Source organism: Patagioenas fasciata, chromosome 1, assembly GCF_037038585.1.
Source record: "Patagioenas fasciata isolate bPatFas1 chromosome 1, bPatFas1.hap1, whole genome shotgun sequence".
Taxonomy (NCBI): domain Eukaryota; kingdom Metazoa; phylum Chordata; class Aves; order Columbiformes; family Columbidae; genus Patagioenas; species Patagioenas fasciata.
This window is the reverse complement of record NC_092520.1, coordinates 118,989,670-119,109,959: the sequence shown is the minus strand read 5'-3', so window position 1 is coordinate 119,109,959 and position 120,290 is coordinate 118,989,670. Positions and strand designations below refer to the sequence as shown.

Here is a 120,290-nt window from a genome sequence, read left to right as displayed (position 1 = left end):
TCAGAGTATCGGAGCTCTGCCGGAGCCAGTGTAAGCAGCGCTTGGAACACCTCTCACAAAAAGCACCCTGAAAAATGCAGTGTTACGCCCACGGTGGTAGGAAGGCTGCTGTGGTGCAGACACAGGACCTTCTGCTAAACTTCAACTGATAAACTGCCTGTGGTCCCATGGAAGTTAAGAGAATTTGCTTTTTTGCACAAACGTGTGCAGTGTTGCACAGATGTCAGAAAACATAATTGCTCATACACACGGAATTTCACAGCAAGCAAAGAATAAAAATGCTGGTTTTCTAGTATCTTTTGTGTTCTTCCAAACTCTGTAAATGAAAATCTAATTCCCCCTTTGCCCAAGACATTACAGATGAACACACAGAAGGGTTTTGATAATTTGCAGTCTGTTTAAACACAACGTTAGTGTACTGCTTGTGGGTTGCTGGGGCCTTTAACACAAGTAAATCAGAAAGATTTGTTTGCATGGGAATTCAAGCAACTGCCAACCAGTCTTGATTTACTGTCAATATTAGCTTCTACAAAGCACCCAAATAAGATTAGGGACTTCAATTTTGCCCTTCTCCAGGGACTGAAGTCAGCAGACTCCTTGGCAACTTCAGATGAAAATTTTCAGCAATAAGCTGAAGATGTAGCAAGCAAAAAACTAGAAGGAAAAAAATACATCACTCAGTCCCACGTACAAGGACAGCCACGTAAGCCACAACATCCTATGCTAGTATAGCAATACTTTTTTCAGTGAAGACCTTAATCTTCCAGCTTATCTTTTCCAATTTGAAGAGTATATCAATATGTATCAACTGCTGTTCATTACAACCCTAAGCTGTGTTTTCTGCTTAAAACTCACACCAAGTTTATAAGAAGATACTCATCTGTGGGTATGGTTTGGTCAAGTTCTTGCCAGCTCAGGACCTTACTGGAAAGGAACTGAAAATATTAAACTATTATTTCAAAAGGATATACACAAGAAAATGGATCCGTTAGAGATTTGATGAAATATGCAGTATTTCAGGACAAGGAAGGTGTTTTTGTTTTGCCCACTTTTTCAGTAAAGGAGTCCTTTGGGAATTTGGTACAAGGATCAGTGTCCATAGTAAGAAAAGACTAGACGTTTTAGCTTACCTTTTGTTGGCAGTGAAGTCCAACTTTGGAAGAAGACTTAAAATGAAAAAAAAAAAGTAATAAATTAATTGTTGTAATATGTTTATAAAAATTAAACTTGTGTATATGGGCCTCTACTCACCATGTTGGATGAGTTCTTTAAGGATTTTTTTTATGTGTAGTTAAGACTGTTATACTCTTCTTCACCAATGATCTATTTTGGCTGCTGTTTCACAACCACATTGTGGGCTTACTGGTGAACTTCATTCAATTGTATATTTTTGCTATGGCAATTAAAAACACAGAGAAACATCTGCACTGGGATGGTTTATTCACATTTTCGAGAGATTCAGTCTTCCTGCAGAAGTTACTGAAACAGGATTTCTACTTGCAGAATCTGTACCTGATCCTTCTTCCAAAGAACAGATATCTCTCTGCATAAGGCTCTGGTTTTCAGCCAAAGCGATTTCACAAGCTTCAGCTTCAAGCTGCCTGTAAAAATTTACCTCACTGTATTAAGTCTGTTTATTTTTGAGTGTTTCACTGTATCAACCCAAAATTTGGTTCATATGACTCAGCTAATAACTCAAATTAATTGTAGTAGAAGTCTCAAGTCCTCACTCAGCATTGGCAGCATGGGTCCTAAAGACTTGACCAAAATTAATGCAATTGCTTTCGTAATTTAGGAGGAAACTACATTTTACTACTGCCAGTACTTCAAAAAACAAAGAAAACAAAAAAACAACCAAGCCATGTAAACAGTATAAATAACATGGATCATTGCTATCTGCCTTGTGTTCCTTGAAAGGAGAGGAGAACTGAAACGGAGTTGTTCCACTCAGAGATCTTCATAAGGGTTTGTTGCTCTTCACTATTTGAGAGCAGAGCTCAGACTCTTTTTCAGAGCTCTTCCAGTTTTTCCACAAAATAAATGCTTCTGGTTTCCTCATATCTCGTATCTTAATAACACCAGACAGTCATTACAGACCAATGACCTTTACAAATTTATCTTGGAGGGACAAAGAAAGAGGTAGGTCATTCATTAGAGGACACATTTGAAAGAAAGCAGACCAGACAATACACCTGCAAATTTTCTCTGGAGCAGTAAGTTCTCGTACCAAAGTTTGCCCGGTAAGTTTAATAGGTAAGGAAAAACAGAGTGGGTATTTACTCACACACAATTTTATGAGAAGAACAACTGAAATGGCGGCAAGAAAAACACACTTTTTAGACAAAACGATATTACATCACATTAGTGGGCCACAGAACTCTTTAAAAAAATAAACCTTTTGAGACACGAAAATGAAACCACATTTTAGCATGCTTTAGATAGCTGAACCACTCTTCAAAGCGTAAGTTTTCAGCTACTGGCAAAGACAATGATATCTCCTCATATGGAAATTAAAAAGCATTTAGCAATAAGTTAAAGCTAGCCTACGCGTAAGTGGGCTAAATACTAGGCAAAGATTTTTCCCTTTTCACATTTAAGATGATACTACAGTTTGCCACTTCCGTAGCTTATACATTATTGTGCAATGCCCCACTGAAGTTTCACATCTACTCTGCGAAAGAGAACAAGAGTAAACACCTTTCTTTCAGGATAGTCACAAATGGTAAAGCCAGCAGTGTTTGTTTGTCCATTTAATTAGATGTTTGCTGTTTATCACACACAAGAACTGTAAGCAGAGTACATGGATTCTTCTGAGCAATATGAAACCTTTTGGTTCCACAGAAGTTCAATACTGCCTCTCCCTCTCTCTCTTCCCCCACCTCTCCTCTTATCTGCTCTTTTTCCCAGCCCAAGGTACGTTTCCAACTGTCATCTTCTGATTTTAAGAACCTCGAAGGAGAGAAAGTTTTACCTCATGATTTGTACCCCAGAGAGCCTGGCTCCAGGCTTGTGTCAGGTCAGGTACGTCTCAGACCACAGGAAGCTGGATGTTTTTCTTTTGAGGCACTAGAAGTTAGGCTAATACTAATAGTCGGGCTGCCCAAAGCTAAAAGGACAAGTAGCTCTCCTTGCCTTCCTATTTAAACACATGGCCAGTGAAGAAATCGTCTTTTCCCTTTTTTCCCTGAAATACATTAAATACAACTTTCAGTAACAGATTCCTCACAGTCTTGCATTCGTGCACCTGTAGTCTTAAGGTATACTGTCCCTTCTTACCATATAGTTTCCTCAGCCCCATGAGAGGCATTAAAAATGGATCTCTCCACATTCAGATACACACACATCCTTTTTTACCTCATAATAATTACCACACTTACATTTCCTGTCCACATTCCCAAGCTATGCCAAGACAAGCTCAGTTCCGTGACAATGATTTCGTGTACCTCTCTTCAGAGAGAGCTGCTGCAGCTGAACGAGACAATTGCAGCATGCGAGTTATACTGCGATTCAATACGCGGTTGAAAAGAGGAGAATGACCAGTTTTCTTATTTGTCTATTTTCAGACATTTAGAAAACCTCACTGTCAGCGTCTTGAGTAAAAAAAGAGGTGATATCTTCAGACCCTAGTCAAACCACTGACACACGTTAACTTGTTTAAATAAACTTCCCCACCTCAAGTGACACAGTGGCCTGCAGTCTTCCTTGATCCATCCACAGAGCAAGAGTCATTTTTACTGAGTCAGTAATCATGCATTGTCTTCCAAAGGAAATACTAGCCGGGTACCCCTGCTCGTAACTTCATGATCTGTTCCTCCCAAATCACGTTCCAGTGCTTCCTCTGAACTACTTTTTGTTCTCCTGCCGTCAAGGCTAGTGGTAGCTGTATGGGGGCCGGAAGAACCATTTGCAGTTATTGTTGTGTCACCATATGTCACAGTAAGGTCACCATCATTCAGAATAAAATCAGAATCCTCTTCTCTAAGTTGTTCTTGATTCTGGAAGGAAAAAAAAAGACAATAAACACCTTTGTACAGTGCACATCTGGTCTCTGCCAAGAAGGTAACTGAATAGAAGAATTTAGCTACGTATCAATACAGAAGCAGTAAGTGGTAAAGTTCCACCTTAAGAAATGTTAAAAATAACCTTGAACCCAGCGTTTGCAAATCAGCTTACTGCTCCCTTACTGCTATTGTGGAGAGATGAGGGGAAGCTGAATCCAAGAACTAGGTTATGAAACAGATAACTAGAGATTTAATAGCACTGGAAGTGTACTAGAAGTACAGGAAGGATGAGCAGCCTACACTGGTTTTTGCCTGACAATTTAGAAGGCAGTACAGGAAAAAGACTGCAGACCAATCACAATTAAGTCACTCCAGATACAGAGTTGTATCTGTTGCTAATTAGTGGAGTTCTTTAGCAAAAGACTGGTGCAAACCAGTAAGAACTCATCAGGCCCAAATTACTTAGATTCAAGGTTTCCTCAACAATTTTTTGTTACAGATTGAAAACTAACCACGCTCTTTTAAACTACCTGCTTATTCCTACCTGGTACTAAATAGAGACCTAGCTCTTACGGAATACTCTTGAGCCAATAAAGTATGAAAGACTGATAGAAGAAAGTGCTTCCAAGTTTTGTAACTAGTTCTCAAATATTTTCTTTTAAAAAAATCATTTAAGAAAGTGGGTCACAAAACCCTGTGAATTTATTTTGGCAGAGATGGGATGAAATATATGGTCAGAGACTAGAAATTGCGGAAGTGCACCTAATTTTTCTACACAGCATAATAGAACAGCAAGCAATTTTCACCATGTTTCACTCCTGCTTAATGTGGTCTTGGTAAATGGCAAAACAGCTGAATTGGTCAGAAAATGGGGGTTCCTCATATATGAAGAAAATTCTCTCGGTACTCTAAGCTTCCTTTCTTGCAACTGAAAGCAAGAATTTCCTCATATGAATAGCTCCATAATGCTTAACAAGAGCTGAAATTTAAGTGTGTGTATTGCTGATCTCCTTGGTAGGCTGGACACCAATCAAGCTACATTCTCAAAATACATAATTTTCTTCCACTTCAGCAAAGGAAGGAGGGCACAGACTACATGAGATAGGATGCCTGTGATCAGCCTGACCAGAAAGCCCTACCTGTATTGCAGGACAGCTCAGGGTGAAAATGCTGATGAACCTGTCCGTGATAAAAAAAACACAGTGCCCAGCTAAATAAAACTTCCTGGGAAAGCATCCTGTCATTATTTCAGAATGATAATCAGCCAAAATAAAGCAACAGAAGCTTCTAGATGATGCAGAATATTTAACTAATGAGGACTAAAAGAGGTGTCAGGAGTTTACCAAAACCAGCGAAAGAAATGGTACAGCACAGTGCCGGGTGCAAGACAAGCCCTACTTAGAATGAATACTAATTTCTCAGAATCTTTGTGGGACCCAAATTTATCATTGCTTATTAGAGACAGAGTTACTGTGATAGCGAGCACTGTTCTCAAAGAGCAAATACAGTTCAGGATGCTTGATTTCTTTGATTGCAAAGAAAACACTGAACTACTGTCACTATCTCAAAAAGAAAAAAGGCAGAAATTAAAGGGTTCAGCTATAGCTGGCAGAAACAGCCTTTACAAGCTTTCCATTGCAAAGTAGTAAAAGTCAGAGGGATAAGACCAAAATGATTTTTTAAAAGTACATGAAATTATAGTCTGTTTAAGAAAAACTGATACTCCTAAATAATCTATTTTTGAGGAAGATAAATTCAAATAAAGACGAAAAGCAGAAAAACTGGCATGAGTCAGCAGTTGGCAGTTTGTGACTGTAGACTGCTTGTGTTTTGAGAAGTTGAAGAAGCTGAGAAGCTCTGTCAAGTTGCCTATTATGGTGTTGGCCTTTGAGAAGCCCCAAGGAGGAGAAGGCAGGGCTGCCAGCACACCACGAGGGATCACGAGACCAGAACCACATGTGGAGTGACTGCAACAAGCGCCAGGAGCTTCTCCTGGCTCCATGATGCCATTTCACAGCAGGTCCTTGCTGCAAGGACCTACGGTAAGAACACACGCTACACTTGAACTTCCCCAAAAGGCTGAAGAGCTCTTGGAAGCATGATACTGAGGAGACAGCCGCAGGCTTTATCTACATGGCAAATCCTAACTCAGTCTTTCCTGGTTTGTCCCAGGCTATATGTACATGCACATAAACATGATCAGTTCCAGATAAAACACTGAAATTTCTCTCAACACAGTGAACAAACATTGCCTTGTATGAGCCAAGCTCCTCTTATTTATTTCAGTTCTGAATAGCACTGCAAGCAGCAGGCAATTTATTTCACCTATTTTCCCAGAGAACATCCATGAACAACCCCATGTAGTATATGGATTTGCTGTTTGCAAGCAAAGAAGATGCATGAATAAACTTACTGTGCTTCATGTAGCATGAACAATTCTTTCAAGAAAGACAGGAAATGTATCCAAGTAGATCCCTAGAGACTTGAAATTCTTCCAAGAATAACCCTAGACTGGCCTCTGCAATCCCCCGCAGTTTTGTAGGAATAGCTTCAATTCACTCCAAAAACATAGGTCTGAACCTCACTACTTAAACGGACAAACTAGAGTGGTTAATTACCTAAATCCAAAACCCTACAAATGCCTGGGTTTTGCTTTGATGTGCTGACCATAACCCTGCGGAAGCCTCACAGCATTCTGTCCCATTTGTGGCAAAATCAGCTCATGCTCCTAAGAACACTCAGTGGAGACATTAAAAGAGCTAAAGCTTATTTAGGGTTCCTGCTTACAAAGCCAGTCTGTATCTCCTCCTAAGGCAGTGCAAAAAGCAGCACATGCAAAGTAAGCCACACATGAAAGTGCTGCTGGTCACCACGTACGTTGCTGAACACAATACAGGCGGCACGGATGACAAAACTTGCACCAGAACTTACTTGTCTTGTGGCTCCAAAACAAAAGTGACAAGTAGCATACATGGAAAATACGTTACAACTTCAATCTGATGCTCTGCTTAGAGTTTCTCTATTTCTTACCTGAGTTGAAATTCAAAGAAACTAAACAACTTTTGCTATGAAGCTTGTAGCATCAAGAAAGGGGAGGGAAGAGAAACAGTTGAACAGTTTTCTTACAAATTCTGAGAATTACCTCCTTATAGACTGCAAATTAAGCTTCTTTACTGGGTTGGCATATTTAGAAAAATTCAATTACTTCTGCTTTCATACTAAGTTGTCACACTGTATGGTGCAAGAACTAAACTCATTTTTTAAAAAAAAAAGGGTGGGAGTGTGCGTAGGATGGAAAACACACCCTTGGACAATCAAGAAAAAACAAACAAAAAACCCCTGTAGCCCTTCATCAGGAAGAGGAGGTGATAACACAGATGCTTCTCCCAAATGAGATAAATAGTTGAAGAAACAGAATTATTATACTAAAAGTTTCAAAGGACATGTCAAAAGGAAGAAAAAATTGACCTACATTAGTTTGGGATAAATTGGAAAGCCCTGCCAAACGGTCATGCACTGAAGAGAACACTAGGAGAGAACACTAGGAGTGAGTTTTTGAAAATTATAATTTTAAACACTAACTACAGCAATCTTCCATGCTTTTAAGTACCAACTTGGATTCTGTTTGGGTGGGAAGCACTTAACGGTGAGCCCAGTAGCACAGTCTTAAAGCAATGGGAGAACATCAGCAAGCAGCAGTAATGACAGTTCAGGAAAAAATCCACTGTATGTCACCCCTGCATGCTGACTTGGAACCCTACACGTACACCATGCAAATTCAAGCTTAGACACAATCTCTTACTTAGGAATAGGTTGCGGGTGGACTATGTAATAAGGTTATTTGGCTTTAAGACTTGAAAACCCCTCTTTGGCATCTAATTAAGAAGATGTACTCCCACTCACAGAAATAAAAAATTAATTCTAAGTAAGGTTGTAATAAAGCAAAGGGAGGAAAAAGAGAGGGAAACTGGGGAGGAAAAACCGGGAGGAAAACCACACAAAACCTAAACCAAACAACAAAAAAGCTGAAAACAATGCACAAATACACAGTCAGTACAGCCACATGCTTTTATGCTTCCTTTCTATGCAGATGTCATGACTGCTCAGATGTGCACCTGAATGAGATCTAGGATTTACTACTTCTTTTTGAAAGACATTTTCCAGCTCTGTTACATTCTGGTGAGTGGTTTTAGTTTGTTTAATTCAAAGTCTTCAGTCTTTCATTCTCTCAGATGTATCATCCAATTTTCCTGCAAATACCTCAGAAAAGCAGAACTATTCCAAGCAGTTTCTGTTTCCCAAAGACAGGGCTCTCTCAGTTGCTTCACCTGCACTTAATAGGAAGGCAAGAGGATTCCATACCTTTTTAGCCAGTAATAAAATAGTCAAATGCTGTAGGAAAGCCAGCCATGCAAAGAAACAAAAAGCAATAAGGCAACTCAAGAGTTCAGAAATCTTGCAAATACATTAGAAAAAAAAAAAAAGAAGTCAAAATTATATTATTTCCTAAGACTAATGCAGCAACGTACCAAAATAGGAGCCAGGGGAGCATATACAATGTCAAAGTCCCATATTATACACCTTAACAAAGTATGCAGCCTTACAGGTGTTTTTAATGATGAAGTTAACATCTCAAGTGTGTGCATGTGACAGAACCAATCCAATTAAAGAATGAATTTCTACACACAGTAAAGAGAAAAAAAGAGCCCAATTCCTAGAAAAAATGAAAACCAAAGTTTCCATGTTCATTCTGGTTAGATCCATGGTTACTGGATAACTAATTTTATAAGATCATACGTAGATAGACACATGGGCAACACACAAGTAGGGTAGCTGGTCCGATGGATGCCTTCCAGCCTAGATCTGTTTTGAGATCTCCAGTGGCATTGCTAAGATGGGAACAAGGCTGATTTCTTGCATTAGTAATAGCTCCAAACAGGCAGCAGACATTTCAAATTTCTTTGAAATGTTACTATCAGGTAAAAGTAAGATGCTAATGATACCAGAAGGAAATGCAGATAAGTATTTCAAAGTTGCAAGTTGAATTCATAACTCTCTAGGAAAAGATTAATAGAAATCTCATCCAAGACTACTATAACATAGAGATGTTACTATTTCAGAGAACATGCAAATTTGAGTGATCCCACATAGTACTATGGTTTTATTTACAAGTGGTTCATAAAAAGTTGTAGATTGCAGAAGCACTGTAAAGATACGAATGACATTTATCAGGATCCTGCAACAGTAACAGGAGAATGAAGCATTAATTATTGCAAGACATGGCTGTAAAGACAGAATAGTGACCTGCTAGACTGAGATAAGTAACTGATTAACAGTTTCTGAAATGTGATCTCACATTTCACAGTGGAAACAATGAAGGGAAGCTGTACCAGATTTCTTTCCGGCACGGATAAATGTGTCAGCGTCTTCTGTAAATGAGATCTCAACACGACCTTAGCAGTAACAGGAAAATAATCTTGCTCAAATGTGTTGAGAAGGGACTGAATATTTTGAAGTGATTCACTGAAGTGGTTTGTTGACTAGGCCTGCAATTTTCTGATATCCTTAAGTGTTATTTTTTTAATGTAGTATTTGAACAATAAGTTAACCTCTGATTTCTACTAACAGAAACTACTGCCTCAGGGGAGAGTACCTTAAACCTTTTTTACCCAGGACAAACCAGCACATTTTTGCATTTTATATACATATATATATATATATATATATATAAAAGTCATACCAACCTTTTGCCTAAAAAGAAAAAAACCTGCTTTGCTGAAGTTAAATAAATAAAAACCAAAACACAGAAGCGTTGAGATGTTCTACTTACATCATAAACCTGGGGACTTGTCAGGCAGCGGGCTATCAGGCCACACCAGCTGGGTAGAGTTGTGGTTAATGGAGGGCCACTGTGAGTGAGAATTGGCTTCAAATAACTTCAGTAGTTAAGGAAAACACATCAGTGCTCAGAAACCTCTAAAATAAAGACAATTGTATATAAATGTGGTTCTGCCTTTGATCTATGTGCTGCTCAATGATTGTATATAAAACATTCATTGAAAAAAATCTGTGTTTGTAAACAAATAAGTGAAAAACACCTCCCCCCAACATTGTTCCTTTGATTTTTGTTTTTTTTAAGGACAGTTTCTTTACCTACACATTTACTGCAAGAGGAACTAGCTACCTCTCTTCTTAAAGCTTCAAGCACTTAGAATATTTCCAGCTTCTGGGCTCACTGAAGCCAAAAGGATCAAGCAGAGGTACAAGTGCTTCAACATTAATAGGTCCAAGCATCTTTCTGCTCTGCAGATGGGGGCACAGTGTTGAGATGGCAAGCCAGAGGTAACATGGTGACACACCTGTGTGGCTCAACACAGAGAAATAAAGCAATATTGTCCATCCAAGGTCCTTCAAGCAATGCAGCCACCTGAACTGGTCCGCTGCTGGCTGATCACTGAGCCACAGAGATGCAGCCAGAGATCTTTACTCTGGTAGGCTCAAAGACATCCCTGCAGTGCACATACACCTCACAGAGCCTCAGAAAGGGGAGGGGAAAACTATATGGCAAGAACCACATAACGTGGCATGGACGGAAAGCATCTGCCCAGGCAATGCTACCTAGACCTCATTGAGGGGGCATGGGAGTAGGAAAGGAAAGTGTCTTCAACACCTGTCCTCAGAGCTCTGCCCCCAGGTAAATCCATATTTGTTCACACTAGTGGTCCAGACTGATGATATACCTGAGGTAATGCTCAGGAGTCAAAAAAGGTGTCCCTGCTACAGAGCAGCATGCTGATCTTGACTGGCTCAAGAACAGAGCTCAGGACGTACATGCCAAGACTTTTTTTTTTTTAAGTCAGTTTGATTATTTTAAATGTAAATAATATATTGGAGGTAGCTTAGTTACTTTCTTTGGCCTTTAAGCACAGAGAAAATCAAGTCCACTTGTGAAATACAATTCAGTTTCCCTGATGCTCTCAGCAGATCAGGTGCTTGGGGGGAAAAAGGGTGTTAAAAAACGGGCTGTTTTAGCAGTTACATCCCTCCGCTCTAGCAGAGCCTGGCATAGCACATTTGAGCACATAATGGTGTGATTACGCCACTGCAGGGTTACATTTCCTCCTTCTCCCCCCCAGTAATAGTGTGGCTACACCCAGTCCTGGAAAAAATATAAACTCTTTCCCTCACACCAACCTACCAGCCTCTACATTGCCTTGCAGCAGACAGGCACACAGAGACTTGGTTGAAATAAAACAAACCCAGTAAAAGACATCTGGTACTTCACCGAAGTTGCACTTTACTCTGTGTTAAACAATTGTGGGTGAACCCAGGGAACAGCCCATGACATTAAGTGAACTCTGCGTTCCACAGGAGTGAAGTTCCCAGTTATCCATCCACACGGAGCTCTGCACGCAATGGCCAGCACTGCAGCACACAGCCAAGCACATCTTACATCTTTTTCAAGCTAAGCTCCCTTGCAAAGCACGAATTTTGAGACAACGTGCCTTTCTACCTACAAACCAAGTGAATACATCAGCAAAAAATATTTTGACATTTAGCCATGAGTACAGAGTTGGCAATTCCAAAGTATTCCCTTCCATGCAATTTAAGCCCACCCAGCTGATGTTTATCTGAACGTCTCTGTGCAACAGCAGGAATAGAATTTTACCTCTAAGATACACTAAGACAGTTCTGCCTCTGGGTGAGTTTCCTTGGCACAAACTTCACAGAAACCTTCCCTAAAGATTGCTATTCACGGCTGAAAAAGCAAATGCACTATCAGCATCCTTCAAGTTTCTGTGAAATGGCTAATTAAGCTGTAATTTTCACCTAGCACTCCCCCGGCCTGTGCTGCAGCTGCTCGGGATGGCACTTGTGCCAGAGGCAGCCAGGGGAAGTCAGCATTGCCAACTCCTTTTTTCATCGGGCACATCCCTTTTGTAAGGCAGGGGAAGAGGACAGAGCTCTGCTTCCTTCTTAAAAAGACAAAAAAGAAGCAGTCAGCCACAGGCAGATCCTTCTGTGCTCTTGCCACAGAAGTCTTTAGGTTTTTAAATTTTTTTTCTAAAAACCAAAAATTGACCTCAATACACATTGGCACCACCCAGTACGGCTCAAAGCGTTAACTTGAAATTACTAACATTTATGAATATTTAAACTAGCATATACACTCCACTTCTGGGCTTTGGCCCAGTACTACTGCATCAGTCGCAAGCAGATTTTTATCTTGAAAAGGCAAGTGCGATTTCAACTAAAGGAGGGGAGATTCAGGAGAGACATGAGGAAGAAATTGTTTACACTGAGGGTGGTGAAACACTGGCCCAGGTTTCCCAGAGAGGTGGTAGATGCCCCATCCCTGGAGACATTCCAGGCCAGGCTGGACGGGGCTCTGAGCAACCTGATCTAGTTCAAGATGTCCCTGCTCATTGCAGGGGGTTGGACTGGATGGCCTTTGAAGGTCCCTTCCAAGCCAAACTATTCTGTGATTCTGTGATTAGGATCTGAATCCTTTCAACAGTACACCTGGGTTTCCCTGGTTGGAAAGTCTTGATGCACAAGGCATGGAAGGAAACTACTGTGCTCCAACCAGGCCAGCAATCTCTTGTCAACCAATGGGCAAGACCCCAGTGAAAAAACTCGCTTCTCATCTGCAAGCTGCAACAAGATTAATACCCTGTCACAGATATTTACATATATTTAACTGACTCAGAAATTACTAGGAATCAAGAACTGAAACTTCTTTGAATTTCTGGGTAAAAGTGACTTGCCACAGACACAAGATTATGTTTGCTATTTTCCACTAAGTAAGTGTACGCTGTTAAGGAGGGGCACTTGTATGGTTCACAAATTAAGAATATACTAAGTAGATTTTAAAAAACTCAAGCACAAAAGACAGGACAGCTACACAAAAATTGCTCATCAGCTTTAACACCTATAGGAGGTTCTGGATATAGTGAAGGGAATAAGCTGGATCACATGTAGATTTTTAATTCCAGAACTTCCCATATCAGCAACAGGTCTCCAAACAGGACTTAATCATGAAAGGAGATAGCTCTTCAGAGCAATGACTTGGGGCTTAGACATGTACAATGAACTGGAAAACCAGTTTGTGCTGTGAGCATCAGTGATGATGTAGAACAGATTAATGGAACAATTCAGAGGATCTGAAATAGGTAATTGGTTGTCTTATTGTTTAGGAAGGAACTTCAGCTCCTAGAACTGACTGGTTTGTGTCCTCCAGCAAGTGTGACATACCATGCATTAGAGAAAGGAAAGGTCCATCTTCTGCTACAGCAAGGTCAAGCTTCAGTTCTGTGCCTTGAACCTGTCAAATACTTGATATTTCTCCTGTTTGACTCTCTCAAGTGCTTAAGGCTACATATGGGTACATGGAAAGGAAACAGTGAACATTTCATGCCTTGAATCTAAGCTGTGTTTTCAAAAGGATACTTATGGTCAAAGCTATACCACAGCCGGAAGAGCCAAGCACTTTCCTGCTTTGTCCTGTTCCTACTTTCAGAATCTGGGCCATCCTGAAAATAAGATAAAAACACATTAAATTATTTCAGACAGAAAACAAAAAACCACCAACAAATCATGCATTCCAATCATTCATGTTAAAATACCCTGTCCAAAAAAGTCAAATTACTTCAATATCGTACTTGGACTGTAGAAAAAAGCTATTTAGATACACGTTTATACAGAGAAGGTTACTCTCCCTAGAAAGACCAGAAATTCTCCAGAGAAGGAGGTCCTCTTCATCACCCTCAAATTGCCTTAATGAGCCCCTTACTACCAAGTTCCCTTGAATCTAAAAGCTTATTGCACAGTTAATGCAGTAATGGATATAGAAATAAGTCCAAAACGCACACAAGACTCAATGAGGCCTTGTCCTCATCCCCCCTCCCCAGACAAATTAGCTGAAATAATCCAGACTGATCCCTATTCATTGCTTGGTTGGCTTCCTTAACTCTAGGTCTATTTCATGTTCTTTCTTTTAGCATATGGCTTCCTTAAAAGAACTAGGGGATTTACTATACCTGATAAATGCTCACAAACCCAATAAAATATATCACACTTAAAAGAAATATGCTTAACAGGGAGGCAACCCATATGAAATCACAACTGAAGAAGGTAATGCAAATTTCATAAATTCTACATCAACCTCTGAAGTGCTAACAGCCTTCAATATAATCCCTTTGCTAGCTGTGCTGCAAGTCACTGCACCAGCTGGTCTGCAGCTGCAGTTGTTTTTAGTCGTGTTATTGCTTTGTGTTTGTTTTTGTTTTTACTTTTGGCCAGAGGCCAAAGTTAAACACAGGAAAACAGATGAAGTGAGAATGCCTTGTATGAATAATTTTCCAAACTACTGGCAAAGAACAAGACAGGATTGCCCTGTGTGCTTCTGATATGTAAAAAAAAATAAAAAATCCATGAACCACCAAGAGTTAAAATTTAGTACATTTTCATTTCCTCTCCAACCCAAATGATATATTTTGTTTAACTGTGACATACTGTTAATCTTGGCTTGATGAGAGAAAGGAATCTAAAGGGAACTGACTAATGGCCTCCATTAGGAACGCAATGCACAGCTAAAGGGGGAAACAAATGGGTAAGTGCTTCATGTTTACATGGGAAAAAAAAAAAACCAAAACCCAAGATATTTCCACCCAGACACCAAATGAGAACAGAATCCCCATGCTCTGTTTCCTGTTAAAGCAATTCCTCAAATAGTGACAAGCTGAGTCTGAACTGGACAAACCCATTGTACCATGATTCCACTTCCTAACTTGGTTCTATACAACAACTGTGGCCTTCATTGTAAAATGTGTTTTGAGGCCCTTGCCTTCTGATTGCTTCCAGACAGCTACAAAACCAAAGTTCACGCTTTTTGGTACCCAAACCCACCATTTCAGAATCTATTTTGTATGCTGGACACATTTCTACGAAGAACAGAGAGATGCCTAATGCAGTTTCTGCAATGAAAGAGATGCCTCCTGAGCATGTGAATCTTCTCTATACAATCTGTGACAAAGAGCAAAAAAAAAGCAAGGCAGGAAAAACCACTAATAAGGAAGCTGATCCCAAATACAGTAAGTATGCCATGCGTGTATGTGTGACCAGCATCATACAACCTGAGGTTTACAAAGCAGAGTTCATGTACTTGCACCGTAAGCATCCTCTGGGTCCAAAGTCATCTGTCTTTACTGTCACTCAACTTCCTCTAGCAGGTTCCTACATAAGCAACTGGTTGTGCTACTGAACAATTAGTGTCAAGCAGTGCTCTGGGTGTAAACTAAGGTCTGGACAGAGGAACCTCCCAAGTTAAGTCTCAGGAAATGGTGCTTTTTAAAATGTCTTTTTTTTTTTTCCCCCCAGACCTTTCACTCCTCCTGTGAATTCTATCAGTTTATAGATGAGGAAAACCGATATTTCTGCTGTGAACAACATTCTTTCAATAGTCTTTTTTGACAATAGCAAATTGCAGGGGAAAAAAGTCAACTCTTGGGTTGTTACTGATGCATAGAAGGCTGCACTAAAGATTCACAGCAACAGTCTACTGAATGTAAATGACATTTTTCTGGTACTCCTTTTGCCTTATACAGGTGGTAGGTAGCACAGGCAAGACCCACCTGGCTTGTGGGACAGTATATAGGAGCTGAGATCAGATTAGAGAACTTAATCTCTGATTCCAAGCAAGTCTAAGGGCCAAAATTTTGGTATCAATTACTGAACAGATTCCTAGAGGATTATCTCTGGGTCAGTCTTGGGGAGGACTGTTTGTGCCATTGCATGTTAAAAGCAAGCATGTTGGGGGGATAGGGGAAGAGAAAAGCATGTTGTTAAACAGAGTGTATTAATAGATTTGGGAAGGTTTTTTTATGCCTTATATATACACATATATGCAAAAGTTTAAATGCTGCAGCATTACACCCAACACCACAGAACGTTTTTTCAGTGGGCATTACTTGAATATTATAAAATAAAATGCATTACTGACTTAACAGCTAGGAAATAAAGGTTTTATCCATGCACATAGCTTCTGCAGTTCTTTATCGTCTTAGTTATAAAATAAGATCAACCTAACAGAGAAGTTATATAATTACTTACTCCTTGTAAGACTTGAAAGCTGTCATTAGTAGGTGGAGGATCCTGATCTGGGTCAACCCCAACCCTACAGAAACATTAGGAAAACAAAGCAAGTTGTGTTACTGAGGGCTGCAAATGCTGCAAGTTTGGCAGAATGCATTTTAAAAGCGCCTTAAGCACCCAGCAAAGCTGCATTTAGAGATGTTATAAGAACAGTTTAAGGAAGAGCTGTCCATTATTCCCCTGCAGTTACACAGCTATAAACAAGATACTCTTTCACTTGAGCAGCAACTACCCATAGATAGCAGCTTTAACTCCATCTTGGCATCAACTTTAACTGCTTACCTTTGTTGCCAATTCTTTCAGGACACTGGCAAATACTATTTTTGGCAAAAAAGGTGAATGGCAGGTGACATCCTCTTCAGTGGAGAATAAACCTTACATCCAGCAGCAAGAAACCAGAGACTAAGGGATAAGCTCAGCCTGAATATTTGACACAGCAAATAGCTTAGCTGCTAGATAGGCCTCAGAATGGCTCAAATATACTAATTTAAAAAGCCACACACACACACCAAGTCTTAATGCACCACATGAAGCAACAAAAATACTTTTAAAAAGAGTGATAATATTAATTTGCTGCAAGTTTCATTCACCTAATAGAACACAGCCACAGTGAGTTAATAAGAGGTCTGTCTAGTCCAGCCTCCCACCTGAGTGACGGAGGCTCTGCATAGTGAAATGGTAGATGATTACAGAATAATATGTCAATAAGAAACTGTCTACTTGATTTTGCACAGTTAGTGAGCGTCTTACTAATGAACCATCCTTTCACATAGTGCTTCTATCCAAGATGAGTATTTAATCCTTGTAATTATGTTCAGGTTTTTCTGGTATGCTTTGGCAGAAGTTATTTGTTAAGACCAGACTTGTCTAGTTTTAAATCCTATTCATGCCTTAATCTCTGTGCTGTCTTGTAGAACCTAGACCTCCTCAAATGTTAGACAAGATTGTCAGCCTCAAATATGTTGTGTTTCTGTCCTACCATGTTGTATAATAAGTGTAGGAAAACGCATGCAATAACAAAAACACACTGTCTGTAATGGCTAACTTTTTCATCTCCCCTCTCTTGGAAGGGACTTAGCAGGTTTAGTGCAATTTCTTTGTTACCTAGACTTTGTGGCAGCTATTTTAGCCATGATGTTTATGCAACACCCCTGAAGATCACCAGAAACCAACAGAACCTTGCTGGTAAGACCACATCATTACTGTGTCCCAGGCACAAGTGCTTGCATAAGGTAGGCAGTGATCCAGACATGATTTACCTTCAGACACAGAAGATGGCATGGGTTAAACTAAAGGGAAACACCTTCAAATAACTTCCAGGCTAGCACTTCCCAACAGAGCAATAGAAGAAGAAACGTAGGCATTGAACTTAAGTTTTAAGGCATCCTTGCGGACTCACAGCTAATCCAAGGCCTCACATGACTTAGTGTAGTTCAGGGAAAAACCAGAAGGCCACTTTAAGACAAGCTGCAGCAGTCTCATACAGAGCTTGTGCTGACCCAGTCCTCTGCCTGGATTTTTCCCTGAGCCTCCTTTCTTCCCTCATCACTTCCTTTTTCCACATACAGGGTCATCATAACTCTTAGGCACATTTGTCCTGGAAATTCTTCTGTACTGACCAGCATCAAGACTAAAAAGCTCTACTAGTTTAAAGGATCACTGGACAGGCAGTTTGGGTACTGGATTGTAACACATGCTAAAATAAAAACATCACACACAAGAGCTCTGAAAGGTTATAGGGGCTTAGATGTTACTGCTCAGGCTATCACTAAGCAGCAAAGACATGCCACTCAACATGGCAATATATGTAAGATTGCACATTCCTCTACAAATACACAAACACAAAAGAAAAAGATTTGTGGCTTTCCAAACTCCAGCTGCACATTGGGGAGGTTCACTACACAATGCACAGTGACCATGCTCATGTTGGCTGTGCAGCTGGCAATGGGAACAGTGAGTTCAAGAAGTTCATTCCAGAAGACGAACATAGCTCGCATTCCCTAAATAGTTTTAACTCACTGGGCTACCTATTCACTTCACAGTACATAAGAGAAACCAAACAATTCAGAATGTCTCAGCTTTTACTTGACTTACAAGGCTGTGCATTTGTTTAGGGGATTTTAACTGTCCTGGGGCACAGGAAGGGGGCTTAGTGGTGGACCAAAGCAGGAAGACCATGTTGTTCAGTGAAAACTCACAGCGCATCAGAGGTCAGGTGTTTGGGTTCATTGTTGTACTGAAGAGGAAAAGGGAGCTTTTCCATATTAAAATGGTTTGACTTTTAGAAAAAAAATTCTTACTACATACATTTCTTTCAGTCTTGAAATTGAAATGGACAAGTCTCTGTCAGTGCACTAAAATTTTTTTTAAAAGTTATTCTTCAGGTGAATTTATATTTTGAGTATTTCTAACTAATTCTTTTCTATAAATCACTTTTTTAAAGTTAATGTTACAAAGTGTGTTCCTCAGTTCACAGACTGACACAAAACACATTATTATTTTAAATTCCCACAACTACTTTTTGCCCTTTCAACCAGTGTACTGTGTCTCTTATCCTCTCCTCCAGCATGAATCGTACAGGAAGCTTTATTTTTTTTGTAGCAGGTCTGCCTGTTTAAGTTTCAAGGTATGTCCACTCTGGTCTCATGACAAGCAACACATTTTGCAGGCCAGGCCCCCAAATTTCTAAGAAAGTCTCATCTTCATCACCTGAAACAAAACAATACCAAAAAGTCTCTCCCAACCTCCTTTACAATGAAAAGATGCACAGAAAACATGTAGTTACTTCATCCTTACTTAAGTACTTCCATAATTAAAAGTAGAAGTAAAGGTGATGCATGTATGTCTTGAACATAATTTTTTGCTAGTGGTTGAAAGAAAAATCCACCTCACATGCTTAAGTATATTTATAAAGATTCCTGTAATGTCAATGTACTGTAAAGGCCAATATCAGTTCTGACTTATTTAACCAGTTTTTAAATTCAGAAAAATTATTACTAGATTGATTTATGCAGATTCCCTCTCAGAGACTGGGGGCACAGGGAGGACACCATGCCAATGACCGTGGTGTTGGGCAGAAAGACAGGTGAGGAATCTCTGGTTGAAAAGTGTTTTGTTGAAGAAGCACAATCCATGTGAGGGGGACTGAGGGGCACGTCAGCTGTGAGATAGCCAAGGCCAGGGTAGTGCAGATGCCAGCAAGCATCTTCATTTTGCCCTCCATCCTTTCCAAAAGCCAGTTGCAGCAGTTGTGTGTGGATTCCTTGAGGGTGTACAGCAGCAATTCAAATAAGTAACTCTTAAAAAGCACCTGTCAGATGAAGAATATGAGCAGTCTTTCAGCTGTAACAATGCATATATATCCACAAACTGGTGAAAAATCCATATATTTCCTCCATCAGCACCAATTTGGTATTTGATAGATACCTTAATATTTCACTACAGGCAGTACATAGAGTTCAGCCACATTTATTTCTGCCTTGGGAAGTTCACTGGAATCCATAGATAAGACTATGCTACAGCAAAAACTAATCCAATTTAAGTATATTTCTTCACTCCTCCCTAATATTTTTTCATTTGTTTTTAAGGTCTGAGAGTTCTGTAGTAGCAAAGGGACTATCATTGAGCTCCTAATGCCCAATACCAAAGTTTCTACTCTTAACTGACTCCTGACCTTCTTGGTCCTTATTCTACAGCTACCACTTCAACATCACATGTAGGAGAGCAGTTACTCTGATTCGACCCCTCAAACACTAAGCCTGTGTATAATTCAGTAATTTAAACAGTGTGGTAGAAAGTGGTTGGCACCCAAAATGTGAAATGCAAAGTAGAAACTAAACGTATGGAAAGGAATGGTTAAAAAAAAGTAGACAGAACTACTTCAAGTTCTCCACTATGTAATTTTAAAATGGGTGGAACCGTTTCTTCTGATACTGCAAAGACCTTTCAGAGGTCTGGCAACACACAGATGACAAGTTACCAAAATACCAGGGTTTATTACATTCTAGCATATGTAATTACTGTGGCAACAGCCAAGAGTGACTGTAATAGATAATAGTTCTCAGATTCTCTGTACGAGCTAACATACTGAATCTCTGGCAAATTTAGTAGTTTACTGGGAACCTTCAAGTGTGACAGGATAAATGAAAAACTTACCATTGCCCCATCCCAAAGAGTTTTATTTCATAAATATTCTCTATATATTTTTATACATACACAAAGACACAAGTACATACAAATACACATTCCTCTACAGATGTCAGAGATTTGCTTTCTTTTTTCTTTCCTCTCTGTGTATCTGTTCTAGAAATCATCAGCTGGGGAAGACTAGGATTCTGTTTTATCGCCACTATTATTAGTATCTTCCTATAAAGCAATTGTGATAACCCTCTGTTTTTAAAATACATCCCCAAAGTGGCTGTGTTAAATAATCTATGAAGTCCCTTCCAACCCAAACATTTGTACAAAATAACTCCAGGGGACCCTTAAGAACACTTCTGTGATTGAGGACCTGAGGATCACCTCTATGATTTCTGAGCTTTCAAGATTTCCCAGGCCAGAGATGCTAGTTTTGCTTCATTAATTACCCATGCACAGCACTAAAGGACCGAGTATGTGGTGTGGTTTTTGTGTGTGTTTTGATTGGGCTTTTTTGTTTGTTTTCAGATAAAGACATGATGTGTGATCCATACTCTCCCACAGCTCAGAAGAGAACAGACTCAGACTCAAAACTGAGGAACATCTGTGGCACTCTGCAGAACAGGAGAAGCAGCAGCAGCATGCCATAGTACAGAAAAAGAGCACACAGTGTTATAAAGATGAAGAAAGCCAAGCATCAGGTTAATTTGGTATCAATGAATGCACAGCGTCACCTGAAATACAGCCAGCGGCTTTCATTCATCTCTTCCACCGATGGAACATGGTCACCAACTCTGGTACAGTACAAGAACGCAATGTGAGTAACAAAATGCTCATGAGATGGTAGCTTTACAGAGCTTCCTAGCAAGACAAAGCAAACCAACAAAAAATCCCCTACCCAATTAAAAAAGGCAAGGCAAGAATAAGAATGGCAGAACAATGACAAAGTGACAAAAATAACAAAAAGTAACAACAGCAGCACTTTATGATTGAGATATCCAGTCATGTTCTTAATTCTGTCAGATTCAGGCTGGCAAAAAACCCGCATTCATGACAGGCTACATCCCCCAGAAAATGAGATTCAATGGCTTTGAACTGCTACAAGAGACAATTCCTACCACTTCAGACCTGCACATGGTATAAAAGAGAACAAGTCATTAGAGAAAGTAACACCAGGAAGATACGCATGTGTGAGAGAGGCCATCAGTACTGCCTGCTTTCAGAGCAGTCCAAAATGACTAGTAATACATAATAAATCACTCAGTTGGTTTAACTAACAATTGACTAACAAACTTTCACATAATCAATCTCCAGTCATAACAGAGCATGTTTTTACTTCTTGCTTTTACTTTTTGAATTGTACTTAAAAAAAGAAAGACACAAGTGAAAGCATGCTTGGTTTCTAATGTTTTCCACGTGAATTCCTTAGCAGCTTGTGGGTTTTTTTTCCCCTCTGTTTTTTCCACAAAGGCATGCTACATGAACTACATACTGTTCATGCGAAAGAAAAGCCCAGATGATCAAAAATCCACAGAGGCCTCACTTTACAAAGAGCAGGTGTGCACACCCTGATTGAGGGCTGACATCTTGATGAACCAAATATTTAAGGCCCCAGCTTGTTCTATGAAGAGCATGCACTCTTCTAATCCTTGAAGGCTGAAGCAAATACCCGACTTTGGATAGATTTGTTTTGGATTCCTGATTCAACAGCCCTTCTCCCATACCAACATACACTCTGGGTCAGAGTGCTCTGCTCTGAAAGGCCAACACGAGATGGCTCTGCACATACAGCAAAGCCTAAAATTAATAACTGGCCAATAACTTCCCTTCTATGACTTTTTTTCTCATTGTTGTATCTTTGCCAAGTTAGTATATTGAAGTTTTCCCAGATGTCTATAATGAGTGCAGCATTTTTGGAAAATTTTAGCTATTTTGGAAGAGTTCAACTGTTTCTCAGAAGATGGCTGAGGAAGAAGAGAATTCCCACCACCTTGTAAGAAAAAATAAAAAGAAACAAAACCCAATCACTAAAGAAATTCTGGAATTATGATTATGAAAAGTAGTTCTAGGGTGTCTTTAGGTATTTCTTCACTTGACCTAACCAAGATAATGACTCCTGAAACTGCCTGCTAAGTCTTGGCAGTTAAACCCATATCATCCATATGTTTTAGATATATCTCAATATAATTCCTACAGGGTCTAGGCCTTTCCCACACTTCTTTCTCTCTGGTGTGAATTGCTGCGTTTCAGAGCACAGGAACAGAGATAAGGAGGCATCTCCCATGCTTACTTCTTGACATCCAAAAGAGGAGACAATTTCTTTGCTCCCAAGGGAAAGACCCAGAGGGGTGAGGCTGGAGGTTCATAGGCTGCACTCCACCTCTGTTGAGAGAGTGAGAAACTAGAGACTAGGAAAGGAGGAAGAGGAGGAAGACGGGAGAAATTAGATAGGGAAAGACAAGAGGAGAAAACAGTGCAGAGAAAGATATGGTGAAAGCAAAAGGCCCACAGAGGGCAAGGGGCAGCACCTGTGTCTGTGCATCTGCCCTTCAAGGGCAGCAGAGAAGAACTAGTAGGCAGGGAAGTTAAGGATCCAAGTTAAAGAATAATGCAAACAGGCTGCAAAACAGAAGGATGTAACCTCTTATCAGACTTCCCCCACTCCAGTCTGGAACATAATACAAGGCTGCATCCCAGCATCACCACTCGCCTCCTGCCATCACAACACACTGAGACATGGTGTTTAAGAAATGCATATTTTTTTTGTTGAACCACCCTGGGTAAGATAATGGAGTATAATCTGAGACTGACACCAAGCTGTCAGTTTTACCACCATGCCAGATAGCTTGTTCACATAGCAGCTATGTGAGAGTTAGTATTTCCAAATTTTTCAGTTTGGTCCTAAAGAGAAAAAAAAAAAAATAAAAAAAAATCACAGAATAGAAAGCTCTTTAAAAGAGTGTATCTGCAAAGTCAGACATAAGGCAATAAATATCCAAGTTGACATTGTCTGTGCGATCTTTTATGGTGGAAAGATACCTGAAATATTTTAAATTGAAAGATTTAATGCTTGAAGACTTAGAAAAAGGTTGCTAAGTATAACTGAAATTACTTCATTAAAATAAACACAAACTTCCTCATTTGAAACAGATTATGAAGGAGAAGAAGGCATTCATCTACATGTTGCTTCATTCAACATGAAAAGAAACAGGTCAATAACCTCTAATGAAAAATGGTACAAACATTATTTTGCAAAACAAATGCTAGAAGTTCCCATTTTCCCCTGTGACAGACAAATGAAATAAGTTAGACGCATTTTCAGGAAAGAGGAACTTTGCTAGTGGTTTTGATTTACAGGGCTTTTGACTTTGCTTAAATCATTAAACCTTCAGACAGGAAATTGTTTCTTTGTTTTAGTCTCAGAGCATGAGACTATTTTAATAGGGAAGTAATGCTTTAGTTTCTAAGAAAAAAAATAATTACTAGAAAAGTATAACTGTTTACCACTCACATGCCTAGATACATCTCACTGATAGCCAAGAAATCCAAACACATTACATCATGGATTTAACTCCAGTTTCTGGTGTTAATTTTTAACTTACTCAGCATGAAGTGGCAGAAACCAAAAGCACCTAAAGATCCCATTATTTTTTACTCTCATTTTTGCTGTTGTGACTTCACTTTCCCAACCAGTTAAGCAGTAAACCAAAGTTAAATGTCTGCTACAAACCATAGGTTCTCTGCTTAGCTGTACATTTAATCCGGGTCAGTGGAGCCTGGTACGCTGGTAACATATCCCATCTGGAAAGATATCCACTCTTTTGATTACTTGAGACATTCAGAACAGAGCAAGAGGAGACATTTTTCCCCATTTTCCTCCTTACACTGCTTTTTATTTTACCAAAACAATTTTCATGTCAGCCCCTCCATCCCTCACCTATTTTTAGTACATTTTACATCACGGGAGAAAAGGAACTGCCAGAAGCAAAGAGCAAAAGCATGCATCCCAATTGCTGTGCAATTAACAGTCTGGCCAGAGGCATGTGCCCCTGTGCCACAAAGCAACTCTGGATCCTCACGTGGCCATTGCACCCACACAGCTGCCTCCTCACAAACATAGCATTGGAACAGGCTCCCCAGGGAGCTGTCATGGCCCCAAGCCTGACAGTGTTCAAGAGAAGACTGGACAACACCCTCAGACACATGGTGTGAACTGTGGGGTTGTCATATGCAGGGACAGGAGCTGGACTTGATGATCCTTGTGGGTCCCTTCCAACTCAGGACATTCTAGGATTCTATGACTGCTGTCAAGATAAGCTGAAAGTCTTGGCTGGAGTCAGCTCCCTGGCACTGTTCTGCTTAAATCACCCAGGCATAACTTTAAATAAGAGCCTTTGGTGCGGCTGTCTGTCTGAGCTCCTCTGACTTGCCCAGTACAACAGACACAGGCCTGCAGTTCCCAGAGAAGCTCAGCCCATGGGAACTATTGAAGGGGCCCCCCAGCAACCCCACTGGTGGGCAGACCAGCACCCACAGGATTACAGTAACACAGCTTTGCCACACAACGACCAGGCAAGCTAAACCAGCCTCAAGGATCAGTCAGTTTGGTCTGCTCTTCATTGAAGCAGACCCTTTTCTCCTCACCTCCACACTGCAGCAAGGCCAGCTACTTCATGAAGACTTTGTAATGGTTGACTGGCTTTCCATCTTTCCTTCCACAAATGCCAAAGTCAACAGGAATACAACTGGTGTGAACTTAACACCAAAGACAGACTTTCAGGAGTCCACACAAATCCTGATTGTTAAGTCCAGACAGATGGCATTAGTTTCCTAGTTTCACTTAATCAAGGCAGAAAACCACCTTTTACCTGCTTTTAACCACCTTTTAACTGTTTCTGTTAAATAATCATGTATGGGAGCACTACTTTTTTCCAGCCTCTTACAAACCAATCCAACAGGCAAGCACCAAGGCTGGGAAAGCATCCCGGGCCACCCCAGGGACAAGTTACCCACTGCACAGCCCCAGGACTGCATCAGCACTATACTGCTGCGTGAGGCACTGGGACACCATCTCATCTTCATCTCCTCCTCTTCCACTGGGTAGAAAGCAATGAAAAAGAGAAAAGTAGCATATATCAAAAATTCAGCTGGAAACTAATTTGTCCCTTTCTCAAATCCGTCAGGTCAGACATGACGACTTGCTTTCCAGCAGAAAGAGCTCTGTCACAGAGGGCACTTTACCAGCACCGAGTTTTTAATTCTCGATTGGCTGCACACGACTGCCACCTCCTGGCACAAATCTGATTTCATGTGGTTTTAAAAAGTGCAGTCTCCATCATCAAAAGATCTGTGCCTATCGAGGCAGCTGTACACAGATCCATGCAGTTCTCTAAAATAGCTCCTGTGCAGAGTTCCCCTGTTTATGTGATACCCTTCCTTTATTAGGGATGTTAACCACTTATTTTCTGTCAACCATAGCAAACAAATGCCAGTTAAAATTACAGTTTGCAAAGCAAGAGTGTGTAAATCTCCCCAAAAAACCTACAGCTAAACACTCAACACTATGGTTCAGCCAACTGCCTTTTGGCAGCTCCTTCTCTAGGAATGGTATCATAGCCTTTCCAGCTGTTCTGACTTGTGGGCCACATTAATGATTTTTTGCACATAAAGCCTACCCAAAAGGCAAGCCTAGAATGGATATGGCATTAGCCCTTTCTTCTTTCAGGAGCAACTCATCAGCCAGGCTCATGGAGTCTGATGACTGAATCAGATTAGTCCTGCTAAAGGAGTAAGTGCATATGCTTGGATACTTCCACAAGCTGCTTCCTAGGCTCAATGGGAGAGGGAAAAAAAAAAGCCCAGACTGCTACCTCAGAACTAACTAACTTCCAGTTGGCCAGGATCTGGGCCATGTGCTAGAATTCAGTCCTGCCCTACGGCTGATGACTGAAGGAGCCCTGTGGCAGAGGCAATAGCTGACTGCACTCAGAAGCTGCTGGCTGATGCAGGCAGACTGAATACAATTCCTCCTTACTTATTTGTTCAGCAGTGTAACCTGTCCCTTGCTGGGTGACAAGGTTTGAAGGAAATACTCAGCTATACTCCCTCAACAAAAGAGGTGCAGGCAGCAGGGCAGAAGGCTCAGGATGCCAGCACCTACAATGAGCGCTTTTAGAGTGGGTTTGTTGACCTGATTGCAGTCACGCTTCAGAAGATGCTTTGGAATCCACTCAAGTGGAAGGCAGACAAGGGGTATCCTCACACTGGCCATCGCAGAGGCTGCAGGCACATCTTGGCAGACTTCACTCAACCACTGCAAGCAGACTGCAAGAAGCATTCTTACCTGCATGCTGCTGGCCAGGACTTGTGTCCTGATCCCTTGTGCCCATGGCCCAGGACAATCTGTGCACACTGCTGGTTATGCAGACACTGGACCTGCTCTGCTTACCCAAGTATATTGGTAAATTGTTCATTATATACCAGCATCAGACAGAAATCTGCTTTTATTGTCAGAGGTGCCTTATGGAAAGCTGCACATGACACCTATTCCAGGTATCTTGTTAAATGCATTGTACAACTCTCACATAGGAACAGGAACCAACCAGGCTGGGCTTCGAAATATCTTTATGATACCTCATGACCATTAATGACACAACTGTACTGAATTGTTTTTTGTTGTTGACTTCACACCAGGTGTTGCATTACCTGTTGTTAGTGACACAGCTTTCAGAAAGCCTGACTACATAGAAGCGATGCTTCTTTCTGGTATGCTAGACAAACATCTGGAACCTGCATTTAAAGACAGTTTTAAAGGGCAGAAATTGATTCATCTGGCACCAGAAAAAGGAAACTGACTTCCCACTGTTTGCTGTTAGTCAGAGCTGAGATCCTGTAAACCACTGCTGAAATGTCTGCCCCTGTCTAGAAATGTGCTGCCTTCACTGAGAGTGGGTCACAAGCATTTCTGGGACTCCTATCCATTTTTTTGCCAACCTAGAAAGTACCTACTACCTATTGCCACAGGCAGTTCACTTAAGTTTTCCAAAAGCAGCACTAGTCCCCAAGAATGATCAATTCTTCCAAAGAGTGAATCTGGTCTTACCTAAGATTGTTTTTTCCTATCCTATAACATGACAATGGGATATAAATCATGATTAGCACAATTAGAAAGCAAGACAAAATAAGCTTTCAAGTACCAAAGAGCACAAATAATACACACGAAAAAAGCACTGAAGAGTTTGTACAGTGTGCATTGTTTTAATTCCACTGTTTTTACCTTTTTCTCCCTCTCAACTGCCAGCACTTTCACAGAATGATAACATGTGATCTTCAACAATGATTGATTCACTATTTTCTAGCATGTCTGTTGTTAAGTATCCTCAAATACGAATGTGCTTGCAGCCCTAAAGTACCAAGTACTGGCCAAGATTTCCAAACAAAGAGCTGCTTACCCATTTTCATAGGTCATCTCAACACCGGAAGAAACACACCCATAAAACTAGCAGGATCCCATTTATCCCAGTTCTTTAGATAGTTAGGTTTGTTTGGATAGATGTTTGAAGTACATTCAGTTTAGCACCACCCACTAAAGACTCTCATTTCACTTGGAAAACAGAGCAGAGCCATTACCAAGAGCAAGATGACAGAGAAATGTCATAGTATAACAGGAATAAAAGTTTATACAAGCCTAGATAGGCTAACTATTTCTTTTCAGTATAGAGGTTGCTGTATCAGGCAACACTATTCCATATGCTACTGGGCTGACAAGGAGCTAGTGACCTATTATACTCGCAAGAGAGGTTCATGCTGAATCCCAGCAGCATCAGTACATTTTATTCACAAGCTCCACTAGCATCTTCCTCTATAAAACAAAGTTCTAAATACCCAGAACACCTCTAGCAAGCATCAGGTAAATTCTGCAGGGCTATTCCCAATCAGTACGGTTGTCATTTGAAAAGTGACATTTCCCCAGCATACAGTTGCTTACTGACCTGATGTTCAGCCATGACAGCATGGGAGTTGTGCCTCCACCAACAATCCACACGGTGAAAAACACTATGAGGAGAGTTGTTGAGAACATCATTTGATGCGAGTAGGTAGCAGTATCTCGTATAGCCAGAGCAAATGCCATGGCTCCCCTGAGACCTATGTGAAAGAATGAAATGGCAGAGCTTCAGAAGAAATACAGAAGCAAAGAAGTTGTGGACAACAGTAAAATATATTATGAAAAACCGGCAGCTCCCTGAATCCAAATCAATATGCTTTTTTCCAGTTGTTTCCATAACTGAAGTGTGAGTTCTTGGTAGAAACTTGTTATTAGCTGGAAAAATATTCTAGTTAATAACATGCTCACAGACAGAATACATTCCCCCCCTCCATTCCCTGCCTCCAGTTACAAACTCTACTAGCAAGACATAGCATTTGTCCATCTGCACACTTTAGTAGGGAAATCACAGAATCACAGTGTGGTTAAGGTTGGAAAGGAACTTTGGAGGTCACCTGGTCCAACTCCTCAGCTCAGGCAGGGCCACCTGAAGTCAGTTACCCAGTACATGCAGACAGCTTTTTAATGTCTCCAAGGATTCAGACAGAATAGCCTTTCTGGGCAGCCTGTGTCAGTGCTTGGACACAATAAAAAAAAGTGTTTCCTGATAGTCAGAGGGAAGCTCCTGTGCTGCATGTTGTGCCCATTGCCTCTGGTCCTGCCACTGGGCACCACTGAGCAAAGCCTGATTCATTCTTCTTCACACCCACGTGTGAAGAGTCACCCCTGGCACTTCTTGAGGATGCACATGTTATACATACAGAAACACACTCCACGATTTGCTTTAGATGACAAACACTTATCTATGTGACAGAAATAGTAAAGGAGTTTAAGTTAAACACCTTGCTTTCACTAACTAACTGGGACAAGACACCCGTAAATAAGCCTCAATTTTCTCAGCAGGTATTTGTTTCTGCACAACATGCACATCATCTCAGCTAGAAATAACCTCCTGGAAGAGATACATCCCAATTCCCCCATCCCCTTCACATGCACATCTATTTCCAACATGAGGTGACTGCTTGCTGCCAGCAGCTGGTGGTTCAAGATGTCACTCTTGTTGGACATAACATGCTTTTTGTAAAGGTTGAAAGATGTATGATGGCACACTGCAACAATCATGAAGTCTTCTGTTCAGGACGCATGCATGTGGATTATAAAAGCAGAAGGTAGTACTATAAATCGCTTATCAGTTAAAAATGAGATTCTTTGTTTCACCAAACATTTTTGCTTCTACCTGAAAACATCATCATGTGCTGAAAGTTCCAGCTGATCTTATGCCTTCTGCCCAGATTCAACAAGAAGGAGAGAGGGTAGATATGTGCAGCTCTGCCCAAAAAGATTGCAATCTGTTCACAGCTGAGGGTTAAGGTTTTTACTCTTCTGAGGTATGCACTAATGAGCACCTGGCTCTAACGTGAGGCTTCTGTTTTCAGTGAGAGGTTTACATCATTATATCCAGTGGTTTTGTTGTCTGTCTACATAAAACAGACTTTCACCAACATGTGCATACAGAACTCATTCCACAGAATACAAATTTTAACTAATATAACAAAAAAAATTTAACGTACAGTGAAATTATAAGTAGTATTTAAAATTACCCATCATACATATAAAGACTTTACTTTAAAAATTCACACTTGAAACAACTAACACCACCACCATTTGATTATGTGTTTTGGACCTACAGAAATGCAGTCCTATGTACAGAAGGAAAATCAACATAAGAACAGCAAGTGGCCACTCCATTATGTCTCTTGTAGAGGGAAAAATTTACTGGCTGGCAAGCATTTAGGAGCACAGAATTATGGAGATCATAAATCCAAACCCCACTTGTCAGCACCAGAATTAAGTTTAAAAAAGAGTAGTGAAAGAGTACTGCAGAAATTCATGACAGCAGGTGGTAAGCTCCTTCCCTCTTTTACTGTGGTGTAAAACATCCAGTGGTTCCAGTGAAGAAGCAGAAAGCTGAATACACCCTCCACCATCTAAGGAACACTTTAGGACAAACTAGAGTGATGTGCTGAAATCCTATAAAACACCCACACAACCAGAAGCCCTCCAAACACTTATTTGCTGCTGGGATAACATTAGAAGAATGAAACAGCTCTCCTGTGGAAAAGAAATAAAACCATTTAAGACATCTAGACACCACTGGGTTGTTGCCATGGCTAAGTTAATACAATATGATCTGCAGGAAATTATATGTCTAGGAAAAATAAGATTTTTATTATTACTTTGTACAAAAAGCTTTATGTAATTATTCTGAACAACTTTTATAGCAGTTCTTTTTGACGACTGCAGAAATCAGACATCAGAAGCCATCATGACCAATGTATGTGAGAATAATGGTTAGGATTTTCCTCACGGACACTGAGGCTTCAGCTCTGCCTTTGCAGTCCAACCTTTCTCTTTCAACAGCTAATGATGCCTCTAACATTTCACCCCCACAAGGTGTTAACAGTGACAGTAGCTCTTGAGGCAAAATGTGGGTGCTAGTACTAGCTGCCTTCTTCACAACAGTAGAAAAACACCTAAGAGGCACCAGAGGCTAAGTGCAGTGGTAGAAAAAGATGTAAAAAATTTAATAAAAGGCAGGTGGGAAGAGAATGGAACAAAATAAATATGGAAAATAAACCCAAGACAGAGTAACCTGAGAGAGAACAGAAGGCCACAGCAAGAGATGAAAAATCATCATGTTTAGTATACCACATGCAACTATTCTGTTCATGTCTTTATCCGATGGCTTCAGGGCTCCAGAGCATTTTTTTAAGTCAAAAGGACGGACATGAGGAGACACAGGATAAAATTTATTACTGCTTCAAAAAACAGTAAATGGCCAAAGGAAAATAAAGACAAATGTGATAAATCCCTAGAAACAGTGCAGAGATTAGAGACAGCAGTAGAAATAAGGAGAGATAAAAGTAGTATGTTCTGGATTAGACCACCTTCACCTGTACTTTCATTGGCTTTTATCTCCATTGCCAATAACCCTACTCCTGCAGCAGGCAGAGACAAATCAGGACTGGAAGACTAGTTCCCATTGCTTCATGCACACTTAATTGCCCTGAATTTTCAAGCAGCCGGGAATATAGTGAAGAAATAGGTATGTGAGCTATTTCAACAGGGGCGAGGTGTGGAGAAGAATCTAGCAACTCCCAGCTTACTTGAGTGTGACTCCTATAGAAGTGTTCAGTTCTTGGGAAATAGAGATGCAGGTACCAGTGGGTTGGGAACTGGATACCCACCTCCAACACCAGTACCTTCCCAGCAGTGTGTACCCCAGTCAGCACCACAGCTCAGCTCCTGCCTCTTCCCATCACCCGAGATCCTGACCTCTACTTCTTGGGCATTGTTCAAAGATAATCTGTTCATCCACAATCATCTTTATTTATTTGAAGTTTGTTTGCTTTCTTCAAGGGACCATTGGAAGTGAAGAGAAAAATTAAGTTTTCTAAGGCCCCAAATCTCAGATACACAAACACTGCTGGCTGTCAGTAGCTGAATCACAGAGTAAAGCACATTAATTTATCTGCTGAAATTATATGACATCTAGTACTTGCTCAGGTACAGATGCAACAACACAGATGCCTTATGGCTTTGATGTAAGGGGTAACCAAAGATTGTTCTCAAAATTCTTGTGCCTGCAAGACTTGGGGGAAATTCAGGTCAGCTGCCACGCTCTACTAGGTAAAGCAAACAGACACCACACGTTTTCAGGCACATAAGATAATAAAGATACCTCACACAAGGCAAAAAAGGATACAAAAGCTCCAATGATGAAAATCGGGCTGAATATGTGTTTCTGGAAGGTAAACAGTGCCAAACCCATATAAGAAAATATGAAATTCTCAGCCAGGAAATGCAATACCTCAAAGAGCTAGGGAGAAAAGAGTCACATGTTAGAGGTCAAGCAGTAAAGATGCTTTTCAAACACATGGACTACTACAGCAACACACTCTATAAAAGATGAAAGACAATCCTTGCCTGCTTAGTGCGACTTCTTGATTCAACTGACAGATTATTGTACGTATAATGTGCCTGGGTAATTCCACAGAAGAGGACAGCTACCACACCTGTGAACAGAATCACATGTAAAAACCAGCCTGTTTATCATGTGAGCTCAACACATTTTCCCTTCCCAAGTTCTATTAAATTTAGACATCATCCTTAACTTTGATATTTTATGGATCTTATCTTACAGGGAGTGAGAATCCAGACTGGGGAGGCAGAATTTGAATCAGACCACTGCTCTTAAAAGCCTTTTTTTTTCTTTTTTTTTTTTGACAGAGTGAGCTGCACCTTCCATGACATTGTACAGAATGTAAAAAAAAACTTAAGTGCCAACATCATGTTTCTCATGGAAAAGTTACAATGAAAGAAGTGGAAAAACAGCTGCTAAGATGGACAGGACTTCTGTCTCCATGTGCTTGAATCCCAACAACTCACCAGTAAATCCACAAGCTTCTGCAAGCAAGAAAGTGCTCCAGGACATCAAGAAGAAGAGAGCCGTTTCCAGCAGGGGGAAGCAGTGCAACTTGGTAAACTTGGTCACGTTAAGTCATTTGTTAAGGGATCAAAAAAAATAAACATCCTTTGGCTTCTCTGTACTCAGTATGTATGAAAAACACTTTTATGCGCTAACAACCAACGTTGGTTGGAAAACAAAACACTTTTAGTGCCGAAAAACATCAATTACATCACACCAAGGCAAATTTAAGAGTTCAGGTCTCCCCTTTCAACAGTCAGTTTTGGATACTCCTGCTGCATTTCCACAGCACAACTGTGGCTTTGCCTCCTTGAGGTAATATCTTACTCCATGCCACATTTCCCTGCAAAGTGCCAGCAGGGAAGCGATATATACCTGGTATTCTTTTCAGATTGTGTGCCTTAGTTTTTCAAGTTTGTTTGTTTGTATGTTTTGGGTTTGGTTCCCCACTCCCCCCCCCACACCCAAGTCTCCCCCAATCTTTAAATAAAGCATAAAATACATTCAGAAATACTTACTTAGGGCTGTAGTACCTGACTTCATCAACTCTAAGGAAAAGTATATTTACCAACATTTTCTGCTCAGACTTGCAGACAAGCATTTTTCAGCAAGCTTAGTTACTTCTGTACTTTTGAGGCAGAAATCCTGCCTACAACAAAATATATTTCCTATCCTTGTGTTGATGTGTTTTAGAGTAAAAGCCAACTCAATCAGAGCAGCTCAGTCTTTCAAAAGGAAGGAAAACCAAGTTTATCTTCCAGGGGAAAGTAAAACTTGAAGAGCGTCAAACACTTAGTGAATTAACAGTTCATACAGCAACTGAAGCAGCGGAACAGATTCCAGTAGTGTTAAATAGTTAGAGTGTTCATACAGTTATAGAATTGTTTGGTTGTGTTTGTTGTTGTTGTATTTTTTTCCCTCCTCATCACTGCTCCGGCAGCAGACAAACACTGAACTGTACCTGAGGCATAGGCAGTTGTGCACAACCGCCCTAGAAGATACAGAAAGAAACCATGTGCTAACAGGGGTGGTAGAGAGATCCCTGGTCCTTCCAAAAGCTGAGAGCCAGCACAATGTTCTCTGAAATCCAAGCGGGTGGGCAGCAGGAGCACAGCAAGGACACTTGAAACAGAAAGGTGGTAGCACTCTCCACTGCTCATATGTAGGCAATCGGTACCTCCATGGACATGTCAAGGCTGCACCATCATCCACCATTGTTCTCCATGCAAACACGGCTGCATCCTGGGCTCCCTGCAGCATTGCAGGGTCTAAAGCCAATGGCAGCACCACTGCCTAGGGACTTGAGGCTCAAGACAGGGCAGAGATGTTAAAAGTAATGAGCAGCAACAACTTTCTCAGGCAATTCCCAGCTCCTGGGAGGCCTGGGGCTCACCGCATTCTTGACCGCCTCCCGCAAGCGGCAGCCAGGTAGCCCAGAAGACTCAGTGGGAACAGTCTCCCATGGGCTTTATCACAGAATATGGTGTTTACAGCAAGCCACAAGTGATTAACACCAGAGGCAAACTGGGAGCCTGGTTAGGATGAAGCAATCCTGAGGGAATGACCCACTTCCCACCCACACCTATTGCTGGTTGATGTTCTCCCTTGACTTGGAGGACAAATGCACCAAAACACATACTCCAGCTGCACCTTCAGCTGCAACCCTGCTTTGTCGGAAGGTTGCCCTCAAAACAAAATCCCTAACCATGAAAAAAAAAAATCCAACAAAAACCAACCCTATTCTCCATGACAGTTGGCATTACACCAAATATAAAACTCAGCATTTTTTTTTTAAAACAGCTGTTAATTCACTCCACACAAACCATCTCTCTAAAACTCGTGAGGATGTACTGCTACACTCAGCCAAATTCTACCCCAAACAGATCTATTTCCTCAGATCATGCTTCTGAAGCAGCAACATCCACTGTAGCAACAATTAGAACCTGTCTTTCCACAGAGCGCTCAGATAATCCCAGTGCCTGACTCAAGAGGCATTGATGGGTGCTGAGGAAACCAGGCACCCACAGTCACTCCATAGGAGAGGAAGAAGCCGAATATTGTTCACCTGAAGTCAGGCAAGGGCCCTTGTCAGGGCCTCATTTTCAGTCTTTTCTGGCAGTTGTGTTAATCAAATTTTTGATTCCCCATTCTGTTGTTATAAGTAGCCATACAAAAACATTTCAGTAAATTTGAAATGAAAACGTGTGCTCAACATTGTGGAAGAAGGTGAAGATGAGAGCAATGCAAGAGAAAACAACTTTTCATTATTTCGTATAATTGACCAAATTGAAATGTGAATTCAAATTAAATTATTACTTCTGTTTTCTCAACTTTCTCTCTTTATTCCTTAAACATGACCTTCTGCTTCATTTCAACCAGACAGATTCTGCAATTTAGAAAGAACATACTAAGTGGTACAATACCTCAACTGTTGTAAAAATAACCACAGACAGCGGGGCTGAGACAGCTTGCTGAAAGTCGGAACGAGCCCATGCACATTATCTGTATCATATTTGGAAACTAAGTATTCTGTTTGTTTTCAAAGGACGATGCACAACTGCATGGACCCCCTCATTTGTAAAAAGGTAGTAATAGGTACTTCAGAGCTACAGGAGTAAAACCATGTTGACATTTAAGTTATGAGTTCTAACCATCTATGAAGAATAAAACACAAATTTACAGTTTGCTTCTATAGTATTGCATAACATGAAGTATTTTTTCTAAGAGAAAAGAATTTAAATTGTATTACTGTATAACAATTTAAGGATTTTGTTTGTTCTGTTGTTTTCTTCAAGAAAATAATGCCACTCCCAGCCTCGTGCACCCTCCTGAGCACAAGCACTAGCAACAGCAAGAACCAATTGCTCCTTCAGAAGCATAATTTCACAAAATGGATCTGAATGCATTTCAGCTGTAATTAGTAGCCCACCAGCAAGGTAACAAACCACAGCAGCAGCATGTGGTCAGCTAGAACTATGGATGGGCAGTAGCCTAAAAGCCAAATAAGGAATCATGGTTCTGGACCACATTGATTGTAGAATGGTAGAACTGGAAGACTGAATATTGAAGCATCACAGCACATCTTCCCCTTATACCTGAAGGGTTACCATTATGCAGACATATATCAGACAAATCTGTACAGTGTGTATATAACAAGACAGTTGAGATATTATCGCTTAAGATGAAGAATTATATGTTCATTATTATTATATCAAATATCCCATTCTACCCCTTATAAATCAGTTTTCAGAAACTGATTTTTTTTTCCTCAAGAAGCATCACAATTTCTGGAGTAGGTCAGGCTTAATAAGCTCTACTACCTGACCTTAAAACAAAACCCGCACAGACTGCTTGCTGAGCACATCAGAGCTCTAATCAAATAGCGTCAGTAAGCTTCATGAAAGCAGGACAGGTCATGCACATCACATTATGGTGTTAACTCTGGTAGAGATCTACTCTTATCCAAGGCCAATGACATCAGATTTCCAGCAGAAAGGTTAAAGGCAAAACTCTCAGAAAGAACTCTGTGGGGTCAGAAATAGCTGTTAATGATTTTGCTGACAACAAAATCAGACACCAGTTATCATATGAGATGTCTTTCAAGCCTAATAATAGCATTTTTTAAAATTTTCTTTTTTAATTTCCTAAAAAGAAACTGATCATTAGGACATGCCCATTTAGGACCTCCCATTGGCTTGCAGCATGCAGCAACACAACTGAAATTTCTAACATGGCCACAGTTACATTGCCAAAAGATGATTTCAGTGGGTATCTATATGCCTTTCTACAGACAAAGGTTAGAGGAATACTTTATCACATCTTCACACTCATTCTAAAACAACCTAGTGTCACCATTGCTATAGTTAGAAACAGGTGAGCCCTGTTAGTACTTGAATGTAGCATCTAGTCTGGAAGAGCTAAACATGAAAAAGGATATCAGAGCTGTCACAACCCCTGTCACTGCTCCCATCATGAAAGAACCACTGAAAATTCCCAGGAAAACACCAACAGACTTGAAAAATGCTGCTGCATCAAAAGCATGGGTATTTTCACCTGTTGGCTGGTAGGCAACTATAGATCTAGAAAAAGAGTAACAACAAGAAGTAAAGAGTGGCATCAGAAAAGCTTTATTCCATAACAACAATACTTGAGCAACAGAAGAGACAAGCCCATATTGAGAGCAAATTTGCCTTTTTGGTGCATGCACACATAAGGGAGGGATCTTGGCAAATGTTTGCAATGTTTATTTGAAATTCAGTTCAAGACAATCTATTTAAAATCAAAATAACATTTCTCAGAAAAAGCATTTATTTTAGACAAATACCAAAAGCAATTCAGTAATTTCAGAGTAGAAATTCAGGTAGTTACTTACGAAGATAATACAATGGCAACAGCATCATTCAACACGCTCTCTCCAAACAGAAGGGCATAGAGATCAACATCAGCGTGCAGCTCATTAAATATTGCTAGCACGGTAACTAGAGAAAGAAAAGAGAAAAACCACACTGTCTGACTTCAGGAATGACCATGTGAGCTGCTGAAGCAGACTTTCCAGTTTGCCTAAAGCAACAAAACCCAGGAACTGAAGTAGATCAAGATTAAACTGGGAAACAGCCTAAGAATATTTATCTATAGGTAAGCAATTCCACCCTCAGTTTTAGGGCAGCTCCATTAGCAGGTGGTTCTGTTGCCCTCCCATCCATATACTGTTTATAGTAAAGGGGCAACCAAGGGGCATGGGGCAGACAAAGCACTTCCACTAAAGCCCAGTTATTTTTTTGTAGAACACGTTCCATGAGATAATCAACTAAACACTGTGCAGCTCTTGCTGCCTTTAAAGTTTGTATCAATTGTTGACATAGCTTTATTATTTCAGCCATTGTAAAATAGTGCTAACAATCCAACGTGTTCCCCAAAGTATCCACTATGCCACAGGAGTGCGCATTTGCATAGAATTTGAAAAGGGCAAGACTGCTGAATATTTATAACCATCCTTTCAAGAAACTTCAGTCTGAGATGAAAGACCGTGATCTTGAAGATGTTCTCATATATAAGCTTCAAAAAAACCAGTGATTTTCTTTTCTTGCATAAATTGTGTGCAACCACCAGCTGTTCAGAGCTCAGCTCAATCACAGGAGTTACTTCCTATTTTTGCACAAATCACCACTGGGCACCTCAAATTAGCTGTTTTAAATGTCAAGTTTCATACTTCACCACTCCCTGCCCAGCCCCTGACACACACCAGCTCTCCAGTCTGACCTGTCAAGCATATACACATGTATGTGAACCTGCTGGACTTTGAAGGATGATTAGATTATTTTTTTTTGGCAAAAGCTCAAATTACTTTGCCAGAAGAGCATCCTTTTGCTTAAACTTATCAAACATTAAGTTCTTTTGAAGGAGGAAATAAAAGAGATCCTCACACCTAAAGAGCCTAAAAGCCTCAAGTACTGCTCTTAAGTTATCCAATGTCACAAGCAATATAGCTGAAGAAGTTGTCCTGCTATTAATGCAATATACTAATTTCATCTATTTACAGTCTTAAACTTTATATATACTGGAGGGGGTGGGATGGGGACTGTTTAAAGTATCTGAACAGGAAAGTTTAATTTTTCCCCAAACAAACCATCATGTCATATCAGTCCAGCACCAAACCATCAGAGAATAGCTTTCACAACACCCAGAATTTGCATGCATTTCAGAGAAAAGAATCAGAGGTACTAGCATAACAGAACTGCAAATAAAGTGCTGTTAATATCTTTGTGCTATGCAGCCAACAATCCTAGCAACAGGATTATTTTGGAAGGTTATTTAAAAATGTTCAGCAAGCTACCTGGATCAGTGGCAGATATTATTGCTCCAAAGAGGAGGCAGTCTGTATAATAGAATTTATCAGAGAGCTGACCCACCAGCTTCATTAGTTTCACAACCCCATACATGAGATTCCTGAAGAGAAAGAGGATAAAACAGTCCAAGTCAAACAAGTTGGTACATCTCAAACACGCAAAGGAAAAGCACAAGCAACAATATTTCAGGCAGACTTGGCTACGCCACAGCTCTGTGGAACACTGCCATGATTTAACAGTAAGCTCTCAAAATTAATTTTCCTATTTTCCCTATGAGCTGGGTCATGTGATATAGGATCCAGAAGATATCATTGAAAACTAGTAAGCAAAGCATGAAATCTGTTCACACAACTATTACACAGAATTTACAGGATGTTTCCTTTTTCTACCAAAGGGAACATTTTCCTGCCCAAAATTCCCCTCAGTATTGCTCCTCCCAACACAGCACATTGGCCAAAAGCTCTGAACCAAGAATAGCCTTTAAGTATTTCTCTAGTGAAATTCTTTGAGAGATAAACTAAGGTTACCTATACAATTCAGAATTTGTGTATTTCAGAATATCTATGCACCAGACACAGTAATATTAGCAACATAAGAGATTGTATGCAAGTAAACCAAAGAGACCAGCTATGTTAAACTAAATGTGAATGTACATACACATGAAATTATATATATACACACATATGCAGAGGGAGAAAGAAAGCAAATGTGTGGTCACTGAAAGGGACATCTCTAAAAGTTTGATTCTAAAATTTTGTTACAAGTAGTGTCCACAATTCAAGTCAATTCCAGTAAGAGTCTAACACAGTTTTGTTTTAGACTGGGCCTTGACATCAAAAACTCAAACTCTTTAGTACTGTGGACTTGTCAAATGATTTAAACTTGACAACATCATTTTAAGGGACAGTACTGTTAAGAAGTAGGATGAATCCCAGCAAAAGTTACATTTGCATTTTGTCTCGAGGATACATAAGTAAAATCCTCAAACAAGCAAATTACAAAATTGAGGCAGTCTGGAAGGCTCAGCATACACTTTATCAACTTAAACTTCAGCATAGAAAGGAACAGATATCACAGAGTTCACTTACCCAATAATAAAACAAGACACTGCTGTTCCTAAAAAGGCGTAAGCCAAAATGGACCCCAAATTCCTGAAAAAGTGTCTCTACACAGGAAAAAGAGGTTTATACACTTATTTAAAGCAACTTGTATCACCTGTTCGAAAACATACAGCACACTACTACACTTGGATTAATACACAGAAACACCCATCCATTCCAGAGAAATGCTTCAATTACTGCAAAGTAAATTCTGTCCAGATTCAGTAAACTGAATAAACCAAATCTTAACTATGTTATAAACCCTACATGGAGCTTGTTGACAGGAAGCTTGCCACACGGATGTTTTCAGAAGGGGTATCAGAGCTGCAAAACTAAAATCCAACACCAATTCATGGTATCTTCAAGCGAGACCAGAACCTGGGCCCTTTGGCCATTCAGTGTCTGGCACAACCCCACCAGGATTCAGGTTTGGATCCACTTCTCACCGTAATTTAATGTCTTTGGGATATTTGAGAAGCACCAAAGCAATTCATAGTAGGACATCTTTTACTTTAAATGAAACTGACATCAACCTCTGGCAATGTTTGAAGAAAAGTCATTAAGATTAAATTGAGTTTCATGTGTTTGTAGTAAAAAGCATGTGTATTTTCTCCTAAAACAATATGGCCTGACCACCTATGGAGGACATGAGATTTTTCTTACTGATATATAAGAAAATGCTTGAAACGGGGACTGTACTCCTGAACAAATCAGCAGTATCACATTAAGAAAAAAAAAGGTATTCTCAGAAAATTCTGACACTTACTTTCTTCAGGCTATATCCAGCATGAAAAATAATAGGAGGTAACAGAATGTTGAAAAAAACTTCCGGGTCAAATGTTACCTACAAAATAAAATACGAAACTTCAATTAGAAACAGACATACACAAATTGTTAGATCATCTTCCTCTTCCATTTGCTGAGAACTACTATTTTTGGTTGTTGCAATAGAAAACAACTGGTTAAGTTGCACTCCAAAATAATGGCCAGCTCTATACACATGCAGCAGCGAAAAGCAGCAGCTTTTTGTGGTAAACAGTATCTAGAAAAACAGACATTACATCCATCACCAATAACAGTTTTGCAGCAATCCCAAACAGAGTCTCTTTAAATTAAAACATTGTAATAGAAATGATGCTGGAGAAAATCTCTTATTGTGGTAAGTGATACTCATATAGTCACAGAAGAGATGCTATTTATGTTGCTTTGAAAAAAAAAAAAGAAAAAAAATCAGTTTAGCTCCTGCACAGCTGTTGTCAGCCAATCATTTAAAACCCAAACAGAAGCTCTGCACATGTGTGAGATTAACTAGGCTCTCTTCATCCCCACCTAAGCACAAGTTAGAAGACAAACAGGAGTGTGCAGTCCCAGAAGAGGATTCATTTTGGCTAACTTTATGTATCTATAGCAGACAGGTAGATACAAACAGCCACCTAAACTCTCTTCATAGTCATCAGAAAGAAGTATTTTTAGGTTATGAGCCTAAAGTCTCGATCCCATACTTTGAAGTCTAGCTTTGATACACACAAAAGGTGATTAATTCCTGACACTGAATAGAGTAAGAGGCCAAATAGCAGATCTGAGTACCAGTTAGTAGATTAATTTCACTTCCAATACCAGACTGTCTCATTTGGTGTTGTAGGGACACAAGCATATTGTTCCTGACAAAAAACATTAAAAAACCCTGGGGAAAAAAAAATACTAGGAAACAATAACTTTTCACTAAGAAAAAATAATTTTCCTCATGTTGTATTAAACAAGGCAGCATCAAGGGTTTTTTGTTCAGTTTTTTTGTTTGTCTTTGTGAATTCTACAGACCTGAGAAATGTACATTAAGCCTTCAGACAGCAACCAAGGGCTTTGGGAGAGCACTACATACATGCAACAGAGCAATGTTTCACCATCAGTGACACAATGCAGAATGTGCTTTTGAATTAAGCATTGAAGAGCTGTTACTATCAGGAATACAGACATTTGATACTCCCCAACATTCAAATAGGAAGGTGTGGAGAGGAGTGAGGGAAGCACAGATAAAGGAGAAACACTCAGCTGAGCATAAGAAATGGTCACCTTGCGCAACATGTCATTTTGCTCCACGTTGTGGATCTTCCCAGGGCTTATTTCCCCTTTGAGCGTGTACTCAAAGAACTTCCCGCTGACGTTGACCAGCAGGGTTGTGAACGGCCTGTCCTGAGAGCAGCCGAAGGGCTTGTCATGGCCGCTGGTGGAGGGAGTCCCGTATCTCAAGATCACCCCAACTATGAGTCCTGGAAGAGAGTTAAAAATGCATGAGGCTGATTTGCTACTCCAACTTTTGAGTTTCAAGTAACATCCAGGGTACAATGCATGACCCTCACAAGCCTACGTGCACCATCAATATTTTGCAGTGAATTGTTACTATCAATTGTTTGTAGAGAAAGAGAGGCCCTCAACATAAAGCTACCAAAGAATTTATAAAATTTTTCACTTCAGACAGATACCAGAATACTCTGTTCCATGTTTTGTCTTCCTCACCCTCATTCATGCCTCTGAAGTGTAAACCCTGAGTTGCACAAGATGTTAAACACTAGGACACAAACACATTTCACCTGCTTAAGGACAGAACTGAGCAGATAAGCCATTGCCAGCAAATAAAGGCTGCTGAGAACATGTGACCATAACCAAGCTGAAATAGTTGTCTTGGCCATAATATTTTACAGCTGAGCAAGGATACAGCTTTTTTGCCTGGCAATTCTAAGCAAGCAAACAATGCTTGTTGCACAATGTCCTGCACACTCTGCAAACTCTGCAACTAAAATTCAGATGGCGTGCACAAAGAAGCCAGCTACATGTCTTCTGCAAGCATTTTCCACACTTCAAAAAGACAAAAATAAAGGTAAAATAGAGCAATCATAAAGGCCTGGGATTGAGGAATACAAGAATTACTCAGGCAGCCTAGATTAAATCCAGCCAGAAAACACTATCAATAAAGGGATGCATCAAACATAATGACCAAAAAAAAAAATGGAAGGGTGATGCCAGGAGGCTGGAGAAGCACAAGGTTTTAACTGAGCACTGTTCCTTTTACAATATACTAAGAAAAGAATGAGACTCCAGTTCTGTGAAGACAACATATAAAAACAGTCAAAGTGGTTTTCATCTGGTAAGTAAACAAATGGATACACACTTAGTAAAAGGCTCCCCTGTTGCCTTAGAATGATCCTTGTTCCAAACAACTGTAAGATGAAAATGGATGTTTGATCCTTTTATTGACAAGTCAGCACTCAGTGCTTGTTTTGCCCCCTGTGACCCTCATTCTGCATCTACCCAGATGGTAGATGAAGTTGACAGGTAATAACCAGAGAATACATGAGGTAAAACAAAAAATCCTACCACACACCAAAACAAACAAACAAAAACAAACAAAAAAAACCACAACCAAAAAAAAATCAACCCACAAAAGCAGACAGACTTAACTTTATGGCATAATTGAAAGCATAACCAAACTGTACCCCAGAAAAGCCAAATGAACACATTAAAGAACACATATCATTCGCTTCAAGTTCAGAGAGGAAAATAATGTGATCACATCACGTAGCAGCTGTGACACTAGTGGTGGCTCACCTCTGCCCTTCTTTCTCTACAACCAAGAGAACATAGCAGCTACAAGATGACCAAAATGTAACTGGAAGGTTAAGATGTATTTTATTTAAAATTGAGAAGTATTACACATACTCAAAGAGAGCACAGGGGAAGAAACCCCCTCAGTAAGATAAATCTACTTACTGAAATATCAAGTGCTGACAGTTTAAATACAGAGGCTTATACAAGCATGCACTTAACAACCCTGCAGCATTTTACAGCTACACATGATGGATGCAGCAAAAATGCAGCTCTGCACGAAGTGACAGGTTAAGGTCAGGCCCCTCTAAGCCACTTGCACTGCCAGTTTTGGCTGGAGACATCTTCACAAGCTCACCCAGAGAAGCAGCCAAAGCTTTCTGCTGGTTGCACCCTGCTCAAGCCTGGGAAGAGCCAGGCTCACAGAACACATCAGGAAGCCTGTCTGTGTTCAAACCTGATCTAACCAGCACCATTCAGAAATCCTGTGGTAAATCAGAAGCCATAATGAAAACTGTACAGATGAGCTTATGCACAGCAGTGGCACAAAGCCAGATCTGTACTGCTACTAAGCTGAGAATAGAGAGGGGGACACCAATAGATGTAATAGCTTCTTAGGCTCAGTGACTGTCCTTCAGCAAATTCGCTGCAAAAGCAGATGGGAAACCCCCACTGCTGCTGCATTAGCAAGACACACTGGAGAGCAGGATGTGATCACATTATGCAACTGTTTATAATCCACTCATACGTTTTCCTCCCATAATAAATATAACAGTTATTTTAAACCAAGTTTTGAAGATATGTCATCTATATCAGTAATTGATATCCAATGTTTGAAGTGAAGCATCCTTTAATTCTCATTGTCCCACAGCCCAGCTAACACAGCTACAAGGAAATAACCTGTTTCCATACACCATTTACTAATTAAATACCAAACTAGATGATGTTTGCACAGACTACCACACGGTTTAGGAACACCCAATCCCTGCTGCCAGGCTGCTGTCTCGCAGCATAATGCAGCTGGGACCAGGGTGGCTGGTGTCAAAGTAGGAGGCCAAGAAGGAGCAGCTGGTCAAGGAAACACACAGACAACAGGTTAAAGCTACATGGGGCCCAGCTGTGAAAGGAAAGGGCAAAGGAAGCCACACAAATGCCATGGACAACTTCATTAGCAAAAAAAACCACAACAAACTAGGCACCTGGTAGTTCAAAAGATGAGTTGAGAGGGGAAAGTTCCCCAGTATTATAAAGGTATAGGCATACTGCTGTGTTTATCATACAGCCCCAAAATAACAGGTGAAGTGAAATGTGTCAGCTGGACATGTTTGACAGAGATGTGAGCTGCAGAAGTCCTGAAGTCATTAGTGCTTTTCCAAAAGACAGTAAAACTGTGCAGAAAATTTTCAGTTTTCCAAAGAACATCAAGTCCTTTACACACTAAAAAGTTACTGGACTTATCAGATGATTTCTGCATACTATGTCACCTGACAAAGCAACATTAACAAAGCTTATACACTTACTCAGCCCCCAATGCCTTTAAACTAAAAACCCAAGTGCTTCTTAAGCAGACAGAACAGCCTGATTTACAGCTTCAGAAAGGATGCCTTTCTAAGCTGCCTGCCATTAGGTGTTAAACGAAAAGCCAAAGCATCCTCTATAAATTCTCTCTGGATACTTGATTTCCACCACTTCCAGAAGGTCAGAGTTGCAGATGCAGAACAAAACCAGAAAAGAGAGCCTTGGAATTTCTCAATGGACAAAGCTCAGGGGATATTTTAGACTTCTAGGTTGTTAACACAGGCATAAATTCAGTATAGCTCTGTTGCTTATTTGGAAGCAAAGGAAGGGATGGGTTCTGGAGGCTAGGAACAGGCACAGAAGACTCAGTACACAAACTCTATGTTTACTTCTGCACCACAGGGCCTCACTGGCGAAAAGTTTATGATGAACCTGGATTAAGAGAGCAAATATTTATCTGGCTGCTTAAGAACACTTTACTACTCAAAAAAAGAAACCTCTGCGGCCACTAATCCAGCACTGTCTTTTGCTGCAAGACTGTCACAAAAGAAAAAAAAAAAAAGCTAGAAATGGGCTACAAATACTTCAAAATTTGAGAAGAGCCTTAATTTCAAAGATTCAGTTTGTGGCAACTGCTGCAAGGGCAAGTTTACATCACTACTCAAAGACTTTCAGGAAGGATAACCTCAAAAATTAACACTTAGAGCCCTGTACGCATGACTTGCATTCTCGCTTTTAACAGAGAAAGCATTTATGCCAGTATCTTGCCTATATAATGTCGATCACACAGCTGGTACACATTTTAGCATAACTGAAGCACTAAAAAGCTGGACTTTTTTTTCCCCCTTTTAAAACAAGTAATAAAAAACAGACTTCAGACATAGTCAACACCAATCTGACAATACACCATTTTAAATGGCATATTTACTTGTGTTTTTGTTCAAGCACAGAAGGCACTGAAGCGAGAGTCTGAATTCAGGTAGGTGAGTGCAACCGTGAGCACCGCCCCATCCCTGGTCAGAGCAGAGCTCTGCGGGGTTTGCAGCCCAATTCTCCACTGAAGAAGTAGCCCTGAGGTTTCAGGGAGCTTCAGTGGGCAGCATTCTGCAGGAACCCAAAGCATTCTCGCTCCACGACACACAGTTCAACCAGGGAATTCAAACTGAACCAGTGGACTGGATCAATCAGTGAACTCAAACCTGTTTAGATACAGTTTCTTTCACCGGCTCGTGGTGAAGACCCAGGCACCAAATACTGAGGGTCCTTCCCTGTGCAGTGCCGTTCGTATTAACCACATTTCAGCCTGAAAGAAAATCAGTGGAGATGTCTTTGCTGTTTGCAGCTATCGACAAGGAAGACAGTGGAGAGGGGCAAACTCTTCTGAAAAGTGCATGGTGACTAAGAGTAAAGGCAACAAACTTCTTGCAATTCAGAGGAAAAATACTTAAGGTTTTCTTTCGGTTTTTAAACAGTGAAGTGGCTAAGCACCAGAAGAGGCCATCCACAAAGGCTGTACAATCTCAGTCCTTGCACACAGACAAAACTCATGTGAGTATGGCCCTGAGCAACCCAAGCTGTGGGAACCTGCTGTGAGCAGAGGGCTGGACAAGACCACCTCCTGAGGTCCTCTTCAGCTGAAACTATTTGTACTCTTACCACAAAGATTTGGACCCCTCGGACAGGTACTTCATGCTGCAACATTATCTTCAAAACCAACTTCGTTGCTTCCTGGGTCAGTCTTGGGGATTTCTGTTGCTTTGGACTTGTTTTTTTGTTGTTGTTTAAATGACAGACTGCACTGCTGACTCAAGTCAGAGGAAGAGAAATGGAAACAGCAATATAAGAGTCCGCTCCTAAAAGCAGAAGTGATCCAGCAGACCAGAAAGGAGATGCTTTGACCTCCTCCATCAACCCTGATCTTCCCCCTGCCCTGGGCCACAACTCCCCTTACGGAAAGCAGGCAGACAGCGTGACCAGGAGACGTTCAACTACTGTTAATGCCACATCAATACAGAAAAGCAGGTACTGTGATGTAGCAGAGAAAGCACTTGCTATCAGTCTTTCCCTCTTTTTCTTTTTTTTTAATGTAAAAGTAATAAATTTTGAAAGTAACACTCCAGCTAACCATTAACTGGTTTGCCCAGTCTCCCCTTAGTGTGGCCTGCACAGAGGCAGAGCAGCATCCTCCAGGTCCTTGGCCACCAGCTTCCTCACCGTGGAAGGTGAGGGTGAGTTAAATACTCTTCGCTTTCAAAAAACCCACAAAGAATACGTAAAAATCTTTTCTTAGATATGAAAGTCTAGATTTTCTTCCTCCATATTCCCAAGCTAAACTTTTTATCAGCTTGAAGACAAAGCAACAAACGTGAAAAAAACAAACAAACAAACTTGGCAAGAAGGTTGAAAGCAAGCCCTGTAAGTATTTTCAAGGCAAAAGACTAATAATAATACACAGTATTTATCACACAGCTTGTTTTACTATAGGATGTGTGTGTGCATCAAGATATCAGTTGGAAAGTTTTACTTTAAATAGCCTGAAACACCAGAGAAAAGTATTTTCCCTAACACAGAGCCAATGTTTGAACTTTACAGTTCACACCTTCAAATTTTACAGTGATTTATGAAGAAGTTTTGACACTTCTTGCGAAGTAATGCAAGCACTGCTTCTGATCAAGAACTGAGCTGGTAATGCTGCACACTGGCAGAAAGAAGAAGAAAGAAAGAAAGAAGGGGTTAAGTAAGCAAGTGACTGCAAAGCTCCAGACTTGCCTGGGTGTCTTGCACTCAGCATCACTAATCTATCAGCTTCTTTCTTCATGGTGCAACACTGCCAGCGTGGCATTCATCAGCCTGTCACATCACTGCAGAAGATGTGAAACGTGAAAAACGGGAAGCCTGTTTTGAAATTAATCCTTGTCTTTGGCAGTTTATGTTCAGCAGTGTAAACACAAGACAAATCCTCATCACATTTCAGTTTAAAAAAAAAAAAAGGTATTTTTCAACAGGGAATGGAGGCAGGTGATGGTAATTCTTGAAGTCTGAAGGAAATTTTGGGGATATCCAAAACCTGAAGTGCTGAATAACAGATACAAGGTCATATTTTTGTCATTGCCTTGGGGTTATTTTAGATAAAGAAGTTAAGAGACAGTAAACAAGCTGGTAATGCTTCCTTGTAGGCAAACATAGCAGTGTGCTATCAAGGGCATCTTTGTAATAAGAATTTCATTCACTTTTAAAATAAGCCAACCTAAGCATAGTTTTGAATTTCAATAATTTTTTTTCTTTGAGTAATTTGTTTATCAGGACACTGTGCAGAACCAAATTAACTTGCTGGCTCTGTGTTGCCAGACACACATGCACCATGTGTTCCCTCACCTTCTCACAAGCCTTGGGTTCCAAAAAAAACCAACCAACCACAAGTGTGTCCATGATGGTCAAAAATGCCTTTTGACTAACTGTGCTCCATTTTTTCCTAGGGGAACTAATTATTTTCAGGTTGTGTCATGTTAGTGTGATATACATACTCACAAGTATGGTGAAATGGTCAATAAGTTTATGATCTACAGAAGCAGGCAGATATGCTTTATTCTGTAATGCACCTTTTTACTAAAGATAGGGTTAAAGAATGAGTTTAAGGTAGAAAAAAGTAATGTAAAAATACAGCTTGTGAGAGATTTAAACAGAAGACTACTCTAATTTCAATCATTAATTTCTGAAGGATTATTAAATTTCACATATGGCTTCACATTGTCACAGAAGAGCTCTAACTCCAGAAAAACTAGTTTGTTCCAAATAATTTGGAGGGATGAATAGACACTATTGGCAAGATAGCAACCACAGAAACATGATCATAAAGATGTGGCAAAATGATAGCCAGTACGGAAAATTACTCCCTGTATTCTCCCCTAGAATCTCAAATCCAAAAGAGAGGGGGAAAAAAAAATAGCAAAAACAAACAAAAAAAAGCACCACCACAGCAACACAGCAAACCACAGCCCCACACCATATCTTGAAGAGCATAAACTGAAGGCTGGAATAAACTACTGCTTACTGTGGTAAGAACATGTGGCCTCTGGTCCAAGCACAGGACTGTGAGTCAAGGTTCCTGACCCAAATCCCAGCTTCAGCAGTGACTCAGAAGAGCTCAGACAAGCCACAAAAGAGAATTTAAAGACACACTTCCCACTTGGAAATAAGGAATCACAGTTCTAAAAGGCAAAGGTATTTCTCAGAGATTAGAAAGAAGGTCAGAGTCTGCAAATAATCAACTCCCATGTTTTCAAGTTCATTCATATAAGCAGAATATTAAGCTACTGGAGAGAGCCCAGAAGAGGGCTACGAAGTTGGTGAAGGGTTTGGAGGGGAAGCCGTGTGTGGAGCGGCTAAAGTCACTTGGTTTGTTCAATCTGAAGAAGAGGAGACTGAGGGGAGACCTCAGGGAGGACGAGGGGCACGTGCTGAGCTCTTCTGTCTGGTGATCAATGACAGAACCCAAGGGAATGGTAGGAAGATGTGCCAGGGGAGGTTCAGATTGGACATGAGGAAAACATTCTTCCCCCAGAGGGTGGTGGAGCACTGGAACAGACTCCCCAGGGAGCTGTCACGGCCCCAAGCCTGACAGTGTTCAAGAAGAGACTGGACAACACCCTCAGACACATGGTGTGAACTGTGGGGTTGTCATATGCAGGGACAGGAGCTGGACTTGATGATCCTTGTGGGTCCCTTCCAACTCAGGACATTCTATGATTCTATAATTTACTGCATAGTCATCATTTCATGCAACACAGATTTAAGAAAGTATTTGCTGTTAAATATTTTATAAATAACATTTTAAAAGATTCTTTATACTTTCAAAAATATAAGTATTCCTCCTTAGGTATAGAGCCCAAATCACTGAAAGCCATACCCACACTAACACCACTCTGTTTCCTAGACACATGAACAGCAATGGGCAACCACAAAAAAACACAAAGCTCTGCCCCACTCTGGCTCCCTCTCTGCCCCATACAGCAGCGACTCCCTCACAGGGTGCCAGCTGCAACTGGTCCCAGTCCCCTGAGGCAGGGGCAGTGCTGGAGCATTTCTTTAACAGGCTTCTAAGCCAGATGAGGAAAAACCCCAAACACTGGGATTCTTTCCCCCAGGCCCATTGGTTACCACACTGGTAGGCACTTCAGAAGAACAAACAGCAGGAGCAGCAGCTCTGTGTTATAGAACAGAAAATGTCCTATGTGGCCATTGTGTTTTGTTACTGCTTTTCTCTCCTTTTTGCATATGCATGCTAGAAACACTTAGCATATCTCAAACAGGAGGCCACAAGCTCCTTGGATTCTGAAAAAGAAAAACATCAATCCATTTGTTACAAGAAGCTTTACAGTAATATCACCTGGCCCAGACACTAGCAAGAAATGAAGCATCCCAGTTTAAAGGAAAAAAGCCCAGACAATAATTATTCCCCCCCTAAAATGTGCTGTAAAGCTTCAGCAGAAGGAGCTATTAATCTGTCACTGCAAGGAGTCAGCCTTCAATCTGCAACCCAATTGAAACTCATTAAGCAGCAGCAATCTCTTTGCTGACACTGTCATTTAATTTTGAAGGTTTGACATAAAGAGAGGATGAAGGGGGAAGGGGCAGGAAACACATCCATCTCAGCATGGTTCTGGTTTCAAAGACCCCACAATAGCTACAAGGAGAGCTGTTAACTATAGATAAGCCTGTTTTCTTGCTATGAGGAGTTCTGCATCCCAGCCTCAGGCCTTGGCTCATTTGAAGGATATTTAAAGTGGTGCATGTGTGTGGAGGCCTTCATCCTATCAGCCATTTCTGTGAGCTTCTGATTAGGACAGGGACCCAAACAAAGCCTTAGAAAGAAAAGGACAGGAAGAAGTTTGAGCAAGGTGAATGAATTAAAAACTGGATCAGAAAGCTTTTCAGCTGTCTCAAGGAGAACTTTCCAGTAGTTCTCTCTCCTAAAGGTCTTACTGCCCCAAACCCCATACATTTATTAACAAGACCTATAGCACTGAGACAAAGATCTTGAGTTGACCAGATTTTCAGGCAAATTTTTTTTTGCTGAGACAAGCCCCACACTCTGTAGCTGTGGGCAGAAGACCAACCAACACTTGTAAACAAGATGGTTTGTCTTTTACAGGGAAATGCAGTGACTAAAAATATTGAAATAGCAGCAAAAAGACAACTCTGACTTTCTGTGATCCTTATGTCTGACCATAGAAATGTTGTTATCACAACAGCCAAAACACATGCAGTCTCAACAGAAGATCTATGCCATCTCATAGGGGCAACCTGCGATTTACAGGCATCTCCCAAAGCAGAGCTGAGAAGCTATATGTTTCTTCTGTTTCTCCTTTCTGGGAGACCTCTCTGAGCATGGGCACATTGGTGGCCGTAGCCTTCCCACAAACACACCACAATTCTCAATCCCACCTTACAGCTGTTTAAGCCTCTGACCTAGTTACTCTGACATCCATCCCACTTTACATGCTGGGAACAAAAAAAAAGCAGGCCAGGGAATACTCTTCTATGACCTTATGCACAGTTGATCAAAGAAAGCAGTCTATGGCAAGTAATAGTTGATTTATTTGATCCTGTGTTTTTCTGCTTTAATATATAGCATGAAATTTAAGCAGTTGTTCTCCAACTAAATTGCAGAAGGGAGGCAAACGACTGCTGCTGCAGCCTGTGGTACACGAGCAGTTTTGTGACACTTCTGTCTTCCTAACTGATTCCCATGAGCTAGAGAGGAAGAAGAAAAACTGCACTTCAAGCTGCAACAAGACAGCCAAAAGCTCAGCCTGCTCACAAGCAGCACATTGTGTGGAGGTCCCACAGCTGCAATTCCCAGCCTCCTACACAGCCTCTTACCACCCTCCTTCTTCTCTTCTAAACTGGCATGAGCTTTACCTTAGTCCAGCCAAACTCACCCTACAGTTCCCAGTCACAACTTTCTTGCTCTACCCCCACTACAGACTGACACCTTCTCACCTGCTCCTGACAGATTTTGCTCTGGTCTGGCATTTTTGCCATCCCTTCCAGACATTTTAGCATCAGTGGTGCCAGCACAGCGCCTGAGCAGTCAGTCATACCCACTTCAGCTCTCCTCTGCATCCCACCTCAACTCTAACCCCAGCACGTCTCACTGGCAGCACAGATGTAGTTGGGAAGCTATGATTTCACGTCTGCTCTTAGTCCAAAGGTGCCAGTTGGGCACTAGTGTAAGGAACGTTTAACAAAAGAATGTTGTTTTTACAGAACTGAGGACCTGGCACCCGATCCCAGTCGGGGGGAAGGACTGAGACACAGAATATGAATCCTTAACGTAAAAGTCTCTTCAAACTAATCCTGGAATGCAAATTGACTACAGCATTTTAAAAGTTAATCTAGGGGGAAGAGTAACCAAAGAGACAGGAATCCATATTTAAAATAGATCAGTAAGGGGAGGGGTTTGTTAGAATTAGATGAATGAGACAGGTAAACTGAGACAGGCATTGGTAGCCTGTAAACCCTGAAGTACCGAACCAATAGGGACCAGGGGAGGGAATCTGCGGCTGGGATTCGGTGGGGATATAAGCAAGGGCTTTTTGCCCTGTTCTGTGTACCTGCCTTTAGGTAAAACACCTGGTCTTGCAAAATCATTAATAAAATATGTTTTGCTGAGAGATCCTTCCTGGGCCTATAATTGGCAAGATGATTGCTTCCTACACTAGTAAGATCAGATTTACTAGAGATAAAGAGCAGCCAGTTCCTGTTAATTGGAATAATCTGACCCACTGACATCCACAACAGCTACTGACACCAAAGGGGCTTGGTGCAAAACCCCTTCCTGGAACAGAAAAGGTAAGGAGTAAAACATCCAAAGGCTGATCACACTCACATGAGCTAAGCCACTGGGCACCTCATGAGCTTACTCTTATCTTAGCCATTAAGTGCATAAAGCTATTTATTTACACTCTATTGGACGTTCATTCCTATCTTCTGCATATTCTCTCAAACAGAGAACAAACTTAAGAGATTCTCAGATTGAACCAGCAGGTTTTCCCCACACAAACTGTTTCAACACAACTCCCACCCCCATGCTAACATTTTAGGTTTGGACATACACAAGACAATCACTATGAAAAAATTATTGTGTCTCAAGGTGGATGGATACCCTTTTGGGAAGATAACAATTGAAAAGAAGGATATTTCTATTTAACTCACTTCACACTGCTGCACTTTAATGGCTGCTTCAGATAAGCATCCCCAAAATATCCTCCAAACTTCCTTAAATTGTTTCTAATAACATGACTTTTATTAACACAAGCAGTTAACTATGTCTAGCCAGTTCAGTTCGGGAATTGCTTAAGTGAACAAGCTTTTAAAATAATTAACTGCACACTGTATGTATAAAAACCTGGGAACTTACACATTTGCCGTGAGAAATGTGAACTCAAACTTCCCATCAAGCCAGAGGACAGGGGACAGAGTCACACCCACACGTGCAGTGTAGCACAGAGTAAGCAAGCCACAAAACAAAGCACTGCCACTCATCATGCACGTTGTTTACTATTTTTGCACACAAAGGCTTAAGTGATCATCCACCCTACTGCTGAGATGCAACCGTTATGACCTTTTTACTTTTCCATTCAGTTTTTTTCAAGTGAAATACAGCATCAGCTAATTTTGGCTTCACTTCATTTTCACTTCTCCAAAGACACTATTTTCTTAGACTAAGCAAATGCTTGACAGAATAATGCAAGTATCCGAGATTACAACAACATGCAATATGATATAATTTATTTTATCTAGCATACGGTTGCCATTCCAAACCACAAGAAAATACCTCACTTAACAGCAGTGTGGCTCTTAGGGCTGTGGTATCAAATAAATAGTTTAAACTTACAAAAAGAGTTGTTTTATGCAGATAACAGGTTATACCATCCTACACTTCAGTGCTGAGACAATCTGTCAACACTGCTCATCAAGAGGGCGCTACACTCAAAGAACATGCAAGCCTTTACAACAAGCTTTTTATTCTTAAAAGTGACATGCTAGTATTATTGCTTTTGGACAATGTGGTTAAGAGATGAATTATTATCTAGACCTCTTGAAACTTTAAGAGGTACTACAATATTTGTTACCACATGAATTTGCTGGTTAAACAGCAGCATATGTGCTCCAGGGAGACCTTATTGCAGCCATTCAGTACTTAGAAGGCAACTACAAGAAAGATGGGGACAGTCTTTTTAATAGGGCCTGTTGCAACAGGACAAGAAGAAATGGTTTTAAACTAAAGGAGGGGAGATTCGGACTAGATATAAGGAAGAAATTTTTTTACATTGAGGGTGGCAAAACACTGGCCCAGGTTTCCCAGAGAGGTGGTCGATGCCCCATCCCTGGAGACATTCCAGGCCAGGCTGGACAGGGCTCTGAGCAACCTGATCTAGTTGAAGATGTCCCTGCTCATTGCAGGGGGTTGGACTCTGAAGGTCCCTTCCAGCCCGAAATATTCCATGATTCTGTGATTAACCCTAACAGTACACAAGCTGGATCAGTAGCTAATACGTGAAGACTACAGATTTCCTTTGGTGGAGGTAAAGTCTCTAAGGCGACCCACCACAAGCTTCTATTTTGCCTCCACCCAGCTTAGTTTTGGTACCACCACGCTGCATAACTTGACATTTAGGGAAGCCACTGGGATAAATGAATGGCTCTTGCCCAGAGCCAGGAGGAAACACAGGTATCACCTTCTCCCCTTCTAAGCAGCCAAGCTTACAAGCTAAGAAGAGAAACCAGTCAGAGCCTGAGCTTGCCTCTTCTTCCCAGTACTGTTTCAAGCTCCAAGTCAGACGATAAATAACTTTTCCTTTCATCCCACTGCTCGAGGCTTCCAGTCCAACAGCGCATTTTCAGCCCAACATGATACATCCCAGAAGCTACGTTTTTATGTTTCAAAGCGTTAGAGTTGAGTTCATTTACACCTACAGGCAAACACTGGATCTCCTTTGTGCAATGCATGTTCAAAAATCCACAGAAGTGCTATAAATGAAGTTCATTTTTTGTGGACACTGAAAGTCCCTGATGCACTTGAAGAGAGTTTGCTTTTTAAAAGCCATTAGCAATTTCCCACACATTTGTCTTTCAGGTTGTTCTTCAAGATGGGTGGGGAAAGAAAGAATAGTAATCAACTGCAAAGGAAACAAGTTACAGTGTTGAAGTACAAACATCGACTTAAGCCTGACAAAAAAAGTCTAATACTAAAGTTGAAGCTCAAGTTCAAAAATCTAAAGACTTATTAGGACAAAAATAAGAACTTATAAAACATTTGCAACTTACATACATAACTGAAGAGAAAAAAGTTTGACTCAAGTCTGCAGGGGAGGAAAAAAACCAGGAACAAGTTGTTTTTGTTTTTTTTTTTTTTCCTTTTGATGTCAGCTGAAAGTTACTTGCTAAAACCACTTTTGAGACCTAAAAAAAGCCACTTCTGTGGGTTTAAAAACTGAAAAGTTTTATGGAAGAGTTCTAGAAAAGTCCCAAACCACATAACTTAGAGCAGTGCTTTTCAATTTCAGCTAAACAGCTTCTTACACAAAAATAATTCAAAGTTTTATCACTTTCACCATGGATTTCTTTGGTGAAATATGCCAGTGTAATGACAAATACTTTAAATAATTTGTTGATAACTTTCTACTGGGTGTTTGCAGAAAGAAGGAAGTCAGATTCTTTGTTTCAGCTGCCTGAAAAGCAGAAAAGGCAGCTGTTTCAAGAGCAGCCCCCAAGTCAAGCTAGCAAATTTAGGATACAAGGTACAGAGGATGAACACATCACCACAAATAAGTCCAGCTGGTGGGAATAGGTAGATGTTAGTAATCCAGAAAACTGACTCCTGGGTATCCAAAGACAAAACCAGAGCTCAAATCACAAGTTTGGAGATTAAAGAACTCTTATGTAAACAGATGCTGCTTAAACTAGTTTACTTAGACTGTATTTCCCTGGGATTCCCCATGGTTTTTGGCAAGAGACAAAAGTTTGTCCTCATGGAACAGGCCCAGCTGCTCCTTTCTAGCACATTAGACCTTTATCTGCAGCTTCAACTGTTGCCATTTCACTGACAGGTGCAGGTTGCATTTCTCATGCATCTCCTGCGCATTCAACAATCAGCTCCCTCTGGAAAAATCTTGGTCCCAGTGAGCCCCTCAGCATCAAGCAGACAACCAGAACACATAGCTTATAGCACTGCCTGGACAAGCAGCTTCTGCGAAGTCCTCACCTCCATCAGGACGAGGGAAGCTATTATGCCTGTGGACCCAGCGTTGGTGAGGTGGCACCTCGAATCCTGTGTTCAGTTTTGGGTCCCTCACTACAGGAAAGACATTGAGGTGCTGGAGAGAGTGCAGAGAAGGGCAACAAAGCTAGTGAAGGGTCTGGAGCACAAGTCTGGTGAGGAGCGGCTGAGGGAACTGGGGCTGTTCAGCCTGGAGAAAAGGAGGCTGAGGGGAGACCGTACCACTCTCTGCAGCCACCTGAAAGGAGGCTGTAGCATGGAGGGGGTTGGTCTATGTGGAGCAGGCTGCCCAGGGAAGTAGTGGAGTCACCTTCTCTGGAGATGTTTAAAAGACATGTAGATGAGCTTCTCAGGGATATGGCTTAGAGGTGGACTTGTCATGCTAGGTTAACAGATGGGCTCGATTTTAAAGGTCTTTACCAACTTAAACAATTCTATGATTCTATAATACTCACCATCCTGAAAAGGCAATTTGAGACTTGTAGTAGTTCCCACTAATGAGGAGCAAAAACAAGTCCTGCTGTGCTATATAAAGTATTATTTCTGCAAACTCCTTAAAAGTTTAATACAACAAGGGTATGGAGCCATACAATTGATGATTATTGCTTTACCCTCCAGACACAGTGTTGCAAGCACACCTCTGCATTTAAAAAGCCTGTTGAGAACTCTAGCAAAGGCACAAGGCACTTTAAAACAACTGCTCTCACTCTGGAGATTGCAGAGTATCAGGCTTATTAAATATTAAGGCCAGACAAATTGCAGAGATGTCAACAAGACTCAAGACTTTGCAACCCAACATTGACAGATTGAGTAGTCTCTGTGGTATCCTCACCTAACGTAACTGCAGACTTTGCAAAAAGCATGCTTTCATGAAAGTAACTTGATTTTTTGCAGAGAAGGAGCAGAAAATATTTCTGCCAGAACAATGACATTTCACAGTTCCAGTTTCTGAGGAAATGTCTCATAAAAGCAAGGCAAGTTCAGTCAAATAAAATCTGTATGAGTTATTTTGCTGGACTTAGGTCCTATCATTTTTAATGCCTGTGCTTTAAAATAAATTTGCTGTAAAAGATTAACTGACGACCTCCATAAATTTTTTAAAAGGGAACTCAAAAATGAAAACCAAGAATTCTGAAATAAAAGAGGAACAATAGTGAAAAAAGACTCTGTAGTGTAGCTGTTAAGCCAATCACTTACTATATTAGTAAGAAAAATCCATATTAGCTTATGAATATCTCCAAAGAAGCTTCCATCACAGTTCTGCCTTTGATCATAAAAAAACCCCACCAAACACAACGACAACAAAAATCCCAAACAGTTATATCTAGGCTTCCACATTTCCCCTGATCAAAACTACAGCACAAACTCCTGGGTCACCAGAAAACCCACAGACACTGGAGCAGGAGGACACAATGACATGGCTCAGAGAGGGAGAAAGAGGGCTGGGTGACAAAAGGCTGCAGAAACAAAGACAAAAACACCAAGAACCAGAGTGCAAAGAAGCTGTAACCAAAACTGCATGGAGCTGCATCCCCTGACTTGTTTCTTCCCTTCATTACTGCTACCATTACTTGATTTTAACTCAAATAGCATGTTGTTTTTTTTTCCAGAACACAATTTTCTAAAGCAAACTGAAGTGTCCTACTCTGCACATGGAGCACAACAAGCTTCACTTCGCTTTAGAAAATTGCTATCTGCTCACAGAAATTAGCAGGCAGCACATGAGAACATTGCCCTGGGTTAGACAGCTCAAACATAAAATCCAGTTGCATTCCACCACACGTCTTAGATTTACTTTAAGATTGGACTTCTTACAACTTACAGGAGGCTGCTGTGCACTAGGACCATGTCCTATTTGTTAAAATTTGGAAAGGGTAACAGCAAGGTGGGTCTCTTCCAAGAGTGATAAAGCCTGAAAGCAAAGCCATGCCGTCTGCAGAGCTGGATTCCAGGTTTGACTCTATAAGAGCTTCTACATGATGCAAACAACCGCAAGCCACTTTTCACAAGGGGGCATGACTTGGCATTCTTGAACAAGTAAGCATTTAGAAGTGTGGTTTGCAAGAGCAGTGGGCTTTCCAGGATTCACTGATACATAAGAACATATCTGGGAGCATAAAGATAAGAAAATCCCAATTGCAGGCATGAAAAAGGGACAATTTAAAGAGATTCAGGGAATGCCTTTTATCTTGTTCCTTGCCGCAACTCCTTACCTGCAAGATGGAATAATAGCAGTCCCCTGCAAACACATCACAGAATTTAATGGTCATGTGAACTGACAGAGAACAGCAATCAAATTCACAAAGAATAGAAGGAAGGCAGAAAACTTTACAGAGATGTTACATGATAACAGCTGCATGTACCACATACAAGCTCTATTCTAAAAGCTAAGAGACAAAATTGAATAAAGCAGACCTTTCAAGTCAGCTGTACAAGGACATTTGCTGTTTTGCACACCCTCTGTCTCCAACAATATCTAGGAATTGACCTTCATTGCTGCTAGAAACACAGTATCCTTGATCCCAAGGTAAAGCAGAAGTTGGGCTGGTGTAGCTAAAGCTGAAGCACGGGTTAGGTACGCCGGCACAAAGATGAGGATGCCTTTTCTTAGAGTGGACACAAACAGAGAACAGGTCGGTCTAGTACACTCTTAGAGTATGACAGTAATTGCTTTTGCTGTTTCCAGAGTACCTAGTGAAATATCTTAAGAGTCCATATGATCATGGAATATAGTAATATTGGACACTTATTTGATTTTCTGTGTCAGAAGTAGCATGGAAGCTGGTTCATACAAATATACTATACAGGCCAGTTCCTTCAGTGTGACCTATCAAAATAGAAACATAAAAAAATTGTGACATGCCTGTAGCAATGCAAATCCAGTCTGACAGGTAAGAGCTGGAAAACTGATGCCTACAGAAGTGCAAATATTCAATTAACAGCTTCTATCAGCAATAATCACAGGTGTCTTGATGTCAGGAAATGCAGTCACCAATTCCCATCAAACCAGGGAACACACATACAGCAGAGATCCACAAAAAAAAGCACAACACTGTGTGCTCAAGTCTACTACTAGGAAAGATCCTAAAGATGGCAACTGCATGCAAAATAACTTCACTGAAAATCTGAATAAAACAATATTCAAAATATGCACCTAGATGGCTTCTATAGCACTATGTCTTCACCAAGGCAAAATCTCTTCCCCCTTGCTTTGCTCTCTGAAAACACACGGTTATCTCAAATAACTACAGCATTCAAGCTCCTTGTTTGCTATTCAAAGGCTCTTTATGCAAGACTTGTCATTAGTAATGAACTGTCACTAGCAAAATGCTGTTCAGGAAAGGTTCTCTCTTTATCTATAGATACCTTCAATAAGCACCACTAACATTTGCCACTTCAGTAGGTGTATCGAAGTCCCCAGGTTTGCTTGTTGACTTAACCAAAACAGATTGCATAGTGAAAAGTCAAAGGCAAGAAAACCTTCTTCAGACCAGAATATTAATACTGTGTGCAAAAAATAACACTCGCATAAGAATTATATTTTTTTAATATAGTACGAACAGGTGCTACATTTAGGTTGTGCAGTTGCTACGCCAGCTAGTACCAATGGATTCAGGAGTACCAGTCAGTCACAAGAGGCATGTCTGTTCTGATCTGCACTCAGTACCAGGTACAATAGGTACCCATACCCTGCAAAACACTTCAAACAATTTAATTCCAATTCTTTATTTTAAATTAAAGAGTTGGTCGTAGTTCAACCAGACTGTTCTATCAAGAGAAATGGGTAACATGAGGTGTTATTTACTTGCTCTGGTACTGGAGCATTGCAAAGTGCTGCATGCTATGTAAGGGCACAGCAACTGGCCAGTGATCAATTACTCCTGATTATCACTGTATTTAGAAGAGACGAGTATCGCTTAGGATAGAACTGCTGAAATGCTTTATCAGAACACCATCGAAAATGTTCGTATTTACTACTACCTGTCACGACAGGGGCAAAGTGGAATCTGAAGGCATGCAGCTTTTGGTCAGAGTACTATTTATATTTGCAAACACAGGGAACATTTCAGACTCTGAAATCAATGCTCATGTCCAGCCAGTGGAGCAAGGTCTTCCTTCTTCAGTGCTCCTGGCATAATACAACACAGCATCTCCCTCAGAACTGCAAGTACCTTTTTGATAAGACTTGTCTGACAAGACAAGCGCAGCTAGTGATGGAAAGTAGAATTAAGGTCTAAAGTTACAAGCTTTTAGTGAGAAATAAATAGATCAATCACACTTAAGAAGAGAGATACACTAGTACATCACATTCTGTCTTGGAATACATTCTCTCCAAGTACTCTACTGTGCTTTTAATAAAACGAGTACGTTACCTAAAGCTAACATTTTTTGCCAGCCCAAATACTTCACAATATACTGACAACTGCACAAATGCCTGGGACAATTCATCCATTCATGACCACTGGAGTTCATCATTCCAACTTATTCTTCATCCTTCGCAGATGCAGTAATCCTTATGAATACAGGCTTTCTTCAGATTGTAAAGAATGGCAATAGGGCTATAATAAAAATCCATCCAAAGAAAACCCAGTCTTTCAGAGCACACGCTGAAGATTTGCTTATCTGTACAGCAGTCAGCTAGAAAACGTACAAATTCTTCAAAACAAAACAGGAAAATCATGGGAATTGAGTCAAAAAGGGTTTATGAACCACTATATAATTCAGATGCTGTATTTCAAAAGCTGCAAAGCACTTCTGTATAAATAAAGTGGTTTCGCAGCACCCTCCCTCCCAAATACACATAAAGACTACCTTTCCCCACTCCTTTGCATCTAGGGATAAATAGCTCTCAAAAAGAAGGAATGACAAAAATAAAACAAGGTTACAGATATGCTGAAATGCTGTTGTCAGCACTAGAGAGCATTCTGCTGCTTCCATACAATAAGTATGTTCATGTCTGCTCCTGACAATAGGGCATTCTGAAGCTGTAGTAATTAAAGTAGTTCTTGAGAAAAGAAAAACTACTGCTACGATGCCTATTCATGCCAAGGACCTCAAGAGAATTACTGCTTCAGCACGCCTTCCCTCAGTAGCAGGCAAACCAGCTGTACAGTGATTTTGCTATAACCCCATGTGAATAAAAGATAGCCTCCTGAATGCTAAAAATAGATTACACAATAGATAATGCAACCCAGTAAATACACATCCATTGCTTTTTTTTTTGTGCAAAGCTTTAACAAGCTGTATCAATTTAAGCAAGAGGACTTGTGAAATGAGAGAAGGCTGAGCAACAATAAATGGAAGATCAAATTGGATAACTGCTCCTTACAGTAAAGTGTTACCTAGCTATTAGACCCACAGGTATACAGGGATCAGAGCTAATTATCATAAGGAATCAAGTAGACTGTTTAGCCTATCATTGTCTTCTGGCATAAACAACATTTTGGAAGGAACAGTAGAACTTTGAGGACCAGGACAGCATTATCCTTGTTACCATAATGTTTCAGGTTATGAGATCCAGGTGGGTGCAGGAGAAAGCATCACCTTCTGGATTGCTAGAACAGCAAAACATAGACAAAAGGTATACCCAGTTATTCATGCTAAAAGCTGACAGGCTGAACTGCCAGATCATTGGGAAAACACTCATCAGGCTGCACTCAGTCAAGTCTCAGACCACAAACATAATAATAGAAAACTGGCAGATGTCATCATTAAACATATGAAGTCTACCCACTCAGAAACCAGTGTAATGACTGGACACTACTAAAAGATTTGCTTCAAGCACAGGATTCAACTTTGGCTACTCTCTGAGCAAAAGATCATCTTCTCCAGCAGTCTAAGTGGAAGATTTATCATTAAATTCCACTGAAAGTTAACAAGGTGGGCCACAATTCTCCTGTCGCAACAGTAACTAAAAATCTTGCACTGAATCAAGCAGAAATAAAGGACTAAGCATATTTTAAGACATGAGTAACACAGAGTTCCCAATATTAAGACACTCATGACCAATACCAAAATATACACAAAAGGCCAGGAAACCTTCCTGTTAACTATTTTACCAATACTCAGACATTCATTTAAAAATATATATATGTGTATATATGTATGTATAAAAATCAGCTCTCCTTATAACTATTGGCTATAAAAAAAGACTGAGGAAGTCACTCACACACCCTGTGCCAGACTTGGAATGGGGAAGGGACATTCCGGCAGCCAGATGCCCTCCAGCACTCACACCTCTCCCATACAGGAGGGGGCAGGCTGCCTGCCTTGCTCAGCTGCTATAAAGCAAAAATCAGTCATGTTACAGGCACAGATGAGGCATGCAAAGTCAGATTGTGTTTAATTGAGGCCCTGCATGATCACTACAGGACCAAAGAGTACACATGTACCAACTGCATCAGAGTGGAGGGTTCTGCTTTTCCCTGAACAGAAGTGATAATGCTGGTGGAAATTGCTGAGTAAAGACAGCAGCACAACTTGGGATCCAAGTTCAGCAGCCAGTTTCCTGAGCAGCCTTGAGCAAACATTTCCTGTTGCTTACTTTAGATTCAGTACTATTTTCCATCTTTAAGAGGCAAAATTTTTAAGGCTTTACAATCCTTGGACACTAATATGGTATTTCATGGAGCTGTAAATAGATACACACACTTTTTTTCTTTCTTCATCCCACATAAACAGGTGTAAAGTGTAGTGAGGAGAATTGGATCCTAACTTCAGCTGATGAGCAGCAGTGGCCCAACCACTCCCCTTCTCCCTGCTCTCATACCATCCCTTCAGGTGTGCCAAGCAAGTAGGAGTATGAAAGAAAGAAGCAGCAGTGTAAACAGGTGACTAAAAACATTTTTACAGGCTGAGTAAGATTGTTGTGGTGGTTCAAAAATTGTGCAACTGACATTGACTTCTGAGAAGGTTTGCCACATAGCTCAACAGCCTAACCCCAGCCATAGCCAGAAGTCCCCTCCCTAGTCATGTTCCTGAGGGAAAGTATTCTTTTTTCAAGATTCTCTATTTACCACCTCAAAGACTTGAGGTTACTGGATTGTGACCCACATACTATGTAGAAAGGTCTGCCAAATACCACAGAAATACAGCAATGAAAAGCCTAGACCAGTAATCAGAATGTTTTTCTTACTTGAAGAAAGGCTTCTACTTTTTCCAGCCAATTATTTGTTATTCCTAAAAAATATACATATATATATATATATCTCTTAAGAATACTTCTGTCTTCTCATAGCCAGTCTCTCAGCCCATTTCAGTAAACCTAACTTAATCTGATGCCTTCTCCTTGACTAAATTTCACTCTGCAGATAAAGTTCAGCCAAGCATTTCTCCTTGGGGTGCCTGTTGCCCCAGCAATTTGTTCTGCAACTTCTTCCAGACAGAGTAGGTGATTTCTTCAGTACTGGCTGATCTCCTGCTCACTGAAGCTGATGACAAAACCGCTTGATCCTCAAGCACGTCACACTGGAGTCAAACTGGGAAGTCATAGATAAATTTTCCTCATCAATACAGCCATTTGTCTAGTAGAATGTGTCCTGCAAATGTGACATCCCAGTAGTAACCCAAGTCCATGAAACCTGGTTAGTACAAGTTACAGTATGAAAGTGCACATTTTTCCAAGACATTTTAAAAATAGGATTTTGTTGAGTTTCATCTTGCTTAACATTGAAGCCTAGCATTACGGAACAGACCTCTGGCAAACAGCTGTTAAAAAGTATTGGGAAGACCTTACTGATTCTTGTTAACAGTCCCAGAACACCCTCCTGGTTGCACCACTCCTGAACTACGCAAAACCCCCACCTGCTCAGGAACTTCCCGTAATCTTGTATTTGTCAACAACATGCTGTTCCAAGTTTCTCAAACAGTGATGCAAATACAGTAAAACAGGTACATCATCTATAGTAAGAATTGTCAAATTTACAATTTGATTACTTAAGGTGCCTCAGACTGCCATTGATCACGTTTATTTCAATGTATGATTCATAGATCTTTTATGTTCTTCATGCAATATCCATTCAATTTATGTTTTAGGACAACAGAAAGAGGGCACCTAAGTTTCTTCAGTTGACAAGTTTTTCTGGTGTCATTGGAAAACAAAAAATACCATTCTCAAATGTAAAATGGTATATTCTCTATACCAAATAAAGTACAAGTAAATACTGTTTCCAATCAAGTGAAGCATCAGAAAACTGTCTCCATGTTCCCATAGAGAGTATTACACAAGAACAGGCTATTCCGGAAAGCGAGTGCTTCAATTCCGAGGCAGCACGTTGTGTGTGGGTGCACACATGTTGGGCAGAAATGTGACCAGTTCAAGGATCTCAGTGTCCAGCAAACACCGTGAAGATATTGCATCACTTAGATTCTGGCACTTTGCCGTCATTGCAAAAGCTGCCAACTTTTGTTCTAAAGCATGGCCCTTTTCTGCAATTAAGGAATCTGAAGATCTCAGAAGATTACATTCACTTAAAGACTATTTTTTACAAATTTGTTATAATCTAGTGGTACAAATTGAGTTAATTTCCTTACTTGCCATTCCAAGAAAATTCTATAACATAACCCTGACAGTAAATAGTTGTCAGTGGTCCAAGTACTTCGCCCATGAGTCGAACTTCAAGCCTTATTTGAAAGCCCAAGGACTGAAAAGTAGGCCTTGCTTTTAACACAGGCTATTAGCAAGTTAAATAATGTTAGCTTAATTCTTGTTACAATTAACGTATTCCTAGAGAGACTAGCATCTTTATCTTTCACTTAACAAAAGCATTGATTCATATAGCATTAATTAAAAAAAAACTAAATCAATACCCACAGACCCAGGAGGACAACTGAGAACACAGCAATAAAGCAAGAGAGGGTCAAGGAAAAAAGTTACTTACAAACAGAAAGAGTTTAATCTGAACACAATTATTCTGTGCCTTGAGAGGCATTAGGATAAGCTATTGGATACAACTTGGGGAGAAGCAGAGAAGCATCAACGAATGTTTTAGGCCATTCCCACAAAAAAAGCTGGCAAGCAGAGTAAGTACAATATTTCTTTCAGGACAGCTAAAAGACAAGATCAGAAAAGAATAGTCAAATACACAGGAACCATTAGAGGGCAAGATTTATCTGTATCTATCTCAGCACCTCACGTATGAAGAAAGAAAAAGGAGGCTACCAAAATCCATACAGACATCATTCCCCAAGTTATTTTGAAGTCCCTAGTCTACCTTGGAGCTATGGTAAAGGTAGCAGCTAATACAGAAAAACAGCTTGTTGTCTGGTAACAGACAACCTATGACTTTGGCCAGTGAACATAGCAAGCCAAATCCTTCAGAGTGGGTTTTGGTTTTGCTGGTCTGTTTCTGTTTTTAAAAACAAAACTAAGTTTAAGCAGTACCTAAAAGACTGAGGACCTGATGGGGGGGCCTTAGCATCTGCAAGCTAAGAAGAAAGTGTTCATAAACATGAACTAAATTGTGCTTACAGTTCCTGCCCTGACCTTCCAGTCTTTAGGAAAGGGGCTAAACCATATGTAATACAACACGTAATGCAGTTTACCATATCCCGAACTCAGCTTGACAAAACACATACATACCTGATATCATAAGTGCCTGATGCAATGGGAAGATTAGGTATTTGTGTCTGAAGTACAGAGAACAAGAAATAATTGTCCTATGTTTTACATTTTGGAAGAGATCCCAAACCCATTAGGGTAAAAACCTGAAAATTTTGAAATAAATACACTCAAGCATTTGCCAGTAAAAGCAATAAACTCTTTTTATGGTTCCCCAAGGCTAATTTATGGGGAAGAGGGACATGAAGTACTAGGCACTGCCAGGATATCTATGTTGACATGTGTCTGTTTCATGCAGGCACATGTGAAAACTGAGTATGTTCCAACTATATTTAGTTACTGCAGCTTAACAAGCAGGTCACCATTAGGAAATCACTCACTTGCTCTTCAGTCATGCAGTGCTGAGGAAAAGATTAATTTTATGTCCATGAATCTCTGTAAAAGATCATTAGGAAGATGGTTACCCACTGGATTTTTTGGAAGCCCAAGAAGTTTGTGTGTGTTCTAAGGAGGCACCCTCTGTCTGAGAGAGAGATTTGGGAGCAAAGTCCCTAAGAACTTGGTAAGTCGGAAATTCAGAGAAAAATTAAACCTGGTACAGAAACACTACCTTTCCATTCAACCTCCTAAAGCCTGAAAAACATGTTTGAGGCTCAGCAGATAAACACATTGCTCTAACACATGCGAACATGGTTGAAGAAATGTTAAAGGTTTCTAGAGACAAAACACAACTTCGTAAACAAAATATTTGCCAAGTTAGATATACTATTTTGAGGAGATGAAAAGCAATAATGGTAAGGCTGAAACGTTGCACTGGCACTCAGTTGCCCACGTGAAAATCTTTTCCAGACTTAAGACTATGTCCCGGTTTTACCTGGCATAGAGTTAATTTTATTCCTAGCAGCAGCTGATAACATACTGATGTTTTAGTTATATCGAGGGTTAACATTGCGGGGTGACAATCAAACCCTGGCAGATGTATTGTTAACTTCCTCTCCCCCCCCACTTCCCCCTTTCGCCCCTCCCTCTCCCCCCTTCCCACTCAGGACAGGCGATCGGGAGGGAAAGAAGGACAGAGAGAAGAGAGTTGGAAAAGTTAAAGATGTTTTACTAATGCTACTAATAAGAATAGAGAAAATAATACAAAATATACAAAACCAATCTTGTAAGTCTCAGCAACTGCAGAGCCAGCACCCAAAGTCCTGGATTAGACTCTGTAGCCAACCGGAGCTGGATTCAGTCTCTCACTAGGCCTCAGTTTGCAGGGACGACCAGCAAGGTCCTCTCCTAATGTTGGCCATAAGCAGAAGGGAAGGAAAAGGCAAGAAGGGCAAAGGGACGAGATCCTCATGATCTCCCACTTTTATATGAAGTATTCACGTGAATGGAATGTTATACACAATTGGTCAGTCTCTTGGTCACTGGTTTCTCATTGCCCGCCTCGCGAGATGTCCATCCGCACTTATCAATAAGTTTGCATTCCATTGCTAGGTTTACCAAAACATGTATCTGGTTCTCCAGGAAAATGCAGCTAATATGAAGGCTTTAGCTGACAAGCAAATTCACTAAAAGAGAAACTTGTTTTTTTAACAAAACCAGGACATGTTGTTGCTGAATGGTCAAGGACTTTTCAGTTTCTCATACTGGGCTGCCAACAAGAATGCAGGGAGTGCACAAAAGGTTGGGAGGGGACACATCTGGGACAGGTGACCCCAGCTGACCAAAGGAATATTCCACACCATATGACATCATGCTCAGCATATAAAGCTGGGGGAAGGAAGGGGACGTTTAGAGTGATAGCATTTTTCTTCCCAAGTAGCCATTATGCGTGATGGAGCACGGCTTTCCTGCCTGCCCATGGGAACTGGTGAATGAATCCCTTTCCCTGGCTTTGCTTGTGTGCATGGTTTTTGCTTTACTCATTACATTGTTTTCATCTCAACCCAGGAGTTTTCTCACTTTTTACCCTTCTGATTCTCTCTCCCATCCCACTGTGGGGCAGGGAGAGTGAGTGGTTGCGTGGGGCTTGGTTGCCAGCTGAGGTTAAACTATGACAGATTACTTTACTCACACCATGTCTTCAAAATGCTCACCTACTTCCAGGAAGAACTCACTGTAAACAGTGTCTGATGTGAATATGTTCCCTGCAAGACTCTAGTACTGTACATAGGTATGACAAAACCGCACCTTTTACGCTGCACAGCAGTCACAACTGCCAACATATAAAGCTTCAAGACAACTAAACAAGTACAAGTGCTCACCTCAATCCTGTGAGCCAGGAAACGGCACTACAGTCAACCTTGCCAGACATGTCTATGGAAAGTCACACACAGTCACCCTCCTGTGCTCTTAATATACAAGATCACATAATATTTAACTATAATATCAAAGATAACACAGGAGGAATGATCAGGTGACACTCCCACAGTGGGAATGGGCCTTTACACAAGTTTTCTTCCTCAGTGCTTATGCCTATATTTTCCAGGTGTTGCAGAACTGCAGCATAGCCCATGATGCCAATTCCATGCCCTGCTTCACATCTCCTGTGAATGCCTCTTCCACCTCAGGTGGCATATCCCTCCCAACTAGCAAAGGGGATCCCTATATGCGTCAGTTCAAACTCCTCTATTGAGTCCAACTTCTAAATTTTACTGAAGTTACAGTCGCATAGCAAAGCTAAAAGCCAGCTGGAATAAGTTGGTGTATCAGGCCAAGAATAACGAGTTTAAATGTGGTATCTAGTAGCAAACACAAAGCATGGATTGTATTCTCTCTCTCTACCACTTTAGGTTATCAACTTCATGCTCATACACAGACAAGCAAATACAGTGCCAATTAGGTGGAACCAAGCAAGGTCTTTGATAGTTGCCATTATATGAAAAAGCAAACCCAGGTCCCTTTCAAAGATGCCCAGATGAAGTCTCTACTGCCTTTTTTTTTTTTTAATACTTCATAGTGTGAAAAAATAGAGTTTGTAATTCACCCACAAAAACATCCAGATCCTAAGACTGCAAGTAACAGTGCTGGGTATACAGGGAGCATAAATACACGCTCTCCAGCCTCAGAGTTTTGGATGGGGGAAGTATCCAGCTCCATAGTAGGTAACTTGTATGTTCAGCAAAGGCTATAAAGCAAGTTCTCTAGCTGCAGGAGAGAGTGGATTCTGGAGTTAAACATTAGCAGTTTGCTCAGAAAGAAGACAGTCTAAGGAAAAACCGTCAAGCTTTCTCATGGTTAAGTAAATTATTCCCAGGAGAAATGCCACTACACAATCGGTAAGCACAATGAAGACTGACATGAAGGAAAGAGCAAACAGGAAGGATTGCGCAGCAGTAAAACAGCAGCGTGGATGTATATAGCACTTTAAATGCAGGTCCTTTTCACTGCTGAATAGCTTGATATTAAGTGCTAAGTAGGGGGAAAAAAATTCTCAGAATTAGTGTAGAAACAGATAGCATCCATTCTAATGGATTCAAAGAGTATAAATCAAAAGCTAGTCATATATCAGTGTCCCATAATTACTTTTAAACTATCATCAGTTATAACATCTTCCTGTTAGTATCTCATACTCAAAGCCATAGCAAAGATTAACAGCAGTTTTCATATTTAATCAAATTCTTGAAATAATGGGATAGTATCCAACCCTCAGAAGCAATGACTACATACCCAGTGGGTTGGCACTGAGCATGGCCAGAGCGTGACCTGTTGCAGAGCTGACACAGGAAAGAACCTCACACATGGGGGACACCAAGCCACACCAGCAGCTTTCTCTTCAATTAGCTGCTGATGATAAGAGTCACAGATGCATCCACACACACCCAGCACATTGAAGACTGTAATCTTATGCACAGACAAGTTAATTGCATTTTAGAATACATTTATACCATACTCCTGTTTCCATCTTTTTTTTTGTTGTTAAGAATAGTCCCCCAGCTTTGTAATGAAAGAACAGGAGAACAAGTCAAATAGCACCCACTTTAAAAAAAAGTCTCCTCAGTACTAATTAACTTTTTTTAAACATAAGTAAGAAGTGAAGACAACGATGGAGAGGGATGGCGTTCAGAATAAGCATGTCACTTTATTTAAACTTCTCCACAAAGCCAGCACACCAAGGTGTCCGTCAGACCCACAGCTCTGCTGTTCAAACTGCCCCTTCCAAGGGGCTGATGAAGTTACAGAGGAGGAACTAGCAGTACACTTACTATGTGCACTTAAAGTTTGCACCAGGTATTTCAGCAGCCTCCAGCTGCCTTTAAAACCATTTGCTACAGATGTATTTCAACAGGGCAGGGGCATTTTGAAAAACAAACAAAAAATCCAACAAAACGCTACAAGCAGAGAAAATGACAGCTATGGAAAAGCAGTCCAGACTACAGGAGATCTATGAGCACACAGCCCCACCCCACCTCCCCTCCCCCAGCACAGCTCTATGGGCAGAGCTACCCCATTGCTGGGCCAGCTGTGTAGCTGCACAGCCAAATGCACAGACACCTCCTAGCAGCAGCGCTGCACCTACAGCAGTTGTGCCAGGACAGACCTACCAGGCAGGTGTGCCTTCTTTCTCCATGCATCACTTGCCCTTGTACCAAGAGAAATGCAAGAGCTTAAACCCAGCCTTTGAAATGAACACAAAATACCGAAGCCAGGAAGAAAGCAGAGAAACTACATGCCTCCCCTGACTAAGACCACAGTTAATCTCCTGTAATTGAGGGGGAGCATTCGACTATTTCTCCCTGATTTAAAATTAAAAAAAAAACAACCAACCCACCCACCCCCACAACCAACCAACCACATACACAAAAAAAACCACTAAACAAACAAAATACCAAACAACCACACCAGCTTCTTCCACCATAGCTTTCAAGGGCCTTTAGGTACTTCTAAAAGTAAGTGAATTGTCTAATTTCAGGGCATTAAAAAAAAAAGAGAAAGAAAGAAAAGAAAAAGCAGTTTTATACCATTTCTCTTTTCTTCCTTCACACTCAGTTAATTGCAGGCTGAAATGCTTTTTAATAGGGAGGGGAAAAAAAGTGCATTTGAGCTAAATTACCCATCTCTCTTAGATACAGAAAAGATCTGATCTGCTAAGAACAACCGTGTGTTTTTTTACAACACTAATAAAATCCCTTCAAGATAAATACCCTTCTAAAAAAAATAATTGCTTGTATCACATCCTTTCAATATAGACACCACTTAGACTACAGCAGGGGGAGAAAGTCTATATTCAGTATTAAATGAGGATAAAGCATTAATCCTGAGTCAAAAATAAGGATTCTATTAAAAAAAAAAGTCTACAAGCTGGTATTTCTGGCTGTCAGAGTGGAAACAGCAGTCTTGAGTTAAATACTGATGCTGTCTTCCTGAACACTGCAGCAGTTCAGCAGCTCAGTGCCAGCCTCAGCACATGAAGAAGGCAAGAGCATCCATGGTACACAGCACCTGTTAAAGGGCTTGATAGAAACTGCAAAGTATTTTTTACTCAGGCCCCTAGCAGACCAACTGCAGGAGATGTCCTATAACACTGATAAGTTCCAAAGCTTTTTTTTTTCTTTACAATAGCTGACCTGTGGTTCCTGCCTCAGATTTCTGGTTTCTAGATCAGTATGAGGGTGGATACTACCATCTCTACCTAATGGAGTGAACAGTTATTCAGACAGCAGGGGATGGGGTTGGAAATATCCCCCTACCAGAAGCAAGGATAAGAAATACAGCACATGCAAAGGAACACCTTCCCCTTGAGTCCCCAGTTGGTCACTACAGCTGTGTGGTGCTGTTGGGCAGCACCAACTTCAACAGCCACTTATGTCACCAAAGGCTTCCTGACATAGAGGAAATCCAGGGTTGCCATTTCTCTCTTCTTTGGCTCATGCCAGTTATCAGAAAGGTATTCTGGTGCTGATTTGATAGAACATCTCATGAAAGCAAAATTAACAAACAAAAATGAACTAATTTGTCTTAAATGCTATTAAAACCACTGCCTTCCTCACACCACACCACCCCCCAAAAAAACACAACCAAACAAAAAAACCCACAAAAAACCCAACCACACACTACAATTTCCCCCTCAAAAAAAAACCTCCCAAAACTACATCCTCCTCCCCGCAAAATCACTGCTATGATGACTACAGCTGCATTGTATTCCAAAGATACTTCAGAAACATTAGCAATATATAAGCTATCCAATTACCCCACCTGAGGAGCAAATCTGAAGTACAAATAGGTTAATAATAACCGACATATAGCATTTCTTCAAAAAAATCTATCGCAAAATAAACTAACTTCCATCCATCACAGGCCACAAAACAAGCTTACAGGCAAGATCTGCAACACAACTGAAATGTCCTGAGCAGTCAACAAATTAACCAAGACCCACTTTCAAAATCTCTAATCAAGAGACTGAAAATAACATCCAAGACAACAAGCAGGTTGCCAGAGAAAAGATAATGTTCTCAAAATTGGGTGCTCGGTTATGATTCTAAATCTAGTATTAGAGGCTTATATGAAAATAGCTTATTAAATACCAACACTACCATTAGTTTATGGCAGTGGAGATGCATTAGGTCATCTCTAGCATGTGTAGAGGCTGGAGTTGCAACAGAGAGCACTGCAGCCAGGTGAGCTAAAAATATCTACTCTGTGGATACAGAAACGTAGTCTGATACAGAGTATCTCAGAACAAATTTGATAATTTTATCCTGAACATTTACTTCTTATCTCTCCTTTCTGATCCACAAAAGGAAAAGAAGTTTAATATGCCTCTTCATGTATTGTTTTTATTTCTCCATGCCCAAGTCCAGTTTTGCTTTTATCTGCAGTGCTGGCACATGCCACTCCCAGGCAGTTCCAGAAAAATCCTGCAGTCCAAAAGGTACCTGGTAGGACTGACACTTGTGCTGATGTGCAAGTTGCCAGTTAGCTAACTTATCACTTATGAAAAGGGACAAATTTCCTAATGGGAGCAAAACCACCAGATCTGCTGAGACACACCTACATATCCAGATTTCTGCTTCCTAAAGAACAGAGTGCTGCGGAGCCACCGTCACTTCCCATCCTTAAGCTCTTCCTCGAGCTCTCAAGGCACATGGTCCATGTGATGTGGTTCCCTACCACATGGGGATGCTCCTCAGCAAAGAGTGAAGAAGCCTGCCCAACACAGAGCTGCTGTACACAGGTCAACCTCTTCAGAAAAAAAAAACACAGCTCAGAACACTTTACCCTTGGGATTCAGACAACCCCAAAGAAAAGTGAGCATCATGGTCACAAATTGGAATGTGTGTGTCAGCAAAGTCTCAATCCCTTAACTGCTTTGTTGTGGGCTGGTTTGTTTTTGTTTTGTTTTTTTAATTGCTCCATAATGACTTGCATTAGTAATACTGTTGCTGGAGCAGCTGCAGAACACTTGACCCATGCAAGTATTTAGCTTTCGCAGAGCAACACTCTTGTTACAGTTTAAAGACCAGAATTCAATTGTATTTAGCACTTAGTAAGCCAAACACCTTGTGGAATGACCTGTGCATAATGACAGTGTGATGATGCAGTGCGTAATCAATTCAAATCAACATGCAGCTTTAGGAACAAAGTATTTTAAGACATTCAAAAGTTAAGTCCCTTCCTCTTTCACATACACAATTGTCATATCTAGCATGTACAGCTGAGGTCTGTAACTTTCACATCACCTAGTCAAAAAGAAGATTCTAAGATACACATCACAAAAAAAGAAGTGGCACTGAAAGTCATTAAACACTCATGTAAAGATGTGAAATAACATGAAGTTAACAGATGTTTCCAGAGAAAGATATTTAACACATCAGAATAATACAGACAGACAAGCAGTGACTGTCTGTTGAAGAGACAGTAGCTACACAGGAAATAAGAAACATGGAAAGACTACATAATTATTTTAATGACTTTTTCATCTTCATTCAAAGCAGTTAGCATGATGAAGTTACACAAAACACAGCAAATCTGGACAGAGCAGTAGCCTTTGTTCTGTTGAGAACGGGGTAATTAGACCACCACACTGAAACTGTCAGGCATGACAGATGCCTCCCACTCAACAGGCAGCAAAAAAAAATGCTACTCCAAGCCTGGAAGAATTGCAGACTTGGGCAGCACCAGCAGTACTTGGGCCACGGATGTTTTTAGCTAGGTAAAACACACGCCGTCTTTAACAGAACGGTGATTGAATCAGCAGAAGAAACATCATGAAAATAGAAGAAGATGTGCTCATATATGGATTCTCAGAAAAGTGAGAAGTGCTGGTTGAAGCTCTGGCTGGAAGCAGCTGCTCTGCTCACTGTTTCAAGCCAGTAGTGCCATCCGATTCCTCCTGCACGCAGTGAAAGAGGTCTCATTGCACATGACTGCCAATTAACATCCTAGATAAGGAAAAAAATAAATCCAGCTCCATTACCTCTTCTTAAAGAACAAAAGAAGCAAGCATCCATCAAGGCCTGCAGTTCTAACTAGCTTAGGTCAAATGTGTATTTGATCCAATACAATCATCCAAAGAGTCAATAATTTGAAAACAACAATTTTGGACGCGTTTTAGACGCAACTAGACAGTGTTTTCCAGGTCATTGTTTCCATGATAAAAATTAATCAGCACTGAAGTGCCAGCTTACTTCTCCTGTAAATGAAAGCCACTTACTCAGGTAGCATTGAAAACTGCTGTGATAGAAACACACTGACTTTTCTGTTAGAAAAATTCAACACAAATGGGACAAATGCTGTAGAGTTGACCATAAAAACACGTAAAAGTTACTTAATGTGCAGAGTTTGAAGCCTACACCAATGTCATATTATGAAATAGATCCTTTTGAGAACAACTAGACACTCAGAACTGTTTCATGCCAGATACTTCTCGTTTTAGGACTACAAACTCTGGTTGAAATCTTGCCATATAATTTTGTGTTCAAGACAGATCAAATATATGCATTTTAAATACACATACAGTGGGGGGGGGGGGGGGGGCAGGAAGCAATGTGCATCTCTGAGATATCAAGTTTTCAGCAAAATAGAGACCCATCTCTCAGTTTAACCACTATCCTTTAAGTGATAAAGAAGGAAGAGGATAAACTCCTATTTGAAGAATAAAGACTGGTTATCAGAAGTATAACAGACAGTAACTAGGATGCTTGCTGTGTTTTTTTATTTGTTTCCAAGGAAGTCTGAAAAATGTTTAAGTGAAGATGGGCCTCAGCAAAGTCTTGTTGGCATGAAGGCTACAGTGTCAAAAAGGAACTGAAGTCACTAAACGTGTTTTCTTGGATGATTGGCACAACATGGCAATAGTCAGTTTGCTTGGGAGGAAGAAGAGCATGTGTTTTGGGATACTAAAGGAGTTTATCTAGAAGGTGCATATATTGAGGAAGGATCTATGAAAATGAAATTATTTAAACAACAGCACAACAAAAACATGCAATGGTTTGAGCCAACTGTTCTGTCAGCAGTGCTGCCTGTGGTGCAGAAAGGGCTACAGCACAGTGCCTTTCCCAACACAGAATACCAGCACTCGAACATCAAATTGGGAATCTAGCATCCATTTCACGGATCAGGAGCTAGATGTTACAGCAAATTAACTTGAGTTTAATGAGAAGCAGAAGTTCTCCAGTTGAACAATTTCTTATTTCCCACACAGCTCATCAAAATGCATACCCAAATGGCCTTGCTGCCCTGGTACTTGTATTGCATACATTACCCTTCTCACATACTCCAGATTTCCACCATAAAATAAAAAACCTAAATCACTGAAATGATCTTAAAACATAAAAAGGAACTTGCTGAAGGTGACAATAGCAGGGTAATATCTAAACAACATCTACAATACAACCTTTCTCTGTCTCTTCCAATTAGCACATGGAGCTTATCGACTATATCCTGAGCACTATTCAGCTACTAAGCATTATTACGCTAGTGCACAGCTAACTTATATGCCAAATCATTAATTTATCAGTTTTCAGCAACAAGCATACGTGAAACAGACAGCAGTGCAGCAGAGAGATCAGTGACTAAGAGCAAATTGGGATGGTTTAAGAGAAGCATCAGCAGAGGAAAATTCCACTGCTTTGCAAGCAATCACGTAGCTCTCAAGAGCAGTAGTACTCATAGGGGAGGAAACGGTTCACTTTCCCCCTCCCCTTGAGTGCTGAATCTCTCATCTGTGGTTACCCTCAACATGCTCACCTCAACCAACATCAGGCAGGTGTTTCTCACTATTCAGCAGGAACTGATTCAGCTCACCAAGGAGAAGAAGTGCCCCTGGTGCTACATCAGTAGCCAATCATCATCAGACAAATCATTTTTTTAAACGGATGGCTGCTCCTCATCGGAACAGTTTAAGCTCTGCGTAGCAAAATGCACAGGAAATACAATTGCCCAAGTTTGCAGAGCAGCAAGTACTCCACGCTACAGATTCAGGTTCACCTGCAGACCTCTGTGCCAGCCATTATTAGTACCAGGAAAGAGCCCAGCTCCTCCTAATCATATCTGCCCCACAAATGCAAGGGAGAAAACAGGTTCTGCTGAGGGGTTTACTTTCCCTTTACTCACACCCAGCGGGGGAGAAGGGGTCTGGAGAGGACCAACTCAACCCACTACAGTTTTTCTCCCACCAGGTGGGCTCAGGAGGAGCAGCAGGCATCATCTGTCGTGGCCAGGGTCACCGCAGTCAGTGGGTAACAAGAAAACTCGGGCCACCCGTGACAGCAGCATGTCACCAGTCGGTGAGCAAACCCCAGAGCATCAAAGTTTAAACGCGCTCCTTTTCGCACAGTGTGGGCCACAGCACGGGGTTGAGGGGGAGGTATTCGGGAATCAGCACCGCGATGCACTGCACTGCTCAGCGCTTCAGAGCGCCAGCGGTACCCCCGGCAAGCTGGGGGAGAGTCCCCGAGCCAGCACGGCCACCCCAACGCCAGGGACCAGTGGCAGAGAGCACCTCTGGGCAGGACACCGCAGCGGGCCGCACCCCCGCCCCGCTCTCCGGGTACCCGAGGAAGAGCGCCGGCGAGGGGCGGGGATCCAGGAGCACCCCCACGGACGGGCTGTGCCGCGCCGGTGCTCCCTCTCCCCCCAACAGGGTGCGGCCTACCCCTGCACGCCCGCCCGCCGGGAGGGAAGGAGGGGGGCGCGGGGCCGCAGCGCCTCATCTCGCCTCGGGCGGCGGGGGCGCGGCCGAGCAGCAGGACCCGCCGCCACCTCCGGGCCGCCCCCCTCGGCACCTGCCAGGGGTGACACCAGCCCTCAGAGAGCCGCCGTCCCCCGGAGAAGCGGCGTGGGGGAAGCGGAGCTGAGGCGCGGTGCCGCGGCGGGACTCACCGTAGATCATGGCCAGGCCGGTTTCGTGGAGGAAACGGACGCGGCGGTGCTTGAAGAGCCAGATTGTGAGGATGGTGAGGGTGAGGAGCAGGATGAAGGTGAGGAGGCTCACGCTGTCCTGCCGATGGCTCTCCTCCGCCTCCTTCTCGGTGGCGAGCTCCTCCATGGCGCTGCTGCTGCTGCCGCCGCCGCTCCGCTCCGCCGCCCGCAGCCCGTCGGCTACTAGCAGGAGAAGCAGCAGCACGGGCAGAGCCATGGCTGCGAGCAGGCGGGCTGCCACGGCTCCCCGTCCCACACCCGCGGAGGCAGCCCGCGGGCACTGCCCACCGCCCGAGCGGCGGGGGAGAGGGAGGAACAGACAGACGGCGGGAGGGAGCAGCCCCGGCACACAAGAGCCCGCCCGCCGCCGCCTCCCCCGGCCCCTTAAAGGCGCAGCCCTGGCAGCGGCAGTCTCGGCCGGGGAGCGCAGGCTCGCCCGCCGTGAGGACGCGGTGTCCTCCGTGCCCGGCGGAGGTGAAGCGGCGGGAGGCACCGGGTATGGGGTACTGGACAAGGGGTAATGGTTTTAAACTAAAAGAAGGGAGATTCAGGCTACATATGAGGAAGAAATTTTTTACAATGAGGGTGGTGAAACACTGGCCCAGGTTGCCCAGAGACGTGTGAGATGCCCCATCCCTGGAAATATTCCAGGCCAGGCTGGACAGGGCTCTGAGCAACCTGATTTGGTTCAAAATGTCCCTGCTCGTTGCAGACGGTTGGACTAGATGGCCTTTGAAGGTCCCTCCTAATCCAAACCATTCTGTGATTCTACAGGTCAGAACGACCCCGCCGCGGGGCCGGTTTTGCCTCGGGAGTCCCAGGTACCACCTCGGCGGCGCGGGCAGCGCTGTGGGGTCGGTCCCGGTCCCGCTGTCCCCGTGTCGCACAGCAAGGCGACGAGCAGCTGCCACACGGGTGCGGTGTTGAAAATCACCCCGAAGCCCTCTCTGCCCTCTCTCGGGACCGAGCGGGGTCGGGAGTCCCGGTGGTCTCCGTGGGACCTGCAAGGGAATAGGCGCAGGCGCTGGTCGGTCTGGGTCTCTACGAATGTGCACAAATTCTCCCGAAAGAGTGCGAATATAGTCACTCGAGCGTTTTCTTGCTTGGGTTTCTCCCCCTCTTTTTTTTTTTTTTTTTTTTTTTCCTTCTTTCCAGATACAGGAAAACTTACCAGACCTAAATTGTCACCTTGGGGGTTTCCAGCCAAATACATCCTACTGGAGATTTGCCTCTAGAAAGCAAGACAATTACAGGAAATTAATAGAGCTAGTCAGTATTTTTCATTTGGGATTTATTCGTTTTAAAATCATCTCGAGTTGAGGGAGAGAAAGAAAAGTCTCTTTTCGCAAACGAGCCAAAATCAGAACTTTCTCCTTGAGCTTTTTTCTTCAATGAATCACAAACCTAAAAAAAAAAAAAAAGGGGGGGGAGGGAGGATTCCGAGTAAATTAAAATGTTTGGTTTTAAAGAAATATGGAACACTGTAAAGCTCGAGTTTGTAGGGGTTGGTTGGTTGTTTTTATCAGCTTCAGCAGGATTGTGCTTTGCCTTTGGCAACCAGAGGAGTTCCCTCCCAGTTTCCAGTGACAGTGTAGGCAGCGCTGACATTTCTGCTCCTTTAACATTTCCCCCAGCATGGTTATTTTCAATCACAACTTCTAACAGATGTATTCTAACCATTATTCTGCATAAAAAGAAAGCAGAATACCTTTGGTCACGTTTGTTTAGTTACGTGTCAGATAGTGCTGTCCTTAGCACTGCTGCCTGGACGCTTCTGTGGGCATTTCTTGGGGTGTTCCAGTTAAGAGTCTCTCTTCCAAACTTTCCTCCTGCTAGTGAATCTGGAATTGTCTCTTATCACATATACTTTTGTTTAGGAGGGTCCTTTTTGGAAATATTTTAAGATGACAGCTATGAAAATCTACATTTTTATTTATATGTAGTCCTTTTAATGATGGTATTTATGCAAACTCCTCAACAACCTTCAAAACACAGTATAATTATGTACAATTACCTTTAAATATTTGGTTGTGCAGGGCTGAAAGTTTACACTTACAGTGCTGTCATTTGTAAACCTTTTAGAGATGAAAAGCATTAATTTGCCCTGAAGACCTTGCTCCTGAACCTAAACGAACCATTAAAAATTACTGCCTCCAGCCTGCCTTATGTTAAATCTCACATTCAAAATTAACATTTCTGGTAAAATGAGAGCATTATACCACTAAATCTTTATTGTATATCTTTAGTGTATACAACCTACATACAATACAATGTGTATCTTTAGGATAGAACAACCTACAGGCCTCACAGCAGACTACAGGTATGCCACACAGAGCTAAGTATGTGTAATGCTGATGAAGTTGTAAAATAAAAAGCTGACCTGCAACAATTGACTCTGGGGTTTTTCTATCATGTGCTGCATAGTGCTGGGTGAAGTCTGTTGCTAAGTATGTGCTGTCTCTTTTTAAGAAGACAATTTACATGTATATTGTAATTTCATCTACCTCTCAGCTGAGTTGCAGTCAGGGTCTTAAGTTATTATACTTTCTGTAAAATCTTCCACCAGTAACTTGTGTTTTATCCTTCAACATTTGTGCAGGTCACTGTGCACTACACCTCATGCTCTCCAGGCAACAGTGAGAAATATCCAGGCACTTTCCAGGCATTTTTTTAAAGTTGAGCATAGTAGCCCAGATTTAGCTTTTTGTTTGTTTGGTTGGTTGGTTGGTTGGGGTTTTTTGGCTATGTTGTTTGTGGAGCAAAACATTCATCCATAGTTTGGTGTGTCAGTGTTACCATCAGCACAAGCTTTAAACTTTCACATTTGCATTTATGAGTGTTTTTACTGCTACATTGCTTTTGTAGCCTCTGCACAGGTATCACCTTATTCTAAGAACTCCTCCACTGAAATCAGCATGCCAGTAGGCACTGTCCCATAATACTTTTATTGAATTTTAAAAAAATATGTTCACCACTGTTTCACACAAAATTGGGCACAACTCATCCTTACTCTGGACTATGTGCGTGTAACTAAACCCATACACAAATGGGTGATGGGAGTATGATTGGTTCTGTCTGTTTTAGGCATCTAAGTTTAATAGTGATGTAATTAAGTTCTCCTCAACTCAGTGTTCTGTCTACTATGTTGTTGCCTGGGAATTTGATATGCACAGTATATCTGGTTCATGCAGGACAAAGTTTGCTGTCTCTTTACAGTCATGGATTGGTATCATGGTGAATGAATAATGTAACTGATTTACACAGGATTGTCTGGAGAGTATGATATCAAATAAGAAAAAAGGTATCAAGTTGAGCTTGTCAGCTGTAAACCAGGCTGCATCCTTTTAATAGAGCTGTGTTCGCGCAGCTCAGTTCATTACAGGGGTATAGCTGGCATATTTCTGTGGTGTTTCAGTCATTAGGAACACCAGTAATTTCACCTCAAGCTGTAGCTTCGTCACGTTAATAACCCTGTGGTTACAGTTTGTGCTCCAACCTTTTTCTGGCAGGTCTCCACCTGCCTTCCTATGCTGTTCTGCACTAAACCTTCCTCGTGTCTTCTATAGGTGGAACCTGGATGCTCCCTCTGTCTGGAGGCCACCACATATGTCGCAGAAGTCAGCCTGTCTATTTACCAAAAGTATCATTTTGCTCTATTCTTGGTTTCTTCGCATTTATTATTATTATCTGGTCCCAGGCAGAGGTCTTGCAATAGAATCATAGAATCATAGAATAGTTTGGGTTGGAAGGGACCTTTGAAGGTCGTCTAGTCCAACCCTAGTTTTAGATCTGCTTGTTGTTTGAGAGGCCACACTTGAGGCAGAAACAATGATGTGTGCTTAGAGAGGTGGAGAACAATGGCCAAGTGGTATCACAGCACAGATACGGAAGGTTTAAAACTAAAGCCATGAGATGGCACTGAAATACAGCAGAGGACCAAATCTAGCCATTCAACAGAGTTTAGCCATACCTGGAGGGATGCAGGAGGATTTTGGTTTTAAATGCCCATAAATATGTGCATTTGCATGTAGTTAATGATTGACTCACTGGATTGATTCACATGAGCCTGACCAAAACACTATAGAGATATGAATCAGCCCAGCCCATTGCTTTTGCCTGCCAGTCTTCTCTTACTAAAAAGTTCATTCTGCCAGAAGCACCATGAAATAGTTCACTCATCATTTTTACAATTTCTTTTGTTATGAAAGTCATTGTTATCACATGAACTAACACATACTTTAGGTTTATTCTTATTCCCAGAGCTGAATAATGTCATGTGAGGCAAATGTGAGGTCCTATTTTCAGGCCCTGCTCTATCTCTGACCTATTGGTGGCAACGTTGTCCACTCCTTGTCACTAACACTGAAGAGCTCACACTCTCATTTTCTGTACTACACAAGTCTGTTGAGGCCAGCCCTTTGTGCTGACGACAGCAGTAGTTTTGAGAATTTTCACAGATCTAACGTGACGTTGTGGGACTGGTTCTGATGAAGGCCTCGCAGTTTATTGTGCTTATAACAAACTGGAAAATCAAACAAATCCTTATCGTAATATGTGGCGTGTTTATGCAACTGCCCTTGCACACTCAAATTTTCTAGCACATTAATCCAGAATGCAGTAGCAGGCAGCTCAACCTTGCAGAGCAGCTGGCATGCCAGCCACTTTTCTTGCTGCCTCCTTTTCTTTCTTTCTCCTTTCATCCCCTTTAAGCCAAAACCTCCTTGCCACTGTGCTTTAATATGGCAACTCATTTTGAACCTGTAGCTGGTTTCTGGAGTGGGATTGCCCTGTGGGCTACCCTTCTATGTCTGTGTAAGATATCCCCACACCTCGGGATGCCATAAAACATGCCCTACTGCAGATGTGAGTTTAAAGACATTTAAGTATTCTGCAATCAAATTGTGAAGAATATGTCATGTTTTTACCAAAAACCAAATCTCTGCTTTGTTGGAAGCACTAACAATTGTGACATTTCTGTGTTAGCACCGGTTTTGCAGAGGTGTCGTATATCTGAGAAAATGTCAGAACTGCCATTTTTCATCAGTGCAAAACCAGAAATCAACATTAGTCTTTCCAGCAGACAAAAGCCTAGCTGGAGTAAAAGCTGTTCTGTGCTATTTGCAAGGTGCAAAAGTCATTCACTGTGCAGCTTTTATGTCACGGCGAACTTTCAAAGTGTCTGAGAGGGGCATGACTAGAAATTTTATCTACAGAAGAGTGCTCTGCCATCTCCCTCATAGCCAAACAGATTGTTTTCCCCTTCTAGCTGTATGTGATATCAGGAAGTGTCATTCTTTTAGTGACAAAGCACATTTTCTCTTATTCCTCAGAAGAACGCAGTTCATTACCCTTTTGTGTGCCCAAGCGCAGGAACATTGCAAGAAGAGCCAGAGGCCACAAATACATTTGCAAAGAGCAGGTTGTATTTTAGTTACGTCTCTACTGGGGGATATCTGAAGCAGCACCTAAGCTCCCTGCTCTTTCTCACAACAAAGCAGGAATCTCATAGTGATAAGGTGTTCTAGAGTTTCTCACAAGCCTATGTTATCTAACACAGAGGTTCTACTCATCAAGCACACAAGGTCAGTAAAACAATTAGTGCGACGTATGTGCTTTTTCTACAGACAGCTGCAAGTCACTTGAGCGTATTTACATTTAACCAACCTCCTCGCCATTCTTTCACTATATTCCCATACACCTTTGCAGGTACAAATAATGGTTATGACTTTCTATGTTACAATTGCTCAAAGAAGCAGCTATGTGGTTCTCATCACTCATCACTCCCCACTGCATTCCCCATAAATATTTGAACAAGTGAATATCCTGGTTACATGGCTCAACTTGTGCCAGAAACACCTGAAAAAGTTCTAGAAAAGAGCAAGTGAGCCTCTTTTGAGGCACGCAAATTACAATTTGACCTCCTGCACAAAATTAATCTTGTCTAGTACTATGAGAAGTTGTGCAAACATCATTTGAAACTGCAAGCATGTACATAGATGCTCTGTCACCATCAGCTGTCAGTTGGCCACTACCAGAAATAATACGTATGGAAGGTTTCCTTGAACACAGTTCTAAAACACAAAGGAGGAAAGAGTGGGAAAAATGTAGATACAGTGTTACAGCATTCAAATTTATTATAAACCATTTATATTCTATGTTTGTATAATTATACCAAATCTTCGGACAAAGCTCTCCCAGAAAAGCCCACTGTTCTGTTCTTGATAGAGAAACAGAAAGTCAAAATTATATTTGATTAAATCTTGATTACACTCAATATGCTATGCCTGAAGGCATTGCATAGGCTAGAAAGCAAATATTTGTAAGTAAAATTATGCTAAGTATCTTGGCTTCATCTGAATTAGGCCATCCAAAGCCATGGCTAGACACATGAAAGAAAATGATTATATCTATCTTAAGAAGCTATGTCTGAATGAACTTATTTTTCCTCTTGTTATGGAACAAATCGGGAAGCTTTAAGTTTCTTCTACATGAAAACAAGCTCTCCTAAAAATATTAGATCCTAAAACATCCACAGAGAAGTGGTCTTGAGTGATAAATGGCTCCCATCGTGCTGGACACTGCATTCTGCAGTTTTGGAAGAAGCCTTGTAGTCTGGTAAGGAGATGTAATTTGCCTGTCATATTTCCATAGGCTGAAGAGGATGAATTCTTAACAATATACTATTACAGTCAATTTGTATAATCTGACCAGTCTCCAATATAGATAATAAATAGCCCACTAAGAGAATGAGTGAAGGTCAGCTGGACAGTAATCACAGGATGGTTGAAGCTGGAAGGTACCTCTGGAGCTCATCTGGTCCAACCCCCTTGCTCAAGCAAGGCTACTCAGAGCTGCCCAGCTGCTTTTAAACATCTCTGAGGAGACTCCACCACCTCCCTGGTCAACCTGTGCCAGCGCTCAGTCACCCTCACAGTGAAAAAGTGTTTCCTGGTGTTCAGAGGGAACCTCCTGTGTTCCCATTTATGCCCATTACCTCTGATCCTGCTACTGGGCACCACTGAAAAAAGCCTGGCTCCATCCTCTTTAGACCCTCCCTTCAGGTATTTATATATATTGATGAGATTATCAACACATGATGAAATTAGATGAGACTACCAATTATGAGATTATAAATGTTATCTCTACTTTAGTAACAATACTTATCACCAGACTTTCCCAGACTACAAAAGTGTAAGAGAATGGCACCTCAAAAGGATAAGAACACTTTAATTGTAAATTTTTGTTATTGTGGCAACTTAACAACTGACTGACTGTTACCAATCTCATTTTACAGCACCTGCCAAATAGTGCAGGAAGTTTGGAGACATGTATTTCAAAAGGCTATGCAGGCAGCCAGTTCCCTATAACTTGGGAGAACCCTGAGTCAGGGAGGCTGCCTAGCCAAAAGGCAAGGGTAAGATGTAAGTGCAGAGTCAGATCAGGCGATGGGAGATGGTTGTTCTTTTCCAAGAATAAGCAAAGTCATGTTGGTGAGGGCAGTGCCACTGGGGAAGTTTTAGCTCCTGATGGACTCTGTCTAACACCAATGACAAGCTCTAGGGGAAAACATGCCATCTCCAAGAGCTGACCGCTCTTACACCAGCTCTGCATCTACCAGAAAAACTATGATAGTGGGTCTGGGCCAAGTTGTGACAAGAGGTGAAGTCTGACAGCTCCCTAAAATCATGTCTATACTACATGGAGCTGGATGTGGGTGATGCAGATAGGGGTTTTTGTTACTTGTTTGACTGCTAGGCTTCTGGCCAAAGGCAAAGAGGAGAAAGACACCAAAAGGCTTGAAATCAGAAGATAGAGAGAAATTATCAGCTGCTTCAAGATGCAAGCAATATTATCTCAAGTTGTACCCCCAAGATATGGAAAGTGCAAGGCAGATACATTAGTGGAATCAGTGACACAGTAGTCAGATCAGACACAAGCCACCTTCCTGTGCTGTTGTAATGAAGGATCTGGTGTTACACCTCAGTGTCTTTCCCTGTTTATTTCTTATTTTAGTAGATAGGATATTTCATTCTATAAAGAATGCTTTTCATGCTAATATTATTTTCAGATTCTCATGTCCTGTGTTATTCAAGATAAATTCCAAGTTTGGGTTACAAAATAGATGGGGTGATTTATTGTGGCGTGGTTATTACATGCATATACAAAGCAGGGAGATCTAGAGGCCAAAGCAGTGTCTGCAAACACAGTCAGTACAAATACCCCTACTAGATGTGGAGTATTAGAGCATTTTTCAAAAGCAGCTTAGATAACAAGTACATTGCATGACCTCTAGTGGTATTAAGCCCCAGGCGCTGTCAAAGTGTGCTATAGCAGTCTGATATGGTCGGGGAAAAGCCAAGGTTACAAAGGTGCTATCACATACGTGCTAGTTCTAGCCTGCTGTACCCCACCTTTCTGCCAGATTTATGCCGGACCAAATTTTGTCCTACTGCCAGAATAAGATTGAGAGAAGTTTTCAATTCACCAGAAATTCCAAACACTCAGCACAGCAAATATCTTGCAACAATGCTTTCATTGTCTACTAATTACGCATGGTCATTAATCTTCCCTGATATTGTCTTCTTGTGGAGGAATAAGGAACGTGGTGACACCTGTGCAAGAAGGAATGGCAATGAGGATTGTGAGGCAGAATCAGGAGAGTCTTCCCTGCAGTGAAACTTAAAGAGTATCCTTTTCTTTTAGCATCAGCAGAAGAATAACCTTCTGTTTCACTGATTTCGTGGGTTCTATCAGGGACCTATCCCCTCAAAGACATGAAGCTGTCATTGCTGACATCCCTTTAGAGGGTCCAGAGTCCCCACAGCAAGAGAAGGATGCTAAGAGCAACCCGCTGCCTGGGCTACAGACTTCGGCAGCAGGGAGAGGTATGACCAGGGTTGACAGAAAAAAGCTACTTGGGCAAAGATGAAGTGCAAATGGCAACAAACGTGGCAACAGAAAACACTGAACATGATGGTGTGATTAGGAAAGTAGGCTTTCTCACAGGACTGGTAGGAGGAGACCAGCATTGTCACAGGGAGCTGCTAGCACAGCCTCTTGGCAGGACAGCCAGCAGGTTGCCAGACACCCCCAGACAGACAAGTTACATTTTTTGGAGTTACGGGGCCTATTTCCATGGTTTCCATTCCCGTCCATAGTATTCTGTGGTCTCTGAGACACACTGGGTGTGCAATGAGTCAGTCCCCAGCAGCCCGTCAGTGGAAAGTATTTTGGTGCTCCGCCACAGCTGAGAGAGATGTATGGACATCTTGACGAAGTGCACTTACTCGTTATGGAAGACATGTATTGTTTTATTTGCACCTAAGTTTGGCTTCAGTCACACTCTGGGGTTTGGGGCCTTTTTCTAGTGCACTTTGTTTACATTCATGGCAGTTGGCTGTATTTTTGATGTTTTCTAATTATTTGCTGGTTGTTTTCTGTTATTTGCTGTTTAGTCCTTTGGTGTGTAAATAGCTGCAAAACAGAGACAGGAGCTTCAAAGAAAATTATTTTAAAAGGAAATAATTTTAAATAAACAATATACTATATTGACCACAAACCAGTTTTATCCAGAAAATCAACATTGTGTTTGCTTTGTCTTACAATACTATTTAGAGTGGAACCTCTTTTCGTATGCCTCAATTAGACTTTTAATGGATTTGTTTCAAGGTATAATACAGGGTTATTCAGTCAGTGTGTTTATCTAAATAGAAACATCACCTTCATAATTAACGAGTATAATTCAGCCAGTTGTTTGAAGTCGAGTTGTTATAGCAAGTGCCTCTTTAATGTGTATGTGAGCTGATCTGGTGTAGTTGCCTTCCAGACGTAAGGCCTTTCTGGCATGGACTATGGTTTCACTTACATATAGCACCTATAACAAAGAGAGAACTGCTAGAAATAATCAGTGAAAAACTGTTCTACATAAAAAGTGTGACTTACCTGAAATAACTGTGGAAGGTCACCTTTAGACAGCTAAAGTTTCAATGTCTAAGCTTGTGTCCATCACTCTTCGTTGACTTTTTGATTCACAAAGAAATCCAGTTGAGATAGGTTGGGTTAGCTACCCTCCAAAAGTGCTTATCTGAGATCAGTTGCTTACAAAGAGATTGCTTTGGGTGACAAATTCAGAGTTACTTATCTAAACTAGCAAAACTCCTACGCTAGGGCTAAGGAAAGCCACCTACAAACCTAGTTTGTTTGGCAGCAGTGGATCCCAGTGAGTGCTGTAATCTCTAAAAGAAAGTTGCTTTTTGATAGTTTGTCTGTGCTGAAGATGTGCAGTCACTTGCAGGAGGAGAGCAGAGACAGATTTTTCCTCATATGATCAAATGAGGCTGTTTTGTTGGGGGCACAGATCTTGCTGAATAGGTCTGAAATAGAGTAAAATAGGAGTCCCAAAGCATGCCATCCTTATTGGACTTTGATTCTTCTTTTTTTATATATGTATTTGGCCTTGTCCTGATGCCTCTCACGCTGAAAAAATTTTTGAGAGGTTACTGCAGTTGTAATAACTCCTAAGCTCCTGGAAAGAGAGGGCCTGAAATCAATCAAAACAGCACAGGATTGAATGAGAGGAGACTTCATTTGCCTTAACTCAAAGACATTTTCCATTCTCCCATTGCTCATCAGCCAGCCCTGTACCGGATTCTCATGGTGTGGCTGTGCTTCCCTTCTTTTGACTTCAAAGTGAAGATCAATTCACCTGAACTATACATAGGTTACAGGGAGTGTACTTACTCCTGTATAGGATCACAGGATTCCTTTAGGATTTCATTTTACAGTGTTAAAATCTGTATTTCTATCTGTCTGGACTGAGAGGAAGGTCTTTCCACATGACAGCTTTCTCCAATTGGTACCTCCCTCCAGTGAATGAGTCTATTTTGCAAGAGAACTAATATTCCGTTCCACATCAGTTCCTCTCCATCTGACCCTTTACATTTATTGATTTCTGTACTGAACATTTTTGCTACTCCAGTTAAAATTACACTATTTGAAACCCAGTCTTGGTGTCATGAGTCTTCCTAACATGCAAGCAAGCTTTAGAGCTTAAACTCTTCCAAATAATAATTACTTTAGTATTTTCTTTCCATCTGCTGTCTCTGCAGAATCCCTTGCTATTTTGTGTTATCAACAGTTTAACTAATTTATTCCTCAGAGTCTCACAGTGACACAGCAGTATTTCCAAAAACAGTGTCTAGAATGTTTATTGCACATTCTGCTGAAAGACAGCAAGGGAGTAAAAGGCAAAACAAATGGAATCTTGTGTTTGTTTGCTTTAACAGCAGGACTGTTTTACAGTTAACACTGAATATTTAAAAGTGTAGTTTAGATCTGATTCGCTGGCTTATTATGATGCTGATGAAGTTTGAAAAAAATCTTGACCCGTGGGGTGACTGTTCAGGGTTACAGATTCCTGTGTAATTCCCTAAAGTTAATGTAGGCAGAGGCCAGCACTGCTGCAGCCCTTAAGTATATTTTGCCAGGATTCCACCAAGGTCCAGATAGGTTCTGTCTCCTACATTTTTGTTGGAGATGCCACTGTTCTCACTTTTTGCCAGTGTCACTGGAAGCATCAGGCAGCCATCATTCTCTACTCACAAGGACAATGTGCATGGTAGGTTGACACCATAGACAAAGCCACTCCACAAAATGTGTGTGTGAAGAGCTTGACATTGGAAAAGCACAAAAAGACTGTGCAACAACGTAAAATAAGACTGCAGAAAGACAAATTGGAGACATTCAAAACCTGCCTGGATGCCTTCCTGTGTAACCTCATCTAGGTGCTCCTGCTCCGGCAGGGGGATTGGACTGGATGATCTTTTGAGGGGTCCTTTCCAATCCCTAACATTCTGTGATTCTGTGAAATTCTGATGAATTGTGCAACAGCAAATTTACATGTTGCTACCTCCAACCATCTGTCTTTGGTGGTCTGCTGCATCAGAATGAGGAAGACAGTGTCTATCCCTGGCCTTAGCAATCCTTCTCCTGTGCCACAGCAACAGTACAACCCAATAGTGAAGGGGGGTTGATACCACGCCAGAGGCTAAGCAAGAAAAAAACCCAAACAGAACCTGTCTTTCTACAGTCAAAAAGTTATCAAGGCCACTAAAATGTCAAGGTATTAAGTTATAAGAGCAAGCAACCTTTATTGAATGGATTCTTGGCTTTTCTTCTCCACATTAGGACTGTGACAGAGCAAAACTTTCTAAGAGCCCACCTTTGGAACAGTGCTCCACTGAGCACCCCAACATTAAGTGCTAGAGACCTGGAAAAAGGATAAAGAGACATAACTACAGGCAGATGCTGACAGATGATCTTGTCAATATTAACTAGGATACGAAGGGAACTGGAGTGCCTCTTTAGAACAAAAAAAGTACTGGAAGCTTAGGGAAGAAATTCAGGGCTGCTGCACTATGACACAGCAAACCGTTAAAGCTCATCTTAATTTTAACTATGTTAAGTCTTCCTGCTTAAATCCCACAGAAATCTGTAGGTTTTCGCATGTACATACATGCCTTGCTGAATCAGCACTGTAGCTTGTTATCTGAATTGCTACCCTATTAGACACAAACCACAAAAGATTCACTCCATAAACTTTACTGTCATTGTTTTGCATTTTCATTTAACAATAAACTGAAGAGTCTGTCTGCCTCAGCTTGAGGCTCAGGGTGGAACACAAGATTTTCTGGCTAAGTGAATGTTGGGCAACATCCTGGTTGTGGCAGCTCTCTTTGTATTTCTTCATATCATCGGGATCTAGACTCTTCTGTAAGATCTATGAACTTGTAATTGCTAAACAGGAATATGCTTTATAGTTGAAAAATTAATTGTGCTCTATTGCTCGGTTTGAGTAAGTGCACTCAGTACCTTAGCAGCCCTTAAGCAGATTATGACCCTCTCAGCTACAGAATTTCTGCCACAGAGATGGCTTGCAGCAAAGTTCAGAATTAATGTGGGTATTGTATCATACATTATGCTGTCCATTATGCTAATATTAGGATATATACTTCAACTATACCACGTAAAATACATTATGGTCCACTTTCAAATGATCCTTTCATTCATTTGGGTGACAATATTTAATTTATGCCTTTTAAAAATTATTGACTATTTAATCTTCAGTAAAAAACTTCTGAAATTGCTTGGAGTTCCATGTAGTGCCTTTTGAGAATGATTTTAAATAGTGTGCTCTGTGTCTGCATCTCATGTACTGCAGAGAACTCTGCTCATCTTTGTCCCAAACACCAGCAACAGAAAAAGATGTGTGGGCATGATATAATTTCTTAGAGGGAAGTTAATTTACATTGGGAATATGTGGAAGGTCATTTCTGAACAAACAAGTTAGCAAATCTGAACTATTCAGTTTCGCTGTTTGTGCTTTTCCTTGTTACAGCATGTAAGTTCACCTGGGACACAGACACACCTGTCTGTTGTTCCCACTTAACTCCAGCATTACAGCTGTATATCACAGTTAACAGACTCTATCCTGGGGACACCAAAAAAAAAAAAAAACCAACAAAAAGACAACAAAAAACCCCATATTCCCTTATTGACCAGCAGTGTTGTGGTTCAGCAAAGTTACTGATGACCAGGGCTAAGTTCTATATGCAAAGAGATGTTGGAAAGCCATACATTGCTTGAAAACCAGGAGGACATCAGTCCAAAATCACCAATAGCAATGCAAAATAGATTCTAGCAGATTTTATCAAAAAATTAGCCATGTTATTTAGTTTGCCTGGTCTCAAGTTCCAGATTAGCTTCTGTTGGTGTTCAGTTTGTCAAGAGTTTCTGGCAGCAGATAATCTGTTAGAGCAGGGGTGTCAGACTCACTTTCACCGGGGCCCACATCAGCCTGGCGGTTGCCTTCAAAGGGCCGAATGTAATGTCAGGACTGTATAGATGTAGAAGTAGTTACATTTATACCGTCCTAAAATTACATTCAGCCCTTTGAAGGCAACCGCCAGGCTGATGTGGGCCCCGGTGAAAGTGAGTCTGACACCAATGTGCCAGAGAGACCAAGGAAAGGCCAATGTGATCTCAGAGTATGCAATGACTGCTGTGCGAAAATATTATTCAGTATATGTCATCTGCTTTTGGAAAAAAAAAAAAAAAGTGTCTGTATGAGAGTCCAATGCACAGATGTCTAATTGAAATTATTGTTTTTCGCATTCATCATCTGTCCAACACAGTTTACCACATGTCTGTACAAACATTTGTGCTGTCTCACTGCATAGGTGGTTGGGGATTTAAATAAGCAGCTGGAGGCAAGGGATGTTTTCTGTAACAGTTCTATCTTAAATGTATATCAGAACACAGCCTCAAAGAGTGAACTCAACAGTATTCTTCACTTCATTCCTGTTGAATACTATGTAAGGAATTGCCACTGTCAGGTGTAATTTTCTCAACTGTAATTCACAATTCCATATGAGTATAGGTGAATCTAATTCTAACTAGGAATCCTTTTCGAAGCTTTATACCAATCTTCGATGAGTTGTCAGGATCTCAAGTACAGGATTTATAACCTTTCCTGATAGAAAACATGAAATGAGCTTTCAGAAAGTAGTAGTATTTAAGTTCTTTTGGTTTGTTTTCTTGATTTTCCCGTCTTAGAGGTGGTATTTTCAAGGTCTTCTCTTTAACCAACAGAATTAAGAACCTGCTTTAAGGAAGATACCCTTCAGATTTTGTCACAAAGATAGGATTTCAAGAGTTTTAAGAGACACAGACACAGAGAATACAATGAATCTCATTGAGAAGATTGTGAAAGTCTGGTTTTGTGCATTTTGGCAAGCTTCCAACAGCAGTGAGCAAACCTGATTCTGCCCAGCACTGGGAGAAGCACAGATGTGCACACAGGGAGGTCTCCTTTCCTTACACTCCCTGTGCTAGACCTGGGCAGGTTTCCAGGTCCTGATGTTTCCTGAGAACAGCTGCCTCCCTGCGCCTTTGCGGGGATGCTCAAGGGTGTCAAAGGAGAGAACGAAAGGGAGTTAGGATCCTCTTATCTGCGGGTAAGCAGGCACTGCAAAGCTACATGAGGATAAAAGCCAACCCATACAGCCCATGCACACGCTTTGCCCATCTGTCCAAAAGTGACTTCTCTCCTGTTGAAAAAGAATCACTGGCCTCCTGAGAAGGGCACTGGAGGTCTGAAAAGTTCCTTGTGAGCTATAAGTGCCCAGCAGGTATGGATATGGCAAATCTCTTTCACCAAATCCCTTAGAATTTAAACTTGACAATGAAAATGTTTTATTTTTCAGTTACCTAGAAACTATTGTTTGGGGATCACAAAGCTCCGTATTAGATGGTAATTAGGTATATTTCACAACATCGCCTCAAGGGAAGTCACTAATTACAGCAGTTTGTTGAAATTAAAGTAAGTATAATAATGTTTCGTTGTGACTATGATATTATTGCAATCTTGTATTACTACACTTCAGGCTATGATTGTATCAAATCTCAGAAGCCAAGAGGATGGGTCTAGCTGGCATATGAATAGAGAATGAAGAACTGATGTAGGCATTTGCAATTTCTTAAGAAGTCACGTGCTTACAAGTCACAAGTCATACTAATTTAGTCTGAAATAAATATTCTAGAGCTTTGGTGTCAGGAAACACCCTGGAGCTTGAGAGGTTGTGTTGTGACAGATAAAACCTACAGACTGTCCTGATCAACTGTAGCCATAAAAAAATCCTGTATTTTTATGGGAGCAATGATTTTGCAAGTAAATTGGTCATGGCAGCATGGAAAAATCTCAACTCAGAAACTTACATTTGCCTTGCATCTGTTCATTGGAAACAAGAAAGTTACTTTCTTCTTCTGCATTTAAACACCTTTGGTAATTCAGCTTTTAACAAAAATGTATCAAATGTCATTTTTATTCCTCCTAATAACATTGTTAATGGATATACAGAAAGAGGAGCCTGATTGCCAAAAGACTGCGGACCTTTGCTAAATTACAGTGATCTGGGAGGACTGCTAGACTCCAAGAGAATGAGCTAGAAGAGATTAGGAGCACCAGACTCCCTGCAGCTGCAAATTGTCTCCAGCTGGCCTACACGGACACACCGTGGAAAGAGCTGGTGTACAGAGGACTCGGTGAAAGACCAGGATCCAGCCAGCAGTGCCCAAGAAACCCAGATGAGTGGCTCATAGAGTGCTGTAGCCGAAATGTAAAACTGTACTTTGTGTTTTCACTGCCAGCGCTGGCTGAGCTGTTGATTTGGGCTGTAGCATCAAAAGCCCAGAGCAGCCTCCACACCTGGCCAGGCATGGTACAGCTGATGCTAAAAATGGTGTCAGTCACCCCCCTTCCTTAGCAACCATCTCTGGCCAACTGGTCTTGCTTCCTCCTTTCTGCTGCCCTTGGGGCCCTAAGCCAGACAAGCCCTTCAGCCTGCTCAGCTGGCAGAGCAGTTCTTGGTACTTTTGCAGGGCTTTTCTTCTCCTCTTCCTCTTCTGCTCCAACTTCAGGAATGCCATCCTTCAGTTTACAAAAAAAGCCCTAAGGTTCTGTAAGTGGATCTGTATTGGGTGTACATGGCCAGGTTTTGGTAGTGATGGGCTGCAGGCATGGCCTCTGTGAGGAGAGGACAGGAGCTGCCCTGTGCGGGACACAGCCACTTCCAGATGGCTCCAAGGGACCCACTGCAGGGCATGGCTTAGCCCCTTAGTGATGCTTGTGGCACCTCTGGGAAAACATATTTAACAAAGGGCAAACCCACTGTGGAGCAGTGTGAGAGGAGCGAGGGAAAAAGTGGGAGACAGCGGTGTGAACACCAAGGTCAGAGAAGAAGGAGGGGATGGAGGTGCTACAGGTGCTGGAGCAAGGACTGCCCCGCAGCGCATGGAGAGGACCACAGTGGAGCAGATATGCATACTGCAGCCCGCGCTGGAGAAGGTGGGCATGCCCTGAAAGGACTGTGGGCCATGGAGAGCCCATGGGGGAGCAGTTCTTGACAAACTGCTGCCCATGGAAGGAGTCAGACTGGAGAAAGGTAAGAGGAGAAAGCAGTGGTGAGGAGGAACTGTTGTGGACTGACTGCAACCCCCATGCGCTAACTACAACTCCTCTGCACTGCTTGGGGGGTGGTGGGGAGGTAGAGGAGTTGGGAATGGAGGCGTGAAGTTATCCAGGGAAAGTGGTGGGGTGGGAGGAACACATTATTTTCATTTTGTCTCTTTTTCTCACCATCCAACTCTATTTTTAATTGGCAAAAAAAATAAATTAATTGTCCCCGCGTTGCAACTGTTTTGCCTGTAACAGTAAATGGTAAGTGACGTTCTTGTCTTTACCTCAACTCACAAGCTTTTCCAACTTTTCACCCCCTGTCCAGGGGCAGTGAGAGAGCAGCTGGGTGGGCAGCTGGCCAAGGTCAACCCATCACTGGATAACGAGGTGTCAGAGACAATTCTGAAGTTTTCCCCCTCTGCCCCCAGGAATAAAATCTGCAAAATCCTGGAAACAATGTCTTTGAACGGCTGGATAGTCTGATAAAAATTGTAATTTTTTTTTCCTCTGGCGAAAGAGGAAAACACAATCAACAAACCCCAGTCTATACATTTGGCCCGACTATTTGGCAAGGAAGGCATGGAGCAGCAGTGCGCTGTGGGTTCTTAGGCTGCCGCGTGCTGCTGGTGCTCTGAAACACTTGCAAGAAGCCAAGGAAGCCAGCTGGGTCTTCTGGCGCAGTCCTCTCAGAAGAGTGCGCAGGGCAGTGGTACCTGCCGTGTCACACATCCAGAGGGTGACGTCCTTGCCTACAAGACAGGTTGCATCTATAGAAAAATCATAGAATTACAGAATCATTTCACTTGGAAGGGAGCCTCGAGATCATGGAGTCCAACCATAACCTAACTCTAGCACTAAACCATGTCCCTAAGAACCTCATCACTGCATCTTTTAAACCCCTCCAGGGATGGTGACTCCATCACTGCCGTGGGCAGCCTGTTCCAATGATTTACAACCCTTTCCGTGAAAGGTATTTTTCCTGATATCCAATCTGAATCTCCCCTGACACAACTCGAGGCCGTTCCCTCTCCTCCTACCCGGTGCAGGACCAGCCGCTGTACATTGACACTCCGCACCTGACATTGTGCCCCCGAGCTCAGCAGCTGAACGCGCCTGCGGCCGAGGGTGGGACAGGGCTCCCCGCAGCCCCTTCTCCCCGTGAGGGCTGTTGGTTCACGAGCAGTCACCATGTCCGCAGCGGGGCAGCCCGGGGCCCGCTCCTGCGGGGTTGTGGGGGAGCTAGCAGTCACCGAAAAAACGCGTATTCCCGCTCCCCGCAGCCTTGGGGCTCCGCCCCGCCTCCTGCTGGGCCTCTGCCAGGCCGGGCCCCGCCCCGGGGACGCTGGGAGTGGGACGGGGAAGTGTCGCTGGTCGCTAGGGGAGACGGGGGGAAAGCGGAAGCGGGCGGGGTGGTGGTGAGGCGCTGCGCTGGCGCCCGCTCCCGGGCTCGCAGCCTCTCCCCGCGGGTCGGCCGGGCGGCGGCGGAGCCGGAGCTATGGGCTGCTTCTTCTCCCGCCGCAGGAAGCCGGCCCAGGGCGGCCAGCAGCAGCAGGCGGGAGGCGGCCAAGACGCGGCGGCCGTTGAGGAGAAGGCACCGCAGTACAGCTGGGACCAGCGAGCCAAGGTAACGCCCCGGCCGCTGTTCCGCGCCGGCCGCGGGCAGCCGCCGCCGGGACTGGCTGGGGGGTGTGTAGGGGGGTACGGGGTGACTTAGGGGGCAGCCCCTCGCCCTCTCCTGCCGCCGGGGCTTTGTGGGGCCGTTGCCGCGGCGGGGCCCCTGTGCCGGGCGTTGGCCGGGGCACCGGGGCCGGGCGGGGAGAGCCTCGGCCGGGAGCTCGCTTCCGCTAGTGCCGCTGTTACGGCTCGGTCCGAGCTCTTCAGTGCGTTTATTTTGAGGAAAAAAAATAAAAAGAAAGCGTGAAGCCTCAGATTTTACCAGGCAGTCTCGAATTTTGCATGGGGAGAGAGCGGCCCAGGCGGTGTCGGTGGGGTGGCGGGGCCGGGACAGCCCCCGGGGGTGGCGGGTTCGTGTCTGTCTCCCCCTCAGGATTTCGGGCGTAGCTCGGAGTCCCGTGGGTGCGTGTTTCAGCGGAGAGAACCCCTGTCACGGCAACTAGCGGGCGGCGGGGAAGCTGTATGTGCTGGGGGAGCCCGAGTACCCGCGCCTGGGTGCTCAGGGGCGGCACAAACTTGTGCTTTGTGTCCCGGCTGTCTGTAATTTGGATTAACCGTCGGTTATGCTTCCTGCTTGGCTGTTTGGGTTGTTGTATTTGTTTGGTTAGGTTCTGTTTTTTGGGTGTGTGTTTATTTAAAACAAACAAACTAGAGGAACTAGAACCCATCTGATCAGTCCCTGAATGACAGATGAAGACAAATCCTTCCCAGTGCTGTTTCCTCACACATTGAAGGCAATCGCGAAGTCCCAAGCAGGAAGGCACTTAAGTGCTGGATTAAATACATTCCCACCCTCGTTTCGAGTTTCACTTCCTAAATACATAATGACGTCATAGCCCTGCTAGGTCTTCTCTCCAGCTGCCTTTGGGTGGAGGAAGGAGAAAATGGGGCAGGCCGTGAACTTAATTGATGTGGTTTTAACAGACAGAATCCCTAAACCTTTAGGCCATATTTTGCAAGTATAGAAAAGAAAATGCGTGAACTTATTTGAGTACTTAGCTTGCTTGTTTTTTAAACTTGGCTAGGTGCTCCAAGGGTGTCAAACTCATTTTCACCAAGGGCCACACCAGCCTCATAGTTGCCCTGTATAAATAGTCCTAAAATTACATTCAGCCCTTTGAAGGCGACTGCAAGGCTGATGTGGCCCCCGGTGAAAATGTGTGCACCGCTACTCTAGGGTGTCCCTTAAGTCTTCTGAGTAGATTGACAGAAGCTCAGATGGAGATGAGCTAGAGAGCATGCGCATGGCCTGGAGGAATCAGTTCCTTGAGGATAAAGACGGTTGATCTGTGTTGGGCTTGTTCCTTGACTTGCTAGTGGATATTTGTGGTGTAGACTTGGAGAGAGAAGGGCAGCCTGTTACTTGTATGGAGACTATTCTCGCAGGGAGGAGGCTGTAGCAAAACATATTTTAGAGCAGCAGAACAAATTTTACCTCTGTGCAAAAGTAAATTACTAAATGAGCATTTGAAATCACATTTTAATTTTACAGCAAATTTCATCAGTTAAAGCTCAACTGATATGAGACTTTTTACCTAATCTGCTGATACAGCACTAACTTCTAAAACTAAAAGGAGGAAAGTCAGGACATAGGAGCATTTGATTCAGAGAACAGCCAGCCCTGTTGCTACGGAGATGACTGTTAACATGCTGGAAGTAGGTTCAAGCTAACAGATGAGGCTATTACAGCACCAACAATCCATCTCTCTGGAGAGAAAAAAGAAACATGTAATGTATTGCATGTACAGTAACTTCCTCCTTTTCTATAGAAGACTCTTAGAAACCAGAAGAATCATTGAATTTGAGCTGTGCTGCTGAACTGCAGAAGCCATCAAATTAGCTGCTTGATTCTGTACTGTGCAGTTCAAGAATGGCTTTTTGATGTTTGATCCCATTTCTCTTGCTCTTTCATTGGGCTTTTGGGCATGTGCTTAGTACATTAAACCAAGAAAGCAGTACTGAGACACCTGGTATTAGGTAAAGGAATACTGAGCACTTAGAGCACTAAACTTGTTGATGCTAGTTTGTATTAAATGATACTAAGTCAGTGTTAATGTAGTAGCTTTAAGTATGGTCTGTGATACTTTATTCTGTTGTCTGTTGCTTTCTCATTTCTGATGCATCACATATACTTGTTCATTTAACAGTTTGTGTTTGTACACAAAGTTAGATTGAAGTCAGTCAGAAAACTTGCAGCGTCAAGGCTCCTTTTTGTTAATCAAGTGCATCGAATTGTATTCTGAACCCAGAATACCTCAACTCTATAAACAGATGTGCTAGTGGTCTATTGATGCTTACTTCTTGTTACTTTTAATAATGCGTCAATGCACCATTTGGGTTGGAGTGTGTTTCTCATTGTAGGCTCTCCTACTCAGTGATGCAGTTCTGGTTATATCATGGAGTCCTGCAAGCACGTTTGGCAACCGTCTGCAGCTCTTGTAAGCTGTCCTCTGTATGTTCTTACAGGTGGATAAGCCTTGCTGCTCAGACACTCCAGCTCTCTTCCTGTAAACTAGTGCCATGCTGACACTCTCACTGTAGGCAGAGAAATGTAGGCATACTCGTGTGCACGCTTGTCTGACTGGGGATGTGAAGAAAGCTGACTGCTAACTGACAGCTGTGCTGGAAGAAGCTCTGAACCTGAGGAGTTCCTCCAGTGAAACTATTTCTTCTGCTTCTGAAGGACAGCAGTGCTAGTATAGTCTATTTTAGTTACGTTTCTGTGGCAAAAGATGAGTAATTGGTACTGTCTGCCAGTGTAGACCTAGCCAAAGGGTAACATGATGATATTCTAGTGATCATATAGTAGTTCCAAAAATGGCCCATGTGGTAGAAAACTCTAAATATAAAATATTATAAGATGCAGATAGTTGAATTGATATTAAGGAAAATATATTAATTTGATGGGCCTTTTTAGATTCCTATGTAACCTCATTTAAGTGAGGACAGAAGTCTGTGGTTTTAAGGTACACAAAAAATCAAATTCAGGTTGCATTATAAGTTGTCTGGGATCTCTGTAATGCTTTCTGACCCTTGGGTTCAGAGAACTGTATGAACATGACTTGCAGTGCAGCAGAAAAATCAAAGGATCAGCTTATCTTGAAAACAGAAGGAAAAAGGCAGAGTATTCAGTTTCTTGCTGCTCTGAGGCTCTTAGCCCACCTTGAGAGAGTCCAGTGCAGAGCCACACAGATGATTAAGGGAGTGAAGCATCTCCCTTACAAGGAAAGGCTGAGGGAGCTGGGTCTCTTCAGTTTGGAGGAGACTGAGGGGTGACCTCATTTATATTTACAAATGTGTAAAGGATGAGTGTCATGAGGATGGAGCTAGACTCTTCTCAGTGACAACCAATGATAAGACAAGGGTAATGGGTACAAACTGGAACACAGGAGGTTCCACTTAAATATGAGAAGAAACTTCTCAGTGAGGATGACAGAGCACAGGAACAGGCTGCCCAGGGGGGTTGTGGAGTCTCCTTCTCTGGAGGCATTCAAAACCCACCTGGATGCGTTCCTGTGTAACCTCATCTAGGTGTTCTTGCTCCGGCAGGGGGATTGAACTAGATGATCTTCTGAGGTCCCTTCCAATCCCTAACGTTTTGTGATTCTGTGAATAAGTAGAGCACAGTTTTTTACAGAGTCTGTTCTTATTGCACCACATCCTGGGGACTTGTTATGTGTTGATGTTGTTGGGCTGTCATGGTAGTCCCCTTCTGACCAAGAGTGGGAGAGGAACTTGGTGGTGCTCAGCCCTCCTCAGCCACATTCAGCGAGGTTTCCACCTGGAATGTAAGGCGTTATTTTTGCTCCTTTTTCCTTTTTCCTTTTTCCTTTTTCCTTTTTCCTTTTTCCTTTTTCCTTTTTCCTTTTTCCTTTTTCCTTTTTCCTTTTTCCTTTTTCCTTTTTCCTTTTTCCTTTTTCCTTTTTCCTTTTTCCTTTTTCCTTTTTCCTTTTTCCTTTTTCCTTTTTCCTTTTTCCTTTTTCCTTTTTCCTTTTTCCTTTTTCCTTTTTCCTTTTTCCTTTTTCCTTTTTCCTTTTTCCTTTCCATCGCTTACATGCATGACCAGAGTGATAGCTACAGCACTAACTGAAGATAGGCATGCATAGACAGGAGCTGGGGTTTGGTGTCTTGTGATGGCAAATATACCCACATGCTGTCACCTTCTCTGCAGAAGAAACACAAAAAGCTGCATAGTCTGTCTTGCTGTTGTCTCATCTTCAAAGTAGAAGAATTAGAGTAGTTACTATCACAGTGGCATTTATAGCTTAGAGGGACTTTCCTTCCCAGATGATTTTTCCTTTTAGAAGGAACAAGTAAGGTTTTGTTTTATGTCAGTTGCCTTGCAACTTAACTGCTTTGTTTGGTATGAAACACACAGCTATTGTTGCTGTATTGGGCTGTGATGGCCATATTCAAACAGTTTAAAAAACCTCAGAGGTTTAACTTTCTACATAAATCATAGATAGTCTTTTGTTAGTTACCTTACATTTGAGGATTCTGCTAGAATGGTCTGAGTTGATGTGGGCATTTTGAACTATGTAGATCTCATTTAGATAGCAACTTCATATTTGATTTTGGAATATAAATAAAATCACTTTTTTCTCTCTAACTAAACAATGAAATATTTTCTATTTAGATTCAGTGCACGTCCCTTATGCTTCTCAGTGCACGAGAAGAGCTATCGCTGTATTTCTAAAAACTAGTCTATCAACTGAGAAACACTCAGGAGGTTCATATTAAACAATATTTCCGGTTAAGTCAGATGTAGGCATGTAGTAGCTTCCTTCCTTCTTCTTTTTTTCCTTTCTGCAGTATTTGGCAATGGTTTGTCAATCAGAAAAGTATGAGAATGACCGTTTTATGCTATTATGGCTACTTCGGAAGAGAAGGAAGATTAGAAAGAATAGAATGAAATGTGCTTTCAGACTGTTCTATTTGCCATATTTAAAGACAAGGTGCGCACGAAATACTCCAGGATGAAAAACTGCATGCTAGTGACTGGAACTTGCATGTACTGGCCCTCTTTGCACCTTTTCTTCTTGCCTAGGAATCTACGAATCTGCCAAAGGTAACTTCAACAGTCTCTAGAGGATGTTGCAACTCAGTAATTAAGGGCACCAAACCCATGCAAGTATGAATATGCAGAAGTGTGTAGGCTTGGGAATGCACTTTTCTTGCATATTTCCTTCTGTTAATTCCCCTACTGACAAAAATAGCATGTAAAGCCTCTTAAGTTTGTGTGCCTACCCTATAGTTGCAGCTTTTAATGTCACTGGGTCAGCAGCCAGCTCGTGTGTTATCAACTGTAAGTCCATAGTTGAACCGCAATCTGTTGTGATTTGAAGAGGTGGGAAATGATTTTTTGAGAATATTTAAAGATGTTAGTGTGTTTTAAAGACTTTACAAATAGTTATTTGCTCAGCAGACTGCGCCGAGGTAACTAGGGGAGAACTGTAATCCATTAAGAACAGCAATACCTTCTCATATTTGTGGTGGCATATCATTGCTGAGTAAAATTCCATTCCTGATGGACTCAATGAAACAGTCTTTTTAACACATGAACTCATATCAGAAAGAGTTCAACAAGCTGTTGGGATTCTAGGTGATTCTAGGTACAGTTACTACTAAAAGCTGTGATTGTTAGTACTTCTAAGTCTTCTTCCAAATGAGAGGTGCTTAGTTTTGGTGCCAGTAAACTGGATAATTGTGGCTGAAGAGACGTACGTCATCTGCAGCCTTCACGTCTGATATCTGACCTTCTTGCAAGATAAGTGTTTGTGGGAAGGAAAGCTGCTTGATACATTTTGCACTTATTGCAGCAGAACTTCCTAGAGTTCAAAGCAACTATGGAAAACTTTTGATTGCCTTCACTTCTCTCCTTTGTCCTTTAAAGTTCCTGCTCCTTGCAATTTGTTCTCTAGTCCTTTGTAACAGACTTATCGCCGATGTCATCGCTGATAACCAAAGATGAAACTTCTGTACCTCTGAGGGGGAGAATATTGTGTAAGCGGGGATTACTTTTTCATCATCATATCTGGTTTAGGTTGCTCTATGGAGTAATTCCTGAATTTGCACAAAGCACTTCTGTTAGAAGGTTTCAACTTTTGAGCTGTGCCCATATCAATTAATGCAAAACTCTTATCTACTCCAAAACCTCTTTAAATTCAGATTAAAGCATTAAGAGTTGCCATTATAAATACTATCATCATTTGGGCTTATACCAGCCTGGCTACATTTAAAAGTGTATTAAGGGATGTAGAGTAGAGCATCTGTCTGGGTGCGATGGGTGGATTTGGACAAAGTTCTCTGAAGTTTTATCAAAATGTGAAGGATAAATAGATGAGTTATCAAACAGTTGATTTTTTTACTGATTTGCCAGATACTTAAGACTTCACAGCAAAAGTTGCACTAGATGAATGGGCAGAGAACTCTACACAGATTTCCATAACCATAGATAGGTTATGGTTGTGTGATGCTGCAGATGTTATAATACCTTCTTCTGTGTGTTTTTGGTCCTCCTAGCCTGCTTTTTTGCTATATTCCCAAGACAATGCTTAATCAGCAGTTAGTGCTGTCAGGGGCAGGAAGGTGGCTGCTGAGCATGAAGCTCTGTGATGAGCATATTAACAGCTGTTGGATGCATCCTCAAATCATGGTTCTGCCTTCATGCTCCTTTGGCGTGTTGCTTTTACCCAGGGGAAGTGAGACATTCATATCTGCTACAGTGTCTTGTGTTACCCCCTCCTTCCAGGGGCAATAACTCTGTAGGGGGAAAGAGCGTTAAAACTATTTCATTTGGTTCCTCCAGTCTGTACAGTGATGTTAGTCAACTAATACTCTCAGTCTTTAAAAGGAAAAAGGCAAAGCAAAATTGAAGGAAATTGGCAAACTCCCTAGTGTGGTGAACAAATTGAGAAGTAAGAGATGTGTCACGGCAGAACTCTTAATTCAGAACAGGAAAATAAAATTGAGGGCCTGAAACTGGTAATAAGCTGACTTTTTATCATGAAATTCAGCTGCTACTCTTCCTCAAGCACTCTCATTTTGAAACAGTCTGTAAACTGTGGGCTAGCTGACTGACCAGTGTTTTTCACCTAGACCTAAATAAGGTGAGGTTTCACACATCTCTGTAAAGGGTGCCTTGTCAGCAGAACTAGTGCTGCATCAGAAGCTTTTTAGAGCACAGGAATTTAGAAGGAGACAGGTGCCAATTTTCAAAAGGCTGTAAGTTCTAGAAACTTTGAACTTCTCATTCAGAACAGAAGTAACTTGTTCCTGTATACCAAGTTTTGAAGGCAGCAAGGCTGTCTCCCATATATATACACACATACATAAATGTTGTAGTAGATGCCTGGGAAGAAGGTGTCCAAAAGCAATTTTGACACCTATATTCTCGAGTATGAGAGAATATGAGTATAAATATCTTGTATATGGGTTGCATATGTAAAATTACAAGAGACTTAAGACCTTAGAGGGTTTGAATCCTAATCATGCTGTGTGGTTGAGTCTCTGTGCCATGTCCCTTATCAATTGAACCTCCCAATTTTATTCATAATTCTTCCATCTAACATTCCTGGATGTGCATTAGTGGTATTAAATATGATTGATGGGAGATTTCTAGGAAACTATCTTCGTTGTCTCAACTTGCATTTTATTTGGAAGATTCATCAGCCGCAAACCTCCTTCCCTGTCCAGAGGTCAAACATGGTGTGTATAAAGGAGTACATTTTATCACTTGATAGTGACTCAGCTTCCATTAGTTGTTCTGGACAAAAAGCTCCCTAGGGAGCTGGTTTAGTGAGTGTCTGGCACTCGCTCATACTAGTTTGTCTTTTCTGGTCTCCCAATCGCCTGCAAATGTTTGAAATGCTTGGGAAGAGGAAAGGGAGTTTCTTACAAATTGAGCTATACAGGAACTGTTGTAATGCATTAACACTGATTATGGTGCGGCAAACTTTGGGGCCCTTGGTCTGATAATGAAATAGCAAGTCTGTGAAGTGGTCATGTGTTAGACTAATTCAGGTACTTCTATACTACTAGGTGCTATTTTAATAAGCTTTCACAAGAGGGCAGAGTAGAATTTACTCTGGGAATTGTCCTTGTCTTGAGACTTGTATATATCTAGAAATGAGCCAGCTCAGATTCCTTCAGTTATGACAGCACGGGCTGTAGTATTCATGCTGTCCACTTGTATCACGTACCATTCTGGGTGCTGTGTGGCTCTTCAGTTGCTTCTTCCCGATGGAGAGTCCCAGGGAAAGCCACAGCCGCTCTTCAGCATCCCTCCCCAGTGCGGGGATGCTGGAGCGCAGAGGCGGAGAGACCTGTAAATGTGCCCCCTGCACCAGCACTGCCCATGTTTGCTTGTTGGTTGTAGCTAAAGCAATCACATAGCTGACAAAAATACGGTAGTTGTTGGCAGGAGATAATGCTGTGGCACAGATAAGCGAGTACTTTGTGGTTTGCAAACAATATAAGAGATAGTGCTTGAAAGCAGCAAGGTTTCCTTGCAATGTATTGAGGTGTGGTAAAATAAGATCAAGGCAGCTACTTGAAAAGGAAATACTTTGTATCTCTGGCTTTATGAATCTTTAAGTATGTTGGCCAGTTAATTTATTACAGTTATTACGATAGTACTCAGGACCATTATCCTTGTTGAAACAATTTAGAGTCCACACAGAAAGCTACTTGCCTCGGCCCTTTTTCTTTGTTAGAGGGCAAACTGAGTCAGGGTTTTTTTTTCCTGGAGCATCTCAGAAGTGTAGTTTCAATTTATTGTTGTACCTTAATACTGTGCTTTCCAGTACTTTAGCTAAAAGAGCTTCTTCTGATCTTTCATCACTCTTTGAAGAGTTTTTTGGCAGGTTATCCTGTACAATTCATTGCTACCTCAATTAATATTAGTCAATTGACATTTAGCATTATAATGTTCTCTGTATGTGAAGACTTTCATGTTCTTTTTTCTTCTTTATCTTCCTTCAGGTTGACCCCAAAGATTACACTTTTTCTGGACTTAAAGATGAAACTGTGGGTCGACTGCCTGGAAAAGTAGCAGGGCAACAATTCATCATTCAGGACTGTGAGAATTGTAGTATCTACATATTTGACCATTCTGCTACAATCACTATTGATGACTGCGTAAACTGTCAGATCTTTTTAGGACCAATAAAAGGCAGCGTGTTTTTCCGTGACTGCAAAGACTGTAAATGTATAGTGGCCTGCCAACAGTTTCGCACCCGGGACTGTAGAAAGCTGGAGGTATTCTTGTGCTGTGCCACCCAGCCCATTATTGAATCCTCCACAGGTATGAAATTTGGATGTTTCCAGTACTATTATCCTGAGCTTGCTTTACAATTTAAAGATGCTGGACTAAGTATCTTCAATAACACATGGAGCGACATCCATGACTTTACCCCTGTGTCAGGAGAAAATAATTGGGGCCTTTTGCCTGAGGATGCTGTAGTACAAGACTATGTTCCTCTGCCCAGCTCTGAGGAACTGAAAGCTGTCAGAATTTCTACCGATGCTACGAGGAGCATAATACCAGTAACTCGAGGGCGGAGACAGAAAAGCAGTGATGAATCGTGTTTGGTCGTGTTTTTTGCTGGTGACTACACAACTGCAAATGCCAGGAAGTTAATTGATGAGGTAAGTGACATTTGCCTGCATTCAGCTTTTTGAATTTCTTATTGAACTTTTCCTCTGGGCAGTCTCAGTGCTCCTTGAAGGGAGAAGGCAGAGGCTTTGTATGTCTATGAGCCCTACCTATCAACTGCACTGTTTGAAACCTTAAAGCAAAGTAATAAAGAGGCTGGAGCTCATCTGATCAGACAGTTGTTTTACATCCTGTGACTAGCACAACTACCTTCTGATAGTTCCAGTGTATTTTTCCATCACGACACATGAAAGCTGCATTCTGATGACAATGTGTTTGATGAACTTGGCCAGATGTAGAGTGATTGGCAATGCTTGCAAAAGGGATATAGCCAATTAACTCATTTGCATATTGCCCTGAAAGTTACAGCTAACAAAACAGCCTCTCCTGAAAGTTTTTCCAGTATTAACAGACACTTTAAAAAAATAACATGTTAAATTGTATCCCCGCTGCCACCCAGTATTGGAATTTTTTTCTTCTGGAAGGGGCAGTGAGTGTTTGTCAGGGCTGGTCAGCTGTCTTCGATTACTTAAATAGCTGAAGTAGCTGGTGCTTTTTTTTTCTTTTGCTTTTCTTTCATCCCTGCGAGGCAGCAGCTCCCAAGCTTGGCAGAGTTTGGAGAAACTCCAAACTGGGGCTACAATCTGGGAGTGGCTGGCTGCTTTTAGCACCCTGGAGTGCCAGGGATGGCAGAGGAGCGCCAGTAGCCATGAGCTACAGCTTCTGGGAGGTATCTGCAAAAGTTGCTGAGCCCAGTGTTGTATGACGAACAAAACAAGCCATGGAGCTCCTTCCCTTGGGTTTTTAACTGCAAGGAAAGAAAGCTGTAGAGTGTTTCCATGCCCTGCCCCCCCCACTGCCCAATTGAATTTATATGGAATTGAGTTACTAACATCTGCTTGAGTGAAGTGAGATAAAGATACTTAAGGATTTTTTTTTTCCTGCTGAAGGAATAGCTACAGTAAAGAGGATAATAGATGTGTTCTCCTGTGTTAGTAGTTGTTTAGAAATTAGACTTAAGAAGATGCTAAAAGACTAGTTAGTGAGATTCTGTGTAAATCTTACTGCTCTGTAGATTAATGGGTGCTTTGAAAGCACAAGTACAGTTGCTCCTTCTCTACATACTTTTACTTTTATATTAGATGTGAAGTAAAAAGCTGTGTGTGTTAGAAAGTTTGGAATTTTTTCTTCTAAAATGGAAAACTTCAGCAGTGGATAGATGAGAGTTTGAGCTAACGCTTGACTGAACCCTTGCAGACTAATGAGAACTAACTGCTTGACTCCAGATGCTGAAATGCTTATAACTCCATTTAGTTTCAGCTTGTGAGGGACAGTGGGGAAAAAACCCATAACCCTGAGCCATAACATAAAACAAAAACATTCACATTTACTCCTCTAGGTGTACTAGGCCAGAGGAGAAAATCTGGATGAATGGAATGAAAATAAACAGAAATGTAGAAAAAGCAAATGGTCTTTGAAAAGAGCAAAAAGGGTCCCTTTCCTCTGTGGCTTGATGTGTATGGGGAAAATGGGTCTGCTCCAGGGCAATCTGGATATTTGAGCTGAACTTTCTGCCTTAGAAGCATTTATAACATGAATTCTTTCTCTATTAACAGATGACTGGTAAAGGTTTTCAGCTGGTACAGACTAAAGAAGTCTCAATGAAGGCAGAGGAGGCTCACAGAGTTTTCCAGCAGCATGCACCGGAATTCATTCCACTGCTTGAAAAAGGTCTGTCTGTGTTTTCTTTTTGATACAGAAATCTAGCTGTCACTAGAGATTTCTGGAGAAGAAAGAGGAACGAAGGAGAAACTTGTATTTCAATGGTGTAGTGTAAAGCCGGTTGAGATGAGTTTTGGAAGCCTCATCAGGCCTTAAACCAGCCCAAACTCCCGAAGGCATCAGAAATGAACTATTCCACATGTATTTTGTGGTTCTGCCTCCCCTCTAGTGGTCCAACAGCATAGCTCAGGAGCAGTGGTAGACACAGATCTCTTTGGGGTGGTCAAAACAAGCTCATGCTTTTAGACTAACTTGTCACTATTGTTGCTCAAACACCTGGATGTTCAATGTTTCTGTATACATATGGAAGAAAATCAGTATAGATGTGTATAAAGCAGGCAAGTGTTAAATTGCCGTTTATAACTGGTATTTCAAAAGTCTTTTTATTGATCTGACTGTAATTGGGTTTTGTCTGTTCCCACAGAAGTACTGACATCTTGCCATCTGTTACACGCTAAAGCTCAATACGCGCTCCCAAACTTAGTAGCAACAGGCAGCTTTTTTCATAGTAACACAAGAGGTCTGTGATGCTCATTGCAAGAAAAGGACAAAAGTCATTGTACTTATCAGATGACAGTCTAGTTTAAGGGCTATTTTGCACCCGTGTGGGAAGAAATAACGTGTTCAGAATGAAACCAGAGAAAGGGGATCTGCAAATAGTGGGTGAGAACAAGTCTAAAAATCAGGCAGTTTGCTATCTTGAGACTGAAGCAAAAAAACCTGAATGACTCAGTCCTACTCCAGATGTCTGTGCAATGGCTCACTATTTGAGCAGTATAGTCTGACTCACTTCCACGGTGCCCTCTGCTCCCCAGCGTTTTTGTGCAATTGCTGCCTTTCAAGAAGTAAAACTGGAATTGTGCCAGAGTCTCTGCAAAAAAAATGAGCATGGAATTGCAGATATTTTCTTCTCAGATAACACTGTGCTTTGAAGCTGTGCTTTAGTTCTTTATCCCGCATTATGGCTGCTCCAGCAAAAACCATAAAATGCTTCTTGCAAGCTTCACAATTCCCTATGGGTTGAGAAATCTACCATTTCAATGCAAGCTTAATAGTAATGATGATTCTACATGAACCTGTCTTCTAGGTCCAGTGGTTGCTTTGGAGTTCAATGGAGATGGTGCTGTGGAAGGATGTCAAAGCACTATAAATGATGTTTTCAGTGGGACCAAGGTAAGCTGGTGTGTTGCTTTATTGGCAGCAAAAGTTACAGAATATCTAGAATACTTCATGGCCAAGCTGTATTGTTGATGTACTGAATGATTTTTTTTTTTTAGGTTTCTGAATAGTAAAATCTGAATATCCTGTTTTGTTTTATTTTGTTTTACTAGAAACTCAAGTTGTTTGTTGGAGAGGAAAAAATTGTCCTAGGAAAGAGAATACTAAATTCCCATATCTATTGAAGAATAGAAGATCTGCCCTTGAAACTGTTATTCCCCATAGTAGTAAAAACAGGTTCTATAAATGTAGTAGGGAAAGCTCTGCTCCAGGTCTTATGCTGAAGTCTGCTTTGTGATGTCCTAGTCTATTAAACTCTGACAAAGAGAGTATTTCAACTTTTTTTGCTGTGTAGGATATTGCAGAATGCCTGCCTTCATAGGCATTTTTCTATTTCTTCTGTCAGCTTGTTTTGCTGTAGCTTCTTTTCACCACACCTTCACTTTGCTTGCTGTCCCCGTTTCTCTGAGTGGCAATGGTTTTGAGAAAGTGTCCAGAAAACAATGAGAGTGTTCCTGATAAGGAGCAAGTGACAAGCCCTTTGCTTTCAAGCGCTGTTCAAAGAAGACTGGAGTGTCTTTGGGACATAGTGTCCGTGCAGCTCCTTGCTGTCTTTTGATTCTGTTTGCCAGAGGTACTCAGAACAAGGCTACCCAGTTTCTGAAAAACAGTCGTCTTGTAATAAGTCATCTCAAATGCAGCTAAAGTTTGGTTTCTTTTGTTTGCTATTGCACCAGCAGAAATCTGATGCATAGTGGGCCTTAATTGGGCTCTCTGAGTCTGGAGAATACTAGAACTACAGTCTGAGCAGTGTTCTGATATTACTGACTCTTTCTGTTGACCCAGAAGTCATCACTGCAAATTTTACCATAAAATGGCCTCTTTAAGGAGGAGCTTGGAGTGGCTTTTTTTTAGTGTGGTTAGCATATTGTTTTTCGTACAGAACAAAGCTCATACTGGCTAGGTAATTCACTGGTTCTTCTAGACCTTTTTCTCTGTTCAAAGACTGAAGTGATATAAATTATTCGAACAAAATTTATATTTTTCCTCACTAAAATATCTAGTGTCTATTATTGTAACACTATGAATGCACTCATCTGAGATGCATCCAGAAAACTCAGGCTGTACTTCATGCTGTGAAGTAAGGGTTGATCTTGAAGGTGATCTGTAGTGTTTGGGTTTAGTTCCAAATGTTAAATTACTTACTGCATCTGCATTTAAAACTTCTGTTTACAGCCTGGTTCCATAGTAAAATCTATCTCACTTATTAAATAGTTGCTGCACTCAATTAAAAAGTAGAACTTTGGGCTTCCTGAGAAATATATGTCTTTATTTAGATAAAATGTAACTCCAAAATTTCTGATAAATACTGGATTTGTGCATGGATAACTGAATATCATGATAAATTTTTTTTTTTTAGAAAATTTATTTCTTTGGACATAATTTAGGCAGTAACAAACTTCAGATTTATTAATATCAGAAGGTTCAGGAATGTTCTGTAAAATTGTTTTACCTCATTGGTGGCTGCTCTTACTGTGTTTGAGAGTTGGTATAGTGCTCAGAAAGAATTATAGGTATCCTTGGTCAAGAAACAATGACAAAAGCTCTTAGGAGGACACATATTCTGCCAGACTTTGCAGGAGATTAATCTGCTTTTAAGCAGGTGGCTACATTTGCACTTGTAAACTACAGTTAAAAACTGTTATATTAATCTGTTAACAACCTTAATTTCACCAGGGTTTTTTTTTGTTTGGTTGGTTTTGTTTGTTTGTTTGTTTTCTGAAATAAATGTGATAAACAACTCTAGATGTTCTAGTAAGGATAGAAAAGCCCTTCAGCAATAGCACCACCAGAGTTTTCTCAGATCTTTAGAAGAAACAATGTGTTACAAGGAGAGCTCTGTGCTGTGCACTTAAGCAGACTTCCTATTTGTGTGGACTAGGTATGTCTGTGCTCTTTAGCTCTGATGTTCTTTCTGGTGTGACCTTCTATGCTTTTTTTGGTGTACTTTCTAGTATTGTTACTCTGTTTCATAAAATACTCTGCAAAATGTAAATTGTAATATCCTGGTAGGGAAGGATGCTGAAAGAAGGTATCCAACTGTTGTGACCGTGGTACCGATCACTGTCACACCAAACTGTCAAATAATTAGTAGATGTTCTCAAGTCCCTTCAAGCAGAAGTCTACCCTGTGTCCAAGCAACAGTCTAGGAAACTACTTGCTTTGTGATGATATATCTTTATCTTTTTTATTTGGAAATTTACTGAACAACAGGATATTAATCTTAAAACGTAGTTTAAGTAAACCAATTCAAGGAACTGTCATGATTTACATTCACGTGGTGTTCTGAGCTGAAGCAGAGCAGTGGTGACTGTAGGAGCAGAGTTATCTGGAATAACCCATTCCTACGACGCCAGTGCACTTCAGGACCGCTCAGTTGGCTGTGCTGACACTGATGTGCTGAGACAATGATGGTTTCCTCTTGAGGTATAGAAAATATAATCAAGTTTTTGATTGAGGCTATCACTTGCATGTTGAGGTTGATTAATAGCCACAACACTGTCTGTTACACTGAACTATTTGGGCATTGCCTAAGGCATTTGTAGTTGATTTGCTGGAAGCTTTAGAAGATGACTGTCCTAGAACTTGGACTTTCACATGTGTTGATCAGTTTTGCAAAATGCTAATTTAATCAAAGTTATTTTAAAAATATAGTTTCTTCTTCATCAGATGGTTAAGTTTTTTTGAGGGAAATATAGTGCAAGGGAGACTTTCTTACAAGTTCTGCCTTTCTGTTAAAGGAAAGCTTAATGGTAGGGTAGTATAAGGGGTTTTTGTGTTTGTCCAGAAGAGGCAGGGGAAACAGAGTTTGACTTTAGTAAGCAAAATACATCTAAATGGATCCTAGTTGAGGCTGTGACCCCTGAATAATCAATTCAAAAACGTTTTATTCTCATCAGTGGAAGGCCAGGGTTACTGCAGCGAGCATGTCTGCCAGGAACAGGTAATGGTAACAAAGGGTGCATTGGGGCTCAGGATTCTAGGACTGTTCTGTCAGACAGTGGAAACCAGCAGTGTCGTGCCTCTCATGAAATGCAAAAATAAAAATAACCATTACTGGTTCCAAATGAACAAAGACTGCTTGGACTTCTTTTTTAATGATGCATAACTATTTTCTTGTTTAATAAAACAGGTTTTTGTATCGGAGAGCAAGGCATCAGCGTCTCAAGATGTAGAAAATTTCTACAACTTTGCTGACATGCAGATGGGAATGTGAAGTTTAAGAAGAAGGTGTTTGCATATGGTTTGTCTCGGCACCTGGATGTCAGTTGGTGTGAATATTGCAGTAGTATGAGAGGTTTTGTCATTTGGTTTTGTATTTATCATATATCCATTTTTATAAGGCTGTTGGTGATTTTAATACCATATTACCTGAACTGGAGTAAATGGCATAGTTCTCCATGTGCGTTGTATTTGAAACTTGTAATTCAACTCCAGAAATGATGGAGGTTTTCTACTAACTTTTTACAGTGATTTCTTAACTTCTATTGACACTTGAATAGTTCTTGTCAACATCTAATTGTAATGCATATTTGAAAAGTGCAATGCTGGTCCAAATTTGATGCAGTAGTAATTGTTATCTTAAACTCAGACACATTGTTTAGAAGGTGCATTTATGTGAAATTTGCAGTTCAAAACTTTCCCACATGCAAATCTTTCTTCACTGGGGGCCAGGGAGGAAACTGTAGTTGTTGGCTTTTTCTGAAAACCTTGTCTGAAATGAATTCTCCTTAGAGCATGCTTTCAGAAGCCACGCGTGGCTTGTAAAATGCTCATCTGGCTTATTCTGCTTCAGCATCTTTTTTGAATAAAGTTGTTTGCAGCAGCATTTAAGCTGAGAGTTGTCACAACAGCATTCTGATAAGTGAGCACTTGCCAGGCTCTTCTGCGTTGAGGTGAATTCTGAGTATCAATGCTCTGCTAAATATGCTCTAAGGTCCACTCAGAGTCGCTGGCAATACAGATGCCTCCTTTATTCCCAAGTCATGTATGGGTTATATGTAAGCTTCCCTTGGACTTGGAGCAATAAGTCTCGGGCAGCGTTGTTTGCTAGAAGGGGCATCCAGCAGCCAGAGAAGGGCTCTGGTGGCATTAAAAAAGCTCTTCCCCAGAAGAAGGGTTTTACATTCAGTAGTAATACTGAAAATTTGGCACTGTTGTAGGGTTTGTTTTGGATTAATTCTAAAAATGGATCAAAGAAATGCTACTAGCATTTTGGGAGGTTCATTTGAATAGTCATCAGTAAGGATGCTTATTTGTTATATAGTGCATATTAGAATGCAGATATGCTTATTTTCAGGTTTACAAGCCCTCTGTAGTACTTGAACAGTCTGTGTGCGCAGATGCACAAAACCAAATTTCTGAATTAAGATTGTGGCTTGCCAGTTTATGTAGCCTTTGCAATCCACTGAGTGGACTGGGGCTGTGTTGAGGTGTTAAAGCAGTAATTTCCTCATTATGGTCATCTGTCAAAAGGGAAGATCTTGTGCATCTTAACTGAAAATGAGTCTTGACTCATCAGTTTCACAGCTCTGGAACTCCATAAGTGGGTGACTAAAAAATCATCTAATTTTTTAGAATTAGCACATGAAAGAACCTGTTCTCCTGAAATTCATAATTGTCATGCCAGAGAGATGTTCTGAGCTGTCATTTTGTTGCTAGTAGGCGAATGCTTGCCCTTAGTTTAAAATATGTAATGAGAATATGTTCTTAGGACCTCTCCTTAAAGTTATGCACAGATTAAATAGGGAAGAATATTTCCTGAAGTCACTAAACCATTAGTGTACTGAAGCTAAGAAAAATGTCAATTTTTGGAACTGTTTTACTTGACAAAGTGAAATAAAAATCAAACTTCTACCAGAACCTGACTGGTAGTGGAAATTACGACTTATTTGCACTTAGTTAGCCAGGATTTTGTTTTATATATATGTGTGTGTGTGTGTGTGTGTATATATGTGTATGTGTGTGTGTGAAGAGGCTGTGAAAACAGCTAAAAATCCTAGATTGGCCTCCAAAGTACTAGTGCAAATCAGCAATGAACATTTACAGGAATTGTTCTAGACACGTACAGCAAAGGTATTTTTTTTCTGGTATGGACAGTACATTAAAATTGTGTAATATACTTCAGGATTGTCATTGTGTAATCTATCTGAGCAGTGCATATGTTGAGCATCTTGGTTTCTAAACTTTTACACATAATATTTCCAAACTTATATGCTGACACATGATTATACATGTGTTTATAGTTTATTTTTGTATCATCAACCTGCTTTGGAAACGAAGTGCTAAATTGATTTTTGTGATTACTTTTTCTGGAGGACAGGATAAGTAGTTGAAAATTAATCTAGGCTTGAAACAATGAAAAAACTTTTCTACTCGCTAGGAAAGAGCGGTGGTGGTTTTTTTTGTTTGTTTGTTTGTTTTACATTGATAGACTGCTTACCAACATAAAGAGATTTAATTAAAACATCTAAATAATGAAGGAGTTTTTCAATCCAATTATTTCTCTTGACTTCAACTTCTTGCTAACAGGTGTTAAGAACACTTCTAGCCTAAGCATCTGGTATTGTGTGTGTTACAGGATGGTACGTGCTTCATGTAGTCTTTGTATGTTTGTTGTATAGCTTTTTATGTAATTTGTATTGCACTGTGAATGTAATTCGTAATAAACATTGAAAATCCAAACTCTGGAAGACTTTTTAAAATAAAATATTACAAAACATAATTACATTATCTTAAGTATAAAAACTGAATTCTATGTTTAACCAAGGACTTCAAATAGAAACTCACAACTAATTAAAAATAAGCATTAACTATGCATTCATCCGTCCTCCAAATGAACAAATGAATTTCTGACAGCAGGAATCTTTCCTCAGAGTCACAGAGGATATTATTAACTATGCTGCAGTTTTCCTTGTAAAATGTGGAAGAAGGTATTCTTATATCAAGCTGTAGAGATACAAGTACATAGATTCCTGCATTGAGAGTGTTAAAGAACTTCTCCCTTATCTGTGTGTGCATGTGGTTACTGCTTTTTATTTTTTACTTCTACAAGTTTTGTGGTTTTTAACTGTGCTTACCTCTTTGGGTACTAGATGCATGCTAGTGATGTACTCACAGCAAAAACATTGCGGTGATTATACTAGTTGAATTGTTCATTCAGAAAGCAATTCCTTTGAATATCCCACTTAACATCTGAAAATGGGGTAAAACCTCCTGAAAAGAGGTAAACATTTAATAAATTTCCAAAATCAGCTTTAAACTGGTCAGAAATTAGAATCTTCCAACTAAGATGGTCTAAGGTAACTTTCATGAAGTGTGTTTGCTAAGAACGGGAAGTAATGTATCCATATTTTTTTATATATATTGAGTTAAATTGTGAAGCTTTAAAGAATCGAAGCTTTTGGTTTACACTTAGCTATTATTGCACAATTTTACAGTTAAAAAAAAACCCTCTTGTACCCCAACTGGACCTGAGTTACCTAGTAATCTTTTTTACGTAGTATCTAAGTCATAGCAAACCTGTCCTTAAGTATTTTCACAACATTTTCCCAGTCACAACCTCAGATACTAACATGGGGAAGCTTTGTATTTGTGCCACAATTGCTAGGAAGACACCTACTTTCTTTTGTTGTACCTAATAGTCATGCATAAAATGCATGGATTTAAAAGTAATCCACATAGCAGCCTGCACTTACGTAACTGGAACAGATTTTTTTTTTTTTCAGTTCCAAAAAGCAGCACCAAACTCCTATTACAAAATATGTACTTCAGTCATTCTGACTAATAGGGGCAAAAACGAGTTTTACTGACTTAAGCATGAGCAAATACTCTACAGCTGAAAATCTTCTCTTAAATGCTGGCTTTTATGTGTTTAGGCTTTATTCATACAGCATTCACCTTTCTGTGTGTATTTACATTAGTGTTACTGATAGTATCTTCTGCAAGGTGTTGGTTCCCCAGGCTTTTTTTCTGAAGATTTAACAAAAGCTGCTGTGAAATTAATCTTTTAAGACCTAATAGCAGCCCAACTGCTTGCCTTAGCAAAAATCCTAGAGTTTAGGAACTACTGTCAAGTTCCTTGTTGACTCCTTTGGACCTTTGTGCCATTTCTTTTATTTTGAATTCATGAGTAAGCCTTCTGAAGCCACAAGGGTGGCACAGGTCATTGGAGGTCTGCAGGGACAGCTCATCCAAGGCATGTTTAAACCTGATCTAAAACATCTAAATTCTGGTCCAACAGTATTAAAAGCTATGAGTAAGTGCTGATTGTAAGCATTGTCTCTAACAGGCATGGATTTGGGTGGGATGGTGCAAGCGGGCTGTAGCACTTCATTAAGCTGTGTGCTATAGTTCTGCATTCTTGCTGCAGCGTATGTTGGAAGGCAGCTCTGTGGTGGTCCACTCCATTCCCTGGACATTGCAGAGCTTGCAATATGAGATATAACAATTTGCGGAGGATAAAAATGTCTGAAAAATAATAACTTGCTGTATTGTCAGCCTGGAAGTTTTTCTTTAGGCTGTCTAATCTGAGCTCTGTCTCTCAACCATCTACGTATGGGAAAACTTTACAAACATCAAACCTGGTAAAAACAGGATATACAGGAGGCTTCACTGAATGGTTGGGAGTCACAGTGTGTTAGCAGGCCAGGCATTAATATCTTGGTGTCCAGTTTGATAGAAGAATACTTTTTACTGCTATCATCTCTTCAGAATGCCTGGTTGCCGTAAGACTGTTGCTGGTAACGTTTGTGGTCATGCAATCTTCCTGATTCATATGTAGTCATCACTGGTGCTGAGTAAGAGGGAAGAAAAAGAGGGGGAAGTGAGAGAAACTTTTAAAAAAGGTCTGAAGTTTTCTGACTACATACAGTAAAATGTGCAACTGCTCATTCCTTTTTTTTTTTCTTTTTTTTTTTTTTAATGCATCTAGTGATAATCCCCAGCTATGTGCAGTTTCATGGCTAGAGTATCTGAGGACCTTCCCAGCATGTATTAAGCAATGTGACCAGCATCTGTCAAGTACGAGTCAGCCTCTTTCCAATTGCACAAGGCTTTAAAATTGCCAGTGTTGTCAAGGGTCTAATGAGATCTCTCATATGTGGATTTCCCTCACATCCTTCTGTTAGAACTGCTATAGAACGTTTGTCCTTTAAAGCATCAGGTAAAGTTGATAGATAGGAAATTATGGTGAGGTGAAGAACTCTTGCAAAGTGTTTAAGTGAGTGTTTGACATTCCCAAACTGAAAAGGCTAAAAGCAATGTGGTATTACAAATTCCGCCCAAATGACAAGGCTAAATTTAAGGCTAGGCACCTCTGCAGTACTAGGAGCTCAAAGGATTCGGTGCTTGGATGACAGTGGTATGTATTAATATCTCTCTGCCTGCCCAACTTCATTTTATAACAAGTAGGTAAAGTCCCAGTACAGAGAGTCATGTGAGAATCTCTACTTTCGTTTTTAGGTACCTTTATCCTCATAGCAGTGAAGAAAACTTGAAAATTTTTTTTGCTGTTTGAGCCATTTAAACTTGTGTGTCTCAAAAATAAAAAAATGGAATCAAACTTTTGCAGGGGGTGGGGAAGGGTAGAGTGACTGACATCTGATTTCTGAGCGCTGAAGGGTCTAGCAGCCTGACTTCCCTCTACTGCCAGGGATGCTGAGTGCTGTAGGGAGGACTCCCCTAAAATGCATGTACGGCACCATAGTGGCAGCTAACTTTCCAGCTCACTTAAGTGCAATACACCATTTGTTGCCTCACTAATACAAGCATGAGATGCGTTCTTTGATTTTTTTTTTTTCATTAGATACTTACTTGCATGCATTTAAGGTACAGAGCCATAATAGCAATAGGTTTTGAAAGCTTCTGGCAGTCCTCTTCATTCTGTGTTACTGTCTTAGAAGGAGAGAGATAAATCGAAGACATCCCTAAGCACACAACTTTGAACTTTCCGGAGCCTGGGAAGTGAAGCTGCACATTTTGCTCTAAAGTGAGTAAATGCTTCATGATTGTGGAAGTTTTTTTTTTTTTTGGTCTGAATGTGCTGATCTTTTTATGAGGGGAGACCTTCCCTCCATTTCTGAAGTCCCTCCATAAAAACCACTTCTGGGTGATTTGTTTGTTTTTTTTTTTTTTTTTTTTAAAGTTCTGGAGATTAAATGGAAGGGTTGTGCTATGACCCGAGGGCATCTTTTGATAGCTGTCCCAACAGGTGCTGAAAGATTGGATTCAGTGCTAGAGGTAAAGACAATCTTTTGAAGCTCCGAGTTCTCTTTGCTTCTATTTCTAATCACGAGTGTCTGAAACATTTTTAGTCATGAGAGGGTTTAAAGACAGCTAGCCATCCTTAGATGAGATTCTGCTTTGCATTTTTTTTCTGCAGAAGAATGAAAGTTACTCCCCAGCAATAATTAGCTCGCTCATTTGCAGGTGGGTGTTTGAGCTTTATGGTAACACTTCAATAATTTTTCTCATTGTGAAAAGAAAATAAGGGAGTTAAGCTTTTCTGTCTCTCTCCAGTAGCCGCCAGTGCTTGCTCTGCTTTCAAGGATGTTGTTTCATCAATGGTATCTGATCTACCAGTGAAGCGAGTTTTATGCAGCATCTACGGGTTTCAAAGAAAGGTGGTATACCAGGCTTTGGTATCTGTGTATTTCTTTTCATAACAGAGGCAACTGGAATTGCTGCCCATGGAGGCTTCTATGTGCAAGCTGGGAATGCTGCAAAGACTTGGAGGTAAGGGGTATGAAATAACCTCCCAGACCTTTCCACTTCTTATTTCCATCCACTACTCCTCCATTATCCTATGGTGTGTTTGTTGCCTTCTGCTTTGCTGGCATCTGATCAGAGATAGTTGATTTTGCAGAAAAAATAGGTTTCTGTTGAAACTCACTGAAATATGTCTAGGTATTTCAGTTAGAGATGTTTCTTTTGTGGCTCCCGTCCATGTTAAACTCTGAGTGACCTTGCTTCTCAGATGTTAAACATTATTTCAGCGTAACTTCCTTAATACCCTAATAGACTATGGGTAGTCTTTGTACAGCTGAATAATGACTCGGTCCAACCTGTGTATGGTGCACATGGTCATCCTGACCATACACTTCTAGTTTCCAGAGCATTCCTCCCTTGGGAGGACTTTATGTTTGTGTTATATTTTATTAACATGTTAACATCTGGCTCTGTAAATTCCTCATATTCTCTAGGTGCATAAGAGCATCTGTAGTTCATCCTTTCTTGAGAAAATGTGGAAACTGTTGTATATGCCTTTAAAAAGAACAACAGTATACAATCTGCTTCCTATATATTCATCTTGCTTGGTGTTCCTATAGAAATGGATAGCAAATGTAAATGCGATTCTGTGTGAATTTTTATCAAAGGGTAAATAGTCTGCTAGAAGTTACACAGGATGAGATAACAAAAAATGTATTTGCATGTAAAAGCATGTGTTGAAATTAGTAGCCCCATGGAATGTCTACCATGGGTTTTCCTGTGTCACCTATCTGTTGGCCCCAAGCCCATCACGTACAGCTGTGGATTTACTGTAGAACTAGGGTTTGGATGTCATTTTCTGACACATGATACCCAGTTCAAGGGGGGTGTGTGATCCCAGGTATGGGAAATGAAGATGGCTGTGCAACACCTCTCCTGGGTTGGGCTGCATCTGCTCCTGATGAAGTCATTCATATATGAAGTAATCTGGCAGGAAACTTCTCACAGGAATGTTTCCTTCACTGATGGGAATATGTGTTCTTTGTTGTAATTCTGAATCAGGGATACTTTAAACACTATATATATGTGTGTGTGTGTGTGTGTGTGTGTATATGGACACATTCTACCAAGTTTTCCTGAGCACACAAAAATATAAATTGTTTTAAAATCCAAATGAAGATACTGCTACTTGAAAGTGGTTTCTGTTTAGTATAACTCAATCAGACTTTAAATTCCTTTTATGACTAGAAAACTTGTCTTTTTCTATAGTGCATAGACTTGGTTTTATCCCTCTGAATAATCTTAATTTTGGACTTCAACTCTCTAGTCTAAAAATCAGTATTGCTTGCCCTGCTTCCTGGACCACCTGGTTTGATATAGAGGATTCCACAAGTCATGATGTTGAGGGGGAAGCATTCTTGGTATTTTACTTGATGTTGTGGTTTTCCTGGCAAGTATATATTAATGAACGGAACGCAAATGAGATGATTGCTGGTGCGTGCAGAAAGTTGTAAATGTCAGCATCACTGTTTGGTTGTGGTTTAACTGCATTTGTAGAAAGCTACACTTCATATCACACACACGAATATTAATCAGCTATTCAAAAGAAAAAAGGTTGTATTTTTTTTTTTTTTTTTGCAGCGCATAGTAGATCCACGGAAGCCCTTGCCAGCAGTGATTTAAAGTCAGAAGCCTACATGGATTCAGTGAAAGCTGACTTGGACAAGTTCTTGGTGATCTATTGAGTTACTAAACAGATATGCCACATCCTGCTTGGGAAATCTGAGTAAGAAGTATTATCGCTAGAGCCTTGCAGAGTATTTAGGGGAAGTATCTGACTGCGGATTCCACCTGGGCCAGGAGGAAGTCAGTGCAGGGGGATAGTGACTTAGAAGAGCAGGTGGGAAGATTCCTGTGTAACTTCATCTAGGTATTCCTGCTCCAGAGTGGGTATTGGATTAGATGGTCTTTTGAGGTCCCTTCCAACCCCTAACATTCTGTAATTATGTGGGAAGTTGCTGAGCTACATGGGACACTTGGCTTGCAAGCGTGCCTTTGTTACATGTTTCACCTCATCTTCTGGCTGCTGT

The 120,290-nt window shown here is 41.2% G+C and overlaps 2 protein-coding genes across 3 annotated transcripts; one reads left to right on the top strand and one right to left on the bottom strand.

The window, feature by feature from the left end:
* Positions 1–1,317: 1,317 nt before the first annotated feature.
* Positions 1,318–77,425, bottom strand: SLC9A7 (solute carrier family 9 member A7). 2 transcript variants are annotated; one of them, XM_065854981.2, is made up of 17 exons: positions 77,051–77,425; positions 41,841–42,037; positions 40,537–40,614; positions 39,759–39,835; positions 38,658–38,770; positions 37,197–37,302; positions 36,762–36,903; positions 32,785–32,890; positions 32,323–32,411; positions 32,102–32,215; positions 29,573–29,684; positions 28,283–28,436; positions 21,026–21,085; positions 16,113–16,176; positions 13,452–13,534; positions 9,832–9,937; positions 1,318–3,995 (listed from the first exon to the last, which is right to left on the bottom strand). In XM_065854981.2, exons 1-17 carry the CDS (start codon positions 77,304–77,306, stop codon positions 3,747–3,749), a joined length of 2,106 nt encoding a protein of 701 aa, XP_065711053.1. In that variant the 5' UTR covers positions 77,307–77,425; the 3' UTR covers positions 1,318–3,746. The 2 variants fall into 2 exon arrangements, with proteins under 2 accessions (XP_065711053.1, XP_065711063.1); XM_065854991.2 differs by lacking the exon at positions 21,026–21,085 and having other exon boundaries at positions 77,051–77,423.
* An 18,061-nt stretch (positions 77,426–95,486) lies between these two features.
* RP2 (RP2 activator of ARL3 GTPase) lies at positions 95,487–114,177 on the top strand. The gene is made up of 5 exons (XM_065859739.2): positions 95,487–95,727; positions 104,760–105,425; positions 107,049–107,163; positions 108,302–108,387; positions 111,626–114,177. Exons 1-5 carry the CDS (start codon positions 95,599–95,601, stop codon positions 111,707–111,709), a joined length of 1,080 nt encoding a protein of 359 aa, XP_065715811.1. The 5' UTR covers positions 95,487–95,598; the 3' UTR covers positions 111,710–114,177.
* The last annotated feature ends 6,113 nt before the right edge of the window (positions 114,178–120,290 follow it).

Bases quoted from the DNA above. Each gene is read 5' to 3' on its own strand.
- SLC9A7 (XM_065854981.2), bottom strand. From the start codon at position 77,306: ATGGCTCTGCCCGTGCTGCTGCTTCTCCTGCTAGTAGCCGACGGGCTG. The intron at 37,303-38,657 runs GTAGCTTGCTGA...TTCTTTCTCTAG, and splicing joins AATATCTGCCACTGATCCAG to TTACCGTGCTAGCAATATTT. The intron at 28,437-29,572 runs GTAGAAGCAAAA...TCTTTCACATAG, and splicing joins GCACATGATGATGTTTTCAG to GTCTCAGGGGAGCCATGGCA.
- RP2 (XM_065859739.2), top strand. From the start codon at position 95,599: ATGGGCTGCTTCTTCTCCCGCCGCAGGAAGCCGGCCCAGGGCGGCCAG. The intron at 105,426-107,048 runs GTAAGTGACATT...CTCTATTAACAG, and splicing joins CCAGGAAGTTAATTGATGAG to ATGACTGGTAAAGGTTTTCA. The intron at 107,164-108,301 runs GTCTGTCTGTGT...CCTGTCTTCTAG, and splicing joins CATTCCACTGCTTGAAAAAG to GTCCAGTGGTTGCTTTGGAG.